Source organism: Orcinus orca, chromosome 3, assembly GCF_937001465.1.
Source record: "Orcinus orca chromosome 3, mOrcOrc1.1, whole genome shotgun sequence".
In the NCBI taxonomy this organism is placed as follows: Eukaryota; Metazoa; Chordata; class Mammalia; order Artiodactyla; family Delphinidae; genus Orcinus; species Orcinus orca.
In genome coordinates this window covers 1,208,445-1,312,467 of record NC_064561.1, presented here as the reverse complement: position 1 = coordinate 1,312,467, position 104,023 = coordinate 1,208,445, and the positions used below count along the sequence as shown (strand labels likewise).

General features: G+C 53.7%; 4 protein-coding genes across 14 annotated transcripts; 2 read left to right on the top strand and 2 right to left on the bottom strand.

The window, feature by feature from the left end:
- The first annotated feature begins 19,494 nt into the window (after window positions 1-19,494).
- TMPRSS9 (transmembrane serine protease 9) lies at window positions 19,495-51,414 on the top strand. Its single transcript, XM_049707302.1, has 18 exons — window positions 19,495-19,636; window positions 22,921-23,048; window positions 26,287-26,354; window positions 26,467-26,646; window positions 27,439-27,476; window positions 29,304-29,417; window positions 30,930-31,101; window positions 36,767-37,041; window positions 38,679-38,815; window positions 39,572-39,890; window positions 41,225-41,396; window positions 41,848-42,119; window positions 42,651-42,787; window positions 45,505-45,901; window positions 47,949-48,120; window positions 48,803-49,068; window positions 49,206-49,342; window positions 49,824-51,414. Exons 1-18 carry the CDS (start codon window positions 19,495-19,497, stop codon window positions 49,983-49,985), a joined length of 3,288 nt encoding a protein of 1,095 aa, XP_049563259.1. The 3' UTR covers window positions 49,986-51,414.
- Window positions 51,415-60,988: 9,574 nt separating this feature from the next.
- On the bottom strand, window positions 60,989-62,196 carry TIMM13 (translocase of inner mitochondrial membrane 13). 2 transcript variants are annotated; one of them, XM_012539108.3, is made up of 3 exons: window positions 62,036-62,196; window positions 61,839-61,907; window positions 60,989-61,662 (listed from the first exon to the last, which is right to left on the bottom strand). In XM_012539108.3, the coding sequence occupies exons 1-3, from the start codon at window positions 62,108-62,110 to the stop codon at window positions 61,564-61,566; spliced, it is 243 nt and encodes an 80-aa protein (XP_012394562.1). In that variant the 5' UTR covers window positions 62,111-62,196; the 3' UTR covers window positions 60,989-61,563. The 2 variants fall into 2 exon arrangements, with proteins under 2 accessions (XP_012394562.1, XP_004285897.1); XM_004285849.3 differs by having other exon boundaries at window positions 61,991-62,190.
- A 366-nt stretch (window positions 62,197-62,562) lies between these two features.
- On the bottom strand, window positions 62,563-99,799 carry LMNB2 (lamin B2). Of its 9 annotated transcripts, XM_049708174.1 has the most exons (13): window positions 99,649-99,799; window positions 94,271-94,318; window positions 74,295-74,431; window positions 72,706-72,844; window positions 69,834-69,990; window positions 69,626-69,751; window positions 67,895-68,065; window positions 67,639-67,764; window positions 67,300-67,520; window positions 66,745-67,204; window positions 66,110-66,229; window positions 65,815-65,928; window positions 62,563-65,202 (listed from the first exon to the last, which is right to left on the bottom strand). In XM_049708174.1, exons 4-13 carry the CDS (start codon window positions 72,744-72,746, stop codon window positions 65,161-65,163), a joined length of 1,578 nt encoding a protein of 525 aa, XP_049564131.1. In that variant the 5' UTR covers window positions 72,747-72,844; window positions 74,295-74,431; window positions 94,271-94,318; window positions 99,649-99,799; the 3' UTR covers window positions 62,563-65,160. The 9 variants fall into 9 exon arrangements, with proteins under 9 accessions (XP_049564131.1, XP_004285898.2, XP_049564128.1 ...); XM_004285850.4 differs by lacking the exons at window positions 72,706-72,844; window positions 94,271-94,318; window positions 99,649-99,799 and adding an exon at window positions 82,773-83,114 and having other exon boundaries at window positions 66,745-66,852; window positions 66,931-67,204; XM_049708171.1 differs by lacking the exons at window positions 72,706-72,844; window positions 94,271-94,318; window positions 99,649-99,799 and adding an exon at window positions 82,773-83,119 and having other exon boundaries at window positions 65,815-65,971.
- A 249-nt stretch (window positions 99,800-100,048) lies between these two features.
- Window positions 100,049-102,152, top strand: GADD45B (growth arrest and DNA damage inducible beta). Of its 2 annotated transcripts, none has more exons than XM_033416718.2 (4): window positions 100,049-100,333; window positions 100,435-100,536; window positions 100,921-101,143; window positions 101,605-102,152. In XM_033416718.2, exons 1-4 carry the CDS (start codon window positions 100,290-100,292, stop codon window positions 101,629-101,631), a joined length of 396 nt encoding a protein of 131 aa, XP_033272609.1. In that variant the 5' UTR covers window positions 100,049-100,289; the 3' UTR covers window positions 101,632-102,152. The 2 variants fall into 2 exon arrangements, with proteins under 2 accessions (XP_033272609.1, XP_004285899.1); XM_004285851.4 differs by having other exon boundaries at window positions 100,050-100,333; window positions 101,415-102,152.
- The last annotated feature ends 1,871 nt before the right edge of the window (window positions 102,153-104,023 follow it).

Here is a 104,023-nt window from a genome sequence, read left to right as displayed (position 1 = left end):
TCTTTCAGTTTATCCCTCCCCCCCACCATTGATCTTGTTGACGGAGGTGTTTGGTGTCCCCTGAGGCCAGTGTCTCATCACCCCGCCCCCTGCTTGGCCTGGCATCCTCCCTGGAGGCCCTGCACCTGAGGTTCCCTCTCTTTGGAAACAGACTCTGGCAGGCGTTCGGGTGGCATTGAGGACACGTTGGCTTTACACCGAGACTCTCCGTGGCACGTCAGGAGGCTGGAAACAGACACTGTTCCTGCCTCATTCACTATTATGGCTCAGGTCTCAGGGTCCCCTGGCTGAGCCCTTCCTTGGGACCCCCCCAAATGGCTCCAGACCCTCTCTGGCACGTGAAGACAGAGGAGGAGTAGGGTGACCAGATACCTGGATTTCCAGGTTAAAATTGGAAGAGTCCTGGGCAACCTGGGTTGATTGGTCACCCCATATGGGGGTGACTTGCTCAGTGTCACCCCATCACTGCCTAGTTGGGACGAGAGTCAGGTCATGAGATGACAGTGGGGGATGTTATGGGGGAGGGGGTGCTGTTGCACCCATGGGCTCAGCTGGAGACCTCAGAGCTGACCCTTTGCCGTCTGGTTCTGCAGTCTCTGTGCTGTAGTCATATGTCCTACAGCCCTTTCCTTTTCTTTTCTTTTTTCTATTGTTTTTATTTTTTTATTTTTTAAGCTTTTAATTTTATATTGGAGTATAGTTGATTAACAATGTTGTGTTAGTTTCAGGTGTACAGCAAAGTGATTCAGTTATACATATGCATGTACCTATTCTTTTTCAAATTCTTTTCCCATTTAGGTTGTTACATAATATTGAGCAGAGTTCCCTGTGCTATACAGTAGGTCCTTGTGGGTTATCCATTTTATTTATTTATTTAAAAAAAAAACATTTTTCTTTTTTTAATGAAATCAATATTGCTTCTTTGTAAATTTATTTATTTATTTATTTTTGGCTGCGTTGGGTCTTTGTTGCTGCGTGCAGGATTTTTCTAGTTGCAGTGAGCGGGTCTACTGTTCGTTGCGGTGTGCGGGCTTCTCATTGCGGAGCACGGGCTCTAGGTGCACGGGCTTCAGTAGTTGTGGCACGTGGGCTCAGTAGTTGTGGCGTGCCAGCTCAGTAGTTGTGGCTCGCGGGCTCTAGAGCTCAGGCTCAGTAGTTGTGGTGCACGGGCTTAGTTGCTGCACGGCATGTGGGATCTTCCTGGACCAGGGCTCGAACCCGTGTCCCCTACATTGGCAGGCGGACTCTCAACCACTGCGCCACCAGGGAAGCCCCGATTTTAAATATAGCAGTGTGTACATGTCAATCCCCAGCTCCCTAACTATCCCTTCCCCCCCACCCTTCCCCCCAGCCCTTTCCTTTTCCATCCCTGTATCTGGGCCCGCACTTCAGATCGTCCAGAAGGATCCGTATCCTTCTGGAAGCTTTCACGGGTCATTCCCGTAACCGGGGACAGCATCTCCCGCCTACTCCTTTCTCTCGCTTTACTGCTGCACAGTCATTCTTCAGATCTGCCTGGGGTGTTCTCACGTATCTCTCAAGCTGAGGCGGTAACTTATCCTCCGACATTGCTTTTAGAAAAATAAATTAGTCCTCAACCTGTCAAGGGCGCTCTCTCAGCCCAAGGTCTCCGTGTGGAGCCAGCAATCTCCTCTTCGGTTTTCTCTGATTTCTCTTATCTTCCCTCCTTCTACTCTGCTTTTGTATTCCACCCCCGATCTTTGCAAATAATAAAAATAAAGCAAATTCTAGAAGATATTTTGCCGTCTGAGATTAGGGGTGTGTAGGATCTTCTCGAATCTTCCATCCCTTTGCCTCTCTCTTCAGGAAAACACCCACTGGCCCGAGCCGGGCTGTCTCCATTACATCTGAGTGAACGGGGAGAGATACATCCAAACAGGCAGGTTTGTTTTTTGGTCTACCCAACACCAAATAATTTGTCTGAGCTGACTTTTTTTTTTTTTTTTTTTTTTTGCGGTACGCGGGCCTCTCACTGCTGCGGCCTCTCCCGTTGCGGAGCACAGGCTCCGGACGCGCAGGCTCAGCGGCCATGGCTCACGGGCCCAGCCGCTCCGCGGCACGTGGGATCCTCCCAGACCGGGGCACGAACCCGCGCCCCCCGCATCGGCAGCCGGACCCTCAACCACTGCGCCACCAGGGAAGCCCTGAGCTGATTATTTTTTAAAAAACCCTAAATGGACTTTACAGGGACTTCCCTGGTGGTCCAGTGGCTAAGACTCTGCGCTCCCAATGCAGGGGACCCGGGTTTGATCCCTGGTCAGGGAACTAGATCCCACGGGCCACAACTAAGACCAAGCACAGCCAAATAAATAAATAAATATCTAAAAATAAATAAATGGACTTTACATCTTGCTGAGAAGTTTTATTTCAATCTAGAAATAGGGGTGTTTGGGGAAAGTTGGGTTTCAAATGGACTTTACGTTACGACTGAAGACAGATAATTAGCAGGGGATCAATCCAACCTTCTGCTTTTTGTGCCTCAACATTAGATGGAAGATAAAGCAACCCAGAGACGTTGCTACTTGGAGGGTTTTGGTCCACTTCTTGCAAAGCTAATAAGCACGCTCCTGTTTCTCCTTTGGTAGAAGTGTCAGCTTTTCACTCAAGAAACAAACATGTTTTCTGCACCAACTGTTTGCAAAGACTTTGCAGGGAGATGAGGGTAAGGGACAGGTGTGGAAGGCCCTTCTCTGTCCTTAGGAATATATGAGAGTCTGGAAGTTTCTGTAAACCGGGTGCATCCCTGTGGTACTTTATAATCACTTACCCAGCCAGGGGGTCTGCTGCCTCCATGGCATCACTGTTTTCTACTTGTGTGAAGTCATTTTACCAGCACCAAATGTTCCTCTTTCTTGTGTCCACAGTCACAAGGAGAGACACAGACTTCTACCCTGTCCACTCTGTGCTTATGTCTCTCAATAATTATTTTACGGAGGTAAGATGTGTGCCACATAAAATGCACCGTCTTAACCATTTCTAAGTGCGTGGTTCGGTGGCATTAAGCACATACACATTGTCGTACAACCATCCCCACCATCCATCTCCAGAACTTTCTCATCTTCCCAGACTGAAACTCTGTCCCCACGAAACAGAGTCCTCAGCCCCTGGCCCCCACCATCTACTTCCTGTCTCTATGGATTTGAGTCCTCTAGGGACCTCCTGTGAGTGGGATCAGACAGCATGTGTCCTTCTGTGTCTGGCTTCTCTCACTGAGCGTCACATCTTCAAGGTTCATCCACGGTGTAGTGAGTGTCAGAATTTCTTTGGGAGCAGAACATACACGGAGTGACTGGTGGTGGGAGCGGGTGATGGTGAATGATGAGCCTGGGGAGGGAAGTCAGGGCCGAGATTTTGAATTTGGTGCTAAGGGCAGTGAGTAGCTACTCATAGCAGGGGAATTGCATGATCGTGTTTGTATAGACCAGGGTCTCCCCCTGAGCACTGCTGACATGGGGCCCAGATCATTCTCTCTGCGGGGGCCACCCCAAGCACGGTGCGGTGATGAAGCGGCATCCCTGCCCCCACCCCCTTGATGCCAGGAGCCCCCAGTCGTGACCACCACAGATGTCTCCAGACATCACCCAGTGTCCCCTGGGGGCAGGCTCAGCCCACATGAGACCCCCTGGTCTAGGCACATCTCTCCAGTTGTCTGAAAAATGGCCAGGTGGTGGCAAGCCTGGGGTTAGCAAGACCACCACAAGCCCAGGGAAGGGGGACAGGTCGTGAGAGCGGGAATGGCTGAGTGGCGCCCCTGGACAGGAGGAAGGAGGTGGAACAGCTAGATTTGAAGGTGACCAGCAAGGAAGAGAAGAAGGATAAAGAAGTGACAGGAGACCCCAGAGGCTGGTCTAGGGTATCGGGGGTGGGAGAGGTGGTACCCGAGAACTCAGGAGAAGGGGGTTGAGAGGCTTGTCAGGGAAAGGACACCCCATCCCGGGGACATGCTGAGCTTCAGGGGGAGACATGCAGGTGTCCATTCCTGCCTGAGGCTCCAGAGAGACATGAGCTGGAAACTTCTATTTGGGGATTGTCAGTGGATAAACGATCCTTGCTGACTTGGGCTCTCCTTGGGAGGGAGGAGGGCTTTTGCACGGACTGTGGTATGGACGCCACTTACAAATAGTTGGACAAGCTTTATTTTATTTATTTATTTTGTGGCTACTTGCATTGTCCCATCAAGATGTTTCCCCCAAAGGAGGCCAGTATTGAGAGCACGAAGACCTCAGGGGAGGCTCCTCTGTCTCCAGGGCCCCTTTTCAGACTTGGAAGGTGCGCTTAGGAGGGAGGTCCTCTCCTGACCACCGGCTGTGCACGGGTCTGCCCAGGCCTCATGGGAATGGGCGTCCCCGTGTGTGGGGAGGCGATGCCATCTAGAATTTGGAGAAGCCTGAGGGCATGTTGATTGAGCGCTCTCTTTTTTACAGTGGTGGAAGAGGTGGTGAAGGGCTGTAGTGTCCTTGTAGAAGTTACTGCTCCCTGCTTTGGTTTGTCCAAGAGCCAGAAATCTTGATGTCCTAAGAGAGAGAACCCCAACTTGAACCAGTTCAAGCAAAGGTTGGCTCCAGTGCCTGGGCAGTCCAGAGGAAGACCTGGCCCCAGGCAAGGCTGGGTCACTCTATCTTGTCCCGTGAGGCCCTTCCCTGGCTGTGGCCCCTATATCTACCCAGGCTCTTCCTTCCAGATTCACCTCATCCCTCCTTCCTGTTAGAGGCCAAGATGGCAGCCAATGGCCCCAAGCCTAGCCATGACAGCTTAGGAGCCCCACTGGGAGGAAGCCTGCTCCCTCCCACCTATTATTAGTTAAACCCTATGAAATTGATCATGTCCTGTTGTTTTTGGCCTACCGAAGTGGCAATTTTATACTGCTGAAATTCAAGGAAGAAATCTGGTTGGCCTACTTAAGTCATGCAGTCCTTTGGACCAATCACTGATGGGGATGAAGGAGTGGGTACTGTGATTGGCAGGCCTGGGTCCAGTGTGGCCCAATCACTGATGGGGGTGGAGGGGTGGGTACTGTGATTGGCAGGCCTGGGTCCAGTGTGGACCAGTCATCAATAGGGGTGGAGGGGTGATTACTGTGATTGGCAGGGCTGGGGGCCGGATGGGTGGGGCATCATGACTGGGGCATCATTGGTTCCCATCTTTTCCAGCTTCTAGAGGCACCACATCCCTGGCTCATGGCCCTTCCTGCATCCTCACAGCCAGCAGTGCAGCATCTGCCGTCTCTCTCGGCCTCTGACCCTCCCGCCTCCCTCTTATAAGGACCCTGGGATGACGCTGCCCCCCCCCCAGGGAATCCATGGTCCTCCCCATCTCAGGGGCCTCAACTTAACCCCACCTGCAAAGTCCCCTCTGCCCCATGACCCATCCACAGCTCCCAGGACCAGGACGGGGACGTCTTCAGGGGATGTTATCTTGCCTGTCACAGTGTCCAAGCAAAACGCCATTTCTGTGGAAGGACCTGGAGACACTGTCAGGTGTTTTGGACCAAACAGTCACTGCCTTTTCTGGTTCCAAGGCAGATTTTGGAGCCTGATTTTTATCTGCACTCCACCAGGCTTGCCAACAGCTGGGTGAGGTTTCTGTGCCCTTCGAGGAGGCCGAGGTGGGGTCGGGCTGGGTCACAGATGCACTGGCGCGCATCCAGCCCAGCGTTTGCTGGACTCGGAGGTGGGGCGGGGCTGGCCCTGAGGGTGGCCTGGCCTCTCCTGAGCTTCCTTGTTTGTTCACAGATACTCGCTCTTGGCCTCCACGTTCTGGATGTTTCTGTCTGTGAACAGTTTTCCCTTCTCACATCTCTGCTTCTGGCATGTCAGTTCCTCTCCCTCTTAATTCCTTTCTATCTATTTTTATTGGGGTAAATTATACATAACATGAAATTCACCATTTAACCATTTTTGAGTGCACAGCTCAGTGGCATTAAGTACATTCACACTGTTTGGCAACCATCCCCACCATCCGTCTCCAGAACTTTCTCATCTTCCCAAACTGAAACTCTGTCCCCATGAAACCCTGACTTCCCAGCCCCTCCCCCAGCCCCTGGCCCCCACCATCTACTCCCTGTCTCTGTGGATGTGACTCCTCCAGGACCTCCTGTGAGTGGAATCAGACGGTATTTGTCCTTCTGTGTCTGGTTCTCTCACTGAGCATCATGTCCTCAAGGTTCATCCACATTGTAGCAGGTGTCAGAACATCCTTCCTTTTTAAGGCTGAATAATATTCCACTGTATAGATGGACCACATTGTGTCTATCCATCATCCATCAGCGGACACTTGGGTTGCTTCTACCTTTGGCCATTGTGAATACGCTGCTGTGAACGTGGGTGGGCAGATATCTGTTTGAGACCCTGCTTTCCTTTCTTTTGGGTGTATGTGTACCCAGGAGAGGAATTGCTTTAGCGTATGGTGGTTCTATGCTTAATTTTTTTTTTTTTTTTTTTTTTTTTTTGCGGTACGCGGGCCTCTCACTGTTGTGGCCCCTCCCGTTGCGGAGCACAGGCTCCGGGCGCGTAGGCTCAGCGGCCATGGCTCACGGGCCCAGCCGCTCCGTGGCATGTGGGATCCTCCCGGACCGGGGCACGAACCCGTGTCCCCTGCATCGGCAGGCGGGGACTCTCAACCACTGTGCCACCAGGGAAGCCCTATGCTTAATTTTTTGAGGAACGTCCAGACTGCTTCCCAGTCAGCTGCACCATTTTGCATTCCCAGCACCAGTGCACGAGGGGTCTGATTTCCTCACATCCTCATCAGCCCTTGCTGTTTTCTGGGTTTTGATGATAGACGTTCTAGGGGGCGTGAACTCTGTCTTTTTAACTCTTTTCCTGCGTGAGGCTGGCAGGGCCCTCTACAAGATCAGAGGTCACAGTCTCCGCGCAGGACTGTCCTCGATTCTGAGATCAACTGAAAGTTCAGGGATGTTCTGGGTGAACTGTGTCCCCCCCGCCGAAATTCATATGTTGGAGTCCTAACCCCCGCAACTCAGAAAGCGGACTTATTTGGAAATAGGGTCTTTGCAAATGTAATCAGGTTAGAGTGAGGTCATTTGGGTGGGCTTTCAGCCAGTACAACTGCTGTCCTTGTAAAAGGGACATTTGGGTTGTTTCCACAGCCTGGCTATTGTAAATAGTGCTGCTATGAACACTGGGGTGCATGTGTCTTTTTTTATTTAAATTTTATTTCGGCTGAGTCGTTGTTGCTGCGTGTGGGCTTTCTCTAGTTGCGGGAAGCGGGGGCCACTCTTCGTTGTGGTGTGTGGGCTTCTCATTGCGGTGGCTTCTCTTGCTTGGAGCACAGGCTCTAGGCACGCAGGCTCAGTTGTTGCGGCACGTGGGCTCAGTAGTTATGGTTCACGGGCTCTAGAGTGCAGGCTCAGTAGTTGTGGCACACGGGCTTAGCTGCTCCGCGGCATGTGGGATCTTCCCGGACCAGGGCTCGAACCAGTGTCCCCTGCACTGGCAGGCAGATTCTTAACCACTGCACCACCAGGGAAGCACCACATGTGTCTCTGGGTATATGCCCAGTAGTGGGATTGCTGGGTCATATGGTAGTTCTATTTAAACCTCAATTGCCAAGCAGAAATAGAGACACAGACGTAGAGAACAAATGTATGGATACCAAGGGGGAAAGGGGTTAGGGGGGGAGGAATTGGGAGACTGGGATCGACACATATACACTATTGATACTATGTATAAAGTAGATAACTGATGGGAACATACTGCATAGCATAGGGCGCTCTACTTAATGCACTGTAGTGTCCTAAATGGAGGGGATAGGTGTATATGCATGGCTGATTCATTTTGCTGTGCAGTAGAAGCTAACACAACATTGTAAAGCAACTACACGCCAATAAAAATTAATTTTAGGGCTTCCCTGGTGGCGCAGTGGTTGAGAGTCCGCCTGCTGATGCAGGGGACACGGGTTCGTGCCCCGGTCTGGGAAGATCCCACATGCCGCGGAGCGGCTGGGCCCGTGAGCCATGGCCGCTGAGCCTGCGCGTCCAGAGCCTGTGCTCTGCAACGGGAGAGGCCACAACAGTGAGAGGCCCGCGTACTGCAAAAAAAAAAAAAAAAAAAAAAAAAATTTAAAAAAGTGGACATTTGGACATAGACACACACAGGGAGAATGCAATGTGAAGATGGAAGCAGAGGTGGGGGTGATGCTGCTATAAGCTAAGGGACATCAAAGATCACCAGCGACCCCCTGAAGCCAGGAGAGAGCCTGAGACAGATTCTCCCTCGTGGTTTCAGAGGGAGCTAGCCCAGCTGACACGCTGACCTCTGACTCTTGGCCTCCAGAACTGGGAGATGACAGGTGTCTGTTATATAAGGCAGTGGTCCCCAACCTTTTTGGCACCAGAGACTGTTTCGTGGAAGACAATTTTTTCATGGACGGTGGTGGCAGAGGGATGGTTCAGGCGGTAATGCGAGCAATGGGGAGCGGCAGATGAAGCTTCCCTCGCTCGCCCGCCACTCACCTCCTGCTGTGCGGCCCGGTTCCTAACAGGCCACGGACCGGTACTGGTCCACAGCCCAGGGGTTGGGGAACCCTTGATATAAGGCACCCCGCTTGTGGTGCTTTGTCATGGCTGCCCCAGGAAACTAATAAGGGGGGTGGTTCCCAAAACCACCCTGCGGTTTGACAATTCACTAGAAGAACTCAGAAATCGCTTAGAGCTGTCATAGTCATAGGTATGGTTTAAGATTAACTGTAACAGTTAGAGGGGTTAAGATTATCGATTAAGATCAACCAAAGGGAGAGACTCACGGGGCTAGTCCAGCTGTCTGAGTCCCTTCAGGCTGCTATAACAGAATACCCAGACTGGGTGGCTTATACACGACAGGCGTTTATTTCTCACAGTTCTGGAGGCTGGGAATCCAAGATCAAGGCGCTGGCAGGTCCGGTGTCTGGTGAGGCCCTGCTTCCTGGTTAGTAGGTGGCTGTCTCCCTCCGTTCTGTCCTCACACGGCAGAAGGGTCCAGGGGGCTCTCTGGGGGGGGGGGGTGTCCCTTTATAAGGGCACTAATCCCATTCATGGGAGCCCCACCCTTATGACCTAATCACCTCCCAAAGACCCCACCTCCAAATACCATCACATGGGAGGTTAGGGTTTCAACATAAGAATTGGGGGAGGACACAAACAGTAGTCCACAGAATCAGGAGAATCACCAAACATGAAGTGATTCTGTCCTCTCCCCATGCACTCAGGATGCATTATTCTCCTGGCATTGATGTGTGATAACACACATGGAGTATTGCTAGTCAGGGCAGCTCCCCCATGCTACAGGGTGAAGAGTTTTCACTGGGCATAACTAATTCATTGACTGTGCATGTGGTTGACCTCAGCCTCCCAGAGATCACTTCCCAGAACCAGAGGCAAAGGCCAAAGGTTTTTTGTTTGTTCGTTTTTGTTGTTGTACTTTTTGTTTTTAGAATGTTCTTCCTATTTTATTTTTTACCTCCCATTGTTTTGTCATTAAGTCGTAGAATATGAGGAAATGTCCTAGAAAATAGGGCATGGGTTATGTAGCTCATTAGGAAGCCCACAAGAACCTTCTGATGACTTAACAATCCAGTTCGCTTACAGGGCAATTTTATTGGCAAAGGCCAAAGTTTTGACTACACATCCCCATAAGGAGATATCTCTACCCCCTTGAATTCCTACCCCTTTCTCTTCCTGATGGATTTGCCTTCTCAGACACTTCTTAAGGAAAAACTAAGAGAAGAGAAAGCAGTTATGATGGCCCATGCGTACTCCTGGGACCACTTGTGGAAAGATGGGGTTTTGCTTGGGACAGAAAAACCCAAAACGTGGCCTTCTCTGCTGGGGATGCCAGGATCCTGGCAGCTGACCTCAGTGCAGTGAGTGCTGTTGGGGGGCCGAGCCTAGAGATTTGTGCTTTCCACAGAGGGTCAAGACCCCAGTGACTGCAACATTGAAATCAATGCCTGTCCAGCTGTCTGACTTGATGTAACATGGATGGTGATTGCCACGTCTTTGCCTGTAAGGGCTGCTTTGACTGCATCCAGGATTTTTTTTTAAATATTTATTTATTTATTTGGCTGTATCGGGTCTTAGTTGTGGCATGAGGTATCTTCATTGCTGCATGCAGGATCTTCATTGCGGCATATGGGATCTTTTAGTTGCGGCATGCGGGATCTTTAGTTGTGGCATGTGAACTCTTAGTTGCAGCATCTGGAATCTAGTTCCCTGATCAGGGATCAAACCCAGGCCCCCTGCACTGGGAGTGTGGTGTCTTAGCCACTGGACCACCAGGGAAGTCCCTGCATCCAGGATTTTGACATGAAGCATGTTCACTATCATTCAGTTCTAAATAGTTTATTAATTTAGCTATAATTTCTTCTTGGAATTATTAATTCACTAGAAGTGATTTTAGATTTTCAGTCATAATTTTCTTGTTATTTCTAGACATCTCATTTAATTACACTGTGGTGAGAGAAGTGGTCTGAGAGAGTTTTTGGGTTTTGTTGAGACTTGCTTTGTGGCTACTGTATGGTTAATTTTTGCAAATATTCTATGTGTGCCTGAAAAAGGTAAGTTTGTTCTCTAATGCCATGAACATATATTTCCATTAAACAAGATTGTCTGGTGTCTAGCTTGCTATTTGGTACATATGAGGTTAGAATTTTTATCTCTTCCATTTTGTGACTTTCACTGTTTACAAGAGACCACTTAAAGCACCTGATAGCTTTTAAAAAAAATTCTAACCTGACAAATTCTGTCTTTTACCTTGTAAATTTAGTACATTTGCACTTTTTCTTCCTCTTTTTCTTTGTTTTCCTCCCTTTTTCTATCTTTTTCACTGTACTTTTTTGGAAGTCATCCATTGTAGTTCTATTATTAAAGTTACCCGTAAAATGTTCATGAATGCTTCACTGAACAGATTTGGAATTGGTCAATAGTCTCCCCTGAAACTTAATGTCTTTTAAAAATATTTATTTATTTTTGGCTGCATTGGGTTTTTGTTGCTGCGCACAGGCTTTCTCTAGTTGCAGTGAGCGGGGGCTACTCTTCGTTGTGGTGCACAGGCTTCTCATTGTGGTGGCTTCTCTTGTTGTGGAGCACAGGCTCTAGGTGCGTGGGCTTCAGTAGTTGTGGCATGCGGGCTCGGTAGTTGTGGCTCGCGGCTCTGGAGTGCAGGCTCAGTAGTTGTGGCGCATGGGCTTAGTTGCTCCGCGGCATGTGGGATCTTCCTGGGCTAGGGATCAAACCCATGTCCCCCGCATTGGCAGGCGGATTCTTAACCACTGAGCCACCAAGGAAGTCTCTGAACCTTAATGTCTTTTGACTGCAGTCATCCCCTCCGTCTTGTGTGCTAGTTCCACCTTGGTTTTTATACATCCCTAATTGGTCATTATTACTATTTTATATACATAATGCTTATTTAGATGTTCCCACATGTTCACCAGTTTCTGGGCCCACAGTGCTTCCTGCTTTTTACATCTTTTCTGTAAATTCAATTTTATTCTCCCCCAGATACATCCTTTAGTAGCTTTTTCAGTGAAGGTCTGGTAGTGGTTAAGTTTCTAAGTCTTTTCCTAGAAATGTCTGTATTACATTCTCTTCCTTGACTAAATGGGTTTAGGCATGTAATTGTTGATTGACCTATTTTCTCTCAGCAATTTGAAGATATTATTCTCTCCCTTCCAGTTTCATTTGTTTCTGATGAGAAATCTGCTATCACTCTTTTACTTTTTAAAATATTTATCCATTTATTTATTTATTTGGCTGTGCTGGGTCTTAGTTGTGGCATGCAGGATCTTCAGTTGCAGCATGTGGGCTCTTAGTTATGGCATGCAGGAGCATGGAATCTTAATCACCAGACCACCAGGGAAGTCCCAAGAAATCTGCTGTCACTCTGAATCAGCCTTCCTTTATAGATAACCTGTCTTTACTTTCTGGTTACTTCTATACTTTTCTCTTTGTTTTTATTCTGTAGATCATGGTGCTTTTCAAATCTGAGGATGCATGTCTTTCAACAACTCTAGAAAATTCTCAACTAGTTTCTCTTATAATATTTCCTCTCTTCCCTTTGTCTAGTCTCTCCTTCTGGAACCCCTGTGAGATATACAGTGGGGCCTTCCATTTTTTCTGTGTCCTGTATCTGTTAACCTCTGTCACAGGTTTTCCATCTTTTTACTTCTCTTTGCTGCATTCTGGGTAATATATCTGTCTTCTGAGTCATTTATTTTTTATTCATCTGTATCTGTTGTTTAACCCATCTACTGAGAATTTAATCCTAATGACCATAGTTTTCATTGCTAGAACTTCCATTTTTTTAAAGTTGTACCCATTTTTTCATGAGATCATTTGTCATATTTTCAATTATTTTATGTCTGAACGAATTTTAAGCATACTTGTTTTATAATCTCAGATAGTGTCACTTTCTGAATGTCTTCAGTGTCTAGTACTGCCTTCTCGTGTCTGCTGCTTCTTCCTGATGGTGGTTTTTTTCCCTCGTGTGTTTTGCAATTTTGAGGTGGGGAGCTTATCCTTAGCACGCTTTTATCTGTGGGAATCCTGCAGAATCTGAGATGAGGGTGTGTCTCTCTTGAAAGGTTTTGTTTTACTTTGTTTTTCTGTCTTCCACCCATTGGGTTTGACTGCTTACAAGCAGAGGAGTCACTGGGTTTTCCTGGTGAAAAGTTAGTCTGGCTCTAGTGAAGGTAATAAAGTGGAGGGTCCAAGTCACTGTAATAATTCAGATTCGAGGTGGTGACAGCTTGCACTAGGCAGTGTGGATAAAGACAAATGATGGATCCTAGACCAAGATCACCACACTATGGCCCACAGGTTAACTCCAGCCCATTGCCTGTTTATGGAAACACAGCCATACCCGTTTGTTTACATGTGCCTGGTACAGCATTCATGACATAATAGTAGGGTTGAGTAGTTACAACATAGACTGTGGGACTACAAAGCTGAAAATATTTACTCTCTGGCCCTTTGCAGAAAAAATTTAATGACCCCCATTCTAGAGAAATTCAGGTTATAAAATCTGCAGGACTTGGTGACGGACAAGGTGTGACAGGGGTAATTACATTCATCCCTCAGTATCTGAGGGGGATTGGTTCCAGAACCCGCCATGGATACCAAACCCCACAGATGCTTAAGTCCCTTATATAAAATGACTTAGCATTTGCATATAACCTATGCAATCCTCTTGTATACTTGAAATCATCTGTAGGTGACTTATAATACCTAGTACAATGTAAATGCTGTGTAAATATTGTAAATACAATGTAAAGGCTATGTAAATAGTTGTTGGCATGTGGCAAATTCAAGTTTTGCTTTTTGGAACTTTCTGGAATTTTTTTCCTGAATATTTTCTATCAACTGTTAGTTGAAGTTTTGGGTAAAGAACCCATGGATATGGAGAGTCGACTGTAAGTGAGAATTCAGGGTTTGGTCAACTGCGTGGATGAGAGAAGGTTTGGAGAAAGAAAATTAGTTTAATTTTGGACAGGTTGTGTTTAGGTGTTGCCTGTGGGGTGACAACTGACTCTGTTTGCCTGGAATTGAGGGGTTTCCTGAGATGTGGGACTTTTGTGGCTAAAACAGAGAAATCCCGGGAAAACTGAGACAGTTGGTCACTGTAGGTGTTGGCAGGATATCTAGAGAGAGGGAGTGTCAAGATGGGAGTTGGAAATGCTTTCTAAATTTGCTTGCAACTAAACAGCTCCCCGTTGCTGAGAGCAGCCCTGGGCCGACAGCCAGCAATGAAATGGGACCTCAGCCTTAACATCACAAGGAAGCAAATTCCAGCAACAACAGGGAGCTCAGAAGTGGATCCTTCCCCAGCTGAGCCTCTGGATGAGAATGAAGCCCAGCTCACACTTTTTTTTTTTTTTTTTTTTTTTTTGCTGTGCTTCACAGCTTGTGGGATCTTAGTTCCCTGACCAGGGATTGAACCCAGGCCATGGCAGTGAAAGGGCTGAGTCCTAACCACTGGACAACCAGGGAACTCCCGCAGCTAACACCTTGATTGCAGCTGAGTGAGGCCCAGAGCGGAGGACCCCTAAAACATGCCCGAATCCTGACCTGCCGAAACCGTGAGATAACGAATGTGCGTTGTTTTAAGCAGCTATGTCTTGGTGATTTGTTACATGGCAGTAGCTGACTGACACACTTGCTCTAAGATGGCCCTTACTTCCTCCCTCCTGCCACAGGGCTTTTCCATATTTTGTTCTTACTACGTGGACATCTGTTGCTTCCACTGGGCACTTACTGGATTCCTATTTATCCTTTCGAACTCAGATAACTCATCTCCCCCATCAGGAAGACTTCCCTGGCCCCCTGTCTAGATCAAAGCTTCCTTTTTACAGAGACTCAAAGCCCCATGGATGCCTCTCTCCTTTCCAGCCTTTATTGTAGCTGCAATTTTAATTTACTTGGGTCTCTGTCACTAAGATGTACGCTCTATGAGCTGAGAATCACATCTGTCTCATTCAGGGCTGGGTACCCAGCACAGAGCGGCCAAGCCTGGCCCTTTGTAAATATCGGATGGATGGAAACAATGAATGGAGCTTCTATATTCAATGCTAAATAGCAGTAGACCCCTTCTGTGCCCTAGTGACAGTGATGACAAGACAATTTAGAGAACACAGAAATCCTTAGAAAACCCACGGGGTGGGGGGGCGGCAGGATCGTCTGGGCTTGAATGAACACAGTGTGTGTGTTTGTAGGGGGTGTTGTCAGTGAGCTCATACACTACATCTGAGTTTCCAGCCCTAATCACAGAAGGGAATCTTGGTGTCTTTGTCCTTAAAACATTTCATCAAGTGATTCTTAGAGATTCTCTGGCTCCTCGGAAGGCAATTTAGCTCAAGTGTAAGAATAAAGGGGTAAGTGTTGTACAGCCTCGCCCCCCCTCCACCCCTGCACAGCTCCCCTCTTTCACTGACTCTGGTTGGTGGCAGTGAGGCACAGAGTGGCTGTTCCCAGCAGAGATGTGTTATCTTGATAGGATGGGACATTCTGGCTGGGCCCCAGGTATAACAATAAGCGTACAGCACATTCAGATACATTTGAACTTCAGGCGAACAACAAATACTTTTCTTTTTCTTAGCACAAGTATGTCCCCAATTTTGTGCAAGACATATTAGCAACTGTATGAGTCATGGTTCTCCAGAGAAATAGCACCAATAGAATGGAGAGAGAGATGCACACAGAGAGGCAGACAGAGAGACAGGAATTGGTTCACAGCCATGGGAGCCGGCAAATCTGAAGTCTGCAGGGCAGGCTGGAGACCCAGGGAAAAGTTGCAGCTCAAGTTCAAAGGCTATCTGGAGACAGAATTCTCTCTTTTTTTGTGGGGGGAACCTTGGTCTTTTCTCTTAAGGCCTTCAACTGACTAGATATGGCCCACCCGCACTACAGAGGCTTATCTGCTTTACAACTCAACGAATTAAATGTTCATTACATCTTCACAGCAACATCTAGAATCATATTTGACCAGAAATCAGCACCATGGCCTAGCCCCATGGACACACAAAATCAACGATCACAGGGTTGTTTATGTCTTGTCAATCTGAAATTCAAGTTTGACTGTATTTTTTTTTTTTTTTTTTGGTAAATGGATGGTCACAACAAAAGCAACAATGACTGCAATTACCAAACAGGAAACACACTCACACTAGGTCATAATATTGACATTCAGTCCAGGAATCCTCCACTGTAACAGCTCCTTTACTTTGCAGTGAAAATTGATTTGTATATTTTTTGCCTCTGAATCCTTGTGGGATTTTTTTTTTTTATTCAAACAGAAAGTCACAAAAATTCTAATCATCCTCACCAGTTCACTCAGTTCCATGTAATTAATTTTTTTTTCATCTTGATCTTTTGTTAGCACTTTTCTGAATTCATCAGTTTTCCATTAGAGTTCTGAAAATGCTTATTCATTCAGTTCAGCAGTATAGTCAGTTACCAGAAGGTTTGACCGTATTTTATCTGACACCCAGGCCTGCCGTTCATCTGTACGGGCCTCAAGAACAGCTCTACTCCCTCCAGAGAAGCACCTGGCTGAGTGGGCACCTTCATGGAGCCCTGTCAAGGGAAATGGAATGGGATTGTCCCCCCACTTCCTTCTCTGTGGTGTTCAAATGGGGAAGAGTGTGTCAGAGGCCAGGTATGAATCATTCTCCGCCCACGCTGGACCAGCATCCCCGGGGGAGCAGAGGCAGAGGGGAGGTAATGAGATCCAGCTCTGCAGAGATGTAAAGGTGATTCATCCCCTCTGGAGAAAAAAGCTTCTCTGCAGGCTGAGAACGTGCTGGGTTTGGAGTAAAGGTCTGTTCAGGTCTCATGAATGGAAGAGAATTATCCAGCAGGGGGCTGGGGATGGCTTAACACATTCAAGGCTCTTTTAGTAGCAAGTAGCAGAAATCAACAGCCTTAAGTGAATTTGTTGGCTCTTGACCCAGAGAAGTTTCAGAAGCAAAAGTGCCAGAGCTCAGCCTGCTTCTTAGAACTGTGATCCTGAGATCCTGGATCCTGGAGAGGAAAGATCAACCAGATGGCAGGCGTTGCATTCTGCCCATTTGACAGAGGAGGAAGCTGGATGCCAGAGTTGTTAGATCGCACAGCTATTCTTGCCCTGCATCCTCCCTAATAAGAGATTAAAAAAAAAAAAAAGAATAGAGTTAACTGTTACGACGGAGAATCAGCGTAATGCTCAAAATTTTCAGACTCATAGAAACGAACCCAACAGTTGACTTTCAAATAGCATTTAATGGGTGAAGTGGCATCGTATTTACTTTCTATGCCACAAAACAATATCACCACACACTTAGTGGCTTAAATCAACACACATCTATTACCTCTCGGTGTCTGTGGGTCGGGAGTCTGGGCACGGCTTCGCTGGGTCTGCTGCTCAGGGTCTCCCACAAGACAGCAATCAGGGTGTCAGTCGAGGCTGCCGTCTCATCCAAAGTCTCAACTAGAGAAGGATCCGCTTCCCAGCTCACAGGGTTGTGGGCAGAATTCAGTTCCTTGTGGTTGCAGGACTGAGGGCCTCAGGTCATGGCCGCCATCTTGGATTCTGTCTACCATGGCGTTCCTTCCATCTCTCAGGGGCTGACGAGCTCTCAGGTTGTGTTTAGAGGGCCAGTTTACCGTGGTGCGGTATTTTGTGGGCCACTCTGGGGTGAATCCACTGCCCCAAAGAGAGTGAGCCGCCAGCAGGAGGAGGAGGCTTCTCTTCCAGCACCTGCATTGTGACACCAGGGCAAACTCTGACATTCATGTTTGCAAATCCTCTTCCGCGTCAAAGCATTAGTGATGACTCATCCGCTGGGGATGGCCTTATGCAGGATGGGCAGATGTTTCTAAAGGGCCAGAGAGTAAATACGCTCAGCTTTGCAGGCCAGATCAGTCTCTGTCTTGACCACCCAACTCCACCATTGCATCACGAAGGCAGCCAAAGATAATATATACCTCTGGGTTTCTCAGACTCAGCACCACTGATATCTTGGGCTGGATCTTTCTCTGTGTGGGGCCGTCCTGGGCACTGTGGGTGTTGAGCAGCATCCCCGGTCCCCACCCATCAAATGCCAGGGGCACCCCCAGTCGCGGTAACCCAAAATGTCTCCAGACATCACCATGTGTCACCACTGGGGGCAAAATTGCTCCCAGTTAGGAACCACTGATTTCATCAAATGGACATATCTGTGTTTCAATATAACTTTATTTATAAAAACAAGGTGTGAAGCCAGCCAACCCTGGACTAGACATTTACCTTTAAGATGAGGTCAGGACTTCCCTGGTGGTGCAGTGGTTAAGAATCCGCCTGCCAATGCAGGGGACACGGGCGCCACAACTACTGAGCCTGCTCTCTAGAGCCCACGCACCACAACTAGTGAGCCCCCACGCCACAACTACTGAACCCCAAGCGCCTAGAGCCCATGCTCCGCAACAAGAGAAGCCACTGCAGTGAGAAGCCCACTCACTGCAGCTAGAGAAAGCCCGTGTGCAGCAACAAAGACCCAACGCAGCCAAAAATAAATAAATAATAAAGATGAAGTTGAGATCTGACCAAAAAAAAAGATAGAAGAGGTCAGTACACCCTGGGGCTGTGTTGCCAACCACAATGCATTTAGAAAACGGTCTGATTGTGTTCTGTCAACTGGGCACACCTGGGAAACCAAAACCCAATGCAGGTGACTATTCCACAAGCCGTATTCGTTCAACAAATATCTGAGTGTCCTGTGAGTCTTTTGTGATGAGGATTTTCCAGGGGAATGGATGGATGTGGAATCTCAGGGAATAGCTGGTTGCAGAGAGGAGACTCCCTGAGTGTGACAGAGGGCGGTCTGTAGCTGGGGGTGGAAGAGGTCAAGAGGGCTTCCTGAAGGAGGAGGCATTCACCCAGACCAAGAGTGGAGGGGCTGCTTCAGACACCCCATGAGCAGAGATGGAGGGGTGGATGGTGGGGCCTGGAGGGGGGGCGGTCTACCAGACAACCCCCACTTCACCCCAGTCTCACCATGAGAGAAACACGAGACAGACCCCCAAAGAGGGACATTCCGCAAAATATCAAGACTACCCAGGGCATCACAAAGTCCGAGAAACCATCATAGCCCAGAGAGGTCACAAGGACATGTGATGACTGTCACATGGAATCCTGGATGGGGTCCTGGGACAGAAGAGGAAATTAGGGGGAAACTGAGGAAATCTGAATACACTGTGGACTTTGGTTAGTAATAGCGTATCAATATTGGTTCGTTAAGGGACTTCCCTGGTAGTCCAGTGGTTAAGACTCCAACTTCCACTGCAGTGGGACACGGGTTCGATCTCTGGTCAGGGAACTAAGATCCTGCATGCCGTGCAGCCAAAAAAAAGAAAAAAAAAATGGTTAATTAATTGTGACACACGTACCAGACTTTATATTAGGGACGCTGGGTGTGAGTTATGTGGGATCTCTGTGCAATTGTCTCAGTCACCTCAAGCTGCCGGAACAAATAGCATAGACGGAGCAGCTTAAACAGCAGACATTTCTTCTCTCCCACTTTTGGAGGCTGGAGGTCCAAGATCCAGGTGTCGGCGGTGTTGGTTTCTGGTGGGAGCTCCCTTCCTGGCTTGCAGACGGCTGCTTCCGGAAGGAACACAGCCTTCTATTACTTAGAACTCTGACCTCCAGAACCGTCAGATAATAAATCTGTGTTCCTTTAAGCCACTGGTTTGTCGTCATTTGTTATAGCAAGTGCCGGAAACTCATACATGCTCTTCCCAGCAAGGGCCCCGTGGGGATCCCGCGTGTGCCAACCCAGCCAGCAATCATGTTGAATCCGTTTTTATGTTTTGCGTGGAGCCCCCGACGCCTAGGGCGCTGTTGATGGCTGTCACGTCTGCACAAGGAAGACCCTTGCTTAGGGAAAGAGAAACGCCCCCAGCTCTGACCTCCTTTTTCTCTCTGTTTTCTGCTGGCTTCCAGGTTGCCGTCCCCACGTCTGGGAGCCATGGAGCCCACCGCCGGTGACTTACAGCTGGTGCCCAGGGCAACCAAGGACATCCAGCCTACAGACGCCGCATGCTGCCGGGCAGCCCTCTCGGCCATGGTGGCCACCAGCATCGTCATGGTCACCCTGGGAGTCCTTGTGGGTGAGTGGCCACAGACTTGCACGGGTCCACACGGCAGGCAGCTTGCACTAAGATGCCTGGGAGTGGCTCAAACGTGTCCCAGAGCAAAGGGCTGAGCATTGCAGTACACAGAGGCCACCCAACAGCAAGGCGATGGGACCGGGTTCTGAGTGTGGCTGCGCTTAGTCCTGGGCTAGGCGGTGGGTGCCTGGGTGTCGAGGCAATACCTGCAAATTTCAGGTTTCCCACCAGTGGGATTCTTTATTTTTTTTAATACCATGTGTTTGATTTTGTTTTTTTTAATATTTATTTATTTTTTATTTGGTTGCGCTGGGTCTTAGTTGCTTAATGAAGATTCACAACCGGGGTGAAATGGAGACCAGTAGGGAAATGAACTTTTAAAAAACCCTTGAGAGGTGCTTCCCTGATGGCACAGTGGTTAAGAATCCGCCTGTCAATGCAGGGGACATGGGTTCGAGCCCTGGCCCAGGAAGATCCCACATGCCACGGAGCAACTAAGCCCGTGCGCCGCAATTACTGGGCCCACGCGCCACAACTATTGACGCCCACCTGCCTAGAGCCCTTGCTCTGCAACAAGAGAAGCCACCGCAATGAGAAGCCCACACACTGCAAAAAAAAAAGTAGCCCCCGCTTGCCGCAACTAGAGAAAGCCCGCGCACAGCAACGAAGACCCAACGCAACCAAAAATAAAAATAATAAATAAATAAATTTATAAAAATAAAAACCTTGGGCTTCCCTGGTGGCGCAGTGGTTGAGAGTCCACCTGCCGATGCAGGGGACACGGGTTCGTGCCCCGGTCTGGGAAGATCCCACATGCCGCGGAGCAGCTGGGCCCGGGAGCCATGGCCGCTGAGCCTGCGCGTCCGGAGCCTGTGCTCCACAGCAGGAGAGGCCACAACAGTGAGAGGCCCACGTACCGCAAAAAAAATAAATAAATAAAAAGAAACAATAAAATAAAAACCTTGAGAAATTTGAAAAGTCCCCAGAAGTATAAGTGAGCAGTCGTTGACTTTCCCACCTCCCACAGTCAAAAGTGGCTCCCACTTCATGTTTGCTTCTAATGTACGTACATTCATATTATTTACAATGAAACATACGAAATGATGACCTGTGGTGAATGCTGCGAGGCTGCAGTTATAAAAACACACAAAGGAAGGTCTTTTTATGTCAGCGGAAGGGTCCACAGAGCCCTGCCGCCTGCATAGAATTCCAGGGCTACCCCACACCTCGACGTGGTAGCCCTGAGCCACAGCGCTGTTCAGACTGAGTCAGCTTAAATTAAATAACAGGTAAAGTCCAGTTCCTCCGTCCCCACCAGCCACATTTTACGAGTAGTTCGTGGCTCCTGCAGGGGATTCTCAGATCTAGAACCTTCCGTCATCAGGGGAAGTTCTGCTGGGCAGCCCTGCTCTGGACTGGGCTCCTTCTGAGATGAGCTTGCTAGTTCTGTGTGGGAATGTAAAGGTCACCTTTCGTCCTTGACATGCTCACGGTAACTGGCAGTTTGGCGGGAAAATGCTGTCATATGGCAAAATAAGTTGGTAATCCAATGTGGGATGTATATTTTTTAAATATATATATTTAAAATGTATTTTTAAAAATATATTTAAGGGGCTTCCCTGGTGGCGCAGTGGTTGAGAGTCCGCCTGCCGATGCAGGGGACATGGGTTCGTGCCCCGGTCCGGGAAGATCCCACATGCCGCGGAGCGGCTGGGCCCGTGAGCCATGGCCGCTGAGCCTGCGCGTCCGGAGCCTGTGCTCTGAGCCTGTGCTCTGCAACGGGAGAGGCCCCAACAGTGAGAGGCCCGCGTACCGCAAAAAAACAAACAAACAAACAAACAAACAAAATATATATATATATATTTAAGATATATATAATATATTTAAATATATATATTTGTGAATATCTGGAATAAGTCAGAGGCCGGCACGGCTGACAGAGGCCCTCTAGTGGCTGTGGGGTGAAATGCATGAAAATTGGGCTCTGTTGGTGGGTGGGGGGTGGCCGTGTGTTCGTGTGTCCATGTGTCCTCACGCCACGGAGAGACAGGGGACAGTTGCACACCTCCAGTCTAGAAGCACAGCTACATTTTGGGATAACAGGTAGATAAAATCTCCAGCAGGACCTCTGAAACTGAGGAAGGCTCTAAGAAACACTTAAAATTTAAAAACAATTTTTAAATTACAATTCAAATTTGTCCCCTTCCCAGACAGCTCAAAATTTTATTTGGAAGTATAAAATTTTACACGGGCCCTTGCTGGGCTGTTTCTCCAGTTGCCTGGGAGCCCATGGTTATTTCAGAGGGAAAGTGTGAGGCTTATTTGGGGCCCAGAACATAAGCACATGGGTCTACACAGCAGGGTTCTTGTTTTCTTTCTTTTTAGTTCCTTGCATGAGAAAACACACCAATTTTAGAATTACTTTAGACTCTTCTATCTATTGAATAAACAAATATCTAAATATCGAGCTGGTTGAATATTCATTCAAATAAATAGAGCTGAGAGCCAGCTTTCACAGTGTAGGTGGCTGCTGCTTCTATTTCTTAATTTAAAAAAATTTTTTCAAGTTTTTTGCTTTTTTTCTGGCCATACCACATGGATTGTGGGATCTTAGTTCCCCGACCGGGGATTGGACCCAGGCCCCAGCAGGGAAAGCGCTGAGTCCTAAACACTAGACCACCAGGGAACTCCCTACTTATAGTCTTTTAATTTTGTAATTATGATCATTTTTGACTGACGGACCCCTTTGCCAGTCTCACATATTTTCGACAGTTAGAAACACGTGTCTTCATGTATCACGTAGGGTTGTATCCTTTACAACATTGTACGACGGTTCTTCTTTGCTGTTGTGTACTTTGACAACCGTTGGAAACTATTATTCAAAGGGTGGTGTCAAGGGCCGGGGTTCGAGGGTCCTGGCACCCCTGGCTGTGCCCCTGGGGTATTTGGTGCCCCTTCCCAGGGAGGAGGTGGGAATTGTCCCAGAGTCGAGGGAAGGTCTTCCTTCTGAGGCCATTTCAGCCATTTTTGGCTAGGATCCAGTCCTCCCCTTAGGGAAACCTGGGGATGCCTGGGGCTTTGGGTACCTGGGGGCCTTTGGGTGGGTGATGGGTGAGAGCTGATAAGGGAGCACTGTTAATAATCACTCAACCCCCGGGAAGTCAGCCCACCCCCCGTTTTTTGGGGGTGACCACCCCAGGGTGATGGGGGGCCTCAGAGGCCGGCTTGACTGAGCCCTGCCCCTGCAGGTGGGCGCTCTCACGGGGCCCTGGTCTTGTCCGCAGCCTCCCTCTCTACACAGGGTGTCAACGTGGAGCACACAGCCGAGCTGCGAGGGATCCGGTTTGCCCCCAGCTTGCAGCAGGAGACCTCAGACTATTACCGCACGCTGACGCCCACTCTGGAAACGCTGGTGAGGGTTCTGGGAGCCAGGGGGGCCAAGTGGGAGGCCAGGGGCTCTGACTGAGGCAGCAGAGCAATGGGAGGCCCAGGCAGCCTCTGAGGTAGGGAGGGGTCCCCATGGGGTGAAGAGGGCAGGGGCTGATGCATTCCAGAATGCAGGGGAGGGTAGCATTCGATGGGAACTGACTGCTGCAGGATCCATAGGCCACGTTGAAAGGTTGTAAACTGCATTTCGGTAGAGAAATCAGAACCCTCCTACGTGGCTGGTGGGAATATGAAAAGGGGCAGCCACTGTGGAAAACCGTCTGGCAGTTTCTCCAAACGTTAAAAATGGAGTTACTATCTGACCCAGCAATTCTGCTCCTGAGTGTCTGCCCCAGAAAAACAAAACCGTGAGTCCACACAGAAACTTGTACACGAATGTTCATGGCAGCGTGATTCATAACAGCCCCAAAGTGAAAGCAGCCCACATGTCCATCGACAGACGATGGATAAACAACTGTGGTCCCTCCACACATGGGAGCATCACTCAGTCATGAAAAGGGGTGAAGCCCTGACACTTGCTACAACGTGGATGGACCTTGAGAACATGATGCTCAGTGAGAGAAGCCAGACGCAGAAGGACCCACAGGGTGTGATTCCACTGATGGGAAACGTCCAGAACAGGCAGATCCACAGACACAGACAGTGGGTTCCTCGTTGTCAGGGGCTGGGGAGAGGATGGGGGTGACTGCTGATGGGAATGGGCCTTCTTTTGGGGCCATGAGAATGTTTTAAAATTGTGATGAGGTTGTACAACTCTGTGAATATACTAAAACCCATCTAATTGTACACTTGTAAAAGATGAGTTTTTATGGTAGGTGACTTTTAAAACATAGTTTAAAATTTTATCCTAAGGGAAAGAGAAAGGTGACTAGGTAAGGATTCACTTTAAATGTGTGATAAGATGTGAGAGAAGCAGGGGGACAGTTAGGAGTCACCATCGTCTAGACCAGGAGTCAGCAAACTTTCCCCGTAATAGGGCCAGATGGTCAATATTTTTGGCTTTTGGGGGCCAGAGAGTCTGTCTTGACTGCTGGGCCTTGTGTTGTAACCTGAAAGCCGCCATAGATGACATGGATGAGTGGGTGTGGCCGTGTGCCAATAAACCTTTATTTATGGACACTGAAATTTGCATTTCATACCATTTTCATGCACCGTGAAATATTTTTCTTTTTTTTTTTTTACATTTAAAAATGTAAAAACCATTCTTGTCCGTGATCTTTGCAAAAACAGCCAGTGATTCTAATTCAGCACATGGGCCGTATTGCTAATCTCAATCCCGTATCTTAAAGCAGCAAGGTCCAGTAGAAATGTAACAGAAGCCCCATGTGTAATTTAACATTTTCTGGTAGCCACTTTTTAAAAAAAAAAAAGTAAAAAGAATCAGGTAAGATTATTTTTAATAATACATTTTATTTAACCCAGAATATCCAAAATGTTATCATTTCAACATGTCATCAACCTATATAAGGCAGGTATTAATGAGATATTTTACATTCTTTCCTTTGTATTGAGGCTTCCAACCCTGGTGTGTCTTTTTTTTTTTAAGTTTATTTATTTTTTGGCTGCGTTGTATCTTTGTTGCTGCAAGCGGGCTTTCTCTAGTTGCGATGTGTGGGCTTCTCATTGCGGTGGCTTCTCGTTGCAGAGCACCGGCTCTAGGCGCACAGGCTTCGGTAGCTGTTGAACCCGTGTCCCCTGCATTGGCAGGTGGATTCTTAACCACTGCGTCACCAGGGAAGTCCCCCAAACCTGGCGTGTCTTTTACACTCACATCTCAGGGTGGATACTGAGCTTCCACTGGGAAAACTCCATCCCTACTTAGAATTTGTAACGTTTACAGACCCAAGATGCTCCAGATATACTTAAGAATTTTCCAGTGACTGAATCAAGTATCCGTTTTGAAATTGAAGCGTGAATTCATTAAAATTGAACAAAATGCGAAAATCAGTTCCTCTGTGGCACCAGCCACATTTCAAATGCTCAGTTTCTACATATGGCCGGCGGCTGCCATATGGGGTGAGGCAGGTGCAGAACATTTTGGAAATTTGTGGAATGTTCTACAGGACAGTGCAGGTCTGGGTGTGGGCTATGGGGATGTGGACTCAGAGGGTGCGGTTCAGAGAAGCAAATTGGATTGAGGGTGGTTTAGATGAGCGGATGAACGGGCGTGACTGTGCATCACGTGTGTTTAGGGAGCGAGGATGGTGACCGTAGGATTTAGCAGCTAAGCAGGACATTCTGCCAGGGGACAGGGACGCTGTCAGTGACTACGTTGGGAGAGCAGATGAACGGGGTTACATGGTCACCCTACGTGTGGGTGACGTGAGCTGCCGAGGGGAGAGATGTGGGCCCTTCGGTGCCCAAACTGAGACAATCCTAGGAGACGCGGACAGTGGTCACCCTAACAGCACATGAAGGACGAGGACCTTCCTGATAGCATCTGCTTGCACAAAGTGGGCTCAGCCACAGAGGGTTTTTTTAATGTAAAATTCACATAAAACATAAAATTATCCTTTTCTTTATTATTATTTTTTTCTTTTGGCCACGCTGTGTAGCTTGTGGGATCTTAGTTTCTCAACCTGGGATTGAACCCGGGCCCCCGGCAGTGAAAGCGCCGAGTCCTAACCACTGGACCACCAGGGAGTTCCCTAAAATTATCCACTTTTACAGTGACTGATTCAGTGGCATTTAGTACATTCACAAAGCTGTGCAACCATCACCTCTAATTCCAGAACCTTCCATCACCCAAAAAGGAAACCCCACCCCCATCAGCAGTCACCCCCTCCCCCTCTCCCGCAGCCCCTGACAACCAGGAACCCACGCTCCGTGTCTACGGATCTGCCTGTTCTGGACGTTTCCCATCAATGGAATCACACCCTGTGTGTCATTCTGTGTCTGGCTTCTCTCACTGAGCATCGTGTTCGCAGGGTCCGTCCACGTTGTAGGAGTGTCAGGGCTTCACCTCTTTTCATGGCTGAGTGATGCTCTCGTGTGTGGAGGGACCACGTGGGGTTTCTCCATCATCTGTTGGCGGAGCTATATTTTCATAGGCACGACTTCGAGATGCCTGTCCTGTCTCTTAGTTCTGTGAGTTGGCCGCACACATGGAGTTGAAGAGGAGATGCTTTTCCACCCCCTTCCCAGCTGTCCCCCCCAGGAGTCTCCGCAGAGTCTCACATTTGCCACGGTTGTTTCTGTTGTAGTTTGTCAGCAGCTTTCGGGAGACAGAGTTGGAGGCCAGCTGTGTGGGCTGCACAGTGCTCAGTTACTGGTGAGTTGGGGCCTCCTTGGAGGTGGAGGAAGCTTGGTGGTTGCCTGAGAGACTGCAGAAGATTCCAGCCAAGAGGCGCCCTCCCTCTCAAGGGCCAGTGTCCTCCCCGCAGGGCGGGCAACGCCAGCATCCTGGTGCGTTTTCGGCTGCACTTTATGCAGCCGGCCCTGTGGACACCGAGCCTGGGCCTGGAGGAGGAGCTGCTGCAGCGGGGACTCCGAGAGAGGCTGCAGGGCCGCGGCATCCCCCTGGCCCCCTATGGCACCATCGTGTCCGCCCAGCTCACAGGCGAGTGGCCCCAGAGACAGGGCGACGTTGGGAGGGGCTGGAGGGACATGCTGGGGAAGGGGAGCCAAGTGAAAGTCGCATTAAACTCGAGGTTTTCCATAATCGCCCCCGTGGTGACAAGGAAACATATACCCATTGCTTTACCCTCTATGGTCTAGACCAGGGGGCGGCAACCTATAAATATTTTCATCTTTGCCACCCATTGGGTCTCTGTCCAGATGGCTCAACTCAGCTATTATAGCACAAAAGCAGCAAAGACACTATATAAACAAACGGACACCACTGTGTATCAATAAAACTTTATTTACAAAAACAAGTGGTGGGCCGGATTTGGCTCCTGGCCCCTGGTATAGAAATAAGGGTAAATGTTATGCTCTAAAATTCTAAGATTGCTGTGCGTTGTGATTTGAGAACCAGGCATGAGGTCAGACTGCTCAGATTTTAAAATTGTTGCCTTGACCTTGCCCTGCAGGACATTTACAGTCCCCTCTCCACCACTCCCGACACACTCAGTGAGTCTCAGTAACCTCGCCAGCACTAAGAGAGCTTTCTGAGGGGATGGAAGTGTTTTGGGTCGGTGCCATCCACTCTGGCAGCCGCCTGCCCCACGCGGCTGTTGAGCTCTTATCGTGAGGAATGGAATATTTCATCTGATTTCATCTTTGCTGATTTAAGTCAGAATTTAAGTGGATCCCAGGTGGACAGCGCAGACCACTGCTTTGCAATACGATGTTGTCAGAGAACCTCAATGCTTGCTAAATGAGCTTATATCTCTTCTCCGTTTTGCCGCAGGAAGCCAGAAAGAGCTGCTGACAGAAAGAGACTTAAAATCAGGTATGTTTTGTTGAATGGATAAAGAAGATGTGGTATATATGTGTACAATGGGATACTACTCGGCCATAAAAAAGGATGAAATAATGCCATTTAAAGCAACATGGATGGACCTAGAGATTATTATACTAAATGAAGTAAGTCAGAGAAAGATAAGTATCACTTATATGTGAAATCTAAAATATGACACAAATGAACCTATCTACAAAACATAAACAGATTCACAGACATAGAGAATAGACTTGTGGTTGCCAAGGGGGAGGGGGGTGGGGGAGGGAAGGATTGGGAGTTTGGGATTAGCAGATGCAAATTATTACATATAGGATGGATAAACAACAAGGTCCTACTGTATAGCACAGGGAATTATATTCAATATCCTGTGATAAACCATAATGGAAAAGAATATGAAAAAGAATGTATATCTGTGTGAGCAGACAATTTAAAAGTGAGGCACTTTGAATTATTCAGAGCCAAGCATGATTAAGAGGAGGCATTATTGTTTTTGTTTTGTTTTTAAGTGATGGAAAGTTTTTATTAAAAGAAAAGACAAAAAACAATTTGGGGGAAAAAAAAGAAAAAAGAGTAGATATCACCTGGAATCTCATTGCTTTTACTATTTTGGTGACTTTCCTCCCAGATGGCTCATGACACATCTACAGATACATTTATTTAGCTTTACATCAATGGTTCCCAACTAGGGGTGATCCTGCCCCCCCAGGGGACACAGGGTGATGTCTGGGGACATCTGTGGTTGTCACGATGGGGGGTGCTCTTGGCATTCAGTGAGTGGGCCCGGGGTGCTTCTCAACATCCCACAGTGCCCAGGACAGCCCCCACAGATAATGGGCCCAAATGTGAACCTACACTTCAGTGGCAAATTTTATGTTATGTGTACTTTATTACAATTTTAAAAATTAATTTCACCTATTTCTTACTTTAAAAAAAAAATTCTTTATTTATTTCGTTGCACCAGGTCCTAGTTGCAGCAGGCAGGCTCATTAGTTGTGGCTTGCCGGCTCCTTAGTTGCGGCACGTGAGCTCCCTAATTGCGGCTCACTGGCTCCTTAGTTGTGGCTTGTGAACTCTTAGTTGTGGCATGCATGTGGGACCTAGTTCCCTGACCAGGGATTTAATGCGGGTCCCCTGCACTAGGAGCTCAGAGTCTTATCCACTGAGCCACCAGGAAAGTCCCCCTATTTCTTACTTTTTAAAAACATGGTGGGACTTCCCCAGTGGTGCAGTGGTGAAGAATCCGCCTGCCAATGTAGGGGACACAGGTTCGATCCCTGGTCCGGGAAGATCCCACATGCCGCGGAGCAACTAAGCCCGTGTGCCACAACTACTGAGCCTGCGCTCTAGAGCCCATGAGCCACAACTACTGAGCCCGCGTGCCGCAACTACTGAAGCCCACGTGCCTAGAGCCCGTGCTCCGCAACAAGAGAAGCCACCACAATGAGAAGCACACACACCACAACAAAGATTAGCGCCCTCTCGCCGCAACTAGAGAAAGCCTGCACGCAGCAAGGAAGACCTAACGCAGCCAAAAAATAAATTAATTAAAATAAATTAATAAATAAATAAAACGTGGCTGATAGAAACGTAAAAGTACATACATGGCACACATACACTTAGGTTTCATAGCCCTGGCCCTGGTGCTGACTAGCATTCTCATGTGTTACATCTCTGTACTAATTCTGAGAAAATTATTTCAGAAACATTCAGAGAAAAGGAAGCAGAGAAGAGATGCCTTCCACGCTCTAGAGTTTCCGCGTGGAGAGCAGGCGGGAGAGATGGAGTGAGGTCAGGAACGCGGTTCTTGTCTGCCCTCAGGTCACTGTCCAGGGAATGCCTTTTCCTGCGGGAACAGCCAGTGTGTGACAAAGGTGAACCCGGAGTGTGATGACACGGCGGACTGCTCTGATGGCTCCGATGAGGCCCACTGTGGTCAGTCTGCCTGTCTGGCCTGTTTTCTGGGCTATGTCCTCTTTCCAGGTTCAAGTGCTGGCTCTCTGGCCCACTGTGCCCATCACACACAGACACGTGGTCCCGGCATTCACTGGAGTGGGGCAGAGAAAGGGAGTGGGCACCTGTGATATGACAGGAAACCTGAGCGGCAAGCAGAGAAGGGAGACCTTGAGGTGTGTGGAGTGGAGAGCCTCGGGTGAGAAGGAGAAAAAAATCAGGTCAAACCGTGGGAAGCCTTGAATGCCAGGAACTAGGGGTCTGTCCTATAGGTAGTGGGGAGTCACCAAAAGGATTTGAGCAAGGGAAAATTACAATTGAAATGCTGTAAGAGTAGTCAACATTTTTCTAGCAATGCTAGTCCATGCAGTAAGGTGAGAACAGTGGTTTAAATGTTGGAAAGGAAGAAGGAAAACTATCATAATTTGAATCTGATTCTCTAAATGAATCAATAAATTAACTGAAAGGATATCAGAAAAATAAGACAGTTCAACAATAAGGGGAAGATAAGATAAATACACATAAAGGAAGCTCTTGTTTTGCTTTATACAATTAATAACAGGTTAGAAGATATAATGGAAAAGATCATAGTCTTGATTAATAGCAACACAAAATAAAATAAACTTGTGTCCTCTATATAATAATAATTATCTAGAATTACAAACCATTGCTGAAGGACATAAAAGCAGACTAAACAGAGAGACACGGCATCCTATGAAAAGATGGACATATAAAGATTTTGAAACTTGCAAAATACACGGTGAGGGAGACATTCATAGCGTCTGGTACCTGGCTGCGGAGGATGATATAGAGGTTGATTGAAATTGACAGGTGTGGTCGGGGGGTCCCCAAGACTCCTTCAGATTCAGTGATTCACGAGAAGGAGTCACAGAACTCAGTAAAGCTGTTATATGCGTAGTTATGGCTTATTACAGTGAAAGGATACAGATGAAAATCAGCAAAGCAAAAGGTGCAAAGTCCAGGAGAGACCAAGCTCAAGCAAGCTTCCAGTTATCCTCTCCCGGTGGCGTCATGTGGACGGGGCTTAACTCATTCTCCCAGCACCATATGTGACAACACACTCAAAGTACTTCCAACCAGGGGGGCTCACCCAAGGCTTGGTGTCCAGGGTTTGTGTTGGGGGTTGGTCACATAGGTACGTAGCATCCATATAGCTAACTTTAGGGTATGATTGTCCTAGAGGTGGTGAATCACAGGACATCAGGCTGAGTGGATTAAACAACAGAAATGTATTCTCTCCCAGCTCTGGAGGCTAGAAGTCCGAGATCAAGGTGTCCGCAGGGTCGGTTCCTTCTGAGGCCGTGAGGGAGGATCTGTTCCATGTGGTCTCCCTGCTTCTGGTGGTTTGCTGGCATCTTTGGCATTCTTTGAATGCGGTGGCCATGGGGACAACAGACTGCAGACAGACGTGCCAGGAACGTGGCCACACTCCTGCCTTCTTGGGGGTCCTGGAGAGTGATCTCTGTCTTGCAGACTGTGGATTGCAGCCTGGCTGGAGGACAGCCGGCAGGATTGTGGGCGGTGTGGAGGCATCCCCGGGGGAGTTCCCTTGGCAAGTCAGCCTCCGAGAAAACAACGAACACTTCTGTGGGGCTGCCGTCATTGGCGCCAGGTGGCTCGTGTCTGCTGCCCACTGCTTCAATGAGTGAGTGCACGTCCCTGAGGGCTCAGAGCCCACCCCACCCCTGTATCCCACCTACCTTCCACTCTGGGAATGCCACCTTTCCTGGGTGTCTTCAGAGCCCCTTGGAACTTATTTCCTTCCTTCCTTCCTTCCTTCCTTCCTTCCTTCCTTCCTCCCTCCCTCCCTCCCTCCCTCCCTCCCTCCCTCCTTCCTTCCCTCTCCTTTTTAAAAGATATTTATTTATTTATTTATTTATTTATTTGGCTGTGTCGGGTCTTAGTTGCGGCACATGGGAACTTTTGTTGCAGAGCGCGGGCTCTTCGTTGCGGCGTGCAGGCTCTCTAGATGTGGCGCGTGGGTTTAGTTGCCCCGTGGCATGTGGGATCTTAGTTCCCTGACCAGGGATTGAACCCATGTCCCCTGCATTGGAAGGCAGATTCTTAACCACTGGACCACCAGGGAAGTCCCTCCCTCTCTTTTCTTTTTGTTAAATCTGAATGCATTAATTTTTTAAAATTGTGGCAAAATATATATAACATAAATTTACCATTTTTAAGTGCACAGCTCGTTGGCATTAGGCACACTCACACTGTTGGGCAACCATCCCCAACATCATCTCCAGAACTTTCTCATCCTCCCAAACTGAAACTCTATCCCTTTTAAACCCTGACTCCCCAGCCCCTCCTCCAGCCCCTGGCCCCACCATCTACTTCCTGTCTCTGTGGATCTGACTCCCCCAGGGACCTCCTGTGAGTCGAATCAGACAGTACTTGTCCTTTTGTGCCTGACATTTCACTTCACCTGTTTTCAAGGTTCATCCATGTTGTAGTGTGTGTCACTGCTTCTTTCCCTTTCATGGCCAAATAATATTCCAGTGTGTGGATGGACATGTGTTTATTCTTTCATCCATTGACGGACACTTGGGTTGTGTCCACTTTTTGGCTGTTGTGAATAATGCTGCTGTGAACATGGGTGTGCAAGTGTCTGAGTCACTACTTTCAATTGCTTTGGGTATAAACTCAGAGGTGGAATTGCTGGGTCACATGGTGATTCTGTGTTTACCCTTTTGAGGAAACACCATCCCGTTTTCCACAGCAGCTGCCCCATTTTCCATTCCCACCAGCAGTGTACAAGGGTTCCAATTTCTCCACATCCTTGAGAAGTTCCTTTGACATTTATTGTAAAGCTGGTTTGGTGGTGCTGAGTTCTTTTAGCTTTTGCTTGTCTGTAAAGCTTTTGATCTCTCCATCAAATCTGAATGAGACGGGGCTTCCCTGGTGGCGCAGTGGTTGAGAGTCCGCCTGCCGATGCAGGGGACACGGGTTCGTGCCCCGGTCCGGGAAGATCCCACGTGCCGCGGAGCGGCTGGGCCCGTAAGCCATGGCCGCTGAGCCTGCGCGTCCGGAGCCTGTGCTCCACAACGGGAGAGGCCACAACAGTGAGAGGCCCGCGTACCGGAAAAAAAAAAAAAAATCTGAATGAGAGCCTTGCTGCGTAGAGTATTCTTGGTTGTAGGCTTTTCCCTTTCATCACTTTAAATACATCATGCCACTCCCTTCTGGCCTGCAGAGTTTCTGCTGAAAAGTCAGCCGATAGTCTTACAGGAGTTCCCTTGTATGTTATTTGTTCCTGCTCCCTTGCTGCTTTTAATATTCTCTCTCTAATTTTTGTCTTTTTGATTATGTTGTGTCTTGGTTTGTTACTATTTGGGTTAATCCCGTATGGGACCCTCTGTGCTTCCTGGACTTGGCTGGCTGTTTCCTTTCCCAAGTTAGGGAGGTCTTCCGCTGTTATCTCTTCACATATTTTCTCAGGCCCTTTCTCTCTATCTTCTCCTTCTGGGACCCCTATAATGTGAATAGTAGCATGATGGATGTTGTCCTAGTGTCTGTTAAACTGTCCTCATTCCTTTTCATTCTTTTTTTCTTCGGGGGGCAGTGATTTCCACTGCTCCGTCTTCCAGCTCACCGATCTGTTCTTCTGCCTCATTTAGTCTCCTTTTGATTCCTTCTGCTGTGTGTTTCATTTCAGTTATCGTATTCTTCATCTCTGTTTGGTGGTTCTTTATATTTTCTCTTTGTTTAAAACGTCTCACTTCTTACTCCGTGCATCCGCTCCTCTCCTGAGTTCTATGATCGTCTTTACGATCACTACCCTGAACGCTCTCTCAGGTAGGTTGCCTCTCTCTACCTCACTTAGTTCTTCTCCTGGGGGTTTATCTTGTTCCTTTGTCTGGAACGTGTTCCTCCGTCACCTCATTTTGTCTGAGTTGCTGTTTGTATTTGTATGGTAGGTTCGTTGTTTCTCAACCTTGGAGAAGTGGCTTCTGGAGGACACGTCCTATGCATCCCCGCAGTGCACTCCCCGCTCATCACCCAAGCTCCATGCTCTAGGGGTTCCCTCTAAGAGGGCTGCGTGGGTCCTTCTGTCGTCGCAGGCTGACTGTGTGGGCGGTCTGCTAGGCTTGGTTGGCTGCCAGGCCCCGTCTTATGTGGACGCTGCTGGCTGCGGTTTAGTGGGGCTTGGTCACGAGGTGGCCGGTTGTGGGATCCTAGGGGGCCTGGGGTTAGTGCCCGACTCCTGGCAGGCAGAGCTGGTTCCTGGGGTCTGCCTGCAGGGCCCAGGGATCCCAGAGCTCGTTTCAGAGCATTGGTGGGGGGAGGGGGGGAAGGGGCGGGTTTCGGCTACAGTTGGGTATGGGTTCTGGAGCGTCCCAGAGGTGGCCTTGGCTTACTGGTGGGCGGGGCTAGGGTCTGGCCTTCAATGCGGGATCATGGTTTTCTTGCATCTGGTGTCCGCCCACTGGTGGGCGGAGCTGGGTCTTGGCCCTCTGGTGGGCAGGGCTGTGTCTAGGGGCAGCTGTGGGCTCAGGGGGGGTCTAAGGCAGCCTGTCTGCTGATGGGTGGGGCTGTGTCCCCGCCCAGTTAGTTGATTGGCCTGGGGCGTCCCAGCACTAGCGCCTGTGGGCTATTGGGGGTGGGCCCGGGTCTCCGCACTAAAGAACCAACATGGGGGCCCCCCCGCCAACATTACGTCCCCAGGGCGACCCATGGCCGCCCGCGCCTTGCCTCCCCAGGAGGCCCTCCGAGAGCAGCAGGTAGGTTTGGTCCAGGCTTCTATCAGATGACTGCTTCTGCCCTGGGTCCCAGTGCACGTGGGATTCTCTGTGTGTCCTTTAGGAGTGAAGCCTCTATTTCCCCCAGTCCTGTGGGGCTCCTGCGACTAGCTCTGTGGGCCTCCGAAGCCCAATGCTCTGGGGGACCCTCTTCCTGGTGCTGGACCCCCAGGCTGGGGAGCCTGACGTGGGGCTCAGAACTCTCGCTCCTGTGGGAAAACCTCTGCAACGTGATTCTCCTCCAGTCCGTGGGTCCCCCACCAGGGGCCACGGGGTTTGATCATATCGTGAGTCCACCCTTCCTTCTCATTTTGTTGCGGTTCCTTCTCTCTGTCTTCGGTTGGAGAAGATCTTTTCTGGTAGGTTCCAGTCTTTTTCATCGATGGTGGTTCTGCAGGTAGTTGTGATTTGGGTGTGCTCCTGAGAGGAGGTGAGCTCAGGGTCTTTCTACTCCGCCATCTTGGCCGATCTCCCAGTCTCTCCACATCCTGGCCATTACTTGTCACTTTGTTTGTTTTTAATAATAGCCATCCTAATGGGTGTGCAGTAATGTCTCACTGTGGCTTTGATTTGCGTTTCCCTAATGATTAGTGATGTTGAGCGTCTTTTCATGTGCTTATTGGCCATTTGTGTGACATTTGTGTGACATTGCTCCATCTTCTTGGGAGCAATGCCCAGTTTTTTTGTTTGTTTGTTTGGCTGTGTTGTGTCTTCGTTGCTGTGTGCAGGTTTTCTCTAGTTGTGGCGAGCGGGGGCTACTCTTTGTTGCAGTGCACAGGCTTCTCATTGCAGTGGCTTCTCTTGTTACGGAGCACAAGTTCTAGGCGTGTGGCCTTCAGTAGTTGCAGCACGCGGGCTCAGTAGTTGCGGCATGCAGGCCCTAGAGCACGCAGGTTTCAGTAGTTGTGGCGCACGGGCTTCAGTAGTTGTGGCTCGCAGGCTCTAGAACACAGGCTCAGTAGTTGTGGCGCACGGGCTTAGTTGCTCCGCGGCATGTGGGATCTTCCTGGACCAGGGCTCGAACCCCTGTCCCCTGCATTGGCAGGTGGATTCTTAACCACTGCGCCACCAGGGAAGTCCCTTTGCCCAGCTTTTTTTTTTTTTTTTGCGGTACGCGGGCCTCTCACCGCTGTGGCCTCTCCCGTTGCGGAGCACAGGCTCCGGACGCGCAGGCTCAGCAGCCATGGCTCACGGGCCCAGCCGCTCTGCGGCATGTGGGATCTTCCCGGACCGGGGCACGAACCCGTGTCCCCTGCATCGGCAGGCGGACTCTCAGCCACTGCGCCACCAGGGAAGCCCTGCCCAGTTTTGAACTGGGTTGTTTTTTGTTGTTGAGGATGGTCAGAATCTTTAACAATGAGAGTGGCCAATCAGAATGGAGCTCACCAAAGGTGGAAGAAGGTTCTGGAAGCCTCTGGCAGTGCCAGGCATTGCTATTTGGTTATTTCCATCTGAGGAGTCCTCGGGGACAGGACAGGGCAACAGGAAGCATAGGTTCCCCTGGGAAACCATTACCTACGAATTGCCCCAGGGTCACTAATGGAACAGCCTGCTGGGAATCCCAGGGAAACCTGCCCCAGGAAATGACGGTCTGGTGGACACAGGTCACATAAGCAGTGACATTCAGGGCAAGAAGAGTTGCTTTTTTATCGTTTTAAATTTCGTTTCTCTTAATATTTTATTATGAATATATTTAAGTAGAAAAGATGAAAAAATAGGACGACAAACACCCCTATGCCAGTATCTGATTTCAAAAGTTATTACTATTTCACTGTATTCGTTTTTTCTCCCACTCTCTCCATCTATCTGCATCTGTAATTATTCACACACACATTCATACATATATATCTTTGCCAAACCATTTGAAATTAAGTAGAAACCATCATGACACACGGCCTCCGAATCTCCCGCATGCATTTGTGCACACAGACAAAAGCGTCTCTCACATACCCACATACCACTATCACACCCAAGAAAATTAAAAACAGCCACGCAATGTTATCTAGTAGCCAGTCCACATTCAAGGCCTCACTCGCCTCACCCTAATCCCAGCCGTGTTGGATCCTGTCTTTGTTTAAAATACTGATAATTCGTGCACATTTTGGTTTCTTGGGTTTTTTTTTTTTTGCAATCATTCTGATTTTTGACAATGTTGCATGAAAATATTATTATTATTATTTGCTGCATTGGGCCTTTGTTGCTGCGCTCAGGCTTTCTCTAGTTGCGGCGAGCGGGGGCTACTCTTCATTGTGGTGCGCGGCTTCTCAGCGCGGTGGCTTCTCTTGTTGCGGAGCACGTGCTCTAGGCGCGCAGGCTTCAGTAGTTGTGGTGCACGGGCTTAGTTGCTCCGCGGCACGTGGGATCTTCCCCGCCCAGGGCTCGAACCCATGTCCCCTGCATTGGCAGGAGGATTCTTAACCACTGCGAAACCAGGGAAGTCCGAAAATATCATTATTAGTCTCGATGGCTGAGTTTTGGGGCGCCTCCTTAACACTTGCCCGCTGGGTGAGTGCCTCACCCTCCGGCCCCATCCTCAGTGGGCCTCTGAGCGGGGGTTTGTCTGCCCTGCAGATTCCAAGACCCCACCGAGTGGGTGGCTTACGCGGGCAGCACCTACCTCAGCGGCTCGGAGGCCAGCACGGTGCGGGCCCGAGTGGCCCGGATCATCACGCACCCCTTCTACAACTCTGACACGGCCGACTTCGACGTGGCGGTGCTCGAGCTGGGTGGCCCCCTGCCCTTCAGCAGGCATGTGCAGCCCGTGTGCCTCCCAGCCGCCGTGCACGTCTTCCCGCCCCGGAAGAAGTGTCTGATCTCGGGCTGGGGCTACCTCAAGGAGGATTTCCGTAAGCACCATACCGCCCGCAGCCTCTCCAGGCAGCCAGCAAAGCCCAGCCAAGCAAGCAACACACAGTCCGGCCTCATTAGCCGCGGATTCTGTATTTGCGAATTTGCCTACTCGCTAAAATTCATTTGTCTCCCCAAGTGGATACTCGTGGGGGGAATCTGTGATTGTTCCCTGTTGTGCAATTTGAGTCGTTCCCAGCGGAGGTGGAGCTGGGCAAACCCTGCCTCTTGGTTCAGCTCAGACTGGAAACCAGTGTCCTTTTCGTGGTCTATTTACTGCCACTTTTTTTTTCTGCATTTTTGAGCTTTTTGTGGCAGGTTTCACAAAATCTAAACAGGCCCCAAGCGTAGAGCTGAAGTGCTGGCTAGCGTCCTAAGTGCAGGAGGGCTGGGATGTGCCTAATGGGCAGAAAGTACATGTGTTAGATGAGCTTCGTTCAGGCAAGAGTTACAGCGCTGTGGGCTGTGAGCTCAGTGGTAACGAATCAACCATGTATGTTAAGTGAAGCGTCTTTAAGCAGAAACACACGTACCATCATGAGGTTATGTACGTATGCATCGGCTGTGACCGGAGGCTCTCAGGAACCTGACCCCGTGTAACCCCCGGGGCAGTGGGGCAGTGTTCACTGATTCAGTGTTTGGGTCATTTTATAGAACAGAACTGCCTCATATCGACTGTAACCTGATGGTGATAAATGCTGGGAAGGAAACCAGTAGGAAAAATGAGTTGGGGGCGGGGACAGCTTTAGGAAAGGGCCTGAGATGGTGACACTTCAGCTAAGACCAGGCTTCCTACTCCAGGGACTGGGCAGGAAGCAAATCAGACAGAAACCCCTGTTCACATGGAGCCCCCAGTCCAGACCAGCGCCTCCCAATAAAACTTCCCTCAGTGGTGGACACAAGCCACATCTGTGCCATCCACAACGGGGGCCAGCAGCCCTGTGACACGGGCTAGCGCTACCAAGAAACTGAGTTTTACATTTCACTTCATTGTAATGAATTCCATCTGCATTTAAATAGCCTCACGTGGGCAGTGGCTACCATACCCAGACTGAACAATTCCAGGGGGCAGTAGATAATGAACAAGATAAGTGGCAAATGGTCTTGTACAGAATGGAGAAAAATAAGGCCGGGGTTGGGGGGGCTGCAATTTAAAATAGGAGATGAGAGGAGGAAGGCGGACAGATTCTGCAGGGACAAGCATTCTAGGCAGCCAGAACGGCATGTGCAAAGGGCCTGGGGTGCCAGGGTAGGTGGTCCAAGCTTGGGTATTTGGATTGAGCTGCGCGGGTGGGGGGGGGAACGACACCCTGGAGCATTTGAGGAAAAGGTTACGTAATCTGATTTAATGTTTAGCCAAGATGGGGCTACGGCTGGACTAAGAAAAGATTCCAGCAGGTAAGGGGGAGCTCAGGGCGGGCAGGTTTGGGGAGGGGAGGGGAGGAGCCTAGTCTTGCCACTTAGCTGTCCAGGCCGAGAGGGTGGTCAGTGGGCATTGATGGACCTGGCTCATTTCTGATCTAGGGCTGCAGCAGCTCCACCGCAGCTGGGGAAACAGAAGCTCAGCCTCCTGGCTCGGGGTGGCTGCCAGGGTCCTGGAGTGCTCACCCTGCTTGTCTCTCCCCATGCTGGGCAGTGGTCAAGCCGGAGATGCTGCAGAAAGCCACCGTGGAGCTGCTGGACCAGGCCCTGTGCGCCAGCCTGTATGGCCACTCGCTCACCGACAGGATGCTGTGTGCCGGCTACCTGGATGGGAAGGTGGATTCCTGCCAGGTGAGCCCGGTGCCTGGGAAAGAAGCCAGAGGCCCCAGACCGATGCCTTGCCAGCCCCTGAGGGGAAAGGCCCCCAAGTTTCCGCCCGAGGTTCCCCTCTCCCCGGAAGGGGGAGTCTTCTGTTGCTGGTCCACCACCTAAATTTCCTCTGCTTGGTTTGTCACATGGCTGTGGATTTCCTTTTTCTTTTAATTTATATCTTTGCTCTCCTTTCTAAGGCCTGGTGGGTGGGGAGCGGCTGCTACATGCGCTCAGGGTGCCACATCAGAGCCAGAAGCTGGAGAAAACAGCGGGAAATAGTGAGAGAGAGCTTGTGTTTAAGGATGAAAGAGTCGCGGTGAGCTGGGTGTGAGGAGAAGGCAAAGGATAGCAAGACAGGATGAGTGAGGGCAGATGCGGCCCTGCAGGAGGACGCCGCGTGATGACTGGAGGTTCCTAAGCCACTGGTGACATTACCCAGGGTCTGCTGGGCTAAGGAGAGGAGGGGATACTGTTTATTTGGGTTGGGTTTTTAACTGCCAGTGGTAGAACTGAAAGAGGTCTTAGAGATCTCATAGTCCAACTGTCCTATTTTATTTTTTTAGAAGAGGAGACTGAGGTTCCGAGATGTGAGGTATCAGCCCACATGTGCTCCGTGAGCGCGTGGGGAGAAGGCCCCCAACCAGGGCTCCTTCTCTGAGCCTGTGGCTCTGGGATTGGGACCGGCTGCAGCCACGGAGCCCCGACCCCTCCTGAGGGTGTGCCTTTGTCTCCCAGGGCGACTCGGGGGGCCCCCTGGTCTGCGAGGAGCCCTCCGGAAGGTTCTTCCTGGCCGGCATCGTGAGCTGGGGAATCGGCTGTGCAGAAGCCCGGCGTCCGGGGGTGTACGCCCGAGTGACCAGGCTGCGTGACTGGATCCTGGAGGCCATTGCCGCTGCAAGCAAGCCTCTGGCCCCCACGGCGGCTCCTGCCCCGGCCATCCCCAGCACCGCCTGGCCCACCAGCCCACAGAGCCCGGTGGTCAACACACCCACCAGGCCCACGCTGGCCCCCAGCGCCGTGCCTCTCGACTCAGCCACTGCATCTAAGCCACAAGGTACTTTCTGGGGAGACAGCAGAAGTGGGTGTCCGCTCCGTGCGGGGTTGGGTGGATTGGTACTGGCTTTCCGAAGCTGTCTGTGGGGAAGAGATAGGTGATTGATTAGTGATGTCTGTCAAATGCCCAGGCAAAGGCTATTTTCACATTTACTGCCTGATGACACCTACTGCCGGCCTGGAGGAGGGTGTACTCAGAATATCCCGAAGGGTCAGCAAGAGGCCAGTGACCGTGACGATGGGGCCAGGGTGGGAGAGCGACTGACCTGGGGTCACCGCAGACACGAGCACCCACACGAAGCACACAACTTCTCCACCTGTCTCGACTTTGTGGTTTCCGAGGACCCAGGTCCAGTCACTGCCCGGATCTGACACTGATCCGCCTTTGTGGTCCCACAGACCTGCGAGGCTCAAAGCCAGTCGAAACTCTGCCTCTTTTTTTTGTTTCTGTTTTTTAACACAAAAATCTCCTTTATTCTTGGTTGCTCCTACTCAATCATTTAACAATTCAAGATTTATATTGTAATTAATAACGTGAAATTCTGACAGACAGTGGTATACAAAGTCAATTAAGATGTGCTTCCCATCTTTATTAAATATTGAAAAATAAAGAGTAGGAAAGAATAGTAAAGTACACTCCCATTAGAAAGAATACATGATTTATGTTGAGTACATACCAGTTTTCCAAAGTACTGTGTACCTGGCCAAAGATATATTGCTAAAGACACACGTACACAGGGGTACACACATGTGCATACAATCAAATAAACATCGCACAACACATAATATAGAAAGTTATATGTAACAAAAATGAAAAAATTGTGATATTATATTGTTTTTGCCTATGGAAATGAGTATCAAATTAACTTTTCATTTTTTTCTGCTTATTTTATTATTTATTTTTTAAAAATTTTTTATTGGAGTGTAGTTGTTTAACTGTGCCTCATTTAAAGTCGCCTGCACCCACCCTGCCCCCAAGCCCGTAACAGCCCGACTCTGCCTTTGTCCAGGGCCGCCCGGGCTGTGGCCTGTGTCTGCCGTGCTGACACTGGTGGGGACAGGGCTGCTGTGGTTTTCACTGGTGGGAACAGGGCTGCTGTGATTTTATCTTCTTTTTCGCCCATATCCCCCCAGCTGGGCCGCGTACTTGTACTTGAGACCTTAGGGCTCCTTTAAGCCTCGATTTCTTCATGTGTGTGACGGGATGGTTGTGCCCTGGCCCAGCCAGAGCCCGGAGGCTGTGCCCTGTGTCCCGAGGCCCCTCTGGAACCAGGGTGGTCCCGCCGCCCGCCGAGCGGGCTGAGATGCGCGGGCCCTCCTGTCTCGTCCCCGCAGAGTGCGGGGCCAGGCCGGCGCTGGAGAAGCCCACCCGGATCGTGGGCGGGCTCGGGGCCGCCTCCGGGGAGGTGCCCTGGCAGGTCAGCCTGAAGGAGGGTTCCCGGCACTTCTGTGGAGCCACCGTGGTGGGGGACCGCTGGCTGCTGTCTGCCGCCCACTGCTTCAACCAGTAAGGCCCCCTCGGCTCCCCCGTCATCACCGGGTCCCCCCACCATCAAATCCCCGTGCATGCAGAGACCACTTAGGACCCAGCACGTGGCCAGGGTCACGTCCAGCTGCGGGGTGCGGGGTAGGGGGCGGATGGGGGGCAGCGTGAAGAAGTAGGGGGCTCTGGGGAGTGGCTTCTGGGAGGATCCTGTCGAGCTGGTCTGTGAGGGACACAGAGGGGCCGAGTTGGGGGGCAGGCTCCTCCCCTCCACTCAAGGGCAGGTGGCATTGACCTCTGATTGTCACAAAGCCGTGGGGGTGTCTCATGCCTTCTTGTCCCAGAAGGAAATGAGGCCCGGGGGGGCTCCCTGCCTTGCCCACGGTCTCGTCGTGCCCTCCCCGGGGCCTGGGTCCCGCAGCTCTGCCCGGTGCCCGGGGGGCGGCAGGGAGTCTGAGCGTCCCCTTCCCGGCAGCACAAAGGTGGAGCTGGTGCGGGCCCACCTGGGCACCGCGTCCCTCTCGGGCGTCGGCGGGAGCCCCGTGAAGATGGGGCTCAGGCGGGCGGTGCTGCACCCCCAGTACAATCCCAGCATCCTGGACTTCGACGTGGCCGTGCTGGAGCTGGCCAGGCCCCTGGTCTTCAACAAGTACGTGCAGCCTGTCTGCCTGCCCCTGGCCATCCAGAAGTTCCCCGTGGGCCGCAAGTGCGTGATCTCTGGATGGGGCAACACGCAGGAGGGAAACGGTGAGCCTCCGCCCCCCACCCCCACCCGGGGCTCTGGTCCCACCGCCCGCAGACCACTCACCTCTCCACTAACTCGGGGTCGCAAACTCCGGCCCATGGGCCCAGTGCGGCTGCTTTTTATAAATAAAGTTTTACTGGCACGCAGCCACGCCCACTCACTCACTGATAGCCCCGGGCGGCTTTCCTGCTACAAAAGCAGAGCTGCGTGGTCCCAACAGGCTGTCTGGCCTGTAGAGCAGAACGTATTTACTCTGTGGCCCTTTATGGAAAAGGTTTGGGGACCCTTGTGCTTCCCTTTGAGACCTCACAGTAGCCCCCTTGCAGGTCACCCAAGGTGCTAGGGAATCCGCTCAGGGACAGTGGTGAGATTCTAGGGTGACTTTACATCCCTGCAAGGCCGTGGGCCTCCGGGCCTTGGCCTGTAGGATGGGGATGGCGCCTCCCTCTGGGGTTGTGGTCAGAGTGAAGCCGGCTACTGAACAGTGGTCCCCGTGTAAGTGGCCCTCGGGGGTGGTCTCCTTGTCCTGGCAGCCACCAAGCCTGACCTCCTGCAGCGGGCATCCGTGGGCATCATAGACCAGAAGGCATGCAGCGCCCTCTACAACTTCTCACTCACGGACAGGATGATCTGTGCGGGGTTCCTGGAGGGCAAGGTTGACTCCTGCCAGGTGAGTCCAGGAGGGACCCGGTTTAGAGAGATCGTGATACGTCCAAACAGAAGATGAGGCAGCAGTTTTCAAGTATGTGGTAGATCTACACAAGATATATACACACTGATTTTAAAAGCTGTCTCGTATATGTTAACTGAAGAAAAGCTAATCATACATGAGTACGTATATGACCACCCTGTCACACTTGACACGTGGCTGACCCATTTTTAAGGGGAAACAAATCAGCTCCAGAACATAAAAAGAAGCTAGCTGAACCCTGCTATCAAGGCCAGAGAAACACAGAGGTGAAGAAATTCAGGGAGCTCCCTGGCGGTCCAGCGGTCAGGCTTGGCGCTTTCACTGCCGTAGCCTGGGTTCAATCCCTGGTTGGGGAACTAAGATCCCACAAGCCGCGTGACATGGCAAAAAAAAAAAGAAAAAAAATTTTTAAAAAGGAAATGCACAGGCCAGTCTTACTTAGAAGCATAGATGAAAAAACCCTTAATAAAACATTAGCAAATTCAAGCCAGCAGGGTATGTGTTATAAGGGAAACACATCACAACCAAAGTGAGTTGATGTCATAAAAAGTTTGGCTCCACACAAGACAATCCATTAATGCTATTCATTGCATTAGTACACTGAAGGGGAGAAACAGGATAATTGTCAAAATCACAGAAAAAAGCATCTGATAGTTTTTTAACAACATTTTTAATTTAAAAATTAAAAAATTCTAACCCTATGATAGACATATAATGGAAACCTACAGCACATCATGCTTTAAAGTTTTTTTATTTTACTGAAGTATAGTTTACTTACAATGTTGTGTTAGTTTCTGGTGTACAGCAAAGTGACTCAGTTATACGTCTGTATGTATATACATATATACATATATATATATTCTTTTCCATTAGTTTATTTCAAGATATTGAATATAGTTCCTTGTGCTATACAGTAAAGCCTTGTTATCTATTTTATATATAGTTAGCGTGTATCTGTTAATCCCAAATTCCTAATTTCCCCTTCTCCTCCCCTTCCCCTTTGGCAACCACAGGTCTGTTCTCTTCTGTTTCTGTTTCAGAAATAAGTTAATTTGTGTCATATTTTAGATTCTACATGTAAGTGATATCATATGGTATTTGTCGTTCTCTTTCTGACTTACTTTGCTTAGTATGGTAATCTCTAGGTCCATCCATGTTTTTGCAAATCGCATTATTTCATTCTTTTTTATGGCTGAGTAATATTCCATTGTATAAATGTACCACATCTTCTTTGTCCATTCATCTGTTGATGGACATTTAGGTTGCTTCCATGTCTTGGCTACTGTAAATAGTGCTGCTGTGAATGTTGGGGGGCATATATCGTTTCGAATTAATTTTTTTTTTTTTTTTTTTTGCGGTACGCGGGCCTCTCACTGTTGCGGCCTCTCCCGTTGCGGAGCATAGGCTCCGGACGCGCAGGCTCAGCGGCCATGGCTCACGGGCCCAGCCGCTCCGCGGCATGTGGGATCTTCCCGGACCGGGGCATGAACCCGTGTCCCCTGCATCGGCAGGTGGACTCTCAACCACTGCGCCACCAGGGAAGCCCTGAATTAAATTTTTTGTCTTTTCCAGATATATGCCCAGGAGTGAGATTGATGGATCATATGGCAACTCTATTTTTAGTTTTTTTGGGGCTGCGCCGCACAGCATGCGGGATCTTAGTTCCCCGACCAGGGATCGAACCCATGCCCCCTGTAGTGGAAGCATGGAGTCCTAACCACTGGACCGCCAGGGAAGTCCCTACTTGTAGTTTTTTAAGGAACCTCCACACTGTTCTCCACAGTGGCTGCACCAACTTACATTCCCACCAACAGTGTAGGAGGGTTCCCTTTTCTCAGCATGAGGTGGTACCTCATTGTAGTTTCGATTTGCATTTCTGTAATAATTAGTGATGTTGAGCATCTTTTCATGTGCCTGTTGGCCATCTGTATGTCTTCTTTAGAGAAATGTCTGCTTAGATCTTCTGCCCGTTTTTCGATTGGGTGGTTTGGTTTTTTGTTGTTGAGTTGTATGAGGTGTTTGTATATTTTGGAGAGTAAGCCCTTGTCGGTTGCATCGCTTGCAAATATTTTCTCCCATTCCGTAGGTTGTCTTTTCTTTTTTTTTTATGGTTTCTTTTGCTGTGCAAAAACTTGTAAGTTTGATTAGGTCCCACTTGTTTATTTTTGCTTTTATTTCTATTGCCTTGGGAGACTGACCTAAGAAAACATTGGCGCGATTTATGTCAGTGAATGTTTTGCCTATGCTCTCTCCTAGGTGTTTTACGGTGTCACGGCTTACATTTAAGTCTTTAAGCCATTCTGAGTTTATTTTTGTGCATGGCGTGAGGGTGTGTTCTAACTTCACTGATCTACATGCGGCTGTCCTGCCTTCCCAACACCACTTGCTGAAGAGACTGTCTTTTTCCCATTGTATATTCTTGCCCAGGAGAGTTCTTTTCTTTAGGGTTTTCTGCTGTTTTGTTTTGTTTCCAATGCAAAAGAAAGAGCAATCCTGGCTCAGAGAGAGGTGACTTGCTCAAGGTCACACAAGGTCTCACAGCCCCACGCGGGCGTGAGGCCCGTCCTGCTGAGGTCCTGTGCGTGTCCAGCTCTGCTGAGTTGTTTCTCCCACTCGTGGCAGCACGGGAGCGCCTGGCGGTGCCTCTGCAGAGAGGGTGCCGGTATGGTCAGTGGCCCTCTGTCCTTCCTTTTCAGGGTGACTCTGGGGGACCCCTGGCCTGTGAGGAGACGCCTGGCGTGTTCTATCTGGCAGGGATTGTGAGCTGGGGCATCGGCTGTGCTCAGGCCAAGAAGCCAGGCGTGTACACCCGCATCACCCGGCTGAAGGGCTGGATCCTCGCCATCATGTCCTCCCACTCCCTCTCCACGCCCCCGCCGTCCACCACGAGGACGCCCACCAGCAGTCACCCTGCCAGGACGACGGCTGGCCTCACGGTCCTGGGGGTCGTGGCCAGCAGACCCACCCCCTGGGCCACCAGCAGGGTGACCAGCCAACCTGCCAACAGGACCACCACAGCCATGACCACCACCACGAGGGGACAGACACCACCTCCACACGCCACGGAGACCACTGTGGGCTCCCAGCTACCAGGTACCCAGAGAAATGGAGTGACGTGGGTGGGTGGCAGGAGTCCTGTGTCACCTGCTAGGGCTGCTGTCACAGCGTCCCAGTCTGGGGGTGGAGATGGTGTCGGCAGGGCTGGAGTCCTCTGAGGCCTCTCTCCTCGGTGTGAGGACGGCCATCTTCTCCCCACATCCTCATGTGGTCTCCCCTCTGTGGGTGTCTGTGTCCTAATCTCCTCTTATTATACGGACACCAGTCATGCTGGATTAGGGCCACCCGAACCTCATTTTACTTTAATCGTCTCTTTAAAGGCCCCATCTCCAAAAGTCCCATCCTGAGGTTCTGGGGGTCAGGGGCTTCCACTTACGAATTTTGAAGGGGACACAAGTCAGACCATCGTAGGCCCCGACGGCAGGGACCCGGCACTGACAGGGCAGATGCACACGTTAACGGCTGGTCCCACAGGCCTAAGGGGGGTACAACAGGGCAGTAACTGGCTGACAGATGAGACAGAGAACATGGCCCTGAGCTTGCGTCTGAGATGTGGAGTTCATTTTTATTAAATGTTCATCAGAACCATAGGAAACCGCCCTATTTCTGGGTCAGAAGTAAGGCCCCATCTAATGTAGGCAAGTTCCTATGCCTCAGATAGATGCCGTCCACAGTGTCCCGGGCACCAAGCTTAGAACGGGGCCCGGCTTCTGTTCCCCGCCCTTCGTCGCCCCCCACATTCACACAGAGGCTGGCCCAGTCACCCCAAGTCCCCAGATACAGACCTGCACCCACAAAGTCAGGGTTACGGGCTCGCTGCAGCAAGGCAGCGCACACCAAAGAACCAAGGGGCGGCTCACCAGAGGGAGAGGCAGGCGCTGTGGGATCCGGGGCAGAGGGGTGGAGGGGACGCTGAGAGGAAGCAGAGTTTGACCAGCTCAGAGCAAAGCAGACCACGTGCCAGGGGTCTGGACATGGTGCCTCTCTGGGTACCACAAGAAAGTCGAGTCCAGAGACCCCTCAGCTGAGGTGCTGGACTGGGCTGGAAATCGGGGCACAGTCTCTGTGACTGAGATCCTCCAGGCGCAAGGGGAACTCGCTGCCCCTGCCCGTCCAGCAGGGATACTCAGAGGAGGGGGCGTTTTGATACTTTACGGCTGCACCGTGTCCTTGGGAGAAATACGGGTTCTTGTTAACTCTGCAGCCGGCTGTCTCTGGGTCGGGCCTCCAGCCTGGTGATTCTTCCTTTTCCCGTAGCTACAGTTCTCAACGTGGGGGCCAGGAGGTGGAGGAGGGTTCCTGACACGGCACACATTGTTCGGTGTGGGGACAGGAGGGCCTTCCCCGACCATGGAGGGCAGGGGAGGCGGCTGGCTGGTGGGAGACAGGGCTGGGGAGGGGGCACTGGCTGTGGAGCTGGAAAACAGCCTGTGGGAATTATCAGATGTGTACCTGAGCGCGCCCCCCCCCCCCCGCCCCGGGTGCCGACGGCGGTCCCTGCAGCACTCCTCGGAGCTACCCGTTTGGTCTTCCTACTCTTGTGTTCCGAGGGTGCACCCTGTGCTGCAGGTGGGGAAGGGTGTCACAGGACGGAGGGACTACCCTGGGAAGGACACTGGGTCACTAGACCCAGGTAAAGAGCCCCTGACAGGGCATCCAGGAAGACCAGCCAGTGCAGGAGCTGGTGAGACCAGGCAGGGCCTCCTGGGAAGCAGCTGGGGTGTGCAAAGGCCCTGGGGCAGCAGGGAACTTGGCTCCTAGGGGCCTGAAAGAGGCCTGGGAGGAGTGGGGAGCAACAGGGGATGCTGGCCTGGCCCCCAGCTGGGGAGGTGAGGCCCCAAGGCTGAGGTTACAGGAACCAAACTTAAATGCATTATCTGAGAAAAGCCCTGAAGAGGCTCGTTTGTAGGACCAAGCGCCAGGCCCAGGGTCCCTGGGGGAAGGCGTTTCCCCGAGGTGGGTCCCCCACCCCACTCCCTGCTCCCAGGCACCGCTACCCGGGACTGCGCGCAGGGGCGAAGCTGGGCGGTCTGCGTGGACGAGGCGTGGTCTGACCGCCGACCCATGCCCGCCTCTCCCGCAGACTGCGGCCTGGCGCCGGCAGCAACGCTGACCAGAATCGTGGGCGGCAGCGCCGCGGGCCGCGGGGAGTGGCCGTGGCAGGTGAGCCTGTGGTTACGGCGGCGGGAGCACCGCTGCGGGGCCGTGCTGGTGGCCGAGAGGTGGCTGCTGTCGGCAGCGCACTGCTTTGACGTGTGAGTCCCGCCCGCCCCGAATGGCCCGTGTCCGTGGTTCACCGGGACCCAATCGTAGCCCAAAAACTCAGGGTGTGGCGCCTCCGCGCCTTTGCCTGCAAAGCCCTTTCCCGACACCCGCTGCCCCAGGCCATACCCTCTTCCGCACAGCCCTCCCCTGGCCACACAGGGCAGCGGGGCGAAGTCCAGTGCCCGACTCCCACCAAACGGGGCGGCTCCGGGCCAGCGGGACACCTCCATCCCTAGCCATCCTGCTCGGACTGGCACCACCCTAAAGGTCACCCAGTGGGGAGTCCCCTTCCTGGCAGGGTGCGCAGTAGGAGGACCAGGCCAGGGCCCTGCCCTCCACGGAGAAACCCAGCTCAGGATGCGCCTCGCGGTGCCGAGCTCACAGCGGGTGGGCAGGCGGGAGAGCCGTAATATTAGGTGGAAATGGACACAGCTTGTAGTGTCACCTCAGTGCCTGGGGGCCGGCTGGGCGCGTTCAGGCGCGGGGGCCCCCCCTCGTCCTCCCTGCTGTTCTAGGACAAAGGGACGACTCAACCGAGGTCAAGTGCCCGATCTGAGGTTTCCCCAGCCGACCGCGGACGCAGCCCCCGCGGGGCAGGGTGCCGGGGAGCCCCGGGCGAGCAGCGCCGGGGTGCGGGGACCCGGGCGGACGCTTGTCCCCGACGTCCCGCAGCTACGGGGACCCCAAGCAGTGGGCGGCCTTCCTGGGCACGCCGTTCCTGAGCGGCGCTGAGGGGCAGCTGGAGCGCGTGGCGCGCATCCACAAGCACCCCTTCTACAACCTCTACACGCTGGACTACGACGTGGCGCTGCTGGAGCTGGCGGGGCCCGTGCGCCGCAGCCGCCTGGTGCGGCCCATCTGCCTGCCCGAGCCCACGCTTCGGCCCCCCGACGGCGCGCGCTGCGTCATCACCGGCTGGGGCTCCGTGCGCGAGGGAGGTAGGCACGGATGGGCCCCCCCGCCCCCCAAGGGTTAAGGGTCCGGGGGCGTCGGGAAGGACCCCGCCTGCACCTCCATCGGGAGTCCCAAAGGCGCAGGGAGGGCGCGGGCCCACCAGGTCCCTTCTCGCCCGCAGGCTCGATGGCGCGGCAGCTGCAGAAGGCGGCCGTGCGCCTCCTCAGCGAGCAGACGTGCCGCCGCTTCTACCCGGTGCAGATCAGTAGCCGCATGCTGTGCGCGGGCTTCCCACAGGGCGGCGTGGACAGCTGCTCGGTGAGCGCACTGTGCAACTGGACCGGGGCTCCGCGAGCCAGGCCCCACCCTGCGGTGCGCTTCCTCAGTTAGATCAAACAGGGCACCTTTTGGGTCTCCGAGTTTCCACTGGACAGCCACTTCGTGGACACCCCTAAGAAGCCGGCGTTCCCCCCACTGCACCCTCCCCCGCCCCTCAGAGGGTCAGGAGCAGGCAGGGCAGAGGCTGTGGGCTGAGGCCCGGTTCTGCTCCTGGACCGCCAGGCGGGTGCCCACCAATGTCTGCCAGGCGGATGAACGCTCACCCGAGCACTGAACCAATTTCCCAGATAATACGAGTGAGGCTCACAGAGGAAGCCACTAGCTGGGGTCACAGGGGGAGCCCAGGTGACACTCCCGTGGTAGCCCAGGAGCACGCAGATCAGGCCAGCCCACCCCTGGCTGCTGCTGGGGAGGTACTGCCTGCTCTGAGTTCCTTTCCTCTCTTCTCTCCTTTCCTCAGGGTGACGCTGGGGGACCCCTGGCCTGCAGGGAGCCCTCTGGCCGGTGGGTGCTAACTGGGGTCACCAGCTGGGGTTACGGCTGTGGGCGACCCCAGTTCCCAGGCGTCTACACCCGGGTGGCTGCTGTGAGAGGTTGGATCGGGCAGAACATCCAAGAGTGACCGCCAAACGGCTGCCCAGGCCTGGGACCAGCGACGCGAAGGTGGCAGGAACCAGCCGGCCACCCTTCCAGAGGAGGGGGTCCAGGTGGCAGGCGGGGGGTGGAGGGGTTGTGGGTTAACTGGGGTGCAATCTAACTGCGTATTTTGTTCCAATAAACACAGCCCCTCGTCTGCAGCCCGCTGGCTCAGCCCTCCATGTCACAGAAACGACGACTGCCCGCCCCTCAGCCAGGGCCCAGAGGTGGGAGGAAAGATGGGGGCGGGGAGGCCTTCCCAGAGAGGGCCACCCCCAGCCTTGGGCAGCCTCACCTTCGAGGCTCCCTTTTATGTGACCGACGCTCCCTGTCACCCAGGAACCCAGGAGTGCTCGGGAAAGAAGGGGAGGGGGGCACTGAGGCTCAGTCCCCACAGAGGCCCCTAGAGGGGAGACGCACAGGGTTCTCTGCGCCGTACTCAGCATCTATTTGTGTGACCCCAGGAGGTCACGGTTCAGAAGGGGTGTGGCCACAACTCCCGCGTCCAAACCCGGATGCTATGCCCAGGGCATGAGGTTGATCGCCCCGAGCGTGTTGCCAGAGCTGCTCCAGGTCTTTACTCAACTCTCCGGCCCCGACCCTTAGAAGCGTCCTTGCTCACGACCCTCTGACCCCCCACCTTTAGCGGGAGTGAACACAATCTTTTTAAGTTAAAGGGTCCGGAGCTACACACACACACACACACACACAAAGAAAAAAACCAAACGGAACCACTGGGACCAAGATGGCGACAAATCTGACCTCCAACAGACCAAGTCTCGTTATACGCTGATTTGACTACATGAGCATATTAAATGACACACCTACCGGCAGCCACGACCAGGTATTAAGGATCAAAACAGGATAAAAAGGGGGTGACCCCCCCACTCCCTCGGAAAAGCCCTGCCCCTCCCCCACAGACTACTGCATATGGGTCCCCAGCATTAGCCTCACTCCTCCTCCCTTTAAAATTAAATCCCCCTCACCAGGGGGGCAAGAAGTTCGTCTGTGAACTTAGCTCCCGCTTCTCCAGTCTCTGGCCACTGAATAAAGCTTGCGCATGTCAGCTTCTGCTTCCTTATTCACCCACTCCCGAACTCGAATGGAAGAAGGACACCACCCCCATCCCGAGGCAGCCAGCTTTGGCCAGGCGAGCGGGTCCATACGATTCAATTCGGGAACAAATTTTGGCACCCAACGTGGGGCCCATTCCGTCCTGTAACTCAGGGCTGAACTCACTGACCCGGGGCTGACAAGGTCAGCTAAATAACTGGGCAGTTTGCCCCAGTTCTGAACCTCTGGGCCAGTGAGGACTACTGAATTTAGTCTGAGATTTAAAAGCAGCCAAGGATCAAGTGGAGTGTCCCCCGCGCTGCGTATCTACAGCAAGGACGCTTGCTACAGATCGGGGCAGTGCCCAGGGGACACCTGACACGGGCTGGCGCTGACCCCGCTCCGGCCGAGGTTTGGCTGTGAGGGTTGGCAAGTTAAGGGAAAGGATCCTGGTCGTCTCCTTGGAGACAGACCTCAGTCTAGAGGACTGGACTGATCAGTTGGTCATCTAAATAGAGCCGACCCCCTGGCAAGGGGAGAGGCGAGATCGCACAACTGGTTCCCAGTTTGACTGGTTCCTGGCAAGGGGACTGGACTGGACAGGAAGCCCTCCAGACGCCATGGCGTGGCAAGAACACCTCCTTGTTTCATATGTGTGTGATGTGCGCCCTAGTCTCTGTTCTCGGCGCAGGGAAGCGTCAGGCTCTGATCTGTGTGGCCTTGCCTGTCCTAGTGCTCTTGGAAGTAGTACGTGCCGCAACCACAGGTACAGGCTGAGTGCCTACAGGCCACTAGGGCGCTCGCCACCAAACACACTCTCGTGAAAGGGTGCGTTGGTCGTGGACCAGGGTAGGTGAGCACCAGGCCCGCTGCCAACTGGAAGCACGCAGTAGAACACTCAGCCCCACCGCTGCAGAGTTCCCACCTCTAGGCTCTACTCGGAAACCCAAGAGCACATCTTGTGTTGCTTCCTCTTGCCCTAACTGGCCATCCCGGGCAGGGTCCACATCTCTCTCAGGCAGGTCTCTCCCCGCTACCCTCCATCGCAGGTCCCTAGGGATCCCTCCTCTGAGACACAAACCCTTTAAAAATCTTGTTTTTGCCATATTTCAGGAAAATCACTTTGCCTGGCTGGGGAAGGAAGAGGACCTCCACATTGTTCAAAGGCCTTGGGTCCTTGTGGCTGAGAGTAGAGAAAATTGGATACATGCCAGATGGGCACTCGGCCTCCCTGCCTGGTTACCTGTCACCGAGCAGGGACACGCCCTCTTTGAACAGACCTCCTTGCCTGCCAGGGAGGCCCTGCGGGCAATTCGCCTGATTGGAGAGAGAACCTCCAATTCCTACTCCGCCTTCACCCCATCTCCAGGGACTGGTGGCTGAAAGCACCCACCTACACTCAGTATCTCCTACAGCCCCACAATGGGTCTGGGAATGTCAACTCGCTGAATTAAAAGGAGGCCGTGTAACCAAGGCCCTCTCAGAGGGCGCCTCCCCTTCCAGCCCCTAAGCATACTGGTTCAGGTTTCAGTTAGAGCACCGAGACCTCTTGGTGTGGGATCCATACACTTACCAACCCTGGAACTCCCTTCTCCCCACAGCACTTTTCAAAATGCAAATAGCAGACTTCCCTGGTGGCACAGTGGTTAAGAATCCGCCTGCCAAGGCAGGGGACACGGGTTCGAGCCCTGGTCCAGGGGGATCCCACATGCCGCGGAGCAACTAAACCCGTGTGCCACAACTACCGAGCCTGCGCTCTAGAGCCCGTGAGCCACAACTACTGAGCCATGTGCCACAACTACTGAAGCCGTGCACGTAGAGCCCGTGCTCCGCAACGAGAAGCCACTGCAATGAGAAGCCCGCTCGTCGCAACTAGAGAAAGCCCAGGCACAGCAATGAAGACCCAACACGACCAAAAATAAATTAATTAATTAAAAAACACCCCAAAACGCGAGGTTACTTCTAATCTCTCTTCTGGTATTGGAGTCTCAGCCTGAGGGTCCTCGTGACCTCCTCCCTCCACCAAGGGCAGCTACTCCCCTTCTGACAGTTCACCTGAGACTCCTGAGTCATCTACCCCTACCTCTCCTGGTTCCCTGATGCCTTCTACTCCCCCCAATCCACCACCCCCTACCTGCTGCCCCCTCCCTGACTCTCCCACCTCCATCTCTCCACAGCTCCCTCGCGGATCAGTCCACTGCACACCCGTAGCCGCGTTCAGTACCAGCCCTTTGGAATCAGTGGGCTATTCCCCCTTCAGGAGGTCCCCAGAGGAGGGGGCAGTATGACCATATGTACGTACCCTTGTCTTCCCAGATCTACATAACTGGAAGGATAGATCCAAGGGTTTGAAGGATACCCCGAGGGAGTCCTTAATTTAGTCCAGGGAATATTCACACCCACTTCCCCACTTGGCGGCTGTCCAAACCCTCCTGAACATCTTATTCTCCGGGGAAGAAAGGGCACTGATTGTAACTAGTGCAAGGGAGGAAGCTGATGAGACCCATCAAAATAATGCAGGACACGCTCTACACCCGCCTGGAATCCAGGCCGTTCCCAGCACGGACCCTGGGTGGGGCTGCTGAGAGGAAAACGGCCGGCAGCACCTCACGCGTTTCAGGGGTGTGACTGTGAAGGGCATTCATCCGGCAAAGAAGAAACCCATAAACGGGACTAGGGTTCAGGGATCATCCGGGGCAGAAGGGAGACCCACCCCCCCCCAACCCCGGCTTTCCTGGAATGCCTCAGGAGTGCCGGCGTGTACGCGGACGTGAGCCTGGGGTCAGGGGCAGGGCAGGCCGTTCTCAAGGCCCATTCCACTTCCCAGAGCGCCCGGACACGAGGAGAAAACGACAGAAGTTGGAGACAAGGCCCCCAGGCCCCCTTCCCAGGGCTGGAGCCAGCATTTCGGGGCTTCAAGAACCGGGATCTGCGGGCGTTTGCTGAGGCAGGCAGACGAGCAGAACCAACTGGCAGTATTCTGGCTTCCGTGACTCAGGGTCACCAGCCGCCCTGTGATGGTGCTCCCTCCTCCCCACCACCGAAGGGACCCCGTGACATCCATGAGTCGCCAGGGTTTCGAAGACCACACCCACAGTGGAGAGCGGGGCTCAGGGCCAATCAGGGTGCACAGTGCCTGGAGCAGAGCCACTGGAAGGGGGTGCCCCAAAGGTCTCGGAAGGAAGCCAAGGGGACCACGGTGTCCTGGCCCACCCTCACTGGTTCCACAAGGGGAAGAAGAAGAGGGCTGAAGGGGCCCAGGGGCTCCCTGAAGGAGCCTCGGCTGACCCTGACCGTCGCGGGTAGAACAGTTGACATTCTAGTCACACACGGGCTACCTACTCAGTCCTGAACATCCAACAAGGCAGGATGACCAAAGAAAAATGTACAAGGATGGGAGTGGAAGGGGAGTCACAGGAACGTAATTTTATAGAGCTCTTTTGAGTGTGGTTTGGAAGAGAGAATGTTATCTCATTTTTCTATGTCCCGGAACGCCCAATTCCTCTAATAGGAAGAGACCTACTATACAGATTGGCAGCTACACTTTATCTGAGACAAAAACCTTACCACTGAAACACCTAAGACCCCCTTCCGTTCTGCAGCCCTAGTGCTACTGCCCTCGGCCAAAAGTAATGGCCCAGGGGGTAAGGCTCCACGCTCCAATGCAGGGGGTCTGGGTTCCATCCCTGGTCAGGGAACTAAGATCCCACGTGCCATGGGGCAACTAAGCCCGTGCACCACAACTACTGAGCCCATGCACCACCATGAAAGATCCCGCGTGCCGCAAGGAGGATCCTGCGTGCCACAACTAAGACCCGGTACAGCCAAATAAATTAATTATTTTTTTAATGGCCCAATTATCCTTAAGGGGGTTAATCCCTCTGTAGGGTGCTGCAACACTGTGGGCAGAGCCAGGAGGGCACCGCTTGGTCCTAATCAAGGTGCGACCCGGCCACAATCACCCAGAGCAACACTGCTTAAGCAAAGAAGCGCTGGTGGGCACAAAGCCCACTCAAGCAAGGGCTTCTCAGACCCTGCCAGTGCCCTGGCAACCCTTCTATTCTGCCGGTAAAGGAGCCGAATGGGAGATACCAGCCAGTTCAGGACCCCTGGGCCATAAATGAAGCTACGGAGGAGATTCACCCTGTGGTGCGAAAGCCGTACCCATTACTCTACCCTAAACCCTGAGAGGACCTGGTACTCTGTTAGACTTAACAGATGCCTTCTTTGTGCGCCCCTAACCCCAAAATCTCATTAAGATTTTGCAATCGACAGGCAGGAACCCTGACAGCACGAGGAAACAACTGTGCTGGGTGGCTCCGCCCTGAAGATCGTGGTGAGCTCGAGTTAGAACAGGGAACTATACTTCAGCATGCGGACGACACTCCCTATCACCAGCCCCACCAAACAGCCTGTAACACAGCTAACGCCTTCAATCATCTGGCGGACAGAGGACAGGAAGTTTCAAAGGAAAAAGCCCAGCTCCCCCTCCAGCAGGTAGAACACTTAAGATTTATAGTAGAAAAGGGGCACAGGGCGCCATCTAAGGAGAGGAAGGGGCTGATGTGCCAGACGGCAGGCACCCCTAGTAAGGGAAAGCAGCTCTGGGGTTTCCTGGGGATGCTTGTATAGGGATTCCCAGCTTTGGCTTAACTGCTAAGCCCTTGCATGAACAATTAAAAGGGAAGAACCCCGACTTTTGGGGTGGACCCCCAGTCGTGACCGGGCACTCCTGGAACTGAAAAGCTGTCTCGTGAGAGCCACACCCGCCTTCCCCGCGGCCGTCCCCTCCATCTATATGTACGTGAGAGAGGAGGAACTGCCCCAGGGGAGCTTTCACAAAACTGGGACCTCTGACTCCAGGTCGTAGCTAAAGGGTGTCCCCCGTGCTCACGGGCTGGAGCTGGTACTTCTCAGCTCTTCAGAGAGGCTGACAAATTAACCTTTGGACAGGCCCTGACCATCTGGTACTCCCACCACCTCCAGCCCCTCATAACCCTGCAAGTCCAAGCCGCACTTCTAGACAACACGTCTGTGACTGAGGCCCTGTGGTGTCCTCACCCTGCCCCCCTGCTACCTCAGCCAGGCCCCAGATTAACCCGTGGTCGTGAGAAAGCTATGGAACAGGGTTACCCCCGTCGGCCTGACCTGAAGAGCTCCCCTAGAGAGAATGCAGCCTCAGAGTGGCTCACCCACGGGAGGAGCTTTATGAAAGATGGGACACGAAAGGCAGGACGTGGTGGTTTCCATCACTCAAGGGGTGCAGGCTAGAGCTCTGCCCTCTGGCCGCTCTGCCCAGAGGGCCCCGTTAACTGCCCGGATTAACTGTCCTAATCGGGGCACTAGAGCAGGGGAAAGGAAAGCCGTCAATGCCTACACGCTCATGGGGCCATGTGGAGGGGGAGGGGAACGCTGACCTCAGGGCACAAACAGATGAAGAATGAGGGAGACATGATGTAGCCGCTGGAGACTACACTCCTGCCTGTGGAAGCAGCAGGCATTCACCGCAGAAGCCATCAAAAGAGAGAAGCAGGAATAGAAGAGGAAACAACGGGGCAGACAGGGCAGCTAAACGAGCAGCAGAGGCTGGGGACAGAGCTCTGATGCCACTCCTGCCGGGGCCCCCAGGCGCTAACTCCCATCCGCCCCCCAAAGGAGAGGGAAAAGGCTTTGGGATGCGGCTGCTTTAAAAGCCCAGGATACCCGGGGTGACGGCTCCTCCCGCCGGCCTCTGCACTGCAGGCCACCAGGGAAGCTGGCCCGAGCACACGTTATGGGCAGGAGGCCTGTATCAATGGCTCGTCAAGTCCACGACTACCCCCAATCTCCGCCATCTCCTTAAACGGGGATGAAGCGTGCCCTATCTGCCTCCGGAATAATCCCAACACTTAGGCAGCGACCGCCACCCAATATGAAGGCACGTGTCCAGGTCAGGACTGGCCAGCTGGTTTTATAGTAACGCCCCAGGCACGAGGAAATTCCAGACTCCTACCGGCTGTGACTGCCACCTTCCCCGGCGGATCGAGGCGTTTCCCACCTGAACCAAGACTGCCCTGGAGGTCTCCTAGGCCCTGCTCAAGGAAATAATCCCTCGGTTTGGGCTCCCCAAGTCCATCCAGAGTGACAGTGTGCCTGCCTTTGTTTCCCAAATTACTAAGGGACTCTCTAGAGCTCTAGAAATTACATGGGGTTTATACTCCACTTGGACACCAGAGTCCTCAAGAAAAGTAGAACAAATCAAACCCTCAAAAGAAACTTAGAGGGCTTCCCTGGTGGCGCAGTGGTTGAGAGTCTGCCTGCCGATGCAGGGGACGCGGGTTCGTGCCCTGGTCCAGGAAGATCCCACGTGCCGTGGAGCGGCTGGGCCCATGAGCCATGGCCGCTGAGCCTGCGCGTCCGGAGCCTGAGCTCCGCAACGGGAGAGGCCACAACAGTGAGAGGCCCGCGTACCGCAAAAAAAAAAAAAAAAGAAAAAGAAACTTAGAGAAACTAGGCTCAGACACTTATCAACCCTGGATGTCCCTTCTCCCCACAGCACCTTTCAGAACGCAAATAGCGGACTTCCCTGGTGGCACAGTGGTTAAGAACCCGCCTGCCAATGCAGGGGACACGGGTTTGAGCCCTAGTCCGGGAAGATCCCACATGCCACGAAGCAACTAAGCCCGTGCGCCACAACTACTGAGCCCGCGCTCTAGAGCCCAAGAGCCACAACTACTGAGCCCACGTGCCACAACTACTGAAGCCCGTGCGCCTAGAGCCTGTGCTCTGCAACAAGAGAAGCCACCGCAATGAGAAGCTCGCACACAGTGATGAAGAGCAGCCCCCGCTCCCCAGAACTAGAGAAAGCCCGCACGCAGCAACGAGGACCCAACGCAGCCCAAAATAAATGAATTTATAAATTAAAAAAAAAAAAAAAAAGAATGCAAATAGCCCCCAAAGGGAAGCTCAGGTTGAGTCCGTATGAGCTCATGTACTGGAGGCCCATTCCTGAAGGACCTGGCTCCAAGACCAACGTGGGGGATATGGAGCGACTGAAATACGCCTTGCAGACAGGGAAATAAGCAAAGCTTTACACGCCTACAGGGATCCGAAACTGCCTTCCCGTTCTGACATCACTTTCCACCGTTTCTCCCCTGGGGATTGGGTTTATTTGCGAACCCAGAAGGCTGGAAAACCACAAGACCAGTTAGACCCCAAGTGGACAGGACCTTAGCTAGTGATCTTGACCACTCAGACTGCCTGACAATTACACGGCACAGCCCCGTGGACCCACCATACCAGAGTGAAGGCAGCACCCACACCTGAGGAAGAAGTTACTGAGCCACCCACTCCATACACCTGTGAACCTGTTATAGCCCTTAAGTTACTTTTCAAAAGGAAGAACTTACGGGTAGATAAGTAATGTGGTGGACAGGCTTAGCAGCTGGCTAAGCCTGTCCCTTATAACTGTCCACATGAAACGAGAGCTTAACGCAGTAGTCCATTTCTCGGGGATTACAGCCTGTGGACAGACTCTATCCCAGTGCTGGTCTGTCACCCCCACCCACAGGGTGATGCCTGTGGATTAAAGGTGTTGCATTTTGCCCCTAAGAATGACAGCACCACTCTCACCTTGGCTCACGGACCTGCTAAACCTACCCCTCTTGAACGCAGCTTTCCTGCTTGGAGCTCATCCCTGAAATTAACATCTCCAGCAAATACAAAGCACTCACTCTAAAGTGCGGTCCTGCGGCCACTGCCCATGTCAGCAGCCCCCACCAAAGGGAGAAGCTTGCAGCAATGCCCTGGGGCTGCTCCGGACTCTGAGCACTGCTTCTTCCATTACCCCACAATTTCAGTGCCGCGGGATTGACTCCTATGGAAATCTCACCCACTGGTGCCCTCTGCACCCACTCAACGAATACACACAGGGACCAGACGGGAGATGCACTTATGGGGGAGGGAAGATGCCAGTTGTCTCGGGTTTAGTGTGGGGCCCTGCTGAGGCCTGGGGAAAAGCCACTAGTCAAGAACCCCCCAATGACCCCTGCTACGCAGGTGGGCCTCTCCCCTCACACTGCAAGGGAACCCCCTCTTGGGCTAGCCACTTAGGGAGGTGGTTCAACTCCTCAGAAGTGTGCTAGGCATGCGCTCCCCCTGGGTACCTGGTTCCTTTGTGGCCCGAGAATAAACCAATTGCCCCATCAGAACAACCCCAACTCCTTCCCTTCTCTGGGGTGGGCTCTAGCCTCTCCTTGCTTAAATAATACCCAATTTATGAAACAATGCACACTAGGCCGGCCAAGTTCTAGGAACCTAGGTATAACCATTCATAACATCGGTATCACCTAGCCCTGAGATCAAAGGACAATGGGACTCATTCTGGCAGGAGCAGGGATAGCTCTCCGACTGGTGGCCCCCTGGGGAGGTCTCACATACCATGAAATCACTCTACAAGATCTCACACCGGGGGACTACCCCGGTGGCGCAGTGGTTAATATTCCGCCTACCAATGCAGAGTACCCGGGTTTGATCCCTGGTCCGGGAAGATCCCACATGCCGTGGAGCAACTAAGCCCGTGCGCCACAACTACTGAGCCTGCGCTCTGGAGCCCGCGAGCCACAACTACTGAGCCCGTGCTCCACAACAAGAGAAACCACCAAGATGAGAAGCCCACATACTGCAATGAAGACCCAACTCAGCCAAAAATAAATAAATTAAAAAAAAAAAAAAAAGATCTCACACCGGCCCTTGAGAATTCGTCTAAAATCACGGAGGTTGCTTTATAAGGACCCCGTATTCCTCTAGACTCACTAGCAAACGTTGTTCTCGACAATAGACTAGCCCTTGACTATCTCCTGGCTGAGCAAAGGGGAGTCTGCGCAGTTTTGAATGAAACCTGCTGCATGTACGTCGATAACTCTGGTCAGACTGAGGTCAACATAAAAGAGATCTATGAACAAGCTCAGTGGTTACACAGATGTAACACACAAGGTCACGCAGGGGACACGGGTTGGTGCCCCGGTCTGGGAAGATCCCACATGCTGTGGAGCGGCTGGGCCCGTGAACCATGGCCGCTGGGCCTGCGCGTCCGGAGCCTGTGCTCTGCAAAGGGAGAGGCCACAACAGGGAGAGGCCCACGTACTGCGAAAAAAATTTAAGAAAAATAAAAAAGGAAAATTAGGGCTTCCCTGGTGGCGCAGTGGTTGAGAGTCCGCCTGCCGATGCAGGGGACACGGGTTCGTGGCCCGGTCCGGGAAGATCCCTCATGCCGCGGAGCGGCTGGCCCCGTAAGCCACGGCCGCTGAGCCTGCGTGTCCGGAGCCTGTGCTCCGCAATGGGAGAGGCCACAGCAGTGAGAGGCCCGTGGACCGCAAAAAAAAAAAAAAAAAAAAACCCACAAGGTCAAGAACCAGGCTCCATCTGGGATATAGTCACGCAGAGCCCCCGCAGCTGAACTGGTTTCTTCCGCTGCTTGGCCCACTAACTGCTATCATACTCCGGCTCACCTTCGGGCCTTGTCTCGACTGCCTTGTCAACTTCGTTAGTAAATGGCTTGAAACCATCAAACTTCAGATGATACTAACACAAGAATACAAGCAACTGGGACTGCATCTTGGTGACAATCAAACTTATTTTAGGTTAGTCAGAAATCCAGAAAAAAACTACACCCACGTTCGGCAAAAAGCAGCTTCAGCAATCAAACCTCCGCCCTTCAGTGCCCCCTCAAGAACGAGGAGCAGCAACAAGGGAAGGGGGCATTTTGTTGTCAGATCTAAGCCAGGTCTTTGCTCAAAACCTGCCACCCTCCCCGCCACACCTTCAGCAGGAGTGAACATAAATCTGTAAGTTAAAGGGTCCAGAGATAAGAGACGAAGCCACAGGCACAAAGAAAAAAACAAGTGGAACCAGCTGGGACCAAGATGGCGGCAAATCCAACCTCCAACAGACCCTGAACCTCATTATGTGTTGATTTTACTATATTAACATATTAAATGACACACCTACCGGAGGCCAGTACATTAAAGACCGAAACAGGATAAAAACGGTGTCCTCCCCCCCAACTCCCTCAAAAAAGCCTTGCCCCTTCCCCAGTAGGCTAATGCGTGTACCTCCCAATCATTAACCTCACTCCTCCCTTTAAAATTAAATCCCCCTCGCCAGGTGGGTGAGAAGTTCAGCTGTGAACTTAGCTCCCGCTGTTCCATTTATTCGGCCACTGAATAATACTCGTGCTATGTCAACTCTGCTGCGGCCCCAGCAGGGTCCACAGGACTTAATTCGGTAACAGGCGCACAAGGGGAGGTGGCAGCGGGGCCAGGGCTCTCCCAAGACCCAAGCTACACCCACTAACACGTGTGCACGTAGGCGGAGGGGCCGGGAAGAGTCCCAGTTGTCCCAGCACCAATCCTGTTCTCATAAACTTCTGGCAGGCAGTACGCACAGGCTGGCCCCCGCCTCACAAACAGCATTTACGGAAATGGGTCCAGGACTAGGGCAAGGCTGGGGGGTGGCCTGCTGGCGCGTCGCGGTCACATGTTGGCTCGTTCCCGCTGCAGCCGCGAGTTATAGGCACGGGACACGGTGTTCCAGGCGTCCATGTAGCGGTCCATGCACATGGCGATGCACTTCTGGGGACGGGGAGGGCGCACGGCTCAGGTCTGTACCGCGGCCAGCGCCCCCCCACCCCGGCAGCGGATTGCGCACGCGCCGCGGCCCCATCGCGTCGCCCAGTTAGTCCGCGTGCATGCGCAGAGACCTCCCCGCCGGGTCCGGGCCCGCGACCCCGCCGGCCCCCCGCGTTTACCTGCTCCGAATTGTCCAGGGAGCCCCCCGGCTTCCCGATGCACTTCCGGAAGCACTTGTCCGTCATCCTCTGTGGGGACACGCGAGCCCTCAGTTGCGACGCCGGCCCCCGGCGGCCCCCGCCCCCCTCGGCCCCCCGCCCCCGCCCCGGACCTGCAGCAGCTCTTGCGCGTTGGCCACGGCGATCTGCACTTTCACCTGCTCCATGATAAGCCCAGGGTCCAGCTTCCCGCCGCCGGAGCTCCCGAAATCCGAGCCGAAGCCACCCTCCATGGCTCCGCAAAGTCAACCGGACAGCGGCAGCGTGTGCCCACCTGCACCCACGCCGGAAGTCGGACACCGCAGGGCCCCACGGGAAATGGCGTCCGAATGCGCTGGGGGGCGGGACTACAGCTCCAATAAGGCCGCGCGGGTCCTCCCGCGCATGCGCAGACAAGGGCGGACCAGAGGGTTTCCCGTGTAGGACTCCGGGGAGAAGGGAGGGACACGGGGCCAGAGGCCCGCCCCTCCGCGCTCAGGCTCCGCCCCGCCAAGGGTCCCTCCGTGCTAAACCAGGGCGTCACGTGACCAAAAGCACTGCGGAGTGGCACTGCATCAGGTGGGAAAAGAATGCAGAAAACTAGGGGGCCGCGGGACCAGAGGGTAGGATCCTAAGACACCCGCTTCACTAGGGGCTGGGGCTCCTGCTTCAGCAGCCTGGCGTGGGAGTAGACTCAGAGGGAGAATTTAAAACCAAAATGTTTATTGGAGTGTTGTATAAAAAAGTTTCCAGTCATAAAACGTGTATTACAAATCGGAGAAAACAAAAGACCACACGTTTGGCATGCATCGTAAAAACCACCAACAGATCTCTGAAACGTGTCCAAACAGCCGAGTTCTTGAAACCGAGCCCACTAGCGTGTAGTGCTGATGATCCCTTTCGGGCTCAGAATTAAGACCTTTCCAGTAGCTTTAATGTCCTTGAGGAATGTCAGTCCCAGCTCGGATATGCTGATATAAATAGAACTGCTGGGTAGACGGTGTGGGTAAAAACGAACCCAAGTCTGAGCTTGGCTGCTGTGGCAACAGCTGAGCGCCCAGACCGCGGGCGGGGAGCGGGGGGAGGCACTGGTGTCTCCCAGGGGTTGATTCCTGCCGGCCACATCCCCGGAGGCCGTCCGTCCCCAGGGCTGGGAAGAGTGGGTTTTCTCCGGAAGGGTGCTCCTCATCACATGACAGGGGCTTAGAAAAAAGAATCGCTTCTGCATCATTTTAAGTGGCTTAATGTTAAGTATGTTTAAGGACAAATGCAAATTCGATTTCCCAGGCCCTGGCTGACATTGTAACATTGGACTCTGCTCCGTGTTTTCAAATACTTGATTACCAATGACGGTCACCAGCCTCCAGCCACAAGTGGCCACCAGTCCAGTGCACCCTCCCCCCACCAGCCAAGGGCATCCCAGCGCCTGTCTGGGCCACTTCAGGCTCCACCCAAGATCTCAAGCAGGCAAGAAAATTCATCTGCTGGGAACAACCCCTACCAGTGAGCCTGGGGGCTCTGCAGGCACTAGGGCAGCCCTTGGGCTGTTTTTCAGGACCTCTGGGCCTGCAGGGAGGGTGGGGCCCTCTCCCTTCCTTCCTGTCCTCGAGCCCAGCCTGCAAAACTGCTTCAGCAATTCAGACCCCAAATTCCAGGACAGACCTCTGATCCCCAGAGACTCTCAAAATACCTTGAAGGGTGCAGCCAGTGCAGTTCCCACTTGCTTGAGCGCTACCCAGCCCCGCCCTCCCAGCATCTCATCAGGCTCCCCAGACCCTCACGCTCCCTCAGCTCCTGCTACTTCTGGGAGAAGGAAGACAGCCCGCGGTCCAGGGACTCAGGTGGCCACGGAAAGGTGCTCGGACTTAAAGCCAGAGTCTGCAGGGGATTCTAGACTCAGAAGCAGCTTAGTTTTGTGGGCCACTGGCACCTTCCCGGCCTGGGGCTCAGGCCTCGGGCCCTCGTCGCCATGATCGATTCCCAGGGAAAGGAGGCAGGCGGGCTGCTCCCGGCCTGGGGTGGGGGCAGGCCACCTCCATGGCTCAGTATTGCGTCTTTTAAGACTTGAGCTGCGCTTACTGAAAGAAGTTTGCCGTCTGGGGCCTCAGAGCCCACAGAGACAGGCGCCCCAATGCCACCCCCTCGGGGGACTGTCCTGGTGACCCTGGCATACATGAGCCCCTGAGGTGGGATCCAGGCAATGTGTGTACTGACCGATGTAAAAAAATAAATATCCGTTAAAAAAATAACTTCTGTGTATCTACGTGGCAGAGGCGTCGAAGGTAAGCTGATGCAGGGAGGGGGCGGCCAGGCGGCCAGAAGCTGGACCGTGACATGGAGCCATCCCGTAGGGGTCAACTGGCCCGGGCAGGTCTGTCTCAGAAACACCATTTCAGCAAGAAGTTACAGAGGAAGCCGCGATATTAGTACATGCCCAAGAATACACGTGAGTCAGCGTGCCCTGTGCACAAGGCCCAGAGTCGGAGAACGGGGAGTCCAGCGTCTCGCCCTGAAGTCACCCTCCTCCGACGGGAGGGTGGGAAGCGGTGGTTACAGGTGGACATCGTGCTGGAGCCCAAGGCATTTGTTTCCGAATTCGTCACACCTGTCCCCTCAAGGCTTACCTGAGGACAAGTCTTATAACGGATCCCCGTAAGGTGAGGAACTCAGCTGCAGAGAGCCCCAGAAGCGTGAGGCTCCAGCAGCCAGAGAGGGAGCCAGGAGGCCGACCCCACGCACCCCATTCCTGAGAGCAGAGCAGAAACTGTGACAAACCCCAAGCCCAGGCCTGACGGCAGAAGCCTGCGATTCCCTTGTTCTGGCGCTCGGCTGGCTGAGCCACCAAACTTCCACAGGGTGCCCCTTCCCCCCACCAGGTCAGAACCTGGATTCTGAATCTGGTTTTTTTAAAAGCTTAATAAAACAAACAACTATTGGATTCCTACGTGCAGTTCTGCTCTGTCCACCTCAGGCCTCCTCTCCCGCCCTGACCCCAGGCTGCAGCTGAGACCGAAGCGGTGGACGGGCCCCCTGGACTCCCAGCCCAAAGCCCGCTAGCCACTCGGCTCCTGGGCCCCAAACTCAACTGAAAGGTGAGAACGGGGCACTTAACACTCTGGACAGTGGTGATGAAGGGCCCAGGGAAACCCAGCGACAGGAAAGTTCAGCAGAGACCCACCCCCACGCTCTGGCAGTTCGCTTAAAAACTCTCTAGAAATGTACCAAGGACTAAAGAAGCCAACGATATAAAAATAGTTTTCAGTGGCCCTGGATAAAGAAAGACGTGTGACGAGGCATGTTCGGTTCACATGACGCGGCAGCCTCGAGAGGTGGTCCTCGGATCCCCCTGCAAGGAAGGACGGCACCAGTGAGGAGGCCAGGAAGGTGGCTGGTGGCCCCAGCCCCCTTCAGGAGGGGCTGGAGCGGGGCAGGGCCTGAGCCACCATGAGAAGCTCAGCTCCCAGCAAGATGACCCCAGCCTCAATGGTCCCTGTTCCAGAACCTTCCATGTCTCCCTCACCTCTGTTCTGAGCTACAGAACACGGTACAATTGTTTCAGACCCCGGAGCGTCTTGCACTTATATCTCATTCAGTGTGGTTCCTTGGCTCCCCACCTTCCCCCCAAAGCCATTATTAAGCCACCAGCACCCCACTCTGGAGGAAACGTGGTAACAGGGGGTTCGCTGAGAACCCTCGGGGCTCCACCAGAGTCACTTTGAGATGCAACAGGCTTTGAACACCCCACTCCCAGGGTGCCCGGGCCAGTACCCTAAGGTCCACACAACAAGCAAGCCCGGGAGGCGAGGGCAGCTGGCTCCATGGCCTGCCTCTGGCTGTGAGCTCTGCGGCCTGGCCAAGCCAGGGCGAGACCTGGGAGGTGCCCAGAGCAGCCACGTAAACAGGGCCCACAAGCGTGTGCACGTGCTCGAGTGTGCGCGTGCCGCCTGGGAGCCTCTACCTGCTGATGGAAAAGATCCTCCTCTCCAAACTCGGCCGCCTCGTCCTCACCCTCCTCCCCGTCCTCGGCCTCCCGCGCCACCGAGGACTGCTTCACGGTTCTCATGGCCACTTCCTGTGCAAGACGACACAGCAGCTGCAGACGGCCACCCCAGGTGCTGGGGGCCCAGCCCACAGGCGAGGTGGTCAGGATGCTCGGATGCCCAGGACCCGGCCCAAGCTGCGCTCACGTGCCCTGCTGGCCAAGTCCCCGCCCCAGGAGGGACGCCAGGACCGAGGCAGAGGGAGGTGCTCACCTCCCCGTCAGCATTGACCAGGATGGTCCGGAAGCTCTCGCCCGTGCCCCAGCTGTTCTGGCTCTTCCACACGAGCGTTGACGGGGGGCTGTGAGCCACCCCTGCACCGGCTGCCCATACCTGGGGACACAGGAGGGCCTCCCGGTTAATGTCAGCTCCGGTCCCAGTGGCATGTACCACCAGCCGGCCCTCTATCACAGGCTCCCTCGATGCCCTGGGTGTTTAATCCTCCTGGCCCTACTGGGTCCTGGCTAGAGATGACAGTCACCAGGGTATGGTAGAAGAGACTGAGGTTCACAGTGACCAGGGCAAACGGGCCAGGCTGGAATCGGAAGCCCTAGAGTCCATGCCTATTGGCTGTCATGTGTCTCACCAGTGCCTGGACAGACAGCCCAGACAGCCTGGACTCAGCCCCACCTCCACCATGGACCCCCAGCACATCACTTAGGCCCTCCCAAGGGCTCCAGGGAAGCCCGGATGAAGAAACACTGGCACACAGGTGATCTGTGACAGCAGGCAGCTGTTCTCAGCGCCGGGGCTCCATCCCTGTAATGTTCTCCCCCCGCACCCCGGTCCCCCCACCCCATCCCAGTCGCACCTCACATCCCGCCCGCTCCCTCTCCGCAGCCACCTACCGTGACCGTCTGGCCGGCCCGCAGCACATACTTCGGCGTGAACTTGTAGGCGATCTCCTCCCCTTCTAGGATCTGCCTCTTGATCCTCCAGTTGCCCAGAGACTGATCCTGGCAAAGGGGACGGGCGTTGGCCCACGTCTCCGAGAAGACCCAGCGGGCTCCCCACGGGCTGGGTGGGGGCCTCACCTTGTCCGAGCTGTTCTTCAGCTGCACGAACTTGCCCTCCAGGTCGATCTCCTCGATGCTGATGCTGCCCGAGGCCGAGGCCTGCTGGGCCAGGCGGAAGCTGCTGCTGCTGGAGCCGGTGCCGCTGGAGCCCATGCCCAGTGGCTCCTCCACCTCCAGCCGCTTCCGCTTGCTGCGGCCCAGGCGCCCGGACACGGACACGCTGCTGCCGCTGCTGCTCGATGTGGCCCGCGAGATGGTGATGCGCGATGACGGGCTGGGGGACAGCTTCAGCCTGGGGGGCGGGGTCGCGGGGTGCCTGGTGACTCAACCCGCCCGGCCCGGGACAACACGCTCGCCTCACCCCCACCCCCGCCGCGCTGCGCCCACCTCTCCTCCTCGCCCTCCAGGAGCTTGCGGTAGGCGCTGATCTCCATGTCCAGGGCCAGCTTGACGTCCAGCAGCTCCTGGTACTCGTTCAGCTGCTGCTGCATCACGTCCCGCATCTCCGTCATCTCCCGCTCCTTGGCGTCCAGCATCTTACGGAACTTGTCCCGCTCCCCGGCCACGGTCTCCTCCAGCTCCCGGATCCGGTCCTCGGCCGCATTCGCCTGGGGCAGGGTCCACGCGCGTCACAGGGGGAAGCCCGGCCTCTTCCCCGCACCGACGACAGCGGTAGGGACGACGGGACGGGGCCTGAGGAGGGGTCAGGGGGCTCTGGCCAGTCACCTGCTTCTGGAGGCCGGAGAGCTGGTAGCTGAGGGACTCAACCCGCATGCGGGCCTCCTTAAGCTCCTCCCGAGCGGCGCTGGCGGCCTTGTCGTTCTGGTCGGAGCTCAGCTTGGCGTTGTCCAGCTGCGGGGAGACGAGAGTGCGTGAGAGCCCGGGAAAGCCCGCGCGGGGCTGGGTGGGGCTGGGCGGGGCTGGACGCGGCGCTGGCGGGGCAGGGCGGGGCAGGGCGGGGCAGGGCGGGGCACACGCGCACCTTGGCCTGGTAGGTCTGCTCCAGCTCCAGGCGGTACAGCCGCACTTGCTCATCGTGCTGCGCCCGCAGCTCCTCCAGTGCCTGGGCCATCTTGAAGTCATACTCCTGCTGCCGGCTGCTGTCCACCTCCACCAGGCGCCGCTCGTGTCGCCGTCGCGTCTCCCGCACCTCCTGGGGACACAGCCGCGCGCTCACCGCCCAGGCCTGCTCACCAGCGTCCTGGACCCACCAGGGGCTGGACCGAGGACACGGTTCACCACTGAAGAGCGGCTGCCCAGCGTCTCCCAGCTGACGGCCAATCAACACACGTGCCCCTCCACACATGGGAGCAACACTCAGTAATGAAAAGGGGTGAAGCCCTGACACTCGCTACAACGTGGATGGACCCTGAGAACACGAGAGAAGTGAGAGAAGCCAGACACAGGACACGCAGCGTGTGATTCCACTGACGGAAACGTCCAGAACAGGCAGATCCACAGACACAGAGAGTGGGTTCGTGGTTGTCAAGGACTGGGGAGGGGGATGCAGTGACTGCTGATGGGGACGGGGCTTCTATTGGGGTGATGGAATGTTCTGGAATTAGAGGTGATGGTTACACAATACTGTGAATGTGCTAAATTTCATTAAATTAATTGTATACTTTAAAACAGTTTTGTTATATTAAAAAAAACTGGAACGCTAATGGTAACGGGTACAGTTTCTTTTGGGGGGTGACAGAATGTTCTGGAATTAAGCAGTGATGGCTGCACAGTTCTGTGAATGGACTAAAAATCCAGTCTAAATTGTAAACTTTGAAAGATTTCTGGTATGGGAATGTTTCAATAAAGCTGTTATTAAAAAAAAGAATTCCTGATGGAGCCCATCCCGGGTGTCTGAGGTCCGAGACAGGACAGCAGTGGGTCGAGACAGTGACCAGCTGACAGATGCCCCAGCCACATGTGCCAGGAGTTGACCAGACAGCGGTGGAGTCAAGGGCAGAGGGGGCAGCCCCAGAGCTCAGGGCCTCAGACGAAGCTCACTCCACAGACCTCAGTCACTCATCTCTGGTACCGGTTTGTGGAACAATAGGAATTGTTTCTAAAGAAAGCCAAGCATTTACAAAGGAGTGTGGTGGACCCTCAGCAGAATGCCCACCCCGCCCCCAGGCCCGCCTCAGGGACCCTCCCACCCCCCCCCCCCACGTGGCCTCCTCACAGGATCCCTGACAGATGTGAGCTTCTTCTTGGCGCCCCTGGCCGCTCTGGCTAGAGCGGGGCCTGGCTGGAGCTGGAAGCCGCTCTGTGGCTGCATGGGCACCCTTCCCGCCAGCACTCTTCCAGAGCAGTGAGCGTGGGAGGTGGCCCGGCCCCCAGGGTTCTGTTCTGCACCACGACAGCACAATGGGCTGTGATGAGGTGGGAGGGCCCGGGGAGCCCCGAGGCCCAGCAATGAGGAGGCGGGGGAGGGTCTGCAGGGGGCTGAATTGCGGCCCTCCCAAAAGGTGTGCCCATGTCCTGGTCCCCAGAACCTGTGAGTGTGACCTTCCTGGACAAAGGGTCTTTGCAGATGTGATTAAGGGTCTCAAGACCATCCTGGATTATCCGGGTGGCCCTAAGTCTGAGGACAAGTGTCCTTGGAAGACACAGATGAGCAGGGGAGAGGCAGAGAGTGACGGCCACGTGACGACAGAGGTGGGCATCAGGGTGACGTGGGAAGGAGGGAGCACCCTGGTTCCGCCGGGCGGGGCCCCACCTCCTCAAAGACGTCCTTGCGGAAGGCCAGTTCCTCCTGCAGGCTCTGGCAGCGGTTCTCCAGGTCCACGCGCATCAGCGTCTCCTTCTCCAGCTGTTTTTTGGCCACTGTGTGCCCATCCTCCGCCTGAAGACGTGGGACAAGCAGCTGGTGACGCTGTCTGCCTCAGCAGGCGGTCCTTGGGGGCCTGCAGCCCACCCACAGCTACCTTGGCCAGCTGGGCCCTCAGCTCCACCACGTCGTTCTCCAGGGCGCGCTTGTCGCTGAGAGCAGCGGCCAGCTCTGCCTCACTCTGGTGGAACACGGACTCCAGGTCCTTGACGCGGCCCTGGGCCACCATCAGCTCGCCCTCCCTCTTCTTTGCGCTGAAAGTCAGGGGCAGAAGTTAGCAGGCAGCCCCGATGCCCAAGGCCAACTTCACGTCTGCCTCTGGGCCCCGGGTCCCGACCTAGCATCCCTCTCAGTAGCACGGCCTCACCTCTTGGCACCAAAGGTGCCCCATCTTCAAACCCACTCTGTATCAGGGGGACCCCGCCAGCCGCTCAAAATAACCCTCAAGACGTGGGTTTTCATGTCCTTTTCCAAGACTTTTGGGCACAGGAAGGGTCATTTAGAGGAGAACTCTGATTTTTTTTTTAATGTATTATTTATTTACTTTTTTTTTTTTTTGGCCACGCCGTGCGACTTGCAGGATCTTAGTTCCCTGACCAGGGATCGAACCCGCACCCTTGACAGTGAAAGTGCCAAGTCCTAACCACTGGACGACCAGGGAATTCCCTGTGTATAATTTATTAAAGTAACAAATTAAAACCTCGGCCTGGGGCTTCCCTGGTGGCGCAGTGGTTGAGAGTCCGCCTGCCGATGCAGGGGACACAGGTTCGTGCCCCGGTCCGGGAAGATCCCACATGCCGCAGAGTGGCTGGGCCCGTGAGCCATGGCCGCTGAGCCTGCGCGTCCGGAGCCTGTGCTCCACAACGGGAGAGGCCACAACAGTGAGAGGCCCGTGTACCGCAAAAAAAAAAAAAAAAAAAACCTCGGTCTTTGAAAAGTCGATCTCATTTGTAAACGTAAGCTATTTTAGGCGGGCTTGCCCAGCTTCTAACAGACAATTATCTCCAACATGAAATATTTAAGATGCCAAATAGATTTTTCTAACACACAACTCTTAAAAAAGGGGGAACATTTCTGAATGCTGCTCTAAATCTCCTTGGGGTTGACAGCTTGCCCACTTCCCCACCAAGGAACTGAAACTGCCCGGCAGCAGGGGGGACAGCCAGGGTCTCTCCCAGTGGGCACTGCAAGAGGTGGAGCAGCAGCCCTGGCAGCCCACCCCCTTCCCTGGTCCTGACAACCACAGACGTCCCCAGGACCATGCCCGGTGTCCCCTGGGGGCCGGACCACCCTGGGTGACAACCACTGGCAACACCACACCAGTTCGAGGGGACGGGGCATAAAGTCCGGTGACTTCGGCCTCCAGGCTGACCCCGTCCTCACAGGAGCTCTGTGCGGGTGTTGCACGATGGCCTCTATGAGGGTCTGGGGGCTTGCAGCCCACATTCCTGAGCTTAAGCCACACAGTCCCGGTTCTTCCACTCACGGCGTGGGGCTGCAAACCCCACATCCCTGGAGGGTTTGGGGAAACTAGAACCATCTGACACACCATTCCTGAGGACCAGCTTCATGAAAAGACCGTCCTCACACTAGAGATACATCTGCCAATACCCCTGTCTTCGTGGAGAACTTTCTCATAGGTGCAGACAGCAGTGCAACGTGCTGCCCTCAGCCGAGACCGGCGCGGTCCGAGGCTGGATGAAGCAGGAAGGGACGGGTGTGTGCGGGGCAGGAGCTGCTGGGCGTGGCCCTTGAGCCGGAGCCGCGAAGCCAGGGGCTGGGCCTCGTCTTTGGCAGGATCGGGGCGTCGGGCAGAGCAGAGTGCAGAGGAGTGAGGTGAGGCGCGCAGGCAGGTCAAGGTCAGCCACAAGGCGAGGGCGACAGCAGCAGAGGGATCAGGAAACGTGACAGATTTCTAGATGTCTTCACCCCATGCTAGGGCTCTGCAGAACGACACAGAATGGTCCAGAAAGCAGGGGTGCCAGCAGCCCTCACTGGCTTACGTGCCTGCTTCTTAACAGCTTCCAGGCGCGAAAGCAGATTCCTCCCCTGGAGCCCTAATTCCGGGAGGATTAGGCGGGAGCACCCGGCCTGTCAGTCCTCCACTTGACCACCTGCGTTTCCATCATCACAGGGTTTTCGCAATATATTTGGTAGGAAAAGAAAAGCACTGCTGTAACCTGTCAGGAGGTTCACCTTGCTCGCTGTCACGTGCCACCCACACCTGTCTGTGAGGGCTGCGAGCCGAAGAGCAGGAAGCAAGGCTGTTGGGCAAAGCACCTGTGGATGTGAGTGCCCACAGCCCGGGAAGCTTTCCTCCCAGAGCAGGGGCCAAAGCAAAAGCCACCAGCCCGGGTGCCCGACGGCGGACACAGCTGCTACCCTAAGCTGTCGCAGGAGCCTGGAACACGGCCGAGGGGCTGGGACGGCATCACGACACAGGTGCCATCGATGACCAAGCTCGAGGTCAGGAAAGCCTTGTGTTGTCTGACGGCGTCCACCTTGAGTTTAAATTTAAAAAGGTGGAAAAGAAATGCACCAGGTTGGCCTCGGAGATTCTGTCTGGGCAGAGGCTCATGGAGACTTTCATTTTTCTCTTGAAATTAAATGCATTATCTGCTTTCTCGCCAGGGAGTATCTATGACTCTGATAAGCAGAAAGAAACGTGACCTCTCGGCCCAGACAAGGAGCAACACGCAGGTTAAAGGTGTCTGGGAGGTTCAGGGCCTGAGAGGGGCCGGGGGAATTCCAGAATTCTCCTAATCTTCTCCAAGAAGCTCAAGTCCCTTTTTAATTAAAAAATGTAATAAATTAGGAATTCCCTAGTGGTCCAGTGGTTAGGACTCCGCGCTTTCACTGCCGAGGGCATGGGTTCAATCCTCGGTCGGGGAACCAAGATCCCGCAAGCCGGGAGGTGTAGCCAAAAGGGAAAAAAAAAAAGTAATAAATTGATGGGATATCCAGTTTACCTGGCTGTTTTAAAAGTATACAGATTGCCTTTGCTGCTCATCAAAGACCAAGTGACTATACTGTGCGGGTCTGTCTCTGGGCTCTCTGTTCTCTTCCACAGAGGAACCAGAAACACATCACCAAGTGACAGAAGACAGTCTGAGAAGGCGACACACAGTGATTCTAACTCCAGGACATTCTGGAAAAGGCAGAGCTATGTGGGGACAGTAAAAGGATCCTTGGGAAAAAAAAAAAAGGATCCTTGGTTTCCAGGGGTTGGGAGAAAGCATGAGTCAGAGGAGCACAGGGGATTTTCAGGGCAGTGAAACTACTCTGTGTGATACTGTGATGGTGGACGCGTGTCAGTGTACATTTGCCCAAACCCAGAGACTGCAGGACACCAACGGAGAACCCCTATGTCAACTACAGACTTCAGCTAAGAAGAATGTATTAATATTGGCTCTTTGGGCTTCCCTGGTGGTGCAGTGGTTGAGAGTCCACCTGCCAATGCAGGGGACACGGGTTCGTGCCCCAGTCTGGGAAGATCCCACATGTCGTGGAGTGGCTGGGCCTGTGAACCATGGCCGCTGAGCCTGCACGTCCAGAGCCTGTGCTCTGCAACGGGAGAGGCCACAACAGTGAGAGGCCCGCGTACAGCAAAAAAAAAAAAAAAAAAAATATTGGCTCTTCAATCGTGACAAGGCAGCACACCCATTACTGCAAGGTGGTCATCATCGGGGACCCTGGAGAGGGATTTGGGGAAACCTGTACTTTCCACTCATTTTCCTGTAAACCTAAAACTGTTCAAAAACAAAAAAAATCTCTATTAATGATAATTTAGAAGTCTACTAATTAGAAAAAAATGAAAAAGAACCCTGCAAACGTGAAGGTGGCAGTCAGCTGCTGCTGGGACTATGAATGGGGACTGGAGACCGGGTCCAGGCCTCAGTCCTGGTCCCTGCCACGCCAAGGGACCATGGATGACTCCTCCCCACACCTCATCCTCGGCTTCCCCTCTAACCGGAGTTGATGCCAGCCAGGACCTGCTGGGGTCGCCGTCAGCAGGGAGGAGATCTGGTGTCCCTCACGGAGTCCTTTATCTAAACACTCCACGAGTTTACATCACTTTATTCCTTCTGCTACCATCACCACCAGCACCACCTTGTCCTCCAAATTTCCTGAGCCTTCTACTCGGGAACAGGTGGGAGACGGTGCTCAAGAACGGGAAGAGAAGGTCACCCGCCGCCCCCGGCTTCCCCGGCTGGGCTCTGTGACCTGAGGCACCCCTCCTCTGGGGAAGGGGAAAGGCACAGGGCTACCAGCTACCAGGGATTCAGTCCCAGGAGAGCTGCTGGGTTTTAACTCTTCCTGGGGCCAAATTATATTGGGGGATAAAGGCTCTAGACGGGGCGGCCAGAGGGCCAGGCCACAGAGGCCGCACCCACCCACCCAGCGGCCCCCAGAACCCACACGGCTCGCTCCCAGGAGGGCTGCCCGAGCCGGGGGCCCCGCTCAGATGGGAGCCGCCACCTCGCACAGGGCGACAACCCCTGCCCCGGGCCCCTGTGCGCCCCAGAATCAGGTGACATCGTGCCGGCTGCAGCCCCACCTCTTGTTGGCTTCCTCCAGGTCGGCCCTCAGCTTCCCAGTTTCGATCTGCAGCCGGGCTCGGTCCCGGGCTGTCTCGTCCAGCACCCGGCGGGCATCAGCCAGCTCCGCCTCATACAGTGTCTTGATGCCGCTCACCTGGGGGGACAGCCAGGCCGAGGTGAAGCCCACCCTTCCCCACCAACACGGCTCCCGCTCACCCCGACACTGCCCCACCTGCCCCGGGCCACACCAGCCTGTCCAGGTCACTGGTCCCCATCACTGCCCGCCGCTAGGTCGCACCTGCCAGCTGGGCACACACCTCAGGTCTCCCATCAGCCTCCCTGCCCCGCGCCAAGGGGCACAGGGCCGTGAGCGTGTTTACAAATATCTGGAACCAACAGGACAGTGAGACACCACCTCCCCCCCACGAGGATGGCTACCGTGGAAACGACAGTCGATAACAAGTGCTGGTGAGGTTAGGGAGGAATCGGCACCTCCACGCACGGCCAGGGGATTAAAACGGTACAGCCACCACGGCAGACAGTCTGGCATTTCCTCAGATGGACAAACAGAGCAACCACCAACCCAGCAATTCCACCCCCAGGAATCTACCCGGGAGAAATAACACACATCTTACACAAGACCCATGCGCATGCGTTCACAGCCCCATCACTCCTCATGGCCCCAACGTGGGAACAACCCAAATGCCCATCAGCAGATGACAGATAAACAGAATGTGGTCCCTCCACACATGGGAGCACCACTCAGTTGTGAGAAAGGGTGACGCCCTGACACTCACTCCAACGTGGACAGACCCTGAGAACACAATGCTCAGTGAGAGAAGCCAGACACAGGAGGACACACGGTGTGTGATTCCATCGATGGGAAACGTCCAGAACAGGCAAATCCCCAGGGACAGACAGTGGGTTCATGTCAAGCGACTGGATGAGGGTGAGGGGGTGACCACTAATGGGGCCGGGGCTTCTTTTGTTTTTTTTTTTTAGTGCAATTCTGTTTTGTTATGTTTTTTTTGAGATATAGTTGATGTACGATATTATGTAAGTTTCAGGTATATGACACAGTGATTCGCAATTTTTAAGGGTTATACTCTATTCATAGTTACTAAAAAATATTGACTATACTCCCTGTGTTGTACAATATATCCTTGTAGCTTATTTACTTCATACATAACGGTCTGTTCCTCTTAATCCCCTACCCTATCTTGCCCCTCCCCAAGAAGGGGTTTCCTTTGGGGAGATGGCTGCACAGCTCTAAATATATTAACCACTCCTGAACTTAGAGCAGAGTTTAACTGGGTGAACTGCATGAGACGGGAATTATACCTCAATAAAGTGGTTAAAACACTTTTGGGGGCTGACACAGAAGGCAGAGGGTGACAAGGCAGCTGGCTTTGAAAGTGGCACCATTTCCCACAAAACTACAACAGAGCAGTGAGTGTCTGTGCCAGGGGTCAGAGGTCAACTTAAGGCCTGGGAGGGTCACTCCCCTCCCTTGCACAGGAAAGGCCCCTGAGCTGACGAGGCTCAGGGGAGCTGCCAAGGACCTGCCACTTGGTTGGGTGACCACCATCCCCGTTTGCCTGGGACCGAGGGGATTCCAGGATGTGGGATTTTTGAGGGTTCAAACCGGAATGTCCCAGGCAGATCAGAACAAATCCAGAAGAGGTGGGATTTAATAGCCAGTCTGATCTCAGACTCCCACCCTCTCCGGCTGGGGCCTGGCTCTCCCACCTCAATCCAGCACTCCTGGTCATTTCATCCCACAGGTAGGGGGGGTATGGGCTCTTAGCCCCATTTCACAAATGGGGAAGCTGAGGCACAGGACAGCACACTGCCCTCTCCTGACCTGTCAAGGTACGGGGCAGAGCAGTCCGCTGGGGGCAATTCCGAGAGGAGGACACGCAGGGCATGTGTCTCTGCCCTCTCTCCCCGCCCATCCAGTCACCTTCCAGAACTTTCCTAACCCCAGTGGAGGGCCTGGCACCTAGACAGGGATCTCAGACAAGATCTCCGGCCCCACAGGCTGGGTTCCTACTGGGGACCTGTCTCTCCAGCCTCCCCTCATGGCACGAGGGGCGCAGATGGACCAACACGACAGAACATCAAGGTGAGATCAGAACAGAAACTGTTGGGGCTCAAGGGGCAGGAAACCCAGCACGAGATCCTGCATGTGCGCCTGATGCTTATCCACAGTGCACGTCAGCATTAATTTCGACTTTTGAAATATCCCATTAAGATACCACTCATGGGGACCTGCCTGGTGGTCCAGCGGTTAGGACTCTGTGCTTCTACTGCAGTGGGTGTGGGTTCAATCCCTGGTTGGGGAAGTTCCATGTACCACGCGGGGCGGCCAAAAAAAAAAAAAAAAGGTACCACTCACACCCCTAACCCGGCCTGCCCATGAGAAAACACCAGATGAACCCCAATGGGGACACTCCTGTCCCCACCTCACAGCTGCCAGGGCCCCAGGAACCAGGAAAGGTGGGGAACCAGCACATCCCACAGGGGCCCAGGAGATGGGAGACCTGGATGTCACAGGGGTCCTGAGGGGTCCTGGGGCAGAGAGGATGGTGGGTCAGCTCAGGAGATCTGAGCAAAGCTGAAGTGATGCAGCACTGTCGGAGAGCAAGCTGTGAGACACACTGACGTGAGATGCTGATGGGGACCCAGTACCGCCCTCAACCTTTGTCTATACACCTAACACTGACCCAAGAAGTAAGCTCGAGGGGCTTCCCTGGTGGCGCAGTGGTTAGGAATCTGCCTGCCAATGCAGGGGACAGGGGTTCAAGCCCTGGTCCGGGAAGATCCCACATGCCGCGGAGCGACGAAGCCCGTGCGTCACAACTACTGAGCCTGCGCGTCTGGAGCCTGTGCTCCGCAACGGGAGAGGCCGCGACAGTGAGAGGCCCGCGTACTGCGATGAGGAGCGGCCCCCACTCGCCGCAAATAGAGAAAGTCCTCGCACAGAAACGAAGACCCAACACAGCCAAAAATAATTAATTAATTAATTTTTTTTAAAAAAGAAGTAAGCTCGAGCAATTCAAAATACATCGTGCGTTCATCTCTGTGAGCGAGAACGTGGGCGTCCCACTAGATTCCGTGCCCAAGGCGAGGGCCTCACTTGTCCTAGGCCATCTTGGGTGACTCTCGGGGGTCTTGTTAAAGAGCAGGCAGACCTCAGGGACACAGAGGGTCCCGTTCCAGACCCCTGCAATAAAGCGAGTATCACAATAAAGCGAGTCATACGAATTGTTTGGTTTCCCAGTACGTATAAAAGTTATACACAAAAGGACTTCCCTGGTGGCACAGTGGTTAAGACTGTGCTCCCAATGCAGGGGGCCCAGGTTTGATCCCTGGTCAGGGAACCAGATCCCACATGTATGTTGCAACTAGAGTTCATATGCCACAACTAAGGAGCCCGCCTGCTGCAACTAAGGAACCGACATGCCACAACTAAGGAGCAGGCAAGCTGCAACTAAGGAGCCTGCCTGCTGCAACTAAGACCCGGCACAACCAAATAAATAAATTAAATAAATAAATAAATATTTTTTTTTTAAAAGTTATGCCCAGGGAATTCCCTGGCGGTTCAGTGGTTAGGACTCTGCACTTTCACTGCCAAGGACGTGGGTTTGATCCCTGGGAATGGATCTTTATCCCACAAGCCGCATGGCTCAGCTAAAAAAAAAAATTATGCTCACACTATCCTGCAGTCTATTGGCTGTGCAATAGCCTTGTGGCAAAAAAAAACAATGCACAGCCCTTATTTAAAAATACCCTATTAGGACTTCCCTAGTGGCGCAGTGGATAAGAATCCACCTGCCAATGCAGGGACATGGGTTTGATCCCTGGGCCGGGAAGATCCCACATGCCGTGGAGCAACTAAGCCTGTGAGCCACAACTACTGAAGCCCACACGCCTAGAGCCCGTGCTCCGCAACAAGAGAAGCCACCGCAGCGAGAAGCCCACACACTGCAGCGAAGAGTAGCCCCTGCTCGCTGCAACTAGAGAAAGCCTGTGCGCAGCAACGAAGACCCAACACAGCCAAAAATATATATAAATAAATAAATTTTTTTAATTTTTTAAATTTAAAAAAATAAAAATACTTTATTGCTAAAAAATGCTGTCACCTGAGCCTCAGCAAGTTGTAATCTTTTTGCAGTAGTAACATCAAAGGTCACTGATCACAGATCACCATAACAAATAACACAAATGAAGAAACTGGAAATATCTGGAGAAAGATCAAAACGTGACACAGAGACCTGAAGGGAACAGACTTGCCCAAGGCAGTGTTGCCACAGACCTTCAATTTGTAAAAAGGCAGTGTCTGTGCAGCGCAATGACCCGAGATGTGTCTGTGCTCGGTTCTCACAGCGTTTTGGGCGTGCGCGCGCATGTGCACACCCATCTGTGTGTCTTAGTAAGGCAATCCTCTACAGCCAGGACTGCAAACTCAGGCCCAGGCGCCAAAATTCCAGCCCACCAGCTGTTTTTGTCCAGCCTGTGGGACTAAAATGGTTTTTATGTTTTCAAATTGGCTGGGTGAAAAAAAAGAAAAAGGTATCTCATGACACAGGCACCCATATGAAGTGCACATTTCAGTGTGTATACATAAAGCTTTATTGTCAGGCAATCTGCGCATTCCTCCATGTACTGCCCGGGGCAGCTTCCCCACCACAAAGGCCGAGCTGAGTGCTCAAGCCTGAAACCATCAGCCCACAAAGCTGAGAACAACTCCAGCCCTTTCCAGAAAACATCTGCCGAACCCAATCGACAGCACTGGGACGATGGAGAAAATTCTATCTAGAGGAGGACGCGCAGATGGCCAATGTCACAAAAGCTCTTTCAACCAGTGAACAGGGGTTCTCCGGGCAGGCCTGTGCCTCCCTGCACTGTGACACTTGGGACAGTCCTGTGGGAGCCCCGGGCACAGCTTGGGCCTTTAGTTCTGTCTTTTCTGGCCGGTGCGGAACGATCGCCGAGCTTGAGGAATCCCAGCAAGTGTGCTGCCGTGGAGCAGCAGGGCTCGCGTCACCCGACGTGGCCTTTTCCTGGGGCCCCAGACTTACCCTGTGAGGACCCGCCTGCGTCCCAGGGATTGAGAACCACAGCCAAACACCGGCCCTCCCCAAACTCCCAGAGCCCAGCTCAGCTCTTGCTCCCAGAGTCCACCTGGGGAGCACCCTCCGACCCCCGCAGCAATGGGACACCTGGGCAGCAAGGGGGAAGAAAGCGAAGCCCAGAGGAACTCAACATCCGATGCGGAGGCTCCCCGGAGAACCCCCCTCCCTCCCTGGCCCACTCCTGCCCCCTCAGCACCCATGATCCTTCTCAAACAGAAATCTGGCCAGCCCCCAGCCTCCCAGAAACCCTCCAGTGACATCTGCACGTGGCATTCGCCCCATTACCGCTCACCCGGCCAGAAGATGCATCATCTGACTTCCGATGGGAAAGGCTAGAGTCTACAAGTGGCCAGCCCAGGCTTGTGGATGGGAATCTGACTTTTTACCTTATGCCCCTGGACCCTTCGGATTGATTACAAGCACACAGTGTGCTCACAACATTTTAAACTGCATCATCACAGGATTCCTTAAGTGGCTTCTCAGCCTTGACACTAATGGCATTTGGGGCCAGATCATCCTCTGTGGGGGACCCTCCTGAGCTCTGCGGGGTGTGGAGCAGCATCCCTGCCCCCCCCAAGTGTGACAACCACAGATGTCCCCAGCCATCACCCAGTGTTCCCTGGGGGCAGATTCCTTCCAGGTGAGGAGCTGCGGAACAGGTAAAGTGCCCTCTGGGAGGCCTGACACACCACGCCCCCCACGCCCTCCATGCCTCATCCCGCCCGCTCCAGCCCGAGCCCTGGCGGCTCCCTGAACCTGCCTGGCCCGCCCATCAAGCCCCGCCCCTCCGTAACCCTGGCCACTTGCAGGCCACTTGCAGGTCACTCGCGCCACCCACATGACCACACCACCTCTTGCTCCAGCAGGTTACCGGCTCTCTCCACTGTCCAGCTGAGAGGGGCATTTGTCATCTCACCCCCAAGCTCTAGGACAGCAAGCTAGTGGGAACTCCCCACTCCCGCTGCAAACACGCCTGTCACCTGGGTGGCCCCAGATCCTGCGCACAGCCCTGGGGGATGCTCACTGTGGGGCTGGGCTCCCCTGCATCCCAACCAGCCTCGGCAGCTGCCCAGACACATCCAGTTCCCCAGGCCCTGCCCCTGCATGCACTCTCGAGCACAACATCCATCCAGCGGGGTCCAGCACCCCACGTCCATCAGGCCCACTAGGCTGCCACCCCCAAAGGTCAGCACGGTGGTTCAGCCCGCAGGTGGGACAAGAGGCTGGGGGGAATGATCCCGGGCGCTGACCAGCCTGGCAGGGGGGACCTGGGCCTGCATCCCGAGGACGTGCACGCACTGCTGAAGCAGGTGGCCGCGCTCTGAGTCGGACCACTCCAGCCCCATTGCACAGACAACAAAACCAAGGCTCTGGGAGGCTGAGTGACCTGCCCAAGGTCACAAATTAAAAGCAGGCTTGGATCCCGAGCCTTAATCCAATCTCAGGCAACCTGATACAGCCCCACCAGCCACCAAGCTTCTACCCCCCTGGATGCCCAAGCCACACCTTCTGGGACCATCCCTACCCTAGGGACCATCACAGGGACCACAGAACCCACGGGATCCTTCACTTCATCGCTTTTATTCTACAAAACAAATGTGAACTCATTGTGGCCCCACAAACAAGCCCCCAAAGTAGGTATTTATTATTATTTCCAATTTACAGAAGAGGCACTGAGCCCAGAGAAGTGATTTGCCCAAGATCACAGAGGGTACGTGGCTCCCAGAAATGACCCCCCCACCTCCCCAGCCCCCTGAGGCTCTCCTCCCAGAAGTCAGTCACTGGGCCCATTCTCCGGAGTGGGAGGCCAAGGCTCAGAGCGCTAAGTGCCAACTTCAGACCATGACTCTTGCACGGGGCCCACAGGGGAACCACATGGCGGGCATCCCTCCCCCTTATTCTGAGGACCTGCCCTGGGGTTGGGGCGGGCGCCAGTGGGAGAAAAGGAGGGCACTAGGTTGGCAGCCAGTCCGGATACACCCCACCCAGGACCCCCAGACACCAGCCCTCACATCCCCTTAGGGGACAGGGCTTGTCCAGCCCCTTCTCCCTCAGTCTGCACCAAAACTTCCCGCTGGTTCCCCAAGAACTCATGCCTCCCCCTCCCCTCACATCCCCCAGGACGGGGCAGGGGCTACCAGACTACTAGGCTCCTGCTAACCAGCCAAGGGGTCCCAGGGCCCAACTAAGGGCCTCCCAAATTTCCCATGGGACCTGGGAGACATCAGATTCCCCCCCTCTGACCCCCGACCACCCCAGGCCCCGGTAAAAGACCAAACCTCCTGCCTAACCCCACCCCAATCACCGAACTCCCCAGGATTCATTACAGGACCCCTGCAAAGTTCCAAGGAGAACTGAGACCACTGACTCACCCCAGAGACCCCCCTGAGACCCCCCACCCCTCCTCAGGACCCCCTCAGAGGGTCTGAGCCTCCCAGTCTCCCCAGAGACCCGAGAACCTCCCCCGTTTTCTCCTAGGACACCCGAACACCCAGACACATCCCTCAAGACTCCCCACAACTCCCTTAGGGGTGGGGTCCACCCTGGCTCACACCCCATCACTCAGGGGCCCCCTAGAACTCCCCGAATCCCTTGGTGGGCAGAGCCTGCCCCATCTCCCCCTGCCCAGGCAGGCCCCCCCCTTCACTTCCCCAGGCACAACACCCCCAAGGTCCCCTGGGGATCCCTCAGAGGAGGGGACCTGCCCAGTCTGCACCCCTCACTCAGGCCAACCCCCCTCAGGGGACTGGTCAGCCCCAGACTCATGGGATCCGTGAAACACCCAGGAGACCCCCGGTGGGTGGGGACCTGCTCCAGGGTGCACCCTCACTCGGGGCCCCCCAGATACCCTGGGGACCCACCAGAGGACGGGACTCGCCCTAGTCTGCACGTTTCTCAGGGGATCACTCGGGGGGCGGGGCCGGCGCCAGTCTCCACCTCTCGTACGGGAAGGGGGGGTAGAAACCCCCGGGGAACCCCTCGTGAGCGTCCGTTCTGGCCTCTACCCCTCACTCAGGCCCCCCGAACCTCCCCGGGGACTCTCAGAGACAGAAGCCCGCCCCGGCGTGCACCCCTCACTCGAGGGACCCCGAGATCTCCCCACACCCCTCGATGGGCGGGGCAGGAAAGAGTCTCCACCTCTCGCACTGGAGGGGTCCCCGAAACCCGCCGGGGACACTCACAGGCCGGGGCCCAACCAAGCGTGCGACCCTCGCCGGGGCCCCCGAAGCCCCCTGGGGACGCCTCGGTGGGCAGGGCCCGCCCCAGTCTCCCCCTCTCGCAGGGGCGTCCCCGAAGCCCCCCGGGGACCTTGAGAGCCCGGCCCGCCCCAGCGAGAGCCCCCGGCGCAGCGCCCACCTCGCGCGTGGTCACCTCCTCCCGCTCGGAAATCTTGAGCTGGAGCCGGTCGTTCTCCAGCTCGAGCGCGCGGACGCGGTCGATGTAGTGCGCCAAGCGGTCATTGAGCTCGCGCAGCTCCTCCTTCTCCTGCAGCCGCGACAGGCGCGTGGGCGACAGCGGCGTGGCGGGCCCGCCCGCGCGGCCGGGCGGCGGTGTGGCCATGGCGGCTGCGGCGGCGGAGGCGGCGGCGGCGGCGGCGGCTCGGGGTCCGCGCGGCTCGGAACGGCGGCCGCGGCTCGGCGGGCTCATTCAATCCGACCCGCCGACCAAGATGGCGCCCGCAGCCCGCCGCCGCCGCCGCCGCGGGGCAGCCTGGAACTTGTAGTCCGGCCGGCGCCGCGCGCGGCATGGCGGGAGCTGTAGTCTCCCGCTCAGTTTCCCGCGCTGTCCTGGAGCCAAACCGCCGGGCTCCAAATCCCAGCTGGGCCAATGCGTGAAACCGGGTTTCTTTCCGGGATTCAGTTTGCCCTCTTGTATAACCTACCTACCTACCTCTTTGGAGATTCATTAAAATTAAAGGTGGGGTGGTGAAGGAACCTCAGAAATATGTTCGGTGATCTCACCGATATGTGGAATTAAAAAAAAAAAATCAAAAATACCCCAGGCTCATGTAGATACTGTCAAGTTGTCCTCTGAAGAGGTTTACCAGTTTACACTTTTGCAACAATGTATGAGATTGTCTGTTTCCCTGAATTGCTGTCAACCCTGAATCATCTTTCATTTTATTTATTTTTTTAATTTATTATTTATTTTATTTTATTTATTTTTCGCTGTGTTGGGTCTTCGTTGCTGCGCGGGCTTTCTCTAGTTGCGGCGAGCGCGGGCTACTCTTTGTTGCGGTGCGCAGGCTTCTCATTGCGGTGGCTTCTCTTGTTCTAGAGTACGGGCTCTAGGTGCGCAGGCTTCAGTAGTCGTGGCTTGCGGGCTCTAGAGCACAGGCTCAGTAGTTGTGGCGCACGGGCTTAGTTGCTCCGCGGCATGTAGGATCTTCCCGGACCAGGGCTTGAACCCGTGTCCCCTGCATTGGCAGGCGGATTCTTAACCACTGCGCCAAGAGGGAAGCCCTGAATCATCTTTTAAATTATTTTATTTATTTGAATTTCTTTTTATGTCCATAAGCAAAGTTTTGCCATTTTCTTTTGTGTATGTGTGTTTTTGTTTTTGTTTTTGTTTTGAGGTATAGTTGATTTACAATGTTGTGTTAGTTTCATGTGTACAGCCCAAGCTCATATGAACAGAGAACAGATTGGTGTCTGTGGGTGTGGGGTATGAAGTGGGTGAAGGGGGTCAAAGAGTACACATTTCCAGTTATAAAATAAATATAATGGGGATGTAATGGGCAGCATGGTGACTGTAGTTAATAATACTATATTGCATATTTGAAAGTTGCTAAAAGAGTAGATCTTAAAAATTCTCATCATATGAGAAAAAACCCTGTAACTATTTGTGGTGACGGATGTCACCTAGACTTATGGTGGTGATCGTTTCCCAGGATATACAAATATCGAATCATTAGTTTGTACACCTGAAACTAATATAATGTTATGTCAATTATACCTCCATTTTTTTGGGGGGGGAGGGGTACGCAGGCCTCTCACTGTTGCGGCCTCTCCCGTTGCAGAGCACAGGCTCCGGACGCGCAGGCTCAGCAGCCATGGCTCACGGGCCCAACCGCTCCGCTGCATGTGGGATCTTCCCGGACCGGGACACGAACCCGCGTCCCCTGCAACGGCAGGCGGACTCTCAACCACTGCGCCACCAGGGAAGCCCTATACCTCCATTTTTTAAAAAAAATGTTCAGTGAAAGGAGGCAGACACAGGCCTCTCTTGCCTTCGAGATGGCCCACACTCCGTCTGTGGAGTGTGTTTCTCTCTAAATAAATCCACTTCTTACCTATCGTTTTGTCCCTCACTGAATTCTTTCTGTGACAAGACATCAAGAACCTGAGCTTCATTAAGTCCTGAGACCAGCACAAAACCCCCCACCAGATGGAAGATGTTCCAGAGAGAAGGTCACAGTTTGGTAACCTTGAGAAGCTCATCAAGGGACCACCTGAGCCCAGATTAAAGGAGCACAGGCCCTTCACACACCCTAATCCTTATCAGCAGCACCCCCCCTTGAACTATTGCTATAAAAACTCCTCACCAAATTCCCCCAGGTTGGGACACACAGTTTTTGGCGGGTGCGAGCCCACTGTGTCCCCCTTTGCCTAGCAAAGCAATAAAGCTATTCTTTTCTACTTCATCCGAAAAAAAAAAAAAAGCCAGACACAAAAGGTCACACAGCGTATGCGTCCACTCATATAAAATGCCTAGAAGAGGCAAAATGATACAGCAGGGTCTGTCCAACTCGGCTCTGTGGACATTTGGGCCCCATCACTCTCTGTGGGAGGACCATCCTGTTCATTGTAGGATGTCAGGTGGCATCACTGGGCTCCCCCCACCCCGGCCACCTGATGCCAGCAGCACCACCACACCCTCCAATCCAGACAACCAAAAATGTCCCCAGATGTTGCCACATGTCACCGAGGGGACAAAATCACCCTCAGTGGAGAACCACTTCCTTCCTCTAACCCTGGAACTTGCACCGCTGTTCTTTCTGCCCTGAGAACGGCCACCCCCCCTTACATCTCACCTCGGGGGACTTGGTGCAAACAGCCTTCCTCAGGGACCCCAGCAAATCACACACTGAGAACTTGGATTCCTTTACCAGCCCTCTGGGGTGTGGGGTGGGACGGCCTCCCCGCTGCGCGCGGGCTTTCTCTAGTTGCGGCAAGCGGGGGCTACCCTTCGTTGCGGTGCGCGGGCTTCTCACTGCGGTGGCTTCTCTTGTTGCGGAGCACGGGCTCTAGGTGCGCGGGCTTCAGTAGTTGTGGCGCGCCGGCTCAGTAGTTGTGGCGGGCTCTAGAGCACAGGCTCAGTAGTTGTGGCGCATGGGCTTAGTTGCTCAGCGGCATGTGGGATCTTCCCGGACCAGGGCTCAAACCCGTGTCCCCTGCATTGGCAGGGGGATTCTTAACCACTGCGCCACCAGGGAAGCCTTTTTTTTTCCCTCCTGTCTTGAATCCTGATACTCATGCACATTCCCCTCTTACCAGAAGCAAAGCCCCCTGCCCTGCCCCAGCACCCAGGCAGGCACGAGTCCCTGGCTAGGCTGTGACTAGCCTCTCAAAAACTAGCTTGTACTTGGGGACCGTATGTCGTCGCCTTTCCCTCATAACAGTAGGAACACCGAATGCAAAACACAGTTGGTACAACGTGAGGGCGTTTAAAGCAAAATAGGGATAAGTGATACTACAGGAGGTGGGGGCCCGAGGGGAGAAAAATGATGGGGGGTTGGGTTTGGGGGTGGCATGGGGTCACCTTTCCTCCCCTCCACCCCCAGACTTAGCTGCAACCCCCTCCCCATCACAGGTCCTGCTGACGACCGCCCGGGGCCACCCAGTAGCCTGCCATTCAAGACCCTGCAGGGTCCCACAGGCCGCCCACCGAGCTGGCCCCTCTTGGCACGTGGGTGCCCCATCCGTCTCCAGGTCTTTGCCTGTGCTGTTCCCTCCTCCAGGAATGCTGTTCCCCGCGCCCCATCCTCCCCAACCCCCCTTTCCGCGGCTGCGCCCCTACTCTCCGCCCTAACCTGTGCCGCGAGCCCTCCGCACCCCCCCAATCGCGGACCCCCCCGGGGGCCGGACTCCAACTCCCAGAAAGCCCTGCGCTTCCCGTGGGTGCGGCCGGAGCGTCCACTCCCCTTGTTCAGTTTGGAAGGCGTTGGCAATTTTCAAATTTTGGCGCTGAACGGGCGGGGCGGCGACAGCTGCGGCCAGACCCTCTCCCCACGCCGGAGCCCGAGGCCTGGGCACTCCGCGGGCTCCCCAGGCGCGACACGCGGCGGCGAGGGGTGGCACTCGGCCCGTTTCCAGGACGGGAAACTGAGGCACGGGGCGATCCGGGGACCTGTCCCGGGAACCCCTGCAGGGGCGGGACGAAGCGGGGTTCGAACCCACGACCCTCTGATCCCAGGGCGCTAGAAAAGTTAATGGCTAATTGCTGCCTGCTTTGAGGGTGGAGGGTGCGGGCGGTGGGCGAGAAATCACCGAACCCGAGAAGGTCCGGCCAGGCCCTGTCCCCTCTCCCTCCCCCATCCCTTCCCCATTCCCCTATCCCTCCCCCTTTGCGCCGCCGCCCAAGCTCCGCGCCGGAGTTTGGCGCCAGATTTTTCAAAATCTCAGCGAAACGGCTCCCAGCCCGGATCGCGAGCCTTGATCCTGAATTCCGGCGCCTGGATCTGAGCGACCGCGGATTCTGGAGTCTGGACTGGGTGGGGGAGGGCTCATTCCAGAGCCTGGATCTGGGGGGCTGTGGATTCCAGATCTGGGGGGGGCAGAGATTCCAGAGCCTGAATTTTGGGCACGCTGATTCGGGAGCCTGTTTTGGGGAGCTGGGATTCCGGACCCTGGGTCTGGAGGGCACTGATTCCAGAGCCCGGAGGAGGGCGGGTTCTGGAACCCCAGTTCCTGAGCCTGGAGGCTAAACCTGGAATCTAGAATCAGAACTCAGGAATCTGGGGCTGGAACCCTGAAATCCCAACTGAAATCTGGGGGCAAGGAGAGAGCTGGGGCCGAAGGGACAGCTGTTTTTTAAATGGGTTCCGGAATAATGAAATCAACAAATATTGGGACTTCCCTGGTGGTCCAGTGGTTAAGACTCCCCGCTTCCACTGCAGGGGGCACGGGTTCGATCCCTAGTCAGGGAAGTTCCAGATGCCCCGTGGTGTGGCCAAAGAAACAAACAAATGCTGATTGCCATCTCCGCCTGTCAGGCACTGGGGCTGTATCAATGTCCAAAACAAAGATCCCTGTGCTTGGGAAGCTGACAAGGATGAACTAGGAAGACAGAGGAAACAGATACCTAATGAATAAGTGAATTTTATGGCATGTTAGAATATAATAAGGTGGGAGGGGGATGGAAAAAGCTGGGTGAGGGGCTTGGGAGCACGTGAGCTAGGGGGTGCATTTTTTTTTTTTTTTTTTTTTGCGGTACGCGGGCCTCTCACTGCTGTGGCCTCTCCCGTTGCAGAGCACAGGCTCCGGACGCGCAGGCTCAGCGGCCATGGCTCACGGGTCCAGCCGCTCCGTGACATGTGGGATCTTCCCGGACCGGGGCACGAACCCGTGTCCCCTGCATCGGCAAGCGGCCTCTCAACCACTGTGCCACCAGGGAAGCCCGAGGGGGAGTGCATTTTTAAACAGGGTGGGCCTCTTGGAGAAGGTGGCATTTGAGCAAGGACTCGAAGAGAAGGAGGGGACCAACCAGGTGAACAGGTGGGGAGAAGCCTCCCAGGGAGAGGGACCAGCCAGCACAAAATCACACTCCAGGATGGTGGACATGGCAAGGAATAAGAATTTCCAGTGGGTGGAGACAAGTACAGTATTAGAGAAGGAAACACATGTAACACCCGTGTATTAGTCATCTAGTGCTGGGTAACAAAACACAGTAGCTTAAAGCCACTCATGTTTCTTACCTCAGTTTCCACAGGTTGGGAAGCGGGGTGGGGCTTAGCTGGGTGGGCTGGCTCCAGGCTTTATGATGCTGCAGACAAGGCGTCCCTGGGGCAGGGTCGACTCCCAAGGGCATTTGTACTGATCTTGGAAGGATTCATGTCCTTGCTGGCCATTATCCAGGGGCTGGCTTGGTTCCTTATCATGTAAGAGAGGATTTGATTTGGGTTTTGAAACCCTCACTGTTTGTTGTAATAGGGAAACAAAAAATGAAAATGGCCCAGATATCCCATATAGACCAGTGGGAACTATACTCAGTATCTTGTAGTAACCTATAATGCAAAAGAATCTGAAAAAGAATATATATATGTATAACTGAATCACTCTGCTGTACACTTGAGACTAACAGAACATTGTCAATTAACTGTAGTTCAACAAAAAAAAATTTTTTAAATAAAAAAAGGACACAAGCAGAAACTAACACACCATTGTAAAGCAATGATACTCCAATAAAGATTAAAAAAAAAAAAGGACACACACAAAAGAAAGGACACACCGACACCTTTGTGTAGGCTCACACAGTGGAATATTATACAGCAGTGGAAAACTAACACACAGAATGACCTCCCAAACATAAGATCACGCAAAAAAAGCGAAGTGCAGAAGAATATCTACAGTATGCTTCCGTTTTTATAAAATTCGAAACCCAGCTAAACTAGCTGATACGTTATTTCAGTGTGCTACAAATGTTAGAGAATTGAAGGGAAAAGTGGGGACGTGATTAACCCAGAAGTCAGCATAGCGGTTGTGTTTTGAAAGCTGGGCGGTTGTGAATGTCTCTATTCTTAGCTGCACGCATAAATTATGGACGCTCTTTGTGTGTTTGATGTATTTTGTGTTTCAAAAGTGAAAAAAACAACCTCCCTCAGACTGCTGTGTAGAACATGGTTCCGATAGAAACAGAATAGCCCACCACAAAAAAGAAACGATAATTACGCAATAATTATGTGACTGGATAGAGGTATTAACTGCTCGTGGTAATCACGTTGCAACATATAAATGTATCAAATCAACATGTGAAACTTACACAAGGTTATATGTCAATTATATCTCAATTTTTTTTTTTTAAATCTTTTGGCCGCGCTCAGCATGTGCGATGGAACCCGTGCCCCCTGCATTGGCAGCGTGGAGTCTTAACCACTGGACCACCAGGGAAGTCCCTAATTTTTAATGTTTTACTTAACCTGACATACCCAAAATATTCTAACCAATATTGTATTCGACATACACAAATTACTTTTTTATTTTATTGAAGTATAGTTAATTTACAATGTTGTGTTAATTTCTGCTTTACAACAAAGTTATTCAGTTATATAATTAATTTATTTTTATTTATTTTGGCTGCATTGGGTCTTCGTTGCTGCGTGTGGGCTTTCTCTAGTTGCGGCGAGCGGGGGCTACTCTTCGTTGCGGTGCGCAGGCTTCTCACTGCGGTGGCTTCTCTTGTTGACGGGCACCGGCTCTAGGCGCGCGGGCTTCAGTAGCTGTGGCGCACGTGCTCAGTAGTTGTGGCTTGTGGGCTCTAGAGCACAGGCTCAGTAGTTGTGGCACACGTGCTTAGTTGCTCCACGGCATGTGGGATCTTCCCGGACCAGGACTCGAACCCGTGTCCCCTGCACTGGCAGGCGGATTATTAACCACTGCGCCACCAGGGAAGTCCCTCAGTTATAAATATATATATTCTTTTTTTTTTTTTTGGCTGCAGTGCGAGGCTTGTGGGATCTTAGTTCCCCGACCAGGTACCAGGTATCGAACCCAGGCCCTCGGCAGTGAAAGCACCGAGTCCTAACCACTGGACCCCCAGGGAATTCCTTCTTTTTTTTTTTTTTTTTGGTTGCAGTACGCGGGCCTCTCACTGTTGTGGCCTCTCCCGTTGCGGAGCACAGGCTCCGGACGCGCAGGCTCAGTGGCCATGGCTCACGGGCCCAGCCGCTCCGCGGAATGTGGGATCTTCCCGGACTGGGGCACGAACCCGCGTCCCCTGCATCGGCAGGCGGACTTCCAACCACTGTGCCACCAGGGAAGCCCTGGGAATTCCCTCTTTTTCATATTCTTTTCCAATAATTAACCAAATTATTGAGGAGATATTTTCCACTCTTTTTTCCACACCAAGTCCAGTGTGTTTTTCACACTCACAGCCTATCACAACTTGGGTGCTAAATTTTCAGTGGTTTAAGGAAAAAATAAAGTTGTCTTTAACGAAAAAGTATTTTACATCACTTCTGTTTGTGGGTTTTAATTAATTAAAATGAAATTCAATTCGAAATTCGGTTACTCAGTGGCTCTGGCTACATTTCAAGGGTGCAGTAGCCTCAGGCTGCTGTAGTTGCCTGGCCAGCACAGGTGGAGAGGATGCTGAGAAGTCACTGAGGTGAGGGACTGCAGTGGCCTGGGCTGGGGTCAGTGCCTCACTTAGAGCCCGCCTGTCCCCTTTCTGGACCTCTCCCCACACCTCCTTTTCCAGGCCTCGCTCCAGTACCCAGCACTCAGGAATCCCCTGTTTCCAAGCCCGGGTGCTTCCCCCCAAGGCAGGCAGTGCCCCCAGTCTGTACACTCCCAGGACCCAGGGGTGGCAGAAGGCAGCTGTTTTGTGGGGTGTGGATCTGTGAGCTGAGGTGCCCTCCGTGTGCAGGTGAGGACCTTCACAATACAGGCCCAACCCTGGGATGTTGAGACCCTCAAAACAGAGGCAGCAGGCCACCAGCTTGGGGCCAGCTCTGCCCACACTGTCACATTCCAGGGCAGAACTGCCAGGAGTCTGAGAGTTCTAAATGTGAACCGGACTTGCCAGGAGGCTTTGCAGGTTTCAATTCTAATCTGTTGCTGTGTAACAAACTACCCCCAAACTTTACTATGTCTCATGATTTCATGGGTTGGGAATGCAGGTGGAGCTCAGAAGGGCGCTTCTTCTGTCCCATGTGGGGTTGACAGGGGGCCTTGCTTGGTGTCCAGCTGGCAACGGTGCTAGGGGCTCTGGGCTCTTTCTGTGGTTGGTCTGGTGCCTCGCCAGCCCCTCTCCCTTTCTGTGTAGACTCAGGGTCTCTCCAGGGCCCACTGATGCAGCACAAACTTCCTATGAGATATCTCAGGACTCCCTGAGAGCAGGACAGTACCTGCCGTCCTCCTGAAGCTAAGTGACGTGGCTGGCAGTGTCACCTCCCTCACACTGCACGGGTCAAGGCCATCACAGACCCAGCCCAGATAAAGGGGAGGGAAGTGGCTGCACCGTTTTTCATTCCGACCAGCAGTGCACACGGCTTCCAGTATCTCCACATCCTCCCAACGTGTGTTTTTATCTGTCTTTTGACCGTAACCATCCCAGTGTGTGTGAAGCAGTATCTCACTGTGGTCCTGATGCTGCCATCTTTAATCCACTGGAGACTTTGTCAGGTGGGAGGATAGTTCTATTTTGTTCGGCAGTGTGTTACTTGGTGTATAATTGTTGAGCCCTTAGCCATGGGTTGTGCAGCCCTCTTGAATTCTTGTAATGGGTCCCAAAAATACTAGGGGTGGGCTTGCTGGTGGTGCACCAAGGGATGGAGCGGGGGGATCGATTTGAGATCTGTCTGGGGGCCAAAGTTGATGGATTAGTTATCGGGGAAGAGAGAGGGTGTGAAGTTAGTCCCACCTCCGACCCCTTCTGCACCCCATGCAGGGCAACTCACAGCCCTTCACTCTAGGTGGCTGACCTGGCTGCACGTCTTGTACCCCTCCAATCTGGGAGCCCCAAATCTTCACTGTCTGTATTGGGGTGAATAGTGTCCCCCCAAATTCACACCCCACCTGGAACCTGTCAATGGGACCTTGTTTGGAAACTGGGTCTTTGTAGGTATAATTGGTTCAATTGAGATGAGGTCATCCTGGGGACTTCCCAGGCAGTCCAGTAGTTAGGACTCTGTGCTTCCACTGCAGGGGACACGGGTTCAATCCCTGGTCCAGGAACTAAGATCCCACAAGCTAGGTGGCACAGTCAAAAAAAGGTGAGGTCATCCTGGATCAGAGTGGGCCCTCGTCCAATGCCTGGTGTCCTTGTAAGAAGAGGGAGATTTGGATACAGAGAGGTGAGGCCATGTGAGAAGGCCAGGTAAAGATGGAGGCAGGGGCTGGAGGGATGTGTCCACAAGCCAAGGTCCACAGGCAGCCACCAGAGGGGCCTGGAACAGATTCCCCCTCAGAACCTCCAGGAGGAAACAGCCCTGCCAACATGTTCGTTAGGAGACTATTACACTCTAACTGTACATTGAGCACTTTGCTGGTTCTGAGTCATTTTGGTGAATTATGGAACGCGAGGATAGTTATGGGGACCCCAAATCTGTAGTCAGCTGGTCCAAGTGAAGGTGGTCCCAAGGGCCCCAGCTGACAGATGGTGTCTGTAGTGGGGCTTGTCTTATGGGAACCATGTCTTCTAAGCAAATAATGGGCTAAACTCCATGCATCCATAGAACTGTAAATTATCTGATGGAAAAATGATGATTGCCCTGTATCATTTTGTTTTGTTTTGTTGTTGATTTTTTTTTTAAACATCTTTATTGGAGTATAACTGCTTTACAGTGGTGTGTTAGTTTCTGCTTTACAACAAAGTGAATCAGCTATACATATACATATATCCCCATATCTCCTCCCTGTGGCGTCTCCCTCCCACCCTCCCTATCCCACCCCTCTAGGTGGTGTCCTGTATCCATTTTGCATTGACTAAACAAATTCATTTCAGCCACCGGATGGCCTAGAAGACATCTTACATGTCCCTTCATTATTTACGAGTTCCATGCACTCTCTGACGCACATCGATGGGATATTCACGTGAGAATCATGCTTTTTCCTTTTTTAAAAAATGCATTTTTTTGGGGCTGCTCTGCGCGGCTTGAGGGATCTGTTTCCCAACCAGGGATTGAACCCGGGCCATGGCAGTGAGAGCCCGGAATCCTAACCACTAGACCACCAGGGAACTCCCCAAAATGCATCTTTTAACGTAATGCCGAGCCCCTCAGCCGGTTGCTGGGGTCTCATTCAGTCATTCGACCAGAACCTATTTATTGAGCACCTACTGTATACTACGAACACCATGCCGAGCAAAACAGATGGCAACTCCTGCTTGGTGAAGCCAACACTTGAGTGAAGGCACGGAATGATTCGGATGAATAAGAATAGGCATAGTATGTTAGACAGTGTTGTGTGCTGAGGAAAAAAGGGGGAGTCGAAATGTGGGTGGGGGCGTGAAACGTTTCACAGGTGGCCAGGGGAAGTGGCACTGAGAGGGGGACATGGCAAGCTGGCACGGGCAGGGGAGGGTGCTCAGGGAGAGGAACTGGCAAGGGCAAAGGCCTTGGGGTAAGACCATGCGGGCACATTCAGAGAACAGCGGGAATGGGTTTCCACTGGGGCTTTGTTCGGAGGGTGAGCAGATGGTTTTGGAGGGATCCCTCTGGGTACTGCAGTGAGAGCCGGCTATGGGGGGCACTGACGTCCGGGGAGGGAGGGCGTGGCTTCAAGTGGCTTTCAAGGTGAGTGCTGTACGTGGGTTTTTGTAAGCCTTTTGACAACCTGATTTTCCCAGGAAAGGAGGGAGTTTCAGAGAGGTTAGGTCACCAACCCAAGGACACACAGCTTATGAGGGATGGAGTGGGATTTGAATCAGGCAAGCTTGACCTCAGAGCAGAGATGCCTCTACCAAGCCCCTCCCCCGGACGTCACAGTCACAGACATCCCAGCCTCCTCCTGCTGTGGCTGCTTCCCCCACTCCTGCCCCACCGCCCGTCCTCCTCAGTATCCCCATAAGTGACCCCGGCCTCCCCGCCTCCTCAGCTTTGCCCTTGACATCTCTGCCACCTGGTGTGTGTTGTTTCCACCTCCTCCCAGCACATCCTGTCTTCCCAACATCTAGAAGTTCAGATGATGACTCACCTCCACCCAGAAGCCTCTCCTTGGGGACCAGAATCATGTCTTGTTCATCTTTGAAAAAAAAAAAAAAAAAAAATGATGTCAGAGGCCAGTCCCTCCCCTGCTTCAAGCTTGCCAAAGGCTTCCTTTGCTATTTTGACCCCAGGTCGAATCCAGACCCCACCTGCAGCCCCCAAAGCCCACCTTCCTGATCTCCTCTCTCCTCCCCCCAGTCACTCTGCTCCAGCCATCCGGAACTCCTCAGGGATCCTCGCCTGTGCCAGGTGTGGCCCCACCTCAGGGCCTTTGCATGTGCTGTGCCCAGAGCCCTCTCCCTTCACAGCCTCCCTGGTCTGGCTTCTTTATATCACTCAGGTCTCAGCTCAAATGTCACCTCCTCAGAGAAGCCCACCCTGACTACTCCACCTGAAGTAGTTGCGTTACCACCCCCCCCAGCGCTGAATCAGCACCCAGTAGGCCTTCAATCAACTCCTGAATCCCCCATTTATTTATTTTTAAAGTTTTGTTTTATTTTATCTTTTGGCCATGCCATGCGGCATGCAGGATCTTAGTCCCCCAACTAGGAATCAAACCTGTGCCCCCTGCATTGGGAGCTCAGAGTCTTAACCAATGGACTGCCAGGGAAGTCCCTAATTCCCCCATTCAGAGGGCAGTTACCACGCACAGAGCCCTCTCCTAAGTGTGGACCAGATTGAATGCATTTTGTGCTCAGGGCATTCCTAGATAACGCTGTTATTTCCATTTTGCAGAGGGGGAAACTGAGGCACAGGGGTCTCGTGCGCGGGATGCCATGCCCGAGTTCATGTAGCTGGTCAGGAGGGGATTCAAAGCCAGGCAGTCAGAAGTCTCCTTGGTCACCCCCGACCCCTGGCCTGAGCCCCCGTTTTCCTCATCCCTGCCCCTCACACCCCTCCTGTCTTAGCTGGCTTGAGTAACCATAACAGAACACCACAGTCTGGGGCTTAAACCACAGACATGATTCCTCACCGCCCTGGAAGTGGGAGGCCCACGATCAGGGTGCCGGCGTGGTCAGTTCCTGGTGAGGGCCTGCTTCCTGGTCTCACTGTGAGCTCATATGGCAGGGAGAGCTCTGGTCTCTCTTGCTCTCCTTACAAGGACACAAATCCTACCGGGGGGGCGGGGGGGCACCCTCACGACCTCACCTAACCCTCATCTCCTCCCAAAGGGCCTGCCTCCAAACACCATCCCATGGGGGTTAGGGCCTCAGCATATGGATTTTGGGGACATAAACTTTTGGTCCATAACACCTCCTATGATGCAAAGGGGCCTCCAGCTCTGCACTCACCTCTCAAATGTCCTTCCCCAGCCCTGGGACTCCTAACCCTGCAGCATTCCAGCTGCCATGCTGGGAGAGAACACTGATCCACCCCCCAAGGCAAAACCAATGCCCCAACCTCCTAGACACTTGGTTTCCCCTCTGTCCCCTGGTAACATCACTCCTGTCTCCCGGGTTTGCTTGTGGTGGGGGGTTAAAGGCCGGGTCCCAAGAAGCAGGGCCAGAACGAGGGTGAGGTCAAAGCTCAGTCACAATGAAAAATCATATTTCAATGCAATATTTTAAAAAAAATTTTTTAATGCAAAAAAATCCATGCTGACTACATTATCAAAATTTGAAATCAAGACAGGATCAATCATACTGTTTTCCTTTCGTCTGGGGCTCCAATATGGCTTGGTAAGGGACTGTCACTGACCCTGTCTTGATGGGAAATTTTAATATTCCATTCATCATGGGTGTTTTGGCGTGCATTATGATTTAAACTATCACATTAAAAAAAATTTACCTCGGGAATTCCCTGGCGGTCCAGTGGTTAGGACTCTGTGCTTTCACTGCTGAGGGCCCAGGTTCAACCCCTGGTCGGGGAACTAAGAGCCCACCAGCCACATGGCTCAGCCAGAAAAAGAAAAGGAAAAAATATATTTATCTCATTCTGGATTAGTGGTGATGATTGCACAAACTTGTGACTCTACAGAAACCCACTGAACTAGAGCCTCTAAAAGGGTGGATTTGGGACTTCCCTGTTGGCACAGTGGTTGGGAGTCCGCCTGCCAATGCAGGGGACATGGGTTCGAGCCCTCGTCCAGGAGGATCCCGTGTGCCGCAGGGCAACTGGGCCTGTGTGCCACAACGACTGAGCCTGCGCTCTAGAGCCTGCAAGCCACAGCTACTGAGCCCGCATGCCACAACTACTGAGGCCTGAGCACCTGGAGCTGGTGCTCTGCAACGGGGGAGGCCACTGCAGTGAGAGGCCCGCGCACCGCGGCTAAGAGTGGCCCCTGCTCGCCACAACTGGAGAGCATCTGCGCGCGGCGACAAGGGCCCGATGCAGCCATAAATAAATAAATATATTTTTTGGAAAAAGGTGGATTTTATGGTATGTGATTTCTAGCTTGATAAAAAATGAGAGAAAAAGATTATCTTGATGAGCAAGGTTTTGGTGCCCCTTTAAATTTTGCGACCCCCAATTTCCCTCTCTTTCCCTCTAGACTCCAAACATCCCGTCCTAACCCCTGCCTTTTGGAATAGCTGGAGTATCTTGGAATATCCTTGGACAACTCTGAGCTCCATGCCTTTGGATGAACAGCACCACCTTCCTGAGTCTCTATTCCACCCCCTATAAACTTGCAACCATCACACAAGTGCTGCTTCATGGGCATCAAAGGAGAAACTGCTTACAAAAGGCTAAGCACGTAGTAAATGCTCAAGAAAAGTTTGCTGTTATGCGTATCTTGAATGCAATGCAAAATTAAATTTTAAAGCGCTTAGGTTTATCAATTCTAAAGACAAGGGATCTCATTTGCAACGCGGGTGCAGATATGCCCGGTTTCCTGGCTGGGGAAGTTGCCAACTCACATGTTCTCCATGAGGGTGGTGAGGGTTCCCCGGTAAACAGGGTCACCTCTCTCTCCTAGGAGCAGAGAGGGACATTCTTAGGGCTGCACTCACCTTAGGAGCAAAATTTAAGGGGGTGCCCAGAACTCAATCCTCAAGATAAATATTTTAATGCAATATTTTCAAAAGTCAAAATGAATACCAAAAAATCCATGATGAATAAAAGATCAAAACTGCAAATAAAGACAGGATCTGACCTTGCATGTGCACAACTCACCTCCCTGCCCTCCACCCCCGACCCTGTCAGATGGTGTCTGTATATAAAACCTTCATTTTTGCTCATCATGGGTGGGGCTATTTTGGCATAAATTTTTAAAATAAAAAATATCTTTTTATTTTTTTGGCCACACCATGCAGCTTGTGGTATCTTAGTTCCCCGACCAGGGATCAAACCCGTGCCCCCTGCAGTGGAAGCTCAGAGCCCTAACCACTGGACCACCAGGGAAGTCCCTATAATACTGTTTATCTTGATGACTGAGTTTTGTGGCATTCCCTTAAAATGTGTGTCAGCGGTGAATACCTCACTCCCCTCACCCTACACCCTGCCCTTTGCTCCAATAAAACTTTGTTGACAAAAACGGCGTCCACAACAGCCAAATGGTGGAAACAACCCATGTGTCCATCAACGGATGAATGGATAAACTAAATGTGGCTCCTCCCTACAGCCTAATATTATTCAGCCTCAGAAAGAAGTCAATGCAGACACACACATGGATGAACAACATGGATGAAGCTTGAGGACACTATGTTCAGTAAAATAACACGCCAAAGGATGAATACAGTATGATTTCATTTACAGGAGGTCTCTAAAGGATCAAATTTATAGAGACAGAAAGTAGAATGGTGGGTGTCAGGAGTTGGGGGCAATTCATGTCTAATTCCCAAGAGTTTACTCTGGGGATGATAGAAAAGGTTTGGGTCAGGATCACGATGATTGTTACCCAGCATCGTGAACGTATTTAATTCCACTGACCGGTATACTTACAAGTGATCGAAATGATGAATATCGTGTATATTTTATCATTAAAAAAAAAACCAGGGACTTCCCTGGTGGCACAGTGGCTGGGTCTCCACGCTCTCAATGCAGGGCGCCCGGATTCAATCCCTGGTCAGGGAACTGGATCCCACGTGCATGCTGCAGCTAAGAGGTCGCATGCAGCAACTGGGGAGACCACGTGCGGCAACTAGGGAGCCCTGGAGCCGCAACTAAGTAGCCCTTGAGCTGCAACTAAGACCCAGCGCAACCAAATTAAAAAAACAAAAGCAGGCACCCCTGGGAAGTAGTTTAGTTGATTTTAAAAAAATATTGCAACTATAAAGTTATTAAATACATGTTTCACATATAAAATATTGCGTATTTAAAATATTGCAATTGCCACCCCAGTCCCTGTCCTTCTCCTCCTCACCCCGCCCTCGCCGGTCTGTCCCTTCCGGCGCTGCGGGCGCAGGGACCTCGCGCGGCCACCAGGTGGCGCCGCTGCGCCCCGCAGCCCCCGGGACATTTCGCGCCCCCACGGTGGGCGGCGCGGAGGCGGCGCGATGCGTCAGCGGGACAGCGAGCCCGGGAGCTGGGGGAACTGAGCCGCGGGGCGGAGGCCAGACCCCAGGCTGGCGGGGGAGGGGGCGCAGCTGTGAGTCATCGGGAGCCCCCGTTCGGCCGTGGTAGCCAGTCCCACGCGGGCCTGCCCGCCTGGCTCGTGAACTGCTTACCAGGGGAGATGGCGAGGCTGGCGGCCGTCCCAGCGTGCGGCCGTGGCTGGCGCACACGTGTGGCTCCAGCACGAAATAACCGGGGGCTTGAGAGAGTGGAGGCCTCACCAAGCCTCAGTTTCCCCTTTTGCATCCTGCAGATGAGAGTAGCCCCTGCTTCCCGCGTCCTTGGGGGTTAAATGAACCGTGATAACGGGGAGCCTGGTGCCCAGTGGGCGCTAGGTACGTTCAGCGCCCGCTCCGGAGGGAGGAAATAAAGGCGGCGACCACCATTGCAAGCGCGCCCAGGTGGCAGCGCGCGACGCACGCAGGAACCGGTTCCCCTCGCTTCTCCCGGGCCTCGATTTCCCCCCACGGTCAGGTGCGAGGCGGACGTGCGGTCAGAACCTTGCAACGCGAGGCGCCTGCAGGGGGCGCGGAGCCCACGAGGCCGAGCCACCTGCGCCTCCCACGCGCGCCCCACCCTGAAACTCGCGGCGGGTGGGGAGGGGCGACCGGTCCCGGCCCTAGGCTTTGCAGCCCCCGTTTCTGGGTACCTCGAGGCGGCCTCCAGCGACCACCACCTCTTGTTAAACGCTTACCGTGCACCCCTCATTTTATTTAGGGCTCACTGCAATCCAAAGAGGCCAGCGCTGCATTCCCATTGGACAGATAGGGACACAGAGGCCCAGAAAGTAAAGCCACCCAGGGTCTGGGGTCCCTGAAGCCTGGGGAGACTCCCGCCACCACCACCTAGAAAGGATCAGGCTGCAAACCGTACTCCATCTCCGTGCAAAACCCCAGCAGAACCTGGAAAGGCGCGGGCCGGGGACTCTCCGGGGTTTCCAGGCCCCCCCGAAAATCCGGGCCGCCTCGCGCGCTGGAAATCCCGCGCGCGCCCCGAAACGCGGCGCGGCTGCCGGGAAATCAGGAGAAAACTTCTGCTTTTTTTTTTCTTTTCTGGCACTCAAGCTCCCCCGGCTCCCTCCCCCCCGCCCCGCGCCCTCCTCCCGGCTCTCGCACCCACGTGGGGCGCCCCCTCGCGGCGCTCCGCCCCCTCCCCGCCGCCGGCCAACTGCAGCGCGGGTTTCTCTCGCCTTTGTTTTTTCTCCAATAGGAGGGGCGGATGAACCACCGGGGCCACGCCCCTGTTTGTACAAGTCTATAAATGGCGGCGCCGGCAGCCGCGCGCTAAGGTCGCTGAAGCCGAGGACGTCAGACTCTGCAGTTCCCTGGATTATCCTTGCTGAGGCACTTGCAATTTTTTTCCGCCTTATTTGGGGAGGATTTCGCTGCCTTCCGAAGGTCTTGACGAACGACTGGGTTCCGTAGGAAGGCTTTGGGCTCTCCGGCCTCGGACTTTGCATTTTCTCCCTTGGAACTGTCGTGGGGCTGTTTTCCACTGTGGATTATAACTGCAACATGACACTGGAAGAGCTCGTGGCGTGCGACAACGCGGCGCAGAAGTAAGTAGCGGGGCCCCCGCCGCCTGAGGTCGGCCGGGCCGGGCGGGGACCGGAGCGCCCCGTGGCCGGCCCGGCGTGACCCCCGTCTCCCTTGGCCCCAGGATGCAGACGGTGAGCGCCGCGGTGGAGGAGCTGCTGGTGGCTGCGCAGCGCCAGGACCGCCTCACCGTGGGGGTGTACGAGTCGGCCAAGCTGATGAATGTGTGAGTGAGACCCCGGCACCGGGCTGGGCGCGAGTGGGGATCTCCGCTCCGCACGCTCCTTGCTGCATCCCTTTCTTGCATGGGGCTGGGACACCCCCAAGTGTCCCTACTGCTGTGGGTCGAGGGTCTTTCTGCCTTATTTTTTTTGAGGGGTGGAGGCTGCAGTATCCCGGTGCGGCATCATCTGCAGGCAGTCACCGCGTCTGTGCCCCTGCCTTACCCCGCCATCCTTTGAACCGAATGTCTTCTCCCCCACCATTTATCTGCATGCAGACGCGATCCCTTGCGCACCTGCGGTTTCTCTTTGCTTTTGCAAACTCCCCGCCGTAACGGTGGCCCCTCCCCAGTCCCCAGCTGACCCACCATCCCACTCTGGCTCCTCAGGGACCCTGACAGCGTGGTCCTGTGCCTCCTGGCTATTGACGAGGAGGAGGAGGACGACATCGCCCTGCAGATCCACTTCACGCTCATCCAGTCTTTTTGCTGTGACAACGACATTGACATCGTGCGGGTGTCAGGAATGCAGCGCCTGGCACAGCTGCTGGGCGAGCCGGCCGAGACCCAGGGCACCACCGAGGCCCGGGACCTGCACTGCCTCCTGGTCACGGTGAGCTGGGCCTCGGCCCCGCCCCGCCCCCTCCCTACCCCGGCACCTGGGCCCGTGTTTGTCAACAAAGTCGAGCTGGCCGGTCTGCACCAGCTCAGCGCTCAGCCATGCTCGGCATGTCCCCGTGGGCAGCCGGCCGGGTCTCGGGGCCTTAGTCACCCAGCGAGCTATTTTGAGCCAGCCTGCTTTCCCCAAAGGGGCCCTGGGAGAGGGGGGCTCCCCAGCCACTCCTGGGGATCCCGCTGAACCCCGTCTCCTCGCCTTCCCACAGAACCCTCACACAGACGCCTGGAAAAGCCACGGCCTGGTGGAGGTTGCCAGTTACTGCGAAGAGAGCAGGGAGAACAACCAGTGGGTCCCCTACATCCCCCTCCAGGAGCGCTGAGACCCTGCCCGGCGTCAGAACCTGTTGCTGCCCAAAAACACGATAAAATAAATATTTGATTCCCCCTCCCTCCCAGAACCCCCCCAAACAACCCAACCTATGAGACCGTCGGGGGCAGGATCGTTGGAGGCTGAAGACAGGAGAGGGAGTGCGCGGCCACCCCAGGGCGCCGGGGCTGGAGCAGCGCCAGCAGCGGCCACTGTGTGAGGAGATGATGGGACCCAGGCCAGCAAGAGAGGGGACCCTGGAGCTCAGGCCTGGCGACAGAGCAGAAGCTGGAGTGGGGGAGCTGTGCCCCCCCCCCACAGGAGGGCCGAGACTCCACACTTCAGGGGTGGGGTGGGACTGAGAGTACCCGCCCCCCTCCTTGAGACCAGAGCTGACATGTGCAAACGGGCCTTTGTGGGCCGAGGGTCCGCACCCTGGCCAGGACAGTACTTTGGGACTTGGGAGACAGGGCTATGTTGCTCTCTACCGGCGAACTCCCAGTCTGCAAACTAAATGGACAATCTATTTTGTTACTTGCACTTGTTACTTGAATCGGTGAAAGAAAGATGGGAAGCTTACAGATACATATATTTTTACTTCTACTATGATGGCCTTGTAATAAATTGTTAAAGCTTCTGGGTTCTTGTGTATTTACCGCCGGCCTCAGTGCGGGACCAGGACCTCCACCTCCCCTGCGCTCCAACAGCACTGGCGCCGCCCACGCCACCTCCCGCAGGCTCACCAGGAAGTGTTACTTAAGTCCGAGTTAGCTGCTCCAGGCTCCTTGCAAAAACAGTGCCTCTTCTCTCTGCAACCGGCGCCACCCAAGTCCAACAAATCTTTGCCTCTTTTTTTTTCTTCTCCCCTCCTCCTGCCCCCGAGCAATTAAAAGACCGGTTTATTACGAAACCTGGCCGTCGTGCCGCCGCTGTTACTCGCTGAGCCAACCCCAAACTCTGGGCACATATAGACGCACCCCTGGGGGCTTGCTGCAGCCCCTGCCCGCCCGGCTGCCACCGCAGCCCAGGTCCAGAGAGGTCAATGGGCCACCTCGACCACACAGCGAGGTGGGCTTGGAGCTCAGAGCTGCCCCTGGGCTTGGGCGTTGCAGGAAGAGCTTCGGGGATCCCCCAGAGAGCAACCCCCACCCACCCAGGCCTTCTCCCTCCCAGGGTGGGCCTCTGCACTGCACTAAAGAAAAAAAGATTTTTTTTTTCTTTCCCCAAACTAAAATCAACAAGCAGAAAAATACCCCAGGAAGTCGTGCTCCCGGCCCAGCTGGGCTTGGCACGCTGCTGCATTTTGCCTCTAAATCGAAACTGTGAGGCCTGGCCGGCCACCTCCTTTTCCCCTGAACTCGCAGGCGCGGTGACTCCCCTGGCCCGGGGCAGGGAACTGGGAGCGCGGCCCAGCCTGAACTCCAGCCTCAGTCTTCCCGCGCCGAGTCTGCGGGGTGGGCTCGCGGAGCCCGTGCAACACCTTCTCACCTCTGCCCCGCACCCCGGGGCCTGGGAACCGGGTGGGGAGGTAACCCAGGGGCCAGACGTAGGCCGCGACCTTTCCACGGAGCCCCACGTGGGCGAGTGAGGAAAACCCCGACGGCCCCGGGGAGTCACGGGGCTGGGGGGAGCCCCGCCGGGGGAGGATGGGGGAGGGAAGGAGAAAGGGGGAAATCCCAGAGGGAGACGAGGGGGGAGGGGCGGGAATCCCTCCAGAGGGGAGATCAGGAGTGGGGAGGGAGGAAAATGAGATGCAGCCCGGAGTAGGGACAACGCCCCCGCCAGCCCCGGGGAGCGGAATCCCTCTGGGGGTGGGGGAGGGGAGATGCTAAGAGGAGATAACCGAGCCCCGCGGGGTGGAGGGGGGAAAGGGGAACTCAGCGGGTCTAAAGGGGGTTGGAAGGAATCTCTGCAGGGATTTGGGGGAGGGGAGATTCTAAGTGGAGAGACCCGAGCCCTGAGGGGTGGAGGTAGGAGTTTGAAGAGGAGGGGTTTAGAGATGGGGGTGGGGCGAGGGGGAACCCAGAGCGGGAGGGGGAGAAGGGCCGAAGGAATCCCTGTAGGGGTGGGGGAAAAAGGAGTGAGGAGACTTGAGCTCCAGGAGAGGAGGAAGGAGTCTGAGGGGAGAGAGGGGATCCTGCTGGAGTTGGGAGGTGAGGGGCCTGAAGCCCCGAGGGGTGGAGAAGGGACTGCGAGGGGCTAGGGGGGAGATGGGGAGGATCCCTGAGATGGGGCCCAGAGAGTGGAAGGGGAGCAGAGGCTGAGGGACCTCAGTGGGGGGCATCAATGGGGAAGGACTGAGGTGGACAGGGCTGGGCTCATTGTTCCAACGGTGACCTGGACTTCCCCCTGTCGAGGCAGGCGGGGCACCCAGGAGAAGCTCCCGGCCGGCTCCGCCCGCGGGTGTGGGCTGCTCTGTCCCCATCCTGACCTTGGCCAGACAAAAGGGCCGCATGACCTCTGACTCTCTCCTCCCTAAGTCCCCGGTGCGGTGGGAGCAAGACCCCA

Excerpts from the sequence above, each read along its gene's own strand:
- TMPRSS9 (XM_049707302.1), top strand. The coding sequence starts at position 19,495 with ATGGAGCCCACCGCCGGTGACTTACAGCTGGTGCCCAGGGCAACCAAG. Across the intron at positions 29,418-30,929 it reads CTCCGATGAGGCCCACTGTG|ACTGTGGATTGCAGCCTGGC; the intron begins GTCAGTCTGCCT and ends TCTGTCTTGCAG. Across the intron at positions 49,069-49,205 it reads GGGCTCCGTGCGCGAGGGAG|GCTCGATGGCGCGGCAGCTG; the intron begins GTAGGCACGGAT and ends TCTCGCCCGCAG.
- LMNB2 (XM_049708170.1), bottom strand. The coding sequence starts at position 83,063 with ATGAGCCCGCCGAGCCGCGGCCGCCGTTCCGAGCCGCGCGGACCCCGA. Across the intron at positions 69,991-74,294 it reads CTGGAGGAAGCCAACAAGAG|CGCAAAGAAGAGGGAGGGCG; the intron begins GTGGGGCTGCAG and ends CCTGACTTTCAG. Across the intron at positions 65,203-65,814 it reads AGGATCTTTTCCATCAGCAG|GGGGATCCGAGGACCACCTC; the intron begins GTAGAGGCTCCC and ends CCTTCCTTGCAG.
- TIMM13 (XM_004285849.3), bottom strand. The coding sequence starts at position 62,110 with ATGGAGGGTGGCTTCGGCTCGGATTTCGGGAGCTCCGGCGGCGGGAAG. Across the intron at positions 61,908-61,990 it reads ACGCGCAAGAGCTGCTGCAG|AGGATGACGGACAAGTGCTT; the intron begins GTCCGGGGCGGG and ends GTGTCCCCACAG. Across the intron at positions 61,663-61,838 it reads CCCTGGACAATTCGGAGCAG|AAGTGCATCGCCATGTGCAT; the intron begins GTAAACGCGGGG and ends CCCCGTCCCCAG.
- GADD45B (XM_004285851.4), top strand. The coding sequence starts at position 100,290 with ATGACACTGGAAGAGCTCGTGGCGTGCGACAACGCGGCGCAGAA. Across the intron at positions 100,537-100,920 it reads TCGGCCAAGCTGATGAATGT|GGACCCTGACAGCGTGGTCC; the intron begins GTGAGTGAGACC and ends CTGGCTCCTCAG. Across the intron at positions 101,144-101,414 it reads TGCACTGCCTCCTGGTCACG|AACCCTCACACAGACGCCTG; the intron begins GTGAGCTGGGCC and ends GCCTTCCCACAG.